This window comes from Grampus griseus (genome assembly GCF_964374135.1).
Source record: "Grampus griseus genome assembly, chromosome: 19".
Lineage (NCBI taxonomy): Eukaryota > Metazoa > Chordata > Mammalia > Artiodactyla > Delphinidae > Grampus > Grampus griseus.
In genome coordinates this window covers 6441954-6551090 of record NC_139013.1, presented here as the reverse complement: position 1 = coordinate 6551090, position 109137 = coordinate 6441954, and the positions used below count along the sequence as shown (strand labels likewise).

General features: G+C 56.6%; 8 protein-coding genes across 16 annotated transcripts in view; 5 read left to right on the top strand and 3 right to left on the bottom strand.

The window, feature by feature from the left end:
- The window catches only part of KCNC3 (potassium voltage-gated channel subfamily C member 3), a gene marked incomplete at both ends in the record, with an annotated part of 11764 nt that extends 11444 nt beyond the window's left edge, over positions 1–320 (bottom strand). For all 3 annotated transcript variants that reach the window (XM_082676807.1, XM_082676806.1, XM_082676808.1), the window contains one exon: positions 1–320. This exon is cut by the window's left edge and continues 577 nt beyond it. In XM_082676807.1, the coding sequence (XP_082532933.1) occupies positions 1–320 (320 nt within the window).
- Positions 321–4860: 4540 nt separating this feature from the next.
- Positions 4861–9335, bottom strand: NAPSA (napsin A aspartic peptidase; the record flags this gene model as incomplete). The annotated part of the gene is given in 9 exon segments (XM_082676774.1): positions 4861–4970; positions 4973–5048; positions 5247–5342; positions 5882–6026; positions 6234–6356; positions 7374–7579; positions 7906–7947; positions 7951–8028; positions 9321–9335. Coding segments are annotated over 9 exon segments (891 nt in total).
- A 7698-nt stretch (positions 9336–17033) lies between these two features.
- NR1H2 (nuclear receptor subfamily 1 group H member 2) lies at positions 17034–23180 on the top strand. Its single transcript, XM_082676811.1, has 9 exons — positions 17034–17165; positions 17656–17717; positions 17801–17920; positions 18237–18527; positions 18610–18869; positions 19083–19262; positions 19925–20024; positions 22100–22308; positions 22625–23180. The coding sequence occupies exons 2-9, from the start codon at positions 17675–17677 to the stop codon at positions 22769–22771; spliced, it is 1350 nt and encodes a 449-aa protein (XP_082532937.1). The 5' UTR covers positions 17034–17165; positions 17656–17674; the 3' UTR covers positions 22772–23180.
- A 2562-nt stretch (positions 23181–25742) lies between these two features.
- POLD1 (DNA polymerase delta 1, catalytic subunit) lies at positions 25743–50732 on the top strand. Its single transcript, XM_082676805.1, has 27 exons — positions 25743–25786; positions 33820–34022; positions 34385–34498; positions 36492–36638; positions 36724–36849; positions 36920–37088; positions 37179–37260; positions 37337–37466; positions 38591–38757; positions 39018–39122; positions 40442–40582; positions 40662–40772; positions 41099–41290; positions 41388–41476; positions 41546–41662; positions 41847–41960; positions 42272–42419; positions 45925–46020; positions 46137–46274; positions 47372–47547; positions 47877–48029; positions 48170–48272; positions 49107–49239; positions 49328–49441; positions 49755–49807; positions 49882–49979; positions 50546–50732. Exons 2-27 carry the CDS (start codon positions 33821–33823, stop codon positions 50649–50651), a joined length of 3324 nt encoding a protein of 1107 aa, XP_082532931.1. The 5' UTR covers positions 25743–25786; position 33820; the 3' UTR covers positions 50652–50732.
- Positions 50733–52581: 1849 nt separating this feature from the next.
- On the top strand, positions 52582–56979 carry SPIB (Spi-B transcription factor; the record flags this gene model as incomplete). Of its 3 annotated transcripts, none has more annotated exons than XM_082676841.1 (5): positions 52582–52635; positions 54216–54288; positions 54577–54788; positions 55195–55345; positions 56574–56979. In XM_082676841.1, 5 exons carry the CDS (start codon positions 52582–52584, stop codon positions 56870–56872), a joined length of 789 nt encoding a protein of 262 aa, XP_082532967.1. In that variant the 3' UTR covers positions 56873–56979. The 3 variants fall into 3 exon arrangements, with proteins under 3 accessions (XP_082532967.1, XP_082532966.1, XP_082532968.1); XM_082676840.1 differs by having other exon boundaries at positions 54562–54788; XM_082676842.1 differs by lacking the exons at positions 52582–52635; positions 54577–54788 and having other exon boundaries at positions 54223–54288.
- Positions 56980–60136: 3157 nt separating this feature from the next.
- MYBPC2 (myosin binding protein C2) lies at positions 60137–84597 on the top strand. Of its 2 annotated transcripts, none has more exons than XM_082676802.1 (28): positions 60137–60256; positions 61350–61439; positions 61958–62044; positions 62199–62347; positions 62662–62779; positions 63597–63645; positions 63833–63892; positions 66039–66232; positions 66480–66612; positions 68783–68907; positions 68998–69103; positions 70646–70818; positions 72288–72453; positions 73530–73636; positions 73874–73903; positions 74099–74238; positions 75346–75505; positions 75596–75700; positions 76172–76360; positions 76813–76947; positions 78408–78575; positions 78731–78819; positions 78920–79115; positions 79373–79512; positions 80753–80912; positions 81275–81411; positions 82938–83124; positions 84487–84597. In XM_082676802.1, the coding sequence occupies exons 1-28, from the start codon at positions 60238–60240 to the stop codon at positions 84495–84497; spliced, it is 3423 nt and encodes a 1140-aa protein (XP_082532928.1). In that variant the 5' UTR covers positions 60137–60237; the 3' UTR covers positions 84498–84597. The 2 variants fall into 2 exon arrangements, with proteins under 2 accessions (XP_082532928.1, XP_082532929.1); XM_082676803.1 differs by having other exon boundaries at positions 60138–60256; positions 61371–61439.
- Positions 84598–85255: 658 nt separating this feature from the next.
- GARIN5A (golgi associated RAB2 interactor 5A) lies at positions 85256–90185 on the bottom strand (the record flags this gene model as incomplete). The annotated part of the gene is made up of 5 exons (XM_082676848.1): positions 85256–85375; positions 85909–86173; positions 89361–89491; positions 89822–89940; positions 90143–90185. 4 exons carry the CDS (start codon positions 90183–90185, stop codon positions 85918–85920), a joined length of 549 nt encoding a protein of 182 aa, XP_082532974.1. The 3' UTR covers positions 85256–85375; positions 85909–85917.
- Positions 90186–90467: 282 nt separating this feature from the next.
- Positions 90468–97151, top strand: EMC10 (ER membrane protein complex subunit 10). 4 transcript variants are annotated; one of them, XM_082676822.1, is made up of 8 exons: positions 90468–90636; positions 91887–91959; positions 92806–92915; positions 93814–93918; positions 94257–94438; positions 94600–94693; positions 96120–96206; positions 96352–97151. In XM_082676822.1, exons 1-8 carry the CDS (start codon positions 90523–90525, stop codon positions 96691–96693), a joined length of 1107 nt encoding a protein of 368 aa, XP_082532948.1. In that variant the 5' UTR covers positions 90468–90522; the 3' UTR covers positions 96694–97151. The 4 variants fall into 4 exon arrangements, 3 of the variants coding, with proteins under 3 accessions (XP_082532948.1, XP_082532950.1, XP_082532949.1); XM_082676824.1 differs by lacking the exon at positions 96352–97151 and adding an exon at positions 95669–95755 and having other exon boundaries at positions 95977–96263; XR_014298173.1 differs by having other exon boundaries at positions 90469–90636; positions 95977–96206; positions 96352–96409.
- The last annotated feature ends 11986 nt before the right edge of the window (positions 97152–109137 follow it).

Below are 109137 nucleotides of genomic sequence, written 5' to 3'. Positions count from 1 at the left end.
CGCACGCCGCCCACGTTGATCACGATCTTGCCACTGTCGCCACCGCCGCCGCCGTGCCGCCCCATGGCCGCCGCCGGCAGCCCGGGGCATGGCTCGGCGCGCCGGCCCCCGGGCCCGCGGGGTGCCGGGGGGCCCGCCGGGGACGCGGCGGGGCCGGGCTGCGCAGGCTGCTGCTGCTGCTGCAGCGGCGGCGGTGGCGGTGGCGGTGGCGGCGGGGGCAGCGGCAGCGGGGACTCGGACGGCTGCGGCGGCGACACCGGCTGCTGTTTGCTGGACCCCTGGCGCCCGCGGAAGGATGAGACGCAGACTGAGCTCAGCATTGGATGGGGGGCGGAGAGGGAGGGGCGGGGTATCAGGGGGCGGGGCCGCAGGGGAGAGAGATGTGATTGGGTGATAGGAGGTGATGGAGGGAGGGGGCGAGACCGCAGGGAGGGAGAAACTGAATTGATTGGCCTGGGAAGAGGTGGGGGGCGGGGCTAAAGCTGAGAGAAGGGCCCGGACTCCAACTCCGCCTAGCTGGTCGGGGCGGGGCCGCAGATGGAACACACCGATTGGGTCTTTCTGGGATAAGGGGCGGGGCCGAGCGAGGTGTTAAGGCGGGATGGGAGGCTAAAGTTGCCTGGTTTGGCAGCACTGGGAGAACAGAGGAGGCGGGGCTAAATATAAGAAAGAGATCTGATAGAACTAAGAAAAGGAGCGGGTCGGGCAGAGGAAGGGGACAGGTCCGAGCTATTTAAAGGGGCCTGACTGTCCGTGACTGGCGGAGTCAGGGGCAGGGCCACAGTCGGGGCGGCCGTCTGGATTGCATAGAGACGGACCTAAAGAGCCGGCAAGCAATACCCGGTGAAGTGGGGCAGATGGAGACTGCCGGGTTGAGCTCCTAACATTGATTGGACGGGGCAGAGCGGATCTTAAGAAGAGGCAGCGCCACAGAAATTAGAAACAGTCCTAATTGGGCTGGGAGAGTGAGGGGGCGGGACTGAATGAGGGGCGGGAACTGGAAATGGAGAGTGGCACTAGACTGGACAGAAAGGGGACACGGCAAGGGGAACAGGGACTGAGACCCAGTGAGAAGGGGCGGAAATGGGCGAGGCCTGAAAACCTGAGAGCTTCTGGCTAGGACTAAGGGAGGCGAGGAAAAGAAGGGGAAGGGTCGGAGCTGCAAACGCGGCCCGTTTAGCCGTGGCTGGGCCGGGAGAATGTCAGGAAGGATTCGGAGGGACTGCGGGAGGTGGGTGGGATCCACGAATGGTAAAATAAGTCTTGAATGGGCTGTGGAAAGGCAAGACTAAGGGAGGAGCGGCGCTTTAAGGGATTTGAAAGCAACCAGGCTAGGTGGGGGCGGGGCAGGCTAAGAGTGTAGAGAATGGCTAAGGAAAAGGTGAGACCTGCAGAGTACAAAGCTACCGGGATGGACGGAGCGGTGGGACCTAGAACGGGAAGTCTTGGGGGCCAGAAAACCTGGGAGATAGTTCTAAGGGTCAGTAGGGCCTTAGAAGGGGGAACGAGGTGAGGGAAAGTGGGCGAGGTCTAGATAACGGCGGACTGCAGCCAGCAGAACCAAAGGATGGATGAGAACTGGTAAGGAGAGTCTTAAGAGAGGTCTTAAGAGAGGCGGAGGGGAGAAACCAAAAGGCCGGGAAACAAAGTCTAGGCTGAGGCAATAGGCGGGGCCAATAGGAAATTGGGCGGGATTAGGTTTCAGAGAGTCCTGGTGGGAGGGCAGAAAGTTGGGGCGGGGCCAATGGTGGGCGGGGCCAGAACTAGGCGGACGGCCCCGGAGCCTGTCAGGCCCCGCCCCCTGGGCTGGACTGGACCCCGGGTGGTAGAGCGCAGGCGCGGGGGCTGGGGCGGGGCCAGCGGCTGCGGCTGGGGCTGCGGCGGCAGGAGTCTGTGCCTGTGGGAGGGAAGTGGGTGGGTCAGGGGCTGCGGGCGTCCCAGGTCTGCACTGCTCCCAGCCCGCCTCCTCCCTCTGCAGGTACGGCGGCTGGTTGGTATCGCCTCCCTCTCCACCCCGACTCCCGCTTCTGTGTCTCTTAGTGTCTCTTTTTCTACCCTTTTCTGAATATTTGTCCCCCTGTCTCTGCCCTTACTCCTCTGAGGCTCTGGCCCCTCCTTACTCTGCGCTCCCTCTGGTTCTCTGTCCCATTGTTCTCTGTATCTGTCCCCCTCCTTCTGAGTCTTGCCCCTCTTCTCTCTAAGCCTCTGTCTCCTCTCCCCTGACTGTGTCTCGATCTCCCCACCCCCAGTCTCATCTTGACCTCTGGACCTTTTTCTCGGATTTGCCTCTCTCTGGGTCTCTGTTCCCTCCAGTCTCTGTCCCTCCTCTTTGTGTCTCTGTCCTCCACTCCCCCCCCCACCCCGCCATCCCAGGGCATCCCAGGCTCCCTCCTCTCTCTGGTCTCTGCCCATCCATCTGGGTCTCCGTCCCCCTAGCTCTTGTTCTTTTACTACCTCCTTCCCCGTGTCTTTTTCCCCTCCTCCGTCTCTTTTCCCCCTCTGTCACTGCTTTTTCTCTTTCTGTCCTTTTTCTTTCTTTCCCTTCCCTGGGCCTCTATCCCCCACCCCCACCCCGTGCCTCTTTCACCCCTTTCTGAATCCCTGTCCCCCTTTTTCTGGGTCTCTGTCCCCACTTCTTTGGGGCTCTGTCCTGCTGTCCTTCAGTCTCTGTCCCTCCCTCTGGATTTCTGTCCCTTTCTCTCAGGCTCTCACCGCATCACCGTCTCTAATCCTCAACCTGGCCAGGACTCGAGGCTGCGTCACTGCAGAGAGTTGCAGAAGTGGGGCCCGTCCTGCGGACCAGGGAGGTAGTTTACCTCAACTCCCCCCACTGCCCCCTGATCCACTGTTCTCAGGCAGTCCTCAAGCCCCCGTGGGACCCAGGAGGGTAGAGAAAAGACATCGGGGCTTCCTACTCTGCTCTGCCCCGGATTCTGGTGTATCCCCAGGCAGAAGCAGTGAATCCTGAGGTGAGGGAATGGTCTTGGGTTGAGTGAGGCTTCTAGGCAGGTGGGGCGTGGGGGTGGATGCTGGGGCCGGCGTTGGGTAGGCACTAGGAGCTGGGAGTAAGGGCTAGGGTAAGGACCTAAGTCAGCCATCCTCCCTTATACCCTCCCCCCACCCTACCCAACTCTACTTTTCTCTTCAGCCTTTGATAGCAGCCAGGCAGGTGCGGGCTGGGGCAGAGGGAAGTGGGGAAGGCAGGGATGGGGTGGGGGGAGCGAGGAGGCTGGAAGAGGGGAGAATAGGGAATGAGACTCGGGATTAAAGACCGTGGGATTGGGGGAAGAGGCTCGGTCAAGGATGATCCAGACTCCATCAGGCCCTGGGAAATTTGGGTGCCGTCACTCCCACATGGCCCTCTCCAGGCCCCACCAGGGTATGCGGGGATTTGTGAGCCTGAATTCTCCACCCATAGGGGAGGCTTCTGGAGGCATAATGAGGGCTTGGGTTATGGGACACCCAGCTCGGCAAACAGGCCAGAGGGACGTGGACTCGATTTTTAGCGACGGACACCAGGGGAGGGGAGGCCAATGTCTGTTCGCGTCTTCAGACCCTTTCCCCATCCCTCCTCCTTCCCAGTCTATCCCTTCTCAGGCCTTCAAGGCACAAAATTCCTGAAAGCCCCAGACTCTCACCTCAGTCATCCTTGGCGCCGCCTCCTAACTCTCCCTCCCCCATTCCCCAAAGCCCTGGAATTGGGGAAGGGTCTTCCCCTTCCTGACTTCCAAGACCCCTTCCTTGTTCCTCCGCGCCCATTCCTATCAGTTCTAAATCCAGGAAAGACGATCTTCCAGGCACTAAAGCTGAAAATGTGGGGACTCTGCCTACGATCCTTGGTCCCTCGAGACCCTCCAATTACCTCTCCGCCGTAACCTTTGAGTCCTCCTCTCCCGAGTCCCCCGCCTCCAAAACTGGGATTTGGGCTGTCTTACCGCCCCCGGACCCTGTGCCTTCTCCCCCTCCCCCGTACTCACCCCAAGTCGAGGCGGGGCGGGGATGGGGGAATCCGGGATTAGCGATGGGGGAGGGGTGACCCAGCCCCGCAGCTCTGGGCAGCGAGAGGCTGCGGAGGAGGGTAGTGACATCATCGCCGGAGGAGGGGCAGCCCAGCTCCCCCCAACCCGGGGAATCCCAAGGGTAGAGAAGAACAGGAGATTAAGTGTGCGGGAATGGTATCTCCTCCCCTTAGAACAAGGGTTGGAAAATCCTTTACGATTTCAGCCACCCCCCACTGCCACCTGTCGCTGCCGTCGCGACCTGTTGCCTCCCACGCGTGTTGTGGCTGCGCCCGCCCCCGTTAGGACGTGAACACCGCCTAGACTACAACGTCCGTGATGCTCCGCGGCGTCGAGTGCATTTGAGGAGAGGCAGTGTAGGCGAGAGGCTTCATGGGCTTCGTAGTATAGGACCCTCGCACCAGTGTGCGCCTTGGAGAGGAATGATACCTTTCTCCTTCCTTTCTTTCTCAACTCCAGAGAGCCGGACACTTTTTTCTGAAAAAAATCACGCGCTTAAAAAAAAAAGGGGGGCTTCCCTGGTGGCGCAGTGGTTGAGAGTCCGCCTGCCGATGCAGGGGACACGGGTTCGTGCCCCGGTCAGGGAAGATCCCACATGCCGCGGAGCGGCTACGCCCCGTGAGCCATGGCGGCTGAGCTTGCGCGTCCGGAGCCTGTGCTCCGCAACGGGAGAGGCCACAACAGTGAGAGGCCCGCGTACCGCAAAAAAAAAAAAAAAAAAAAAAAAAGGAAGAGACCCAGGTAAGTTTAATAGAAATAGATTTTTACTGAGTATCGGGGGATGCGCATGCGCATAACCAGGGCCTCAACCGGAGAACTGCGCCTGCGCAAGCCCACGCTTTCACCGTCCTGCTCCACGAGCTCGAGCGCGCCCAAGCCCCACTCGCGCCCCGCTTTTCCTGTCGCCACGGTCGAAGACGGCCACGTAGCTGCCCAAGAAGACATCGCCCCGCAGAGGGGCCCTGCGGGCGGAGGCATGTCCAGAGCCTGGAAGCCAGACAAGCAGAGACAGACGCCACCACGAGGAATCTAGAGGGCGACAAGACGGATCACAGGTGTCGTGTCACGCCCACCGGTGTTCCTTCTTCCTACGAGCCAGAGCTTCGCCCCGCCCACTACCGTGGGCACTAGAAATGTTTATGTGGTTCCTGCTTGGCCCTAGTGATGTCTCACTCCCAGCCCCACCCTCTCAACCCGTCACTGACGGGTCATTGTGACTGCCACCTACCTGGATGAGTCCTGGGCCGTGAGGTTAAACCAGACCCCGCCAAGGAGGAAGGAGACTGGAGGGAGCGTTGGGATTTTCGAGCACTGGATGAGGTACTGAGGGAAAAGAGGAGCAAGTAGAGACGAGGGAGTCCTTCTTTGCTCAAATTCTTTCCATGACTCCCAGCGCAACAGGGAAATGTCCGTTTTGAGCAGCTAGGTATTCAGGACCTTGTGTGGTCAGGCTCTACTGTCTTCTGTAGCCTTATTGGCTTTTCCCTCACTCCTATATAGTTGTTGCCACTTCCCCTAGGCTCCCATTTGATCAAAACCTCTTTTCCTCTAATTGAAAATCAAAAACTGGTGGCCCACGGGCCATACTGGGCCTATATGTGTATGTAATTAGTCTTATACTAATTATAAGTTTACTCACTCTCATCCTGTCCTGTCCCCGGAGTCACTTAGACACTTGGGAGGTGTCCTCGCTTCCCCTCACTAACCCCTGGCCTGTCACTCACAAGGTCGAGTGTTTTCAGCCCGTGCATACCTCTTAGCCATGCGATTCCCACCCGCAGGCCAGAGCATCCTGCCCAATGTCCACCATTAAATCCCTATTAGCCTCCCCAGCGCACACCCACCAGACACCAGGTCCTCACCTCCCCCATTAGCAGGGGGACTCCCCCAGTGGCTGCCTGCAGGGCCCGGATCTCCTCAGTGGGTCCCGTGATGAGAGACGTGCCTGTGTCCAGAATGGCAGCACAGCCCCGGGCACAAAGAGTAAGCCCTGTGCCAACCTCCACACTGTGAAGCAGAAGGAGGCAGTCATTAGAGCCAGCATCCTAGGAGGCCAGACCCCCAGCCCCCTCCTCCTGCAGAGCCAGGAGTCCCGGCCCACAATCCCTCCTCCATCAGACCTAGGAGTCTGGGTCCTCGGCTCCCTTCACACCAGGACACTGGATTTTAGGCTCTAGCCCACTCCTCCCAGACCTAGGAGGCCAGGTTCCTCACCGCTCCATGTGGATCTGCCAGTAGGCAGGGATCGTGACTAACACAAAGGTGAGGGGTGGGATGTAGTGTGCTGGGTCCGAGCCACCCAGGACCAGCTCTCCACCATCAGCTGCCTCAGGGTTCCTGCAGAGGCAGACAGCTGTAGGTGTCGTGGGCATTTCTCCTGCCAGCCGCAGGAGTGGCCAAGGGAGGGACTTCTGCCAATGGGGTGGTGTCTGGGTTCTAGGTGGGATAGTGGGATGCAGGCAGAGCCTTGATGTTGGGACTGGAAGCAAGGCAAGAAGTGAAGAGAAATGGGGCTTTTCTTGGTGGAGGTTAGGATTTTAGGGTCTTGGGAGCTTCCTGAAGTGGGCATAGGACTTCTTGATTTGACTGTAGAAGGTAGAACTTTTGGGGGGAGTGGAGCATTGAGGTTTCTGAATTGGCCTTGGTAGGCGTGATTGTGAGGAATCAGTCTCCGCGAGTGGATGACGAGACTTTCTGAACTGCATGTCTAGAACTTCCGGGGAATTAGACTTCCTCAGTTGGCTGAAAGTGATAGGAAGGCGGGGGGTGGGGGCGGCACTTCCTGGAAGTGTGGAAGGTCAGGATCTACTAAGAGGTTGGGGGGGGGGGATTCCCTGGCTGTCCAGTGGTTAGGACTCCGCCCTTCCACTGCAGGGGGCAAAAGTTGCAGCCAAAAAAAAAAAAAAAAGAGGTGGGTGGGACTTCCTGGGTTGGACGTCCGGATAACTGAAGGGGCACAGAATTTCCTGCCTGGAGACTGCCTGGATAACAGCTTGGGCTTTCTAAACATAAGTTTTAAGCTTCCTAAAAGGTAAATGTAACTTATTAGATTAAAATGGGCAATTCCTGACTTCTGACATGTGTTCTCCAATGGAATTGGGATTTCTTTACGGTGAAGATGGGGTTCTTAAATTCAGTATTTGATGGGGTAGGGCATGGAATTTCCTGGTTTGAGTTTGAAACATGGAACGTTTTAAGTGATGGTGAGTTTCCTTAGTGGGTCTTAAGGGGTTGCTTAGTGAGTGGAACTTATGAATAGGGTTCATGTGTTTCTTATATTGGGGCGGTGACTTCCTGAAGGAGGGCAGAACTTCCTTCTTGGGGCTAGGACTCAGAGGAAGGTAGACCCTCCGCCATTCCCTGTTGAGGTAGAAGGAGGAGACAGGCTTATCCAGAAGCCCCTGGTCCACCAGTCTATCCAGCGGGGGCCGAACTCCTCCCACAGCCAGAGCGGGAAAACCGAGGCCCAATATCCCATCGAAGTGGGCAAATGTGAAGACCAGGCTGGGCTCCCACAGGGCCTCCCCAAAAATCACCGATGCACCTGTGAGTCCCCCAATCTGGGGTAGATTCAAATGGAGTAAGTTACTTCCGGGAGGACATTACCTACATGTCTCTGAAGTCTCCCAAACCAAGGCATGAATCCCAGGTCTGGGGACATCTGTAAACGACTCCAACTGCCTAGGAAGCTTTGCCTTGTAACTTGAGAAGGCCCACCCCTGTCTGGGAAGCCCCGCCCTCGTCCCCAGGAAGCCCTGCCTCGCAATTCAAAAGCCCCGTCCGTTTACCCTGGAGGCCCCGCCTCTTCAAGCCCCTCCCTAGACCAGATAATCTTAGAGGTGGGCTTCTCCCAGGCTCAAGCCTTCCCGGGGCCAAGGTCACGCACAGTCAGCTTGTCCTCACTCAGGATGCCTTCTAGGCGGCCAGTTCAGTATTGAATGGCAAACTTGGTCCCATTGGGCCGGAAGGAGCTGGAGGCTTTGGGGTTGAAGCGGTGGTGGAGACATCTCTGGGGACCCGTGTGGACCCAGGCGTCCTGCGGCTCCGTTTTCTTTCCCCGAGACTGCGCCCTGTTCACTGCCTACTTCCAGGTTTGAGAGGTGACTAAGACACGGAGTTTCTTGGTGGGTGATGTGGGAGTGATGGGTGGTATTTTGGGAGGAATGTGCCAAATATTTTGGGAGGGTCGCCGGAAGTATTGGCGTGCCTCACTCCCGACTTCGGTGGTGGTGGAGTCTCCTGTGCCCCTCCCTTACCCATTCTTTACTTATAACTTTCACTTCATTTTTTCTCATTAACCACAAGAGTTTTCTGAGGCAAACAAATGTATGGGCGGGACGTTTGTGAAAGGTCTGGGGGAAGGAAGAGAGGGTCAGACCAGACGTCTTCTGCCCCATATTAAGTGGGACTGCCAAAGTGTCAGGACCCCTGATTCCTATTGTTTTATTTGGAAAATACTGAAACACACAAAAAGTCCATAGCCCTACCACCATTGAAAAAGCATAAAAATAATTTGCAGTGTCTCTCTGTCTGCCCCCTTTTCCATAATTAAGTTTCTCAAATATTTAGGAGCACCCAAAAACCCAGTTTAAACGTGCCCTAGATTTCTGGGTACCACCCTCAGAGATTCTGATTCCAGAGGCCTGAGACAGAGCCCAAGAATCTGCCGGGAAAGCAATTCATTTACATGATTACAACTGTGTTAATGTTATTTCCATTTACAAGGACTGGGTAGACCTAGAGGAAAGCAAACTTGGGAGAGTGTACTAGTTAGTTAATGCTGTGTAAAAATCACCCCCAAACTGAGTGATTTAAGGCAGAAATAATCATTTATTATTATTTGGGGGGGGGCTTTCTGCGTTAAAAATTTGTAAGTAGCTTGACCATGCAGTTCTGGCTCATAGGGTTGCAGACAGATGTCAGCTGAGGCTGCTGTCATCTGAAGGCTTCAGTAAGGCCAGAAGGTCCGCTTTCAAAATGGTTGGGGCCCCACCTCTTGAACTTGGGTTTCCTTTAGGATGTTGTAGCAGGAAAGTCCCTTAGGTAGATGCTGGAGGAAAGTGATCTTTAGGGTGAAGTTGCAAAGAGGGAGGGCCTAGGACCCGCAATTTTCAGGAAGCATCCTCAGCAGCACCGCGGGGAAGTGTGGGCATTCAGTGAAGAGGAATCCTAAAGGAACAAAGGCTTAAGCATTGTACAAAGAATGATGCAAGAGAGAGAAGGAAACATTGCAAGAGGGAACGTTTTGAATAGGGAGAGGAGAAGGGATTCAGTGCCTATGTGGAGGGGTTGGCCTCTTACAGATTGTCCAAACATGGTCATGGGAGGGACAGCAGTGTACCTCTGAAGGTGAGCTAGTAGTGTCCCCAAGGCAAGCATGGGGACGTTTCTTTCTGACTGCTTCTAGTTTTTTCAGCAAAAGAAGAAGTGAGAACGAAAAGGGCGAGGGCTTCTAGAGGTTTAGAGAAAGAAGGTGAGAAAATGATTTCTTAGGGACTGGAGAAGAAAACTGTGACAGCCTTGCAGTTTGGTTCTGAGTGTTTGCTGTCACACATCTGAAGTGTGTCCACTCACAAGCTCAGCTGGGTGAGAGCAGGCACACAGAGGCAGTGAGTTCATTTTAACCAGAGTTGGGGTTTTGCCAGGCAAGTATGACTGAGGGAGAAAGAGTAAGGGCATTAATGTTGTTTGTGCAACGGCACGATTATGGTGGTTGACCACAGAATCTATGCAGCCTAAGGAAGGGAGGACATGAGAGATAAGGGAAACAGGAAAAAAAGGGTAGGATCAAAGGATCAGAGGTACCAAAGGCATTACAGAATTGAAAGGCCCTATATGATTAGGCCGCGTCCCCTCCCTGACATCATCTCTTCTCACTCCCCCTCCTTCACTCTTGGCTGTGCCTCAAACATCCCAGACATACTCCTGCCTCAGGGCCTTTGCACAGGCTGTTCTGTCCAAGTGTTTCCCCTCCAGAAAACCTTACTCACTTCCCCTCCTTCAAATCTTTGCTTAAATGTCACCTTCTTAGTGAAGTCTACCCTGTTTACCCTATTGAATATGTCAACCATCCTCCCCCGGAATTTCCAATCTCCTTTACCTGTATCTATTTTTTCCCCATAGCACTTGACATCTTCTAACATTTCATTAACTGAAATTAACACGACATAATTAATGTCATCAGTAGTAAACCACGTGCTTCTTAGAATCAGTGATACTTTTTTTTTTTTTTTTGCGGTACACAGGCCTCTCACTGTTGTGGCCTCTCCCGTTGTGGAGCACAGGCTCCGGACGCGCAGGCTCAGCGGCATGGCTCATGGACCCAGCCGCTCCATGGTATGTGGGATCTTCCCGGACCGGGGCACGAACCCGTGTCCCCTGCATCGGCAGGCGGACTCTCAACCACTGTGCCACCAGGGAAGCCCAGTGATACTTTTTAATTAATAAATTTATTTATTTTTGGCTGCGTTTGGTCTTCATTGCTGCGCGCAGGCTTTCTCTAGTTGCTGCGAGCAGGGGCTACTTTTCGTTGTGGTGCGCAGGCTTCTCATTGCGGTGGCTTCTCTTGTTGAGGAGCTCGGGCTCTGGGCATGCGGTCTTCAGTAGTTGTGGCCCGCGGGCTCAGTAGTTGTGGCTCGTGGGCTCTAGAGTGCAGGCTCAGTAGTTGTGGCACACGGGCTTAGTTGCTCCACGGCATGTGGGGTCTTCTCGGACCAGGGCTCAAACCTGTGTCCCCTGCATTGGCAGGCGGACTCTCAACCACTGCGCCACCAGGGAAGTCCCAGTGATACTTTCTATACTGGTGATTTACTTATTATCTTTAACATTTGTTTCCCCATTAGAATCTGATCTCCAGAACGTCAGGGATCTTGGTCTGTTTCACTTGCCACTCTGTCCTCAGCACCTAGGACAGCGCCTGGCATCTTGCAAAGGGTCAATAAATATTTTTAACAACCCACTTTGAGCACTCGTTGCGCTGAGGGATTTCCCTAACACAGCAGATGGAGGGCCAGTTTCTCTACAGTAACTCTCCCCACATCTCCCCCTCCTCTGTCTCAGCAGTTGGAATACTCAGTCTTTTTCTTTTCTTTTCTTTTAAATTGTATTTATTTATTTATTTTTGGCTGCGTTGAGTCTTCGTTGCTTCGCGCGGGCTTTCTCTAGTTGCAGCTACCGGGGGCTACTCTTTGTTGCGGTGCGCGGGCTTCTCTTGTTGCGGAGCGCAGGCTCTATGCGCGCGGGCTTCAGTAGTTGTCCCAGACCAGGGCTTGAACCCGTGAACCCCTGCATTGGCAGGCGGATTCTCAACCACTGCGCCACCAGTGAAGCCCAGAATACTCAGTCTTGACACCTCAGAGTCCCCCCACCCCAACCTGGCTTTTGCATCTTCCGGCCCCAATTTTTTTTTTTTTTGGCCGTGCTGCGCGGCATGCTGGATCTCAGTTCCCCGACCAGGGATCGAACCCGTGCCCCCTGCAGTGGAAGCAAGGAGTCTTACCCACTGGACCACCAGGGAAGTCCCCGGTCCCAATTCTTACTCTCTAAGATTAAGTGGTTTCTGAAAGGTCCTGCCTGCAAATCCGTAAATGCTCACACGGTGGTTGTGTGGGCCTATTTTCTCAGACAAGATCTGCTCTTTCCCCGACCCGCCCCCTCATCAGAGTCTTTTCTTTTTCTTTTTTTTTCTTCAAAGAGTTCTAGTTTATGATTTAGTCAAACTCTAGGAATTATACTCGTAACAGGTAGAAATGTAAAGCCTTGTGATTATTCTCTGTTCAGTAAGGGAAAAAATATTTTCCGATCAGTCTATTTTACGTGAATTCTGATAATACAGTTTCATTTGTTTTTCCACATAAATTTCCCGAAAATGTTTTTAAAAATTAGTATACACGCTACAAAAATGGTTGACTCTACATGGATCATTTTTACATTGACAATAATATTTCATCAACTTTCTTGTAGTTATGAACCAGTCTCTTAATTCAACTTAATTTACTGAGATCCAACAAGTATTTGTTAAGCACCTTCCCCAAGGCAGCAATTTTTTTTGAAAAAAATTTAATTTTTAAACTTTACCTCCCTCCCTGGTTTCTTGAGCTGAAATCCTGGAACACATGGGTCTCTTTCAAGCCTCCCTGCTTTTGTCCCTGTGTTTCCCATTGCCTGAAATGGCGACACAAAGAAGTCAGGTAAGTTAGTCCTCTCTGACTGCCCCCTGCCTAAGGTAGCTGAGAGATGTCTTCCGAACACACTCAGCAAATGAGACCTGGATCACCCCTATTCTGTCAAATAGTGATTTGTAACTGGGTCGACCTCCAACACCAGACCAGGAGCCTTCGAGGTAAGTCTCAGGCCTGACACCTTTCTCCAGACCCAGAACAATCAAGCCTCAAGATTCGACTGGATAAAGAGTTACTAGATTCTTCTTTTCTTTCTTTCTTTTTGGAGATTGTCCTTTTTTTTTTTTTTTTTTTTTTTACTTTTTAAGGAATGTTTGTGACAATTGTATACAATTTTCAAGGTTCATGACATTGATTCGCAATAATGAAAGTCTCCTTTATCTACGTATTAGTGTCCTGAAGGTCGCTTAATTTACATAATCATAAATTACATTTCAACTGTCTTCATGAGCTTGTTCACCATTTGCTGAAAACGTAAACGGTAATTTTATTTGGGCTCAATTGTGTACATACTGCATTTATGCAGCATTAGAAAATAGCATTTAGGGGACTTCCTGGTGGTCCAATGGGTAAGACTCCTCACTCCCAATTCAGGGAGCCCGGGTTCGATCCCTGGTCGGGAAATAGATCCCACATGCTGCAACTATCCCTGCGTGCTGCCTCAGAGACCCTGCACAGCCAAAGTAAGTAAATAAATAAATATTTTTTTAAGTTAAAAGAAAAAAGAAAATAGCATTTTAATCTAACCAGCAAGTTAGGCTCATTACAAAAAAATAAGAATATCGGTTAAAAGTCTTTTCTTTTTTTAATTTTAATTTTAATTTTTTTGGCTGCGCCGCGTGGCATGCGGGATTTTAGTTCTCCGACCAGGGATGGGACCTACGCCCCCTGCAGTGGACGCGCTGGAGTCTTAACCACTGGACCGCCAGGGAAGTCCCTACTAGACTTTTCTGGGGGGCGGGGAGCGGGCGTGGGTTGAAGCTCCAGACACCTTGGAGTCAGCCTCCAGGCCTGGCTTTTGCTCACTGTCCTTATTACTTTTGCTGGAGTTCCACTGGCCAGAACTGAGTCACGTGATCACACCTAGCTGCAAGGGCAGGTGGGAAATGTAGTCCACTTGTGTCGCCCTGGACAAGGGACTGTTTTTTGTGAATTCTCAGCCAGTGTTGAACACATTTAGCCCACAGGTCCTCATGATTGGATCTGTGTTCCCTCTATGATCTGATCTTGTATCTTCATCCCACCCCACACAGCTCCAGCCATTCTGGCCTTCTTTGCCTGTTTTAGAACAAGCCAAAAGTATTCCTACCTTGTCTTATTGATAAGTTTTTTAAGAGTTGGTCAGGGGATTTCCCTGGTGGCCTAGTGGTTTAGATTCAGCGCTTTCACTGCTGTGACCCAGGGTTCAATCCCTGGTTGGGAAACTGATATCCCACAAGCCGTGCTGCCAAAATGAAAAAAAAAAACAAAACAACAACAAAAAAAACTAAAACAAAAAAAGACTTGGTCATAATTTTGGAAAAATCGCGTCACCCACTACAACACTGCCAGAGACATCTGAGTTGATGCTATAGCATTCCTGCGTCAGACTGCACTGTAGCTTTCAAATTCACAGTACTTCTATATTTTGAAGTAAGATTTGGCTGCCATATTTTTTCTGTCATCCACCTTTGTTGATGTACATATCATTTTGTTACGGATTAGCTGTTACCCTCGAACCCACAGACCACAGTGAGGCCAAACCTACCAAAACATGGGAGTTTGGAGCAGAGAAAGGTTTATTGCAGAGCGATGCAAGCACAGGCGGCTCATCTTCCAACCCTGAACTCCCCAAAGGGTTTCAGCAGAGTATTTAAAAAAATTTTAAATCTTGTATTGGAGTGTAGTTGATTAACAACGTTGTGTTATTTTCAGGTATACAGCAAAGTGATTCAGTTATACATATACGTGTATCTATTCTTTTTCAAATTCTTTTCCCATTTAGGTGATTACAGAATATTGAGCAGAGTTCCCTGTGCTATACAGTAGGTCCTTGCTGGTTATCTATTTTAAATAGTAGTGTGTACATGTCAATCCCAAACTCCCAATCTATCCCTCCCCCCTCATTTTTTAAAAAAATAAATTTATTTACTTTTGGCTGCGTTGGGTCTTTGTTGATGCATGCAGGCTTTGTCTAGTTGCGGCGAGTGGGGGCTACTCTTCGTAGCGGTGGGCGGGCTTCTCATTGCGGTGGCTTCTCTTGTTGTGGAGCACGGGCTCTAGGCTCTAGGTACACGGGCTTCAGTAGTTATGGCACGTGGGTTTCAGTAGTTGTGGCTCGCAGGCTCTAGAGCACAGGCTCAGTAGTTGTGGTGCACAGGCTTAGTTGCTCCGCAGCATGTGAGATCTTCCCGGACCAGGGCTCGAACTCGTGTCCCCTGCATTGGCAGGCGGATTCTTAACCATCGCACCACCAGGGAAGTCCTACCCACTCTCATTTTTAAAGGCAAGTTGAGGGAGGGGCAACCCAGGGTATGTGATCAGCTCGTGCATAGTTCTCTGCTTGGTTGATGTTGAGGTAACAGGGCAGTTAACACTATCAGTCCTTAGGTGACAGTAGATCTGGGGGCTATGATCATCAAGTAGTTAATTTCTTACATTTGGTGGTGGTTCTTAGCATCTGAAAAACTCAGGAAATATGCATGAGATACTATTATCTGTGTATAGTATCATGAGATATTATTATACTTATGAAACTGTGTAACTCAAATTGGGACTTGAACCCACAGGCCAGGACTCAAACCCAGCCAAAACCTAGATTGGGACTCGAACCCAAGATCTTTTAACGGAGATCACACACCTGGTCTCAGGACTTAATGAAGCTCAGGTTCTTGATGTCTCATCACAGAAAGAATTCAGTGAGAGACAAAGTGATAGTAAGAAGTGGATTTATTTAGAGAGAAACACACTCCATAGAGTGTGGGCCATCTTAGAAGGCGAGAGCGGCACGAGGATATGGGGTTGTCAGTTTTTATAGGGGTGGGTAATTTCATAGGCTAATGAGTGGGAGAAGTATTCCAGCTATTTTGGGGAAGGGGTGGGGATTTCCAGTGATTAAGCCATTGCCCACTTTCTGACCTTTATGGTTGGACTTGGAACTGTCATGGCGCCTGTGGGTGTGTCATTTAGCTTGCTGATGTGTTACAATGAGCCTATACTGAGGCTCAAGTTCTAGTGGAAGTCAACTTGTCCGCCATCTTGGACCTATTTGGTTCTAATCAGGTTTATGTCGTGTCCTCGGGCTATGTCATTCTTTTAAAGGTTATGCCCTGCCCCCTTCCCTCCTGTTTCACTTCAGAGAGAATCTACAGCAGAGGATATAGTGGAGGGGTCTGTCATGGGAAGGCCCGTTAGGGTCCTGCTTGATTACAAACTGAGACTGAGAGCCATGTGACTTGCCTCAAAACTGTTGTCCATCTTCAGTCTATTTCAGCCGTTTGCACTTTTCTAACAGTGAAAAGTTAAAAATAATTTTCACCAGAATAAACATAGCTCACACATACTGGGCTCCTTATTTGAGGCTGGCCAGGTTCACGGTTTTTACCTCATTTAATCATAATGACAATGCAACAACAAACTCTTGTTGGTCCCGATTTACAGATGAGGAAACTGAGGTGCAGGGATAGTAAATAGCTTGGCTCAACATTACACATTGAGGAAGTGGCAGAGACACCCATTCAGTCATGCCCCATGCCCATGTTAGCCACTCGTTTTATTGGTAAACATCCTTGGATGGAAATTTACACAGCTTGAAGGCCACGCTGGAATGGACAAAACAATCTACAAAAGAGTATGGAGCATATATCCCCATTAAAAAACAATACATATATGCTCAACATAGATCTGATTATCACGGTGGGAAGACTTTGGAACAATTTCCATCTTCTACCTGTTCAAGTATTCTGAGTTTTTTTGTTTGTTTTTGCCCTGCTGTGGGGCTTGCGGGATCTTAGTTCCCCTACCAGGGATTGAACGCGGGCCACGGCAGTGAAAGCGCCCAGTCCTAACTACTGGACCTCCGGGGAATTCCCGAGTTTTCTTTAAAAGCTATTATTTTTATCTTCTTCGTATAGGAAGGTTACTTTTTAAAAGAATTATTCCTATTACCAAATTATTTTTAAAATATATTTTTTCCAGGTTTTTTCTAGGTCTAGGTTTGTAATTTAACTTATTTAAAACCAATAAGCGGCGCACCTCCAAAATCAGAAAACTTATAACAACCCAGAAGGGACAAACATGCTTTTAATAAGCCGTGTGCGAAAAGGATCTGTAGTCGTGGAGATGATGCAGAGTAAATCTTTGGCTTGCAAGCCCAGAGAAGCACAGGGCAGAGTTTAAAGCCACGCAGGGCGGGGCGGGAAGCTTTGGATCTTGCCATGCCGCCCTCTTGCCCAACGCTTGATTGAATGGGTCCGGAACTCTTCTGCCAGCCCCCAGTGGAACTATCCGGAAAGGTAAGCTTCCGGTGGGTACACGACTTCCGTGCGGGGCAGCTGATTAGGCTAGCCCTAGAGGGACCGGAATTCCGTCACCCTGACTCCCCGCCCACTCCCGGAAGTGACGCACGGTGGGGTTGCCGGAAGAAGTGGCGAAGTTAGTTTTGAGGGGATCCGAGTCGCGTCGGCGTGCCGGTGTATACAGAGGAGGAGGAAGAGAAGCTGACCCAGGGTACGCAAGCAGGTGCACTCGAGTGTGGGGAGACGCGGGAGGACCCCTGGGCCTGGGGCTTCCCGATGTTCCCCGCGCTGCTTGGCTCAGCCCCCTTCTCTCCTTCCACCGTCTCCTCTCCGTAGCTCGCGCAGCCCCCGGCTGTTTCCAGGGCAACGGGAGTAGGGGACCCCACGAGAGGCCGCCCACGAGACCCTCGCGCGCAGCCATGAGCCCCGCCCCCCACTGGTGCTCGGAGAGGGGCGGGACCTGGAGAGAGGTGTGGGGGCGGAGTATGATGGGAGGAGGTGGGGCGGGACCTGGAAGGGATGGGGAAGGACCTAGAAGGAAACGATATGTGGGCGGAGCATAATAGGAGGAGATAGGGTCAGAATGAGAGGTAGGGGTGCTTCCTCGGCAGAAGTGGGGTGAGGAAGTGAGGGCCGAGCACTTGAAGCAGAAGGGACAGTATCTGGAAAAAGCCGGTGGGCGGGATCTAGAGTGGAGGGAGCCTAAAGGAGGGTCAGAGTCTAGAGGAAGGAGGGGCTTGAGACCCACCTCAAGGCTGTCCTGGAGCAGAAGGGGTCAGGCCCTATTGGAACTGGATGGGAGGGTATGCAGACTGGCAGGGACTGGGGGTGGGGTGTGTATGCAGTAGGGGAAGAGTCTGAGAGATGGAGGAAAGAGAGGTAGCCCCATGAAAACCTGTGGCTGGCCTAACCTGACCCTCCCTGGCCCCGCAAGGCTCTCAGTCCCCCTGTATTCTGCAGGCTGCTCCGTGACCCCACCATGTCCACCCCCGCCACGAGTTCCCTGGACACCCCCTTGCCTGGTGAGTGACCCCTTTCCCAACCCAGCCATCCCCCTGCCAGCAGATTATTGTCAGGAGAAACTCACTCTGCCTCCCTCTCCCAGGAAATGGCCCTAGCACCCCCTCTTCTTCACCTGATGGAAAGGAGGATGGCCCTGAGCCGTGCCCAGGGGCGGATCCTGATGTCCCAGGCACTGATGGGGCCAACTCAGCTTCCGTCGTGGGTGAGACGGGGTCCAGGGACATGGGCTGGGAGTTGGTATGGAGGCTTAGGGAGGGATCTAGAAAGGGAGAAAGATCAGAAATGGGGATGGGCAACCCCAGTTTCTTGTTGATTTTTTTCTTCTGTTAGTCCTTGACATCTCTTATTTTGACCCATTCTTTGGGATTCACTGACATACACATCTTTCCCTGTGAATTGCCATCTCCCTGGATCACTCTCCACACTCTGACTCTGCCTCCGATCTCTCATGGACCTGTCCCTCTGGCTGCCGTTTTTCTCTGTGGCTCTGTCTCTCATGGCTTGTCCACCAACGCCAGTCATCCTAGACACAGCAGAGGAGCCGGAGCGCAAGCGAAAGAAGGGCCCGGCTCCAAAGATGCTGGGCGACGAGCTGTGCCAGGTGTGCGGGGACACGGCCTCTGGCTTCCACTACAATGTGCTCAGCTGCGAAGGCTGCAAGGGCTTCTTCAGGCGAAGTGTGATCCGAGGTGGGGCCGGGCGCTATGCCTGCCGGGGCGGTGGAACCTGCCAGATGGATGCCTTCATGCGGCGCAAGTGCCAGCAATGCCGGCTGCGAAAGTGCAAGGAGGCTGGGATGCGGGAGCAGTGTGAGTGCCGGGGAGGGAGCAGTGCCAGCCTGGCCCCTGCCCAGGCCTGGGACCTCTACTGAGGGCTGTGTCTCCCCAACAGGCGTCCTCTCCAAAGAACAGATCCGGAAGAAGAAGATTCGGAAGCAGCAGCAGCAGTCGTCACCCACAGGGCTGGGAGTCAGCAGCAGCTCAGCCTCTGGGCCTGGGGCCTCCCCTGGAGGGTCCGACGGGGGTGGCCAGGGCTCCGGGGAAGGCGAGGGTGTCCAGTTAACAGCAGCTCAGGAACTAATGATCCAGCAATTGGTGGCGGCCCAGCTGCAGTGCAATAAACGCTCCTTCTCTGACCAGCCTAAAGTCACGGTACAGCCCCTTCCACAGCCTTGAGGGGCGATGGGCCCAGGAGGGTCAAGCTCAGAGGGCCGCAGTCTGGGGCACAGGGAGAGAATGAGGCTCCAGAGGGCACGAGCTTTGAGACGGGGGCCTCCTAGGGTGTAGGCTTTGCCTCAAGGGGCCCCCATAGCCTTGGGCTTATGGGAGAAATCCTGAGAGTAACCTGGCCCCCCACGTCCCCAGCCCTGGCCCTTGGGCGCAGACCCGCAGTCCCGTGATGCTCGCCAGCAGCGTTTTGCCCACTTCACGGAGCTGGCCATCATCTCAGTCCAGGAGATCGTGGACTTCGCCAAGCAGGTGCCTGGCTTCCTGCAGCTGGGTCGCGAGGACCAGATCGCCCTCCTGAAGGCATCTACCATTGAGGTAATGGCCGGCCCGCCCAGCCTCAGGGAGGCCCTTCCATCCTGCCCTTAAGGAACCCAAGAGATAAGCCCCAGGACAGATGCTGGGAGCATAGTGACAAGCCAGACTCTGGTCCTTGCCTTGGTGGGGATGGTATTCTACAGGAGAAGATCAAAATACTAAACAAGTCATCAGAGCCTCCCACGAGGCAAGGAGAGAACGGAAACAGGTCTGAGGCTGAGAATAATTGAGGATTGGGCTGGAGGGACACACTTTAGGGAATGTGCTGAAAAGGCTTATTTAGGGAGTTGACATTTGAATCAAGCAATGGTAATGAATAAGCATTGAGTGCCTAGTGTATGCCGCGCCCTATTCCAAGTGCTGGGTACGTGGTAGTAAACAAAACAAAGAGCTCTGCCCCATGCCTCCTAACCACCTGGGGAGAGTGTCCTGAGTGGAGGAGGCTGGGGGTGCTGAACCTGGAGGAGGGAGAGAGCTCGGAGTGTCCAACACACTGACTGCAGTCCGTGTGGCCGTGAGAACGGCGGGGCGGGGGTGGGGGGAGGTGAGGGATGATCCCGGCAAGATCAGGGCCCCCATTCAGGCCAGGAGAGGAAGGACAGTGGCTAAAGGGTCACAGAGCTCCTCAAACCCCTGCCCATCCCTCTCCCCACCTCTCTCAGATCATGCTGCTGGAGACAGCCAGACGCTACAACCACGAGACCGAGTGTATCACGTTCCTGAAAGACTTCACCTACAGCAAGGATGACTTCCACCGCGCAGGTAAGGCCGAGTGCAGGCTGGGCGGTGGGGGCACAAGTGGCGCCTCTGCTGGGTCCCTGCTGGCTGGGAGACGCGGGGCCCTCTCATCCCTGTCTGAGCCTCTGTTTCCTTATCTCCCAAGTGGGGTGAGGGTTGAGCCCACCTTGTAGTGAGACAAGAGCACGTTTATTGAGCACCAGCTCTGCACAGTGGGACATAGCGCAGGATGAAACAGAGGGGTCTCTGCTGTCACATAGGACATCTTGGTAAGAATTAAGAGAAGATACTCTCTTCTCCTCAAGCCTGGTCTCACACGAGGGAGGCTGGATCTCAGTCCATCAGGAAATGCACAATCTCCCCAACCGTACAGGGCAGCCCTGGTCCCTGCCCTCCAAAAGCACTTCCTTGGGGATGTAACCTAGTCAATGGCCTTCTGGAGGAAGCGTAGTTGAACTGAGGCTAGAGGAGTGAGAAAGATCACCTAAAAGGGAGGTGAGGAGTAGCATTAGCCACCAGGGAATGCACGTGCAAAGGCCTCGCTCCCTCGGCCTCTGGGCTTTCTCAGTAAGTCTTGTTCTGTCCCATTCTTTCTCCCTGGGGCACCTCTCTGTACTCCTGGACATCTGCTCCTAACCTCATCTTCCCTTTAACACCTGGCCCTTCCAACACCCAGGACAGTCCCAGTAACCCTTTGAGTATAAGCTTGGCAGGGGAGCACTGGGTTGTGGGGGAGTGTTTCTGGCAGGGAGGTCAGCATGTGCAAAGGTCCTGAGGTGGAGAAGAGCTGGGCGGTTTTAAGGAACCACAAGGAGGCTTGGAGCACAGGGAGATGGGGCTGGAGAGGAGGTTGGTTCACATCACGTCCCCCGCATCCTCTGCCATTACTGCAGTCTGGGCCTCAGTTGGTTCTCCCTGGAACATTGCAGGGGCCCCTCACTGGGCTTCTACCTCCACCCCAACCCAGTGTGTTTGTTCACACAGTCGTCAGAAGAATCCAATTAACAACCAAGTTAGCTCATGTCCCTCCTGTGCTCAGAATTGTCCATGGCTCCCATCTCACTGGGAGAAAAGCCAAAGTCCTCACCTGGCCCACCGGCCCTGCAGGGTGTGGCCTCGTCCCTCTCAGCCCTCATCTCCCACCCTCTCCTCTCACTCACTCTCCTGCAGCCACACTGGCCTCCCTCTTACTGGAACCCACCAAATGTGCTCCCGCCTCAGGGCTTTTGTACTTGCTGGTCCCTCTGTCCAGAACTAGGGTGACCAACTCATCCCAGTTTGCTTGGGACCTTCCCAGCTTTAATACTAAAAGTCTCAGGGCCCAGGAAGTCTAGTTCCAGGCAAAAAAGACGGGTGGTGCCCTACCTGGAACACTCACACATCCTGGTAACTTGCTCCCTCCTCTCCTTGGGGTCAGACACCCTGCATCGAGGGAGGCCTTCGTGCAATGTCACCCTACGGTGACCATCTTGTCTAAGATGTTGACACGATTCTCGTGGGCCCCGATTACCCTTCCCTGTGTTACCTTGATTCATAGAACTCAGAATCATCTCACAGGGTGGATAATTTCCTTACATGTTCGTCTACTGTCTGTCCCCTCGAGCCCCAAAGGTAAGTTCCACGGGAGCAGGGGGCTTTGTCTTATAAACATCTCTCCCCTGGGGCCTGGCATGCAGTAGGTGCTCAGTCAAGTTTGATGAATGAATGAGTCCCGCCTGGGAATGAGTTTGGGCTTCACTCTGTGAGCAGGGGAAGCCACCGCAGGGGGTGACATAATGTGACCTAGGATTAAACTTCTTTCGTTTTCCCAAGGAGAGGAACCGGGAAGGCAGGAAGGAAGTGAAGGGGGTGATGGGGTGGTAGAAAATCCTGAGTTAAGTGTTCACGCTCATTACTCGTTCCTTCATTCGGGCGAGAGGTATGGCACACCTACTACGTGCCAGGCACCCTGACAGGCAGTGGGATTACAGGGTGACCAGCACTCTCTACCTGCTGCTGTTTCGCTCACCCTGCTGAAGGCAGGCAGCGCCAGGGGCCAGGCATGGGGGCCGGTTTCAGGGTCAGGGGGGTTCATCGGGCCGGGCCTCCCACCTCCGCAGGCCTGCAGGTGGAATTCATCAACCCCATCTTCGAGTTCTCGCGGGCCATGAGGCGCCTGGGCCTGGACGACGCTGAGTACGCCCTCCTCATCGCCATCAACATCTTCTCGGCCGACCGGCCCAACGTGCAGGAGCCGAGCCGAGTCGAGGCGCTGCAGCAGCCCTACGTGGACGCGCTGCTGTCCTACACCCGCATCAAGAGGCCACAGGTGCCAGAGCCTAGCCCCTCCGGCTTGGGGAGGGACAGGAAGTCCAGACCCGTGTGGGGTCGGCCTGGGGCCAGGGGCCGGCTGCCTAGTCCCAGCCCAGCTCTGTCGCCGCCCCCGGTGCCCCTGACAGCACTCTGAGCCCTGGTCAGCATCCTCTCAGCGAGAGTGTGTCCTCAAGCCCCTGTCCCCTCCACAAGGAGCCAGGCGTAGTCCACGCACGGGGCGCCACGCTGTCTCTCCTGGCTCGACCCACGGAGGGGCCCTCCTGGTGGGCTGAGGGGCTGACCCGCGCCCACGCCCTCCCGTCCCCCTGCAGGACCAGCTGCGTTTCCCCCGCATGCTGATGAAGCTCGTGAGCCTGCGCACGCTCAGCTCCGTGCACTCGGAGCAGGTCTTCGCCCTGCGGCTCCAGGACAAGAAGCTGCCACCTTTGCTCTCCGAGATCTGGGACGTCCACGAATGAGGGGCCCGGCCACCCTGCCCCACCACCCTGCACCCTCCAGTGAACGAACACTGCGGTGGGGAGGGGCCGGGCTGGGCCTGGGGTCCCGCCCTGTGGCTTGGAGCTCAGGCCCTGGCCCCGCCAGCCGTCAACCCTCAGGATGAGCCCCAGTCGGGGTCCAGGAGCCTCTCTCCCCGCCCACTGAGTCTTCCTGGGAGGGGTAGATGGGTCACGGATCCCGACCTCTCCCAGCACTCCCAGCTGCCCTCCCTGCCCAGCTTACACCTCAAGCCTACCACGCAGTGCACCTTGGGAGGCACGGGAGGGCCTGTGGCTCCCGCGGAGCCCGAGAGACACAGGCCCCCCTCCCTCTGCTCCTTTTATTTAATAAAAACTAAAAAAACAAAAACAGGAAAATAAAGTATGAATAGAAACCTGCCCTGAGCCAGAGTGAGTCTGAGGTGGGGAGGGGCTGCCAGGGTCTTCATGGACACCAACCCCCATGGACCTGGTGCTGAGCTGGGAAGGGTTCAGGGTGATGTGACTAGCCGCTATGGGTGCCTAGGAGAGGCCCCTGACAACCTCACGGTCACCTCCCGGTGGTCGGAGCCCGCTCCTGAAGGACAAGGAGGGTTTAAGTGGATGAGGAGAAGGGGCTTTCATTCAATCAAGTATTGGCTGAAGTCTCTTGTGGGCCAGGCACTGTGCTGGCCATCCTGGGGTCACAGATGTCATTCATTCAGCAAAAATGTGTGAAGCATTTTGGGACTTCCCTGGTGGCGCAGTGGTTAAGAATCCGCCTGCCAGTGCAGGGGACATGGGTTCGAACCCTGGTCCGGGAAGATCCCACATGTCGCGGAACAATTAAGCCCGTGCGCCGCAACTACTGAGCCTGCGCTCTAGAGCCCACACACCACAACTACTGAAGCCCACGTGCCACAACTACTGAAGTCCATGCGCCTAGAGCCTGTGCTCCACAACAAGAGAAGCCCCCACAATGAGAAGCCCACGCACTGCAATGAAGAATAGCCACTGCTGGCCGCAAATGGAGGAAGCCCGCATACAGCAACGAACACCCAATGCAGCTAAAAGTAAATAAATAAATAAAATTTAAAATGTATGGAGCATTTACTATGAGCCAAATACAATATCAGGCACTGGAAACATCAGTGACCAAGATGAAGTCTCTCCTTGCAGCCACCGTGGGAAACAGTATGGAGGTTTCTCAAAAAACTAAAACTAGGGGAATTCCCTGGTGGTCCAGTGGTTAGGACTCTGAGGGCCCGGGTTCAATCCCTGGTCGGGGAACTAAGATCCCACAAGCCACGTGGCTCAGCCAAACAAAAACAAAACCAAAAGCAAAACTAAAACTAGTACTCATCACAGGATGCAGCAATCCCAGTCCTGGGTAGTATATCCAAAAAGAACAAAAACACTACTTCGAAAAGATACATGCACCTCAGTGTTCACAGCAGTATGATTTAAATTACCAAGATATGGAAGCAACCTAAGTGTCCATCAGATGAATGGATAAAGAAGATGTGGCGTGTATATACACAATGGGATACTACTCAGCCATAAAAGAATGAAAGTTTGCTATTTGCCGCAACCTGGGTGGACTTGGAGGGCATTATGCTAAGTGAAATGAGAGAAACACAAATACTGTATATTACTTACATGTGGAATCTGGATACAACAAAGTAGTGAATGTAACAAAAAGAAGCAGACTCAGATAAAGAGAATAAGCTAGTGGTTACTGGTGGGGGGGCAACAGGGGTGGGAGAGTGGGAGGTGAAAACTATCGGGTGTAAGATAGGCTCAAGGATGTGTTGTACAACACGGGGAATATAGCCAGTATTTTGTAATAACTGTAAATGGAAAGTAACCGCTAAAATATATATTAGGGAGCTCCCTGGCGGTCCTGTGGTTAGGACTCTGCGCTTTCATTTCCGGGAGCCGTGTTTGATTTCTAGTCGGGTAACTAAGATCTCGCAAGCTGGGCAGCACGGCCAAAAATAAAATTAAATTAAAAAAATAAAACAAGAAATAAAAAGATCAAGTCCCTCCTTGGAGTTGTCTACCAGTCAGGGCTGGTAATGGGGGGCTGAGCAAGGACTGCTAGAAGGTAAGGGAATAGGGGCTTTAATGGGGTCAGCACGGGGCAATGTGGGAGCTGGAAAAGGAAGTCCGGCAAGGCCTCACAAAAGGCCCAGATGAGTTCAAAGTAAGGAAGGGCAGTGGAGTTCTCCTAATGTCTCCTTCTCTTGCTCCATGCCTTGAGGGGACACCGAGGTGAGCTGGATGGACAGTCCTGGTCGAGGGTGAAGAGGGTGTTGCTTGGAGGGATGGGTTGGGTACTGAAAAACATTGTTTTTTTTAGAAGGGGGAGAGGGAACAGCGGAAGTGAGAGTAGTTACAAGAGACGGTCCCATCCCAAGCAGTGTGCCTCTCGCCTTACAGGTGTGCCCGCCCTGCGCTGAGTCCAGTTTATAGATGGGGAAACTGTGGCTGTGAGACAGGAGAACCGACCAGGCCAGGATCTGAGCGCGAACCGGCCAGCCTCTACGGAGAGGGAAAAGGTCTGGCTGCGCGAGCTGAAGAATGAACAGTGAGTGCCCAGGTGGTCCTACCGAGCAAGGCCTCGGCCAGGAGGCAGGTGGGGAAGCAGAGGAGGCGCGCCTACCACCTTAGAACTGGCGGAGTCGTGGTGACGTCCAGTGCCCAACACCGCTGCGCGCGCTCCGATAACACTGGGTGTCGACGCTTCGGCATGGAAGGGGCGTGGCTTTGACCCGCATACGTCATAAGGGGCGTGGTTCGGCGAGGGTTCGTCAGCAAGGGGACTAGACCACAGCCCGCGTCTGAAAGAGGGGGCGTGGCCTGTGCCCCAGAGGTGGGGGAAACAGGGCGTGGCTTTCCCCTATTCGTGCAGTAGGGGCGTGGCCCGGCTCGGCGTGCCTCTACTCTGGGCATGCGCGCGCCGGAGTCAGGGGTCACGGCGGCGTGGGCTGTGGCGGGAAACGCCGTTTGAAGCGGGTGAGTTACGGGAGAAGGGGAATTGCAGGAAGTTCGGCCTGGCGGGGAAGGGGGCTTGAGGAGCTGGGCACGTGGGTCTGAGAGAGGGTTGTGAGGGGTCGCGTGGGGCGTGACGGCGAGAGGAATCCCCTTGGCTTGGGGGCGCGCGGAAGAGGGGCAGGGGCCTGTTGTGGGCGCGAGCACGGGGACGCGCGGGAAGATGAAGAGGGTGGGGCGCCCCTTCGGCATGCGGGGGCGAATGCGCTGGGCTCCGTGGACTCACCCTGGAGGGTCTTTGGGGAGACCGGTTCCGGAGGCACTGGGGACTGAATGGTGCACGTGGGGGCATAGCGACATCTTTATTGAGTATTCTGTGCCAGGCACTGTTCTAGAAGCAGGAGCTACAACCGGAACAGGTTAGAAAAGGTCCCTGTCTCAGGGGGAGACAGACAGTAGACAAGTAATAAGTATAAACGATAAAGCAATGCTTTCAAGCCTGTGATACGTTATCCCAAGTGAAGTAAAACAGAGTAGCCTGCTTCTTTAACTAGAGTGATCAGGAATCGTCTCTCTGGGGAAGTGACATTTGAGAGAGAAGTCAGCCACGTAAAGAACGATCCGGGCAGGGGGATCGTCCAGGGGAAAAGCCTCGAAGTAGGAAGGAACTTGGAGTGCTTGTAGCTGGAGGGAACAGGTGAGGCTGGAGACGGGAGAGAGAACCAGATCCTGCAGGGCCTTGTAAATCTCGGTGTGCGGTTAGCTTTTATTCTAGGTTCGATAGGGAGCCCGGGGGAGGTTTTAAACATCCCAGCAACGTGACCCTCCCCTGCGTTTTAAAAAAAAGTCCCTGGCGGCTGACTGAAGATAGGATTGTAGCAGGAGCAAGAGTGGAAGGAGGGAGGCCAGTTAGAAGGCAGGAGGGGACCGTAGGTGGCTCCGCCTGCAGTGCAGGTGGGGAGAATCCATCAGGCGTAGGTTGTGTTTGGGGTTTGAGCCCGCACGAGGGGATAGGGTAGGAAAGGGGAGCCCAAGATTACTGCGGTTTGAGCAGCAGGCTGGAGAGAGAAGGCTGAGGGGGAACAAGTTTGGGGGTGCCACCCTGAGGGCAGAGCTTAGGTGGAGTGAGTGGGCAGGGTGATGTCAGTGTGTCAGGTTCATGGCCACACCCACTCCAGGAACCTCTTGTTGCCTTTTCTCCCCCTACTTCCTGCACTTCCCCACCCAGGCCCCTTAGGTTCCTGTCCCATTCAGGGCCTTCGCCATGCCCTTCCCTCCTCCTGCAATGCTATTCCCTCTCTTCACTCCTTCAGCCAGCTGCTCGTGTGGCAGGGCCTTTGTTAGGCACTGGGGAGCCAGTGATAATTCAATTTGGCTGGGGGAAGGCCAGGAAAGCTCAAGCCAGGGCGCTCTGAGCTATGAAGAGGTAGTGCTGGTCTTTGGGAGCCGAGAGAAGAAGGCCGGGGCTCAGTGCAGACTTGTGGAGTCGGTGACGCTGGAGAGGAGTCTAAACTGACACAACTTGAAGTGGCCTGCGTTCCAGGCACCGTGCTGGGTGATGCTGGGGACCCAGAGAAGCGTCAGCCCTGCCCTAGTCTCAAAGGTTCTCTGTCTGTTGAGGGAGTCAGACAAGCCCACATGGTCCCCAGCCTGTGACAAGGGCAGCGGGATTCAGAGAGGCTCAGAGGCAGGACAAGACCAAAGAGTGAAAAGTGTGTGGTTTTCTGGGGGGCAAGAGTGAATAGGTCCATCTGTCATTATTTAATCAATCCCTCAGCAGATGTGTGTGAGCCCGGATACGGGGGTGAGCAAGCTGATGAACCTGTCCTCATTCTGTCTCCCCAACTGGGCAGAGGGCAGTTCACCCCCATACCTCTCCTGGCACACCTGGAGGCCGCAGTCTGGAGCGCTGGTTTCCGGTGGGGCTCAGGCGCCAGCCTACTTGGGTTTGAACCCTGGCTCTGCCCCTCTGAGCTAACTGTGCCGCCTTGGGCAGGTGGCTTCACCTCTCTGGGCCTCAGTTCCAGTCATTGTGTTGGAGGGTTAATAGCAGCACCACCCTCAGAAGTTTTGGTGAAAATTCTGTGAGTTCCTTCCTTCCTTCCTTCCTTCCTTCTGCATTCAGGAAATGTTTATTGGGCACGTACTCAGTCCCAGGCACTCTCCTGGGGACATGAGATATAGCAGGAAACAAAGATGAAATCCCTGCTCTCACAGCGTGGGGAACAGACAATAAACAAAATAAATAAGCAGTGGTGCTCAGACTTGAGCAGCATCGGAGTCCCTGGAGGGCTCGATATACAGATTGCTGGGCCCCACCCCCAGAGGCCCTGGTTCAGTAGGCCTGGAATGGGGCCTGACAATCAGCATTCAGACAAGTTCCCACCAGAAGCTCATGCTGCAGGTCCACGGCACCACACTTTGAGAACTCTTAAGACCTGCTACAGTGCACCAGACAGTGACAAAGGCCAGCAAGAAAAGTAAAGCAAGGGAAGGGGTTGGAGAGTATCAGCATGGGGCAGGGGGCTGTATTTTTAAACAGGCCTCACTGAGTAGGGGACATTCGAGCAAATGAATACCTGAAGGAGAGGAGGAGGGAGCCATGGGAAGATCTGGGAAAGAGCATTTGCAGAGCAACGGGAACAGCTTGTGCAAAGGCCCTGGGATAGGACCAAGCCTGGAGTGTTTAAGGAACAGAGAGGAGGCAAGTGGCTGGAGTGAGCAAGGGAAAGAGGGCAGAGGTGGTGTCCGTGAAGGGTGGGGTGCAGTTGTGCAGGGTCTTGTGGGCCAAGATGAGGGCTTTGCTTTTAACTGTGCATGAGATGAGAGCCAGGGGCAGCATCCGAGCACAGCAGGGAAGGGATGATCTGACACACTTGTATGGGATCCCTTTGGCTCCTGAGTGGAGAACACTGAGGGGGCAGGGTGCAAGGACGGAGATGGAGGTGGGGTGGGGGAAGAGGCTGTTCATTCATTCAACAGATATTTCTTTTTTTTTATCATAGTCGTTTTATTTTAATTTTTTAATTCTTTCACAGGGGAATGGGAGCCCTGAAGACAAATTCCCCAGGTGTGGGGGAGGAGGCTTTATAAGCTGGTTCGGCTGGGAGAGGTCAGGAATCAGGGCTGTTGCAGTAGTCTGGGGGATAGGGGAGGTCTGAGGATGCTGATGGCAGGAAGCACCCTTTTTTTTTTTGGCCTTGTGGTAGGGAATGTGGGATCTTAGTTCCCTGACCAGGAATGGAACCCGCGCCCACTGCGTTGGAAGTGCAGAGTCTTAACCGCTGGACCGCCGAGGAAGTCCCAACAGATATTTCTTGAGCGCCCTCTATGGTCCAAACGCTGTTATTGACACCTGTGATACTGCAGTGAAGGAAACTGCCTCCCTGCCCGCTAGGAGCTCATTTTCCAGCAGGGGGAGCCAGACAAGCAGCAATGCACAAAATAAAGCGGCCAACCATTTTAGGGAGCCAGAGGGACCAGACTGGGAGGCCGAGAAGCGGTGGGACTCCCGTCCGTTGGAAGGCAGAGCTGATGGGATTTGCAAATGGAGTGAGCGTGTGGTCTGAGGGGAAGAGAGAAGTTGGGGTGACTCCAAGGCTGTTGGCTTGATGGGAGCTGCCGCTTACCGAATCGGGGGAGATGGTGTGGTGCGAGGAGCACGTTTGTGGGGAGATCAGGAGCCCGGCTTTGGAGTCTGGGGTGCCTGAAGGGACCTGCTTACAGTGGGCAGTTGGATCTGTCAGTCTGGAGGCCCGGCTGAAATCTGGGCCGGAGACACAAAAGCGTAGAGGTGGCATTTAAAGCCGTGAGTTTGGGTGGGATGGGATGACAACCTCGAGGGAGTGAGTCACAGAGAACCTGGTGTCTGACCCGAAGCAGACACTCATCGTAGTGTGTTACTGCTGGATTCGCTCGCTGTTCAGTATTTGCTACTGAAGCGTCGAGAAAGGAAGAAGCTCACAGCGTTTGCCAAACTCCAGCTCTGCGCTGGGGCCCCTGAGGGGGGACACCCAGGGGCCTCCTTCCTTCTAATGCTGCCTCACCTGACAGTCCAGGACCCTAGATTTTGCTCCGGTGACAGCTGCCCTCCCATCGTACCCCCTGGCCACAGCCCAGTGACCCAGGGCTGCCATTCGGCCCCCTTCTACCTCCCTCTTCCAGGCCAGGTCTGGCCACTCCTCCGGGCTCCTGGAAACCCTCAGCTTCCTCTGCTTCACCCGGGTTTCTCCCCCAGGTCCTGACTCTCTGCATCTCTCACAGTTACTTCAGAGGGCGCAAAAGGAGAGCTGGTTCAGATTCTTTCTCCTTATACAAAACCCGCGTTTGCACGGTCATAGCAGCACTGTTCACAAGAGCGCAAAGGTGCAAACAACCCTCGTGGATGAACACAATGTGAGATAGCGACGCGGTGGGGAAATATTCAGGCATTATAAGGAACGAAGCACTGATCCGTGCTACGCGGGTGGGCCTTGACAACATCACCCACAGGGAAAGAAGCCAGACACAAGACTGCACTTCTAGGAAATGCCCAGGACAGGCAAATCCATCTAGACAAAGTGGATCAGTGGTGCTTCTGGGGGAGGGGGAGGAGGGGGATGGGCTGACTCCAGAGGGTCTCTTTGTGGGGTGTTGAACGCGTTCTAAAATGGACTGTGGTCATGGTTGCACAAGTCTGAATATACTAAAAACCATTAAACTATACACTTGAAATGCGTGAATCATATGGTATATGAATTAGCTCTTGGTCAAACTGTCTTCTCGCCCCAGGGAACCAGTGTTGCCAGTTTATTACCATCCTGCCAGAACTATGCATGAAAAGCCAACATCTTTAGATAGATTCTCCCACCCACCTTGTGAAAATGTTATTTTTATTTTATGTGTTTCCCTCCAACTTTTTTTAAAATTTTATTTATTTATTTATGGCTGTGTTGGGTCTTTGTTTCTGTGCGAGGGCTTTCTCTAGTTGTGGCGAGCGGGGGCCACTCTTCATGGCGGTGCGCGGGCCTCTCACTATCGCGGCCTCTCTTGTTGCGGAGCCTAGGCTCCAGACACGCAGGCTCAGTAGTTGTGGCTCACGGGCCCAGTTGCGCCACAGCATGTGGGATCTTCCCAGACCAGGGCTCGAACCTGTGTCCCCTGCATTAGCAGGCAGATTCTCAACCACTGTGCCACCAGGGAAGCCCTCCCTCCAACTTTTAATTTTGAAAAATTCCAAGCCTGCAGAGAAGTCCCAAGACAAGAACAATTAACATCCATGAACCCTTTGCCTGGATTGGCCAGTTGTGAGTGTGCTGCCTCATTCGCTTTATCTTGACACACGTACACCTTTTTTTTGGCTGAACTATTTGCAAGTTGTAGTCATCGTGATACTATAGGATAATTATAATCAGGCCATTTACCATGAGGCATACTGTAATCTCATAGGCAATCCTTATTCAATTTGCCTAGTTGTTCCAGTGATAGCCTTCAGAGCTATTTTTGTTTTTTTAATCCAAGTTCTGACCTTGCATTTAGTTGTCATGACTACGTAGTCTCTCCTTTAATCTAAAACAGTTTCCTGGCCCTTTTTCCCCCCTTCGTGACTTCGACAGTTTTTGAAGATTCCATCTTGCAGGCCAGTCTTGTCTTTGATTTGATTGTTTCCTAATGATTAGAATCAGGGTAAACATTTTCTTCATTTTCTTAGACACCTTTTATACATATATATATATATATATATATATACACACACAAAAGTTCTCTTATGTACAACATTCTGCACTTTGCTTTCTCTACCTAACAATGGGTCTTTGAGAGTCCTCTGTCTCAGTACATAGAGAGCTTCCTCATTCCTTTATAGAGCTGCATAATATTCCGTGGAACGGAATTCATGTAACTTATTTAAACAGTTCCCCAGGGGGGGACATTTAGGTGGTTTCCAGTCTTTTGCGACTGCAAACAATGCTGCCGGAAATAACCTTGTAAATGCAGGTTTTCATTATGTGATAGTGTATCTGTAGCATAAACCCCTAGATGTGGAATTGCAGCCTCCCCACTTTTATTGCTTTTACTTGAGGTGCTGTTTACATATGGTGAAATGCACGGGTCTCAAGCGCACAGTTGGATGTACAGCACGTTTCCATCACACCACAAAACAACCTCATGCCCCTTCCCGGTCAGTCTCTCCCACCCCAGAAGCAGCCTACTTTCTAGTACCATAGATGAGCTTAGTCCATTCTATAACTTTGTGTAAATGGCATCATACAATATATACTGATTTCTTAAATTGAGGTGCAATTAACCATTTTAAGGTGTGTAGTCAGTGGCATTTAGTGCATTTACAGTTTTCTGCAGCCACCACCTCTGTCTAGTTTCAGAACATTTTCATCACCCCAAAAGTAACTCCCCATTTCCCCAGCATGTACTCCTGTGTCTGGCTTCCTTTATGCACTTTTTTGGTAACATCCTTATTGGAGTATAATTGCTTTACAATGGTGTGTTAGTTTCTGCTAATAACAAAGTGAGTCAGCTATACATATGCATATATCCTTGTATCTCTTCCCTTCCCTCTTGCATCTCCCTCCCACCCTCCCTGTCCCACCCGTCTCTGTGGTCACAAAGCAAGGAGCTGATCTCCCTGTGCTATGTGGCTGCTTCCCATTAGCTGTCTATTTGAAATTCAGTCATCCTGTGAGTATATCAGCGGCCACCTCCTTTTTAATGCTGAGAAGTGTACCATTGTATACCACCAACATTTGCCATAACATATCCCCAGTCAGCTCAGAATTTTTCCATGCTGTGTTTGTTAAGGTTTAGGCTAAGCTGCTATAATAAAGAAACACCAAGGCACAGTAGCCCAGGAAAGATGCAAGTTTATGTCTCCCCATAGCCATCCAAAGGTAGGCAGCTCTGCTCCAGAAGGTTGTCAAGGGCCCAGGTTCCTTCCATCTTGGAGCTCTGCATCCCCTTCAGTGTTGTCCTTGTCCCCGTGGTCAAGGTTGGCTCACTGCCGCCACATCCACGCTCCAGCCATGGGGAAGGGGGAAAAGGCTGGAAGGCAGGCTTTCTTTTCAGGCTGTCTCAGAAGCTGCACACCTCACATTCACCCCCATTCCGTGAGAAAGAACATGATCATGTGACTACCCCTTGCAATGCACCTTGGGAACTGTAGTCTGAGGCTGGACTGCCTGTGGCAGCTCCAAGGCAAGGGGTCTGTTGCAAAAAGGACTAAGGGGAGACTGGATGTGGGGGGATAGTTATAAGATCCAGAGGTGTTCCCTTGCACCTAGGGCAGCTGACCTGTCCCCTCCCCCACTCTCTCCCAGCTGGGTCTGGGTCTGCTCTTAGTTTTCATAATCCCCTCCGTCCTGGCCTGATGCTGGGAGAAGTGTACTTTTTTTACAACTTATTTTTCTAAATAAATAACTAATTTAAAAGTTTTTCATTTTTAATAACTTCAAATTACAGGCCTGAAGGAGGCGCTTCCCAGCTGTTTGTAGGAGGAAGGCCTGGGCCAATGGGGAGAGGGGCAGGCAAGGGCATTGAGGACAGGGGCTTATGGGAAGGAAAGGGATGATCTGAGGACCACGTCTGTGATGAGAGAGGGTGGAGGGTGTGCAGGGCTGGTGCCAAGGGGTTGGCAAGGGGCAAGCAAACGAGGATAAAAATTACGTGGAGGGCTTGAGCATGTGAGGAAAGGGTTAAACTGAGCTGGGCATTGCTGATGATCGTTGGGCATCTGGAAGGTGCCAGCACCCCCCGAGCCTGTGGCGGGGGTTGGGGTGGGGAGAGTGGGGGGGGGATGGAGAGTCATGTTACTCTTCAGGTGCTCCAGAGACTGACTGATGGATTGATAGTTATTTTTTGGCTGCGCCACACGGCCTGTGGAATCTTAGTTCTCCAACCAGGGATTGAACCCGCACCCTCAGCAGTGGAAGCGCGGAGTCCTAACCGTTGGACCCAGGGAATTCCCCACTCTGGAGATTTTTTTTTTTTAAAAGCTCACGGTCATGGTGGGTACATGGGAGGCCATGGAGAGGATGGGCACCCTCACCCTGCTTCAACTTGCCCCACAGGATGGATGGTAAGCGGCGACCAGGCCCAGGGCCTGGGGTGCCCCCAAAGCGGGCCCGTGGGGGCCTCTGGGATGAGGATGAGGCATATCGGCCATCGCAGTTCGAGGAGGAGCTGGCGCTGATGGAGGAGATGGAGGCAGAGCACAGGCTGCAGGAACAGGAGGAGGAGGAGCTGCAGTCGGCCCTGGAGGGGGCTGCGGATGGTGAGACCTAGAACAGGAGCCCCTTGCACCCCACGCCTGTCATGCCTCTGAACCATGGAGCTGACCTGTAACCTCTGACTGCCAGCCCCTGGCTCACTTTGAGCTCCACAAGGGGCTGACCTTTGACCCCATGTCAGTAGGCCACCTCTGTTTCCTGTCACTTCCAGTCTAACTTGGACCCTTGACTCCTGAATCTCTCTCGAGTTTCTGGCCTGATCCAGGCCACAACCTCCACCTGACTTTCTTTTCACAAGTCTGATGCCACCTGAGGGATCACTGGCAGGGCTGGGAAGGCACTTAGTACTTATTTCCGAAGCAGGACCACAACCCCATGGAGCCTTGCTTCCCTCTCCCGCGTCCAGGGCAGCTCTCCCTGACAGCCATAGATGCCCGGTGGCTTCGGCCCTCCCCACGCCCCCTGGACCCCCAGACGGAGCCCCTCATCTTCCAGCAGTTGGAAATCGACCATTACGTGGGTGAGTTTGGGGGACAGAGGCCTGGTGGGTGGGAGGAGGGGCCCTGGGCTCCCAGGTGGAGGCTGGGTCAGGTCAGCCCCTCTGGCTCTGTGGGAGGAGATGGACACATATAGTCCCCGCCCAGCTGACCAGGGCTGCGAGAGGGAGAGACAGGGCTGGGGTGGGGGCATCCTGGAGGAGGGGGGCATCTTCTAAATGAGGCCTGAAGGAGCTGGCTCCTCGCAGAGGGGAGAGGCGTGTGGTGTGGTATACATTCATCCATCCAGTTAGTCAGGAACAAATGAATGTCTGCACTGAGGCAGCCCTGTTCCAGGCAGACCAGGTCCCTGCGCTCAGAGGCTCACGTTCTAGAAGGAGAGGCAGAATAAGAAAGGAAGTGGAGGGAATTCCCTGGCGGTCCAGTGGTTAGGACTCTGTGCTTTCACTGCCGAGGGCTCAGGTTCGGTTGCTGGTCGGGGAGCTAAGATCCCACAAGCCGCATGGTGCGGCCAGGAAAAAAAAAAAAAGGAAGCGGAACGTGAGGTGGTGGTGAGGGTAACTGAGGAGCATCGAGTAGGGCAGCGGTGCTGGACCTCGCGTCATGGAGGTGCAGGAAGGCCCTTCTGAGGAGGCAACAAGGAACTCTAGGGATGTCTGGGAAAGCGGGATTCCCGGCAGAGGGTCCTGAGGAGGGAGCAGGTCTGGTATGTTTAAGGAACAGCCAGGAGACCAGTGAGGCGGGAGCGAGGGGTGAAGATGAAGGTGGGAGGTCGCGGGAGATCCCGTTGGCCCACTGAGGACCTCGGGGCTCCATTCTGAGAAAGCTGGGGAGCCTTTGGCAATGGGGAGAGCCCCTCTAAGCCCTGACTTGTGTTTCGAAGACTCCCCTGTACAAGAATGAAACGACAAGCCACAGGCGGGGAGGAAACGTTTGCGGTCCATATGTCTGACAAAGGACCAGTGCTGCGAATAAAGAACATTCAGATCTCAAGAGAAAGAAAACAATCCGGTCGAAAGTGGACAGAAAACTTGGACAATTCGCTAGAGGATCTACGATGGCAAATAAGCACATGAGATGATGTGCTGTGTCATCAGATATCAGGGAAATGCAAATGACAGCCACCATGAGACGCAAACGCACAGCTGTGAGGAAAGCTAAGGTGAAACATACCAACGCCAGCAAGTGCAGACGAGGCTGCGCCGTGCCAGGAGCTCCCTGTGCTCGGTGGGGCCACAGTTTGGTGCAGCCGCTCTGGGAAACAACCTGGCAGTTTCCTACGGAGTTCAACCTACTCTTTTTAATTTTTCTGGTGGTAATTGAATTTTTGGTTTTTTCCCCAAGCTTTATTGAGATGTAAGAGTTAAACCTACTCTTACCATAGAATGTGGCAGTTCCACCCCTAGGTATTTACCCTAGAGAAACAAACACCTACATTCAAACAAAATCCATGGATGTTGATAGCTCCAAAACCAGGAACAACTCACATGTCCTGCAGCAGGTGAATGGGTAACATATCACACAGTGGTTCTCCACAATAAAAGGGAACAAACTTGACAAATGCAACGACATGGATGGATACCAGAGGTGCCATGCTGAGTGCAAGAAGCCAGACCTAGAAGGTTATGTACTGTCTGACTCCATTCTGTGGATGGCCTCAAAAAGACAAAATCAGGATGACAGAGAACAGATCAGCAGTGCCAGGGGGCGGGGTGGAGGCAGGTGTGATTACAAAGGGGCAGCTTGAGGGAGCCGTTTGGAGTGACGGGACCGTCTTGTACCCCAATTTGGTGGCGGTTACACGAATCTATCCCTAAGTTAAAGCTCGTAATGCTGCCCACACAAAGTTGATTCTACTTTTGAAATTTGTGAAAAAGGTGGGGTGCTCCCTCTAGCTGTGCAGTGGGAAAAGGACTGTAAGGAGGACAAGGGTAGACACGTAAACCAGGAGGGAGGCAGGCACACCTTTGAGGTGTCCGAGAGAGCAGCCCCTGCCTTACCCTATGACACCCCCAGGCCTAGCACGGCCCCTGCCTGGGGTGCCCCTGCCGTCCCAGGACTCCGTGCCGGTGATCCGCGCCTTCGGGGTCACCGACGAGGGCGTCTCTGTCTGCTGCCACATCCATGGCTTTGCGCCCTACTTCTACACCCCGGCACCCCCCGGTGAGTGGCCCCGACCCCAAAGACCCCTCCTCGCCCCTACCGCTTGGAGGCCCCCTGCACTTCTGACGGGCCCTCCCACACCCAGGGTTTGGGCCTGAGCACCTGAGTGACCTGCAGCGGGAGCTGAACACGGCCATCAGCCGGGACCAGCGCGGGGGCAAGGAGCTCACGGGGCCGGCCGTGCTGGCCATGGAGCTGTGCTCCCGGCAGAGTGAGTGCTGCCCCAGGGGCCAGGTGGGTGGGGGTCCCTCCAGGCCGGTGCCAACCCGCTCCGTCTGCAGGCATGTTTGGGTACCACGGGCATGGCCCCTCCCCGTTTCTGCGCATCACTCTGGCGCTGCCCCGCCTCGTGGCTCCCGCCCGCCGCGTCCTGGAGCAGGGCATCCGCGTTGCCGGCCTGGGCACCCCCAGCTTCGCGCCCTACGAGGCCAACGTTGACTTTGAGATCCGGTATGGCCCCCGCCTCGCTTCTCCAACCTTCGCCTCCTTCCCCTCACCCCCCAAGCCAGCCTCTGCCCACTGACCCTTGTCCCCCTGCAGGTTCATGGTGGACGCGGACATCGTTGGCTGCAACTGGCTGGAACTCCCGGCTGGGAAATACGTCCTGAGGCCGGAGGGGAAGGTGCGTGGGTCCCCGGGGTGGGGTGGGGGTCACAGAGCCGGGACCCTGCAGACGCTGACCCACCTTGTCCCCACAGGCCACACTGTGTCAGCTGGAGGCGGACGTGCTGTGGTCGGATGTGGTCAGTCACCCGCCAGAAGGGCAGTGGCAGCGAATCGCACCTCTGCGGGTGCTCAGTTTTGATATCGAGTGCGCGGGCCGCAAAGGTGTGTCCCCGGGGCCTGGGGGTCCTCCCTCCCTCCTTCCGGATGTTAGTGATATGCCAGTCTCACCCCGGGAGTCCCTGCATTTCTTAAGCTCACTCAGGGAGAAGGGAGTAGACACACAAGCAGACAGGTTATTAAAAGACTCGCAACGCAAAGGAGGAAGGTGATGGAGACAGACAGGGCTGCTTCGGACAAGTGGGCAGGGGAGGCCTCGGGCGAGGGGCTAAGCTTCGTGAAGAGGGAGGGGCCGGGGAGTGGGGCGGGGAGAGCAGTCCCTGCAGAGAGAGCAGCGAGTGCAGAGGCGCTGGGGCAGGTCGGCCCAGCCTGTGAGGGATGGGTAGAGGGCCCAGTCTGTGAGGGATGGGGAAGAGGGCCCAGTCTGTGAGGGATGGGGAAGAGGGCCCAGTCTGTGAGGGATGGGGAAGAGGGCCCAGTCTCTGAGGGATGGGGAAGAGGGCCCAGCCTGTGAGGGATGGGTAGAGGGCCCAGCCTGTGAGGGATGGGTAAGAGGGCCCAGCCTGTGAGGGATGGGGTAGAGGGCCCAGTCTGTGAGGGATGGGGAAGAGGGCCCAGCCTGTGAGGGATGGGGAAGAGGGCCCAGCCTGTGAGGGATGGGGAAGAGGGCCCAGCCTGTGAGGGATGGGGTAGAGGGCCCAGCCTGTGAGGGATGGGGAAGAGGGCCCAGCCTGTGAGGGATGGGTAGAGGGCCCAGTCTGTGAGGGATGGGTAGAGGGCCCAGTCTGTGAGGGATGGGGAAGAGGGCCCAGCCTGTGAGGGATGGGTAGAGGGCCCAGTCTGTGAGGGATGGGTAAGAGGGCCCAGTCTGTGAGGGATGGGGAAGAGGGCCCAGCCTGTGAGGGATGGGTAGAGGGCCCAGTCTGTGAGGGATGGGTAGAGGGCCCAGTCTGTGAGGGATGGGTAGAGGGCCCAGCCTGTGAGGGATGGGGTAGAGGGCCCGGAGCTGCAGGCAGTGGGGAGCCAGGGTGGATTGTGCAGGCTCTGCAGGCAGTGGGGACAGAAAGGAGTAGGTGGGCCAGGTGAGATTAGAGGTGCACCCACCCGATGTGCCACGAGGGAGCATCAGGGGTCAGGTCTCCGCCTCCCTCTCCTCCCTCCCCTTGCAGGCATCTTTCCGGAGCCTGAGCGGGACCCCGTGATCCAGATCTGCTCCCTGGGCCTGCGCTGGGGCGAGCCAGAGCCCTTCCTGCGCCTGGCGCTCACCCTACGGCCCTGCGCCCCCATCCTGGGCGCCAAGGTGCAGAGCTACGAGCGGGAGGAGGACCTGCTCCAGGTGGCTCTCGCTCCGTGCCCCCCGACCCCCATTTTCCTCAGCTCCCCACACTGCACCTCCCAGGCGCGAGGCCGTTTTCTGAGCCGTTTCCCCTGTGGATTCGTTATTTTCAGAAGCACCTTCCCAGTCTTTCTTCCACGGGTGGGAGGGCTCTTGGGCTGCTCTTGGGGGCTTCCAGAACATTCCAGGAGTGGGGAGGATCCATGGCAGGGGGTTGACCAGGATGACAGCCTGGGTGACCCGGTGTGCTCCTGCCTCAGGCCTGGTCCGCCTTCGTCCGCATCATCGACCCCGACGTGATCACTGGCTACAACATCCAGAACTTCGACCTTCCGTACCTTATCTCCCGGGCCCAGATCCTCAAGGTGTGGCGGGCGGGCGGGGGCGTGGGGCTGCCCTCAGACACCCCACCGAGGGCTCAGGCTGTGGGCGGCTGCCTCCCTGAAACCCCGGCTCTGGCCCCGTCTCTGCCCCGTTCAGAGCCCAGAAGGTTTCTGTGGCTTTTGCAGAGGCGAGGAAGCACTCGTGGTTAAGTCAGAAAAGGCTCGTGTATTTGGAGGGGCAGATTGAAGTGGGCAGGAGTGCAGCGCCTTGTTCTTCGGGCTTTAAAATATGTCAACAAAAAATAAGGAAAAAAGGGGGTGTCCTTGAAGTAGGTGGCAAAACCTTGATGCTTGAATCTGGTGTGGGCCTGGGGGGTCGTGTGAGCTTGCAGGGGCTGCCGTAGCAAAGCCCCATGGTTGTGTGTCGTCTCTCAGTGTGGAGGCTGGAAGGCCAGTCAAGGTGTCACAGGGTTGGTTCCTTCTGAGGCCTCTCTCGTAGCTGCCGGTCGCCTCAGGCATTGCTGGAGTGTACGTGGCACTCTCCCTGACTCTCCCTCCTGTGCATGCCTCTGTGCTCCAATGTCCCCTTTTTCTAAGGACACAGTCATGTTGGATCAGGGCCACCCTAATGACCTCAACTTAATTTGCTCACCTGCAAAGACCCAATTTCCAAATGAGGTCACATTCTGAGGTGCAGGAGTTAGGACTTCAGCGTCTTTTGGGGGGACCCAGTTCAACTCCTAACGGGGTATATATTGTATTATTTTCTTCCTTTTCTCTATGTTTGGCCAGTTTCATAATGGAAAAAGCAAACAAGCACACTTTAAGGCCCCCGGCAGCTCCAGGGAGAAGCCCACCCCTGTCGGCCTGGCGTCTATACTCCGGCCTCCGCTCCCTGCCTTGCCCTCCAGCCCCAGCCTCGTTGCTCCCAGCCCAGCTCAGGCCTCTCCTCCACACCTGGCCCCGGCTCACGCACTGTCGCCAGTGCAGACCTGGTGCTCCACACCGTGCCCTGCCGTCCTCCAGGCCTCCCAGCCCGAGCACCCGCTGCCTCCCCGTCAAGCTAGCACCATCCCCAAGTCTGCCCCTGCGCCCGCTCCCGCAGCCCTGGGCACCATCCTTGCCCCTTCACGCCCCAGCCCTCAGGCCCCTGACTCTCCCTGTCCCAGCCTCCCATCCGTGCCTGTCCAGCCACAGAGGGTCCTTCTGCCCCAGAGCTGCCCCTGCCCGCGGGGCTCCCAGCAGGAAGAGAGGGTGGCACCGCAGGGGGTGTCATGGGTTGTCTGGTTACCGTTGCTGTGGCTCGGCCGTGCGGATCCCACCGCCACAGCCCCCGCTCTCCCCATGTGCTGTGCCCCCAGGTGCAGACCTTCCCCTTGCTGGGCCGTGTGTCCGGCCTCCGCTCCAGCATTCGGGATTCGTCCTTCCAGTCCAGGCAGACCGGCCGGCGGGACAGCAAGGTGGTCAGCATGGTGGGCCGCGTGCAGATGGACATGCTGCAGGTATGGCGGGCCGGGCGGGGGCCGCCCTCACAGGGCCGCTTCCCCGGGGCTGCCGCCCACCCGCTCCCGCTCGCTGCAGGTGCTGCTGCGGGAGTACAAGCTCCGGTCCTACACGCTCAATGCCGTGAGCTTCCACTTCCTAGGCGAGCAGAAGGAGGACGTGCAGCACAGCATCATCACTGACCTGCAGGTGCCCGCGCCGCCCGACCCGCTTCCCGCCGTCCCTTCTCTCCCCACCCTCCCGACCTCGGCCCTCGGCGCCTACCTACCTTCCTGGCCCGGGACATCCGCCTGCTCTCCTGACCGTCCCCTTTAGCTCCTACCTTCGACCTCTGATCTCGCCCCGCAGATGGGACCCCTGTCCCTACCCACTCCCGCGACCTCTGGCATGGCGACCTTTGTTCCGCTGCCCTGCCCCGACCTCTGGGCCTCACTAAGTCCTCAGGCTGTGCCCTTCTTTCCTCCTTCCTCCCACGCTGTCGCCTCCCGTCCCCTAATGCCTGCCCCCGTCCCCAGAATGGGAACGACCAGACGCGCCGCCGCCTGGCCGTGTACTGCCTCAAGGACGCCTTCCTGCCCCTGCGGCTGCTGGAGCGCCTCATGGTGCTGGTGAATGCCATGGAGATGGCGCGCGTCACCGGCGTGCCCCTCAGCTACCTGCTCAGCCGCGGCCAGCAGGTCAAGGTCGTGTCCCAGCTGCTGCGGCAGGTCAGCGGGCGGAGCCCAGGGCGGGCCTGGCCACCACGCTCCCTGCTGAGGGGCCCTGCCCGCGCCCATCCACAGTTCCCGCCTTCTGCCCTCCCAGGCCATGCGCCAAGGGCTGCTGATGCCCGTGGTGAAGACGGAGGGCGGCGAGGACTACACGGGGGCCACGGTCATCGAGCCCCTGAAAGGGTAAGGCCCGGTGGCGGGGTTGGTGGGGACAGGGGGGGCTCCCCGCCCTGACTCCTCCCGGCCCCCCAGGTACTATGATGTCCCAATCACCACCCTGGACTTCTCCTCGCTGTACCCGTCCATCATGATGGCCCACAACCTGTGCTACACCACGCTTCTACGGCCCGGGGCCGCCCAGAAACTGGGGTATGGTGGCCCCGCTCGCCACGTGTACCCCGAGACCACCCAGGGGCCGGCCTCAGGCTGGCTGGGGCTGGGGATCCAGAGCTAATGGGGAGGGGAGGGGACTGGCAAGAGGTGGGGGGGTCCCGAGAGGGGATGGAGGAGGAGCCAGGGAGGCCAGGTGTCACCCCCACCACCTTCGGCCCAGCCTGACCGAGGATCAGTTCATCAAGACACCCACGGGGGACGAGTTTGTGAAGATGGCGGTGCGGAAGGGGCTGCTGCCCCAGATCCTGGAGAACCTGCTCGGCGCCCGGAAGAGGTGGGCTCTTGAGCCCGGCCGCCCACCCCTGCTCGTAGCTCAGCCTTGCTGAGGCGGCCTGGCGATCCCTGTCCATCATGGGTGCACTGAGCTGCAGCTGTGCCTGCGTTAGAACAAGGCACCCCCGCGGGCAGCTCCCTCCAGCCCCTGTGCTGGGCACCTCTGCGGTGTGCAGCCTGCACAAGTGTATGTGACACCCCTTTCTAGAAAGGCACCCTGACCAGTGCCCAGGCCCGGGCCTCTCGTCTGCCCCTGAGGCCTGAAATGCCACCTGAATGGCCTTTGCCTCCCCCTTCTCCTTCTCCTCCCAGGGCCAAGGCCGAGCTGGCCAAGGAGACAGACCCCCTACGGCGGCAGGTCTTGGACGGGCGGCAGCTGGCACTGAAAGTGAGCGCCAACTCTGTGTACGGCTTCACTGGTGCCCAGGTGGGCAAGCTGCCATGCCTGGAGATCTCACAGGTGAGTGCACCGCGGCAGGTAGGGGACAGACAGCCACCCCTTAGGGAGAACCAGGGCTCAGTGTAGTAGAGGTCAGGGCCCAGATCGCCCCAACCCGCTGACCTTTTGGAGAGCGGATGCTTGTGTGATTGGTTCATTCGTTGGTTCAGCAAAGACTTGCTGACCGTTCACTGTAGGTTGGGCCTTGTGCCCTGTGGGTCCAGCAGGTGACACAGTGGATGAGAGTTCCTCCCCTGGTGCCCAGCCTTGCGGGGACACAGATGGTGACAGCAGTAAATGTGTATGGAAAGCAGTTGGCGCTCTGCAGACAGATAAATTCCGGGAGGGCTGGGGTGGAGCAGGGCGGGGTGGGGGAGGCAGAGGCCGAGGGACTGAGGGAGGGAGGCAGCTTTGCTCATTCTTTTCACCTGTCACACAGTCACCTGACAGCCCCTATGTCCCTGGCAGTCTCCACCCCAGCCCACCTCCTCCCCTGGTCCACATGAGGGTGGGGGAGCAGGGAGCAGGTTCGCTCCCTCCTCCTGATGGGAGAGCAGGGCCGTGTTTCTGTCGGGGGGCTGGGGCGGGGCTGGGGGCTCACCCAACGGCATGGTCAGGCTCTGGCCGTTAATTTGTGGTGTGTTCTTGGTCACAGTTGGAACAGGCACGAGGGTCCCCTGTCCCGTCCCTGTGTGAGGATCCCAGGGAAGATGCTTGGCCGGTGCTAGGGCAGTGCTCTGCTTTGAGAGGGAATGTGGGCATAAAAGCCCACTACCTCCCTCCCCGCCACAGCAGCATCCTAGGCCTGTTTACTCTGCTGTTCATACAGAAAAACAGACTCACGGCACGACCACAGAGCGCCTGAGTCTGAGGTTCTGCCACGCTGGGATCAGTGCCTCAGCTCATGGCCTAAGAGATTCTTAGAGAGGTCTTCTGTCTAGCTCCTTCCCCTGGGGTTTGGGTCCCTGCACATTCCAGACTTGGTTACCTCCAGCCACGGGGAGCTCCCTTCCTGAACATTGTGTCAGTCCTCACATGGCTGTGGGTGGAACACCTGGAAGAACTGGCAGTGGGTGGGCCTTATGCTGGGAGGGGCCTGTGCACACACACACCCACTTACAGTTCAGGGGCCCCCAAGCCCATCCTCAGATCCAGTGATTCACTAAAAGGGTTCCGAGAACTCAGAAAAGCTGTTATACTCATGGTTATGATTTATTACAGTGAAAGGATAGGGATTAAAACCAGCCAAGGGGGCTTCCCTAGTGGCGCAGTGGTTGAGAGTCCGTCTGCTGATGCAGGGGACACGGGTTCGTGCCCCGGTCCGGGAAGATCCCACATGCCGCAGAGCGGCTGGGCCCGTGAGCCATGGCCGCTGAGCCTGCGTGTCCGGAGCCTGTGCTCTGCAATGGGAGAGGCCACACAGTGAGAGGCCTGCGTACCGAAAAAAAAAAAAAAAAAAAAAACCAGCCAAGGGAAAGGCACATGGGGCAGAGTCCAGGGGAGACCAGGTGGAAGCTTCCAGTTGCCTTTCCCAGGGTAGTCCTGCAGACAGCACTTATTCCTCCCGGCACTGATGTGTGACCATACACACGGTACTGCCCATTGGGGAAGCACCCCTGAGCCTTGGTGTCCTGGGTTTTTACTGGGGGTGCATGGAGCGCCATGTGACTGACCTTAGTTACTCAGTCTCCAGTCCCTCCAGACATCAAGCTGGATATCATGTGGCCCAAGGCCCCACCACAAATCACGTTAGCACAGATCACCTGATGTGACCCAAGGTCCCAGATGAACAAAGACACTTGTCAGGCAGGACACGCCAAAGGCTTAGAGCAGCGGTGCCCAACCTTCTTGGCACCAGGGACCGGTTTCGTGGAAGACAACTTTTCCATGCACCTTGCGGGGGTGGTGGTTTGGGGATGATTCAAGTGCATTACATTTATTGTGCACTTTATTTCTATTATTATTACATTGGAATATATAATGAAATAATTATACAACTCACCGTAATGCAGAATCAGTGGGAGCCCTGAGCCTGTTTTCACTTGCCACTCACCGATAGGGTTTTGATATGAGTCTGCAAGCAACTGATTTATTTTGGTCTCTGTGCAGTCAGACCTCTCTGTTAATGATAATCTGTATTTGCAGCCACTCCCCAGCGCTAGCATCACCGTCTCAGCTCCACCTCAGGTCATCAGGCATTAGATTCTCACAAGGAGCACCAAGCTAGATCCCTCACATGCGCAGGTCACAGTAGGGTTCGCGCTCCTGTGTGAATCTAATGACGCCGCTGATCTGACAGGAGGCCGAGCTCAGGCAGTAACGCGAGCAAGGGTGGGGGGGGGAGCAGCTGTAAATACAATCGAAGCTTTACTTGCTCGCCCACCTCCTGCTGCGTGGCCTGGTTTCTAACAGGCCACGGACAGGTACTGGTTCATGGCCGGGCGGTTGGGGACCCCTGGCTTAGAGGTTCCCTCCCAGGAGCCAGCCGAGAGCCAGGCCTCTCTTTGAGCGAGGTTAATCTTTTACAGTAGGCCACCCTTACTGCTCTTACTGGCCCTTCATAATCTCTGGGGGCATCTCCCATCCTCCTTGGTGGAAAGAATTGGATGTCTGGCTGTCAGGTTCCAGCCCCGAGGGGAGGCCAGGCAGGAGGGTGTGGCTTTGCTTCCCCTGGGGCTTCCTCATAGCAGCTGCTGCTTCCTGGCCTTGTCTCTGTCATTTCCCTCTCAGCCCCTTCCCTCTGTCTCCGTTATGTCTCTGTTTCTTAGCCTCTTTCCCTATTTCTGTCTCTCAAGCTTATGGGGGCAGCAGAGTGGAATAATAATAAGAAAAAGAATACTGAGTCATTCCAGAAAGAAGTTAGAAAGAAAAAGGAACATAGAACAGGTGGGACAAATAGAAGACAGTTAGTTGGATGGTAGATTTAAGCTCAGATATAATCAGTAATTACACTAAACATAAGTGGCCTCAATGCTCTAGTTAAAGACAAAGGTTTTCTGGGCAGATCCAAACAAAAACAGAAGAGTCATGCCTGTTTCTCCTTAGTGTGTCCCTTCTCCTTCCCCAGCTTCAGTTTCCTTATTTGGAAAGGAATGGTCTTTCCATGGCCCTGGTACAGCACCCTACCTTTGGGGGGACATTTCTGATTGCCCAGGGATAGGGGGATGGGACCAGGAATGTCAGTGGTCCTGCACCACGGAGAGCTGCCTGCAGTGTCCGCAGATCCTCAGCACCTCCGTGGAGAGAAACACTGAGCTGATGGCCTCTTCTGGCTCCAGCCTTTCCACCACTGTTTGCTGCAGTCAGTTCCTCCTCTGTGCCCAGGGCTCTGGGCCAGGGACCTACTTCCAGCAGACCATTAAGGAGCAGCTCAGTAGCCGCATTTTGCAGATTTGGAAACAGGCCCAGAAGGGCAGTGGCTCATCCATACTCACAGCTGCAGAAAGCAGCAGAGGTGGGACCCTAAGCCTGTGTTCCCTGGGGACGGCCCCTGGGCCCTCACTCTGCCTGATTCTCTCTCTGACAGAGCGTCACTGGGTTCGGGCGCCAGATGATTGAGAGAACGAAGCAGCTCGTGGAGTCCAAGTACACGGTGGAGAACGGCTACAGTGCCAATGCCAAGGTCAGGGGCCTCCTGCCTGCCCACTGCTGGCCTGAGACAGGCCTGGGGCTGGTGTGGGAAGTGCAGGGGCCGCCAGCATCTCCCCAACCCTCTGGGTCACACGTGCCCCTCCCCAGGTGGTGTATGGCGACACTGACTCTGTCATGTGCCGATTTGGCGTCTCCTCTGTGGCTGAGGCCATGGCCCTGGGACGGGAGGCTGCGGACTGGGTGTCTGGCCACTTCCCCTCACCCATCCGGCTAGAGTTTGAGAAAGTAAGTGGGGGCCCCCCAGCGCTTGGAGTGGGCAGACGTGGGTCTTGCCAGTTTTGGGGGGGTCTCTGATTCTCAGGGTGCCTGCAAAGTTTGAGCGCATTTGGGTAGAGTTCTCCTACTGCATCAGCGTCCAGGAATGCCCATTGTTGCTTATGTCTCCATTTCGAGGTGTGCTGATCTGGGTGCCCTGGGTATCCTATTCTTTGAGTTCATCAGCCCCAGTTTTATTTATTTATTAAAAAAATTTTTTTTGCCCATGCTGTGCGGCATGCAGGATCTTAGTTCCCCAACCAGGGATCGAACCCGCACCCCCTGCTGTGGAAGCATGGTGTCTTAACCACAGGACTGCCAGCGAAGTCCCTTATTTTTAAAAAAATTATTTATTTAAAAACTCTTTTTCGTAAGCCCCAGTTTTGAGGTATTGTGTTGCCTGGATCCTCCTGAGTTTGGGGACCTTGGTTTTGGAAACCCCCAAAAGCCTTGGGCTTTGCTACGCAGAACGGTGTCTGTTTCCCAAAGACCCCGTCGGTCTCGGAGCGTCTCTGGTTTTCAGGTGTTTTCAGGGGCTGTCCTGTGCAGCAGGGGCCCTGACGGGGCAACTCCTGGATCGGGGTACCGCTGTCCAATGCTCCCTGCCTCCCAGCGTGCGACAGGCTTGGGTCTGGGAGCCCTCACGCCGGATTCATCCCCCGCGTTCGAAGCTGGGGTCAGGCCTCGGGGTACACCTCTCAGATTTGGAGCCTGTCCCTGCCCCAGGGCTCACTCCCTGCCCTTAGTCTCCTGTCTTTGAGGGGGTGCTGCCTGGTCTCCCCCGTCTGCCTCTGGTCTGTTTCAGGCCCCCATTTGGGGCTCTCCAGACTTCACCCCAGTGTCTGGATCTCGGGTTTTAGGGTCTAGCTTTATCCCAGCCCATTTCCGACTTGGGGTCCCTGGAGTGCTGAGGGTGTCCCCCTGAGCTGAGGTGCTGGGGTCTTAGGGTCCATCTTCCCGTGTCCCAGGGACCATCCCTGTCTGGCCCTGTCTGTTTCTGGGGAAGCCTCAGGATGGGGCACTGGCCCCCACAGCCTCAGGGGCTCTCAGCCGCGGGTTCCCCCCAGGTCTATTTCCCGTACCTGCTCATCAGCAAGAAGCGGTATGCGGGCCTGCTCTTCTCCTCCCGGTCTGACGCCCATGACCGCATGGACTGCAAGGGCCTGGAGGCCGTGCGCAGGGACAACTGCCCCCTAGTGGCCAACCTCGTCACCGCCTCTCTGCGCCGCCTGCTCATCGACCGGTGTGTGGAACCCGCACCCGGACCTGGAGCCCGGCCTCTCTTCCCTCAGGCCCAGGAGCCCAGCCCCCAGCCCCTCCTCCCTTGGGGACACAGGTGTCAGGCCCAGCCCTTTGTCGGTGGCGGAGCTGTGGAAAGAGTGTGGGGTCGGACAGCTGCGGGTTCCGGCCCTGCCTCTGCCACTTGGCAGCCTGCGGCCGGGCAGGGCCCCTCCCCGCCCCTGGAGCGCATCCTGGTCCCCCAGCCTCAGGGCAGTGGAGGTGCCAGCCGGGCGGCCACAGCCACCGGTGACGCCCTGGTGACGCCCGTCCATCCGTCCGCCCCCCCCGCAGAGACCCCGCGGGCGCCGTGGCGCATGCGCAGGACGTCATCTCCGACCTGCTATGTAACCGCATCGACATCTCACAGCTGGTCATCACCAAGGAGCTGACCCGCGCAGCCGCAGACTACGCGGGCAAGCAGGCCCATGTGGAGCTGGCTGAGAGGTCAGCCCAGCGCGGTAGGGGGCGGGACCGGCCAGAAATAGCCCCTCTCCTTCCAGCTGGGCCCACCACTTCCTACCCCCCAGCTTGCCCCCACCGTCCCACCTGCCCTCACCCAGCCTGCCGCCCCGGTCTCCCCGCAGGATGAGGAAGCGGGACCCCGGGAGCGCGCCCAGCCTGGGTGACCGTGTCCCCTACGTGATCATCAGTGCCGCCAAGGGCGTGGCCGCCTACATGAAGTCCGAGGTCAGGCCCACCTGGGCTGCCCGCTCCCGCCCAGCTCTCCTCTGCTCTCACTTCTGCTTTCCAGGCCTGGCGGGGAGGGTGTTTCTCTCCGCAGGCCCCACGGGGCCTTGAGAACCGCCCCGCAACACACCCGGGGGAGTTGGCTCCACAGTGCTTTGCTCCGGGCCTCCCGGTACCCTCTGGAGAGGCCCTCCACCCCACCCCCCTTATTCTGACCCCTCCTGGCTCCATCCTGCAGAAGGGGGCCTAGCCTCACTGCACAGAGCGAGAGTGTCTGTCTCACCACCTGTTTCTGTGTCTCTTACTGACTCCTTGATCCTGGATCTTCAACTTGTAATTCTCTTGGATTCATACCCTCCCCTGTCCTACCTGGATGTCCAGTGACCTGTGACCCCACCCCCACCCCTTTGTCAGTCCCTAGTTCCTGTCCTGCTACCTCTTATCTTGGCTTCCAACCTTCAGCTCCAGCTCACATCCACCTTCACATCTCCTGTCCCCACCGTGAACTCTGACCCTTCCCTGGTGACCTGAGGGCTCCTACCTGTGGACCCTAGCATGGATCACAGGGCCCGCGGCCAGGGACCCCCATGACCTCTGACCCCATCCCAGTCCGGGCGCAGTGACTGCCCCCCACCATTGCCCCCACTCATGGCTGGAAGACGCACGGCAGCTCCCGGTGCCCTTCACCCTGGCTGCCCGCTGTTGACCACAGCCCCTGCCCCCCTGCCTGGCAGGGACCGCAGCCCCTTATCCCTTCCCGGGCCCCTGTGTGTGTGGCTGCGGCCCCTCCACTCTGCCCCCCTGGTGAGACCACCCCGGCCCCTCTGCCCGCAGGACCCCCTCTTCGTGCTGGAGCACAGCCTGCCCATCGACACGCAGTACTACCTTGAGCAGCAGCTCGCCAAGCCTCTGCTGCGCATCTTCGAGCCCATCCTGGGCGAGGGCCGAGCCGAGGCCGTGCTGCTGCGTACGGGCGGGGGGCAGCCAGGGCAGGCGGGGTACCGGGGTGGGGGGTGGGGGAGGGCATCGGGCCCACCGCCTGCCTTCACACGCAGGCGGGGACCACACGCGCTGCAAGACAGTACTCACGGGCAAGGTGGGCGGCCTCCTGGCCTTCGCCAAACGCCAAAACTGCTGCATTGGCTGCCGCACTGTCCTCAGCCACCAGGGTGAGCACCGTCCCCGACCCCGTTCCCCTGCCCTCCCACCTCTGCCGTCACCCGAGGTCCCCGGCACCGGCCCCACGGGCTGGCATGGCTACCTGGATAGGCCCCGGCCCCTGGGTGGGGGGCTCCTGTCTGCAGGCAGCCCCGCGAGGGTCCTGGGCCCCCCGCCCTGGGAGTTCCCCAGGGAGTTTTCTCCACACACTTGCTCCCTTGTTCTCTCATCGATGGGGACTTTCAGAAGCCGGGATGGGCAGCGGGCGGGGAAGGGGCAGGGGTGGGGCGGCCCAGGCTGACCTGCCCCCCTCCCCCACCCCAGGAGCCGTGTGCAAGTTCTGCGAAGCCCGGGGGTCGGAGCTGTATCAGAAGGAGGTGAGGGATCAGGGGAGGTGGGGAGGGGCAGCTGGGGGTGCGCAGGGCCGCCCACTCAGCCCTTCCATCCCCAGGTATCCCACCTGAACGCCCTGGAGGAGCGCTTCTCGCGCCTCTGGACCCAGTGCCAGCGCTGTCAGGGCAGCCTGCACGAGGACGTCATCTGCACCAGGTGGGCATGCCTGTTGGGCCCCAGCGCTGGACTGCCCAGGTTCCTCTGAGCTGCCGAGGCCTATGGACCAAAGCCCTGGCTCCGGGCTCTCAGGCTTCGGCGCCCCCCGCATCGCCGACCCTCGGCGTCCTGGCCTGCAAAACGGGCCAGTGCCCATCCCAGCCTTCTTGGGGTGGGGTTGGGGGCTGCTGAGTGGGGGGTGCTGGGCACCCAGTATCTGCCCAGGAAATGGGGAGACACACACACACACACACACACACACGGTCCTGGCCCCCTCCGCCAAGGCGGGGCCAGCCTTTCCCCAGGGAACAGGTGGGCGGGGCGGGTTCCCACGCCAGGTGCCAGGTGATATACGGCTGGTGGCCCAGCGCCTGAGTGAGCACCCGCTGTTATCGGCTCCCCCCATGCCCGCTGAGCAAACAGCCCATCGTGGGAGGGGAGGTGGGTGGGCAGCATACAGGGGCCAAAGTCCTGGGAACGGCCCCTGCCCCACCACTGGGCTGGGCAGTGGGACTCTGGTGTGCCCGGGCAGGGGCAGTGGCCCTGACCCCCGTCCTCACCCGCAGCCGGGACTGCCCCATCTTCTACATGCGCAAGAAGGTGCGGAAGGACCTGCAGGACCAGGAGCAGCTTCTGAGGCGCTTCGGGCCCCCCGGCCCCGAGGCCTGGTGACCTCTGACCTCGGCTGACTCCCCACAGGGGCCTTGTGGGGTGGGATGGGCGGAGAATTAATAAAGTTCAGGCCTTTTGTTACCCGGTGCTTTGTGGTCCCTGGGGGGTCGTGGTCCACTGTCATAAGCTCTGGCCCAAATGGGTTAGCTCCACTCAGTGGGATCCACTGACCCCCAGGAGGCCCTCACCGGACTCCCTCACCCTCCCTGCAAGCTCTCTGGGCCGGGTCTCACCCCCACCCCCGCGAGCCCTCCCTCGAGGCCCAGTGAGCAGAGCATCTATGGGCACAAGCTCCTCTGGCCCGGCTGCCCCGCCCTCCAGGTGCTGACCTGTTTCCTCCAGGCCTGGGGCAGCCCCTGGCTTGGAGGCTCCCGCTCCCCGGAACGACCAGGGGGACCCCCCTCTCATGTCACACACCCACAATGTTTCCACATTGGGGTCTCCACTGGCTTCGGCCCTGGGTTTTTCTCAGGGACCCCAGCCCAACCCACGTCTACTCTGAGAGCCCAGGGCCCCCCCACCTCTGACACCCCCCAGTGCTCTCGTCAGCCGGCGGTCTCGGCGTGCCCCCAGTGCCTGGCAACCCACTCCCCTCTGGTTCCTGGGTCCAGAGCCTCCCCCCACCCCCCCTGCCCACAGGACCCCTTGACCCCTCCTTTACTTTTTCAGGGTCCCCCCAAATCTGGCTCCTCTCCCATCTCCACTCCTTAGGGTCAATCCCCCCATCCCAACCCTGGGGATCCCCAAATCCAGACAGACCCTGGGCCCACCCTCCCTGCCACGTGACCAAGGGGTTGTGCAATCCAGCCCCCTCCCCTGACTCCCTCCCTGAGGGGATTTTTGAGGCGGGCTGAGCTCACAGCCGCCGGCACCCCTGCCCCCCCCAGGGGGCTGGGCCAAGGTATAAATAGGGGTGGTGTCTGCAGGCGGCAGCGAGCCCAGCCCAGCACCACCATGCTCACCCTAGAGGCTGCACAGTAAGTGGGGGCCACCCGAAAGTGGTACTCAGGACCCCTGCCCTGCACCTCACCTTTGACCCCTCTGCCGGGCCTGCCCCACCCAGGGGGCAGGTGGGTGGGAGGGGAGGGAGGTCCACACTGTCTCTCGCCCCTCCTGGATCTCTTTCCTCTGCCACCTCGATTCCTTCCTCCGTCCCATCCGTGTCTCCCCTGGACCCCAAAGATCTCTTTTCCTTGGGATGCTTGCTTCTCTGCCCTGCTGTCCTCTCCCAAGTGGCCCTCCATCTCTGTCTCTGTCCCCATCTCCTCGGAGTCTCACTGCATCCCCGACTCACTCACTGGGTCTGTTCACCGTGCTTCTTAGCACATCTTTTCTGTTTTGGGTCTCTGTTCTCTGCCTCTTGCTCCTTCTCTCTGTGTCTTTCTCTGTCTCTCCAGTTTGTTTCATCTCTCCTTCTGTCTCCCCGTCTGTCCCCCACCCCATCTATCTGTGGGGCTTAATAAATACTTCCTACATCCCATGCCATGTGAATTGTCTCTCCACACCTTTCTCCCTTCCCTCCTCTCCTCTCCCCTCTGCTGAACCTCTTCTGTGTTTTCCCATCTCTACCCCAACGTCCATCTCTCCATCTATCTCCTCCGGTCCAAGATGGACCCATTTAACCGACTCGCTCACCAAGGCCCCCGCCCCGCCCCCACCCGCCCTCGGGCGCCCACATCTCTCCCGGGACTTTCTCTCCCTCACTTTCCCTGCCCCCGCCCAGCCTCTGTCTATGCAAATCCCGGGGGAGGGGGAAACATTTGCCTGGCCCCCGCCCCCCACTTCCTGTCCTGGTGGGGGTGAGTGTGGTGGGGCTGGTCTCACACAGAGACACGCAGCAGTGAACGAGCTGTGGTGGTCACAGCTGCAGTCGCCTATCCCCCATCTGCCCAACTGCTTCGAGACTCAGGAGGCTGCAGGCTCCCCTGACATGCCCCTGTGTCTCTCCCCCTCCAGGCTTGACGGGCCACACTTCAGCTGTCTGGTGAGTTGGGGCCCTGGGGGTCAGGGAGGGGTGGGGGGACCCACGTGGCCCATCGCGACCTCCCTGCCTCAGTTTCCCCCTCTACTCCTTCCTGTCCCTTTGTCTTTCTGACTTTTCCTCGGTACCTCCAAGGACCCCCTTCCTACCCATTCCATCACAGAAGTTTTCCTAACATCTCTTCTCTTCTCTCAGACTCTGGTCCACTTCCTCGAACGGGGAGGGGTGGGTCTTTGTGTCTTTGACTTTGTGTCCCTTCCTCCGTCCATCCCACATTTAGTAAATCTACTTATTCCTTCTTCTCTTCTCTGCTTTACTTCGTATTTTCAAAAATTGAGTCTGGACTATTTCAGACGCGCAGAATACTATACCCCACCCCCATAAACCCACAGCTCAGTCCAAGAAATAAAACCCCACTCACGTGCTGGAAAGAAACCCCCCTGTGGGTGCCCCTTCGCCAGCACATCCCACCCTCCTCCAACTTGAAGAGTTTTGCTTTAAAAAAAAAAAAATTGAGGTTTGCCTTACAAGTCAAGAAAGAGACGAATCTTGTGTACAGCTCAGTGAGGTTTTAACATAGGCACACACCTGTGTAACCACGAACCAGACCGCGATAGAGAACATTACCATCACTCCGGAAGATTCCCTCACGTCCCTTCCCAATCAATACACCCCTCTGATATTTTCCACCATGGATTAGTTTTGCTTGGTTTTGAGCTTTATATAAAGTGAATCACACAGACCTTTTGGGTCTGGTTTCCTCACGCGACATCAAGTGTGTGTCAGACGTTGGTCCTTTTTTCTCGCTGTATAGTACTCCATCCTAGGAACGCACCGCAGTTTGTGTGTCCATTCTCCTGTCTCTGGGCACTTGGGCCGTTTCCCGTTTGGGGGCTGTTCCTAAAGCTGTGCTGATTGTTCTTGAACAAGGCTGTTTCGTGGACATACGTTTTCAGTGCTCATGGGTAAATACCTTGCAGTGAGATCACTGGTTTATCAGGATGGCATATATCTAGTTTTAGACTTTAATTGCTAAAGCAACATGATTCTTGGGATGAATCGGAGTGATATGGAGGGGGATAAAAAAAGCATGGAGAGCTTCTTTGCCTCTGTGAAAAACACTTCTGTGCCTCTCACCCTTCGGCCCCCTGCCCCTCCCCCAGGCAGGCAAGACTGGGGGGGCTCATCTACACCTTCCCCAGCTGCTACAACGTCACAGCTGTGTCGGTGAGGTGCTGGGGTTCCCGGAAGCCCACAGTCTTAGTAGCGGCTGGCTGCTGTGTCCCTTTGCGAGACCCTGGTCTCCTTCTATGTGTCCCTACCTGTGTCTCTCATTCTGTGTGTGTGTGCGCGCGCGCGCGCGCGTCTGGGTCTGGGCCTTTGTGTATTTCTGCTGTGTTGTATCTATCTCCCAACTCTGTATCTCTGGATGTCCCTCTCTTTGCCCTTGTCTCTGGTGCCTAGTCTCTGGGTCTCTCTTTCTCTCCCTCTCCCAGCCTGTCATAGTCTCCCCGCTGGTCCGGGGTTGGGTGGGGTCTCCCTGCAGCCTGGGTTGACCCCTTTTCTTTCCCAACCCCTATCAGTACCCAGATGGAGTCTTCTATGACCTGGACAGCTGCAAGCACTCCAGCTACCCCGACTCAGACGGGGCTCCTGGTGAGTGATCTTGGCCCAGCACCCTCCCCACCTGCCCCTTGGGCCCATTTTACAGATGGGAGAGCTGAGGTCCAGGGGAGGCTGTCACCTGGCACAGCAGGACGAGGTTAGCTCAGGCCTCCAGACCTCCTCCCCTTTCCTCTCCCAATCACCCGCTTGCCCATGCAAATCCTGGGGTCAGAGATTTGCACAGCCCACAGTGGTCCCTCTGTGCCAGTGCAGGGGCTTCCAGGGAGAGGGGGCCGAGGCCAGACCTCTCAGCTTCTGATTCAGCGCCCTTCCCCCCAGATCTGTGGAGCTACGGCCTCAGTCCAGCTGTCCCAGCCGCCTCCTATGAAACCTTTGACCCGGCTGTGGCCACCTTCAGCCACACCCAGGGTGTCCAGCTCTGTTACGGACCCTCAACCTACAGCCCTGTGGGGAACCTGGACCCGGCCCCCAGCCTGGAGGCCCCGGGGCCTGGCTTCCCAGCATACCCCATGGAGGACTTCACATGCCAGGTGAGGGGCAGGGTGACCATGAAAATCCCCATCATTTGGTTGAGGTTTCCTAGGTGCCAGGCACTGCATCAAAACCTGTGCACCCAGGAACCCCTTCATCCCTCTGACGACCCTCTAAGGTTAAGCAGCATTATTACTCCATTGCACCATCGAGCCAACAGAGGCACAAACGTGGGTCAGGGGCCGCACCAAAGGCCATTATCTGTGTGGAGCAGGCTCTCATGGAGGTGGCCCGGGCATCCCCTGGCCACGCCATGGAGATCTGAACCGAGGCCAGAGTGCAGGCTGTGAGCAGAGTGGGGAGGGCCACGGCCGGGGCCCAGGAAGAAGCCAAGGGACGAAAGCAGAGGGAGTGAGAGAAGGGGGACCTCCCTCTGGGACTACAGGTAACCCTGACCTTCCACAGACCCTGGGTCCCCTGGCGTACGCCCCATACCCCAGCCCCGTGCTGTCAGAGGAAGAGGACCTCCTGCTGGACAGTCCCGCCCTGGAGGTCTCGGACAGCGAGTCAGATGAGGCCCTCATGGCTGGCCCCGAGGGGAGGGGATCTGAGGCAGGTATGTGGGCGCAAGTGGGGTGGGAGGGACTCCAACTGGAGATGGGGGTGGGAGGTTAAAGGAACCATGTCTTCCCAAGCAACTAGTATATATACTCCAGCGCTGAGGGCAGTTCCCAGATCTGCCATCTGCTGGCTGTGTTGCCTTGGGCAACTGTCTCTACCGCTCTGTGCCTTGGTCTCCTATCTGTACAGTGGGGATGACAGTAATAGTATCTATTGCTGGTGGTTGGGAGAATTAGGGGGGATCATACATGTCAATGAGATAGCAGTGTTCGGCACAGAGTTTGGCACTCAATAAATCTTCACCATCATTATGGACACAGTAGCAAAAGAAATCATCACAATATCAACTCCCATCTATCATTCAACCCCTGCTTCTGCCCCTGTGCCCTCCATTACTCACAACCCCTGGAAGTTGGAATTATTAGTTACTTTCCCTATCTGGGCCTCAGTTTCCCATCTGTAAAATGGGCATTGTTATTATCATCCCTATCTCGTGGGGTTATGATGAAGATTAAATGAGCTCATAATTGTTCAGTGCCTAGAGCAGCACCTGGTACTAAGCGCTTCAGAAAGATTTGTAAAAACACACACACAAGCCTCACTTTTAGCTGAGGAAACACCAGCTCAGAGAGGTTAAGTCACCACCCCAACGTCACACAGCTGGAAAATGGCAGAGGTGGGGTTCTTGTATCCAGTGCCTGCTATGAACCCCCCAACTCTGTGGGGCCCTTGCTGCTTAAAGGAGCCCGGGAGTCAGACCCCTTGGCCTCTCCCAGGATCCCAGTCCCCGCGGAACTGACACACTGAGTGACCTGGAGCTGGAGAAATGGCCACATTCAAACCCACTTCAGATCTCTTCACCACAAGTCAGCTCTGTCATAAGTCTTTGAGGAGCATTGCCAACCCATTTCACAGATTCATCCATGCGCTCAACAGATACGTGCTGGCCACCAAGCAGTCACAGGACAGAGACACATCCTGAAATATAAAGCAGGGATGGGAGATGGGGGTTATGGGGTGGCACATTCAGGAAAGGGGAGCAACTTGCCCCGGATGGGAGTGTGGCACAGACAGAGGCAGGTGTACCTAGCAGCCACCTTCGTCACCCCAATTCTCTTTATGGGGAGACAGAGGCTTGGCGGTTCCGGGACGGGGTGAAGCGGGGAGGGGGTGGGGCGGGGCCCGAAGGATGCTTCAGCTAACGCGCCCCGCACCCGCCGCAGGGGCCCGCAAGAAGCTGCGCCTGTACCAGTTCCTGCTGGGGCTGCTGACGCGCGGAGACATGCGCGAGTGCGTGTGGTGGGTGGAGCCGGGCGCCGGGGTCTTCCAATTCTCCTCGAAGCACAAGGAGCTCCTGGCGCGCCGCTGGGGCCAGCAGAAGGGCAACCGCAAACGCATGACCTACCAGAAGCTGGCGCGCGCCCTGCGCAACTACGCCAAGACCGGCGAGATCCGCAAGGTCAAGCGCAAGCTCACCTACCAGTTCGACAGTGCGCTGCTGCCCGCCGCCCGCCGGGCCTGAGCCCGGGGCGGCCTCTCGGGGGCTCTCAGGGGCTCCACGCCTGTGTCACGTGGGCGTCCCCACACCCTAGGTCCTAGGACCCACGGATCCCCCATCCTGGCTGCGGGGGCGGGGCGCTGCCACAATCCCTAAGCCCTGCCCAGGCTCCCTCTGGGATCCCCCCAGTCATGTCTGGGGCCTCTCTGGGATTCCCTTGTCATGTCCAGGGGCCCCAAGATCTTCATGTCTTGGGTTGAAGGACCCAGAGACGACTATACTTATGTGTCTGTGTGGAGGGGCGGGGCAGGGCAGTGCTTCCAGAATCCCAAGAGCTTCTCTGGGATCCCCTTGTGATGTCTGAGATCCCTTGTGTGTCTGCGATCTCTCAGTCTCATCTAGGGGAGGGAGAGCCTACAGATCATCACACCAAGAGGGGGACTCTGCCAGCCGTCCAAAGCCCTGTCCAGGGTCTTTCTGGGATCCCCTTCTCATGTTTGAGTCCCTCCTGTCCCATCTGAGATCTCCTAGTTACGTCTGGGTCCCTCTGGGAACCCTTTGCATACATGTCTCTGTGCCCATCTGTGACTCTCATTCTGTCTGTCCCCCCAGATCCCTTTGTCATCTTTGAGATCCCCTAATTCTCTGGAACCACCCTGCTATCACTTGTTTATGTCTGGAATTCTCCGATCACATCTACGGTGCCTCTGGGATCCTTTTGTCATGTCTGAAAACACCCTTGTCAGGTCTGGAGGGCTGACCTCAGTGAACCTTGTTGTATCCGGGCCACCTCTGCGATGCCCTTGTTTGTCTGGAATCCTCCAATCACATCTGAGGCCCCTCTGGGATCCTCATCTGGTATGCCCTTTTGGGGACCCCACCAACAGCTCCGAGTTCTCCTGGGGACCCTCCGCCTCCTGTAATGCCCTCCCTAGGGCCATGCTGGCGATCAATTCTGGCCACTCAACTGATTTCTGGGTGACCGTGGCAGCCCCCCCATGTCAGTTCTAACCAGAGACTTTGCACCATCCAGCAACAGTGGGCCAGCTTTTCGATGTGGGGAGGCTGGAGCAGGGTGTTGGCCGCTTCTAATGGGGAATCTGTTTTCCAGTCTGCTCAAGTCCCCATCGCCCCTGGCTGTCATACCCCGGTGGCTTCTCTCAGTTGTCCGCTCGCCCCAACCATTCTCGTGTGAATCCAGCCTGAGCAGAAGAAGACCGGATGAACTGTGGGAGCTCTGATTGGAACCCTCGGGGGGTGTCAGAGGCTGTGGGCTAAGAAGCCGGAGTCCCAAGTCCTTGAGCCTGGGTGGCTGGGGGGTCTAGGGTGAAAGACTTGCTGCTTCTGGGCCAGTTTGGCCCTTCTGTGAAAGGGGAGAGGAGGAGGAAGATCTCGGAAGGCCCTTGCAGCCCTGTCAAGCCTTTGATACATCTGAAATCCACCCATCCACCCACTGGTAGCCAGAAGGAAGTCGAGGAAGGAGCACCAAGGATCCAGAGAGGGAAGAGGTCCTTGAGGGGGGCATACAGCGGCTGGTAGCAGAGCCCAGGCTGGGACCTGCCCTCGAGGACAGCACACCCCCCTCCCTGGGGCGGTGCCAGGGACAAAATGTCTTTTGGGAGGGCCTCCTCTTGCAAATGAGGTACCTTTTACGAAAACTATCATCATCACCCCAAGTTTGGAATAAAATAAAATAAGTCAAGGTAGACAGACCTTCTAGGACCCTTTGTCAGGGACCGCAATGCTACCCATCCATCCGGGCCTGCTGGCCCTCGGAGACACTGGGACGGCGAGGGGGGAGATAAGAGAGGAGATGCAAGAGGCAGTTAGAGCCAAACCAGGCCGAGCCTTGAAGGCCGCGGTCAGGGCTTGAGATGCAGTCACTGGTGGTTCGATTCAGTTTTTGTCTCCGTCTCTTCTTGACGATTGGAGTTCTTCCCCACCCTCTTCCTGATTCCCTTTCCGTCTGGGTCTTGTCCCTCGTTTCTGAATTTCTGCCCTCCTCCGGATCTCTGTCCTCCTCTCGCTGGATAAGGCCCGCGGGTAGCGAGCGAGGCTCCCAGCTCTCCAGGCGCTCCACCAACCTGCTGGGCCCGCAGGAGCCGCGCAGCAGTCTGCCTGGCAACCCATGACGTCACAAGGGGGCTGCCTTCGGATTGGCTCCGCGCTTGGTGGAGGCGGGGAATTTTCCAGCTCTTAGGGGGTTTTGGAAAAGAATGGTGTGAGTTGGGGGGTGGGGGGGGTTGGCGATGGGCAGGAAGAAAACGGTGAGGGACTTGTCTTCAATAACACCGGGTCCTCCAGCCGGCGTTACTTCCCCGCCTGCCCTCCGCCTTAACTCCAAGCCACACCCACCTCGCCCTCCTCTCCGAAACACCTGGTGTCCTGGAGACCCTCTCCTCCCGCAATCCCCTCATCTCCTTCACCTCCCCGCACCCCCGCGCCCGGCCACCACTACCCCCATACGGAAAGCCACAGGCACCCCTGCCGGGAAGGGCGCCAATGTCTGGGCAGCCCTCCAGGGCCTTCCCGGTCTCCCCACCCGCCCCCGCTGGGGCACCCGCCCCCTCCCCCGCCTCCGGTGCCCGCCGCGCCCGCTCCGGGAACCATCGCGGGGAGCCCGCAGGGCGCAGTCCCACGAGGGGCCGCGGCCAATCCGGGGTCCCAGGTGGCCGGGGCCCCAAGCCATCATGTATGCCCACGCCCGGGGGTGGGACTCCGGAGTCCCCGACACTCAGTGCCCTCCCTGCGGGCACAGAGACCTCCCCCCGCCTCCCCCGCGGCCATCCTGCCTACCCTGGGAAACCGGACCCTCCCTCCCGGCTCTGGTTTCCCGAAAACTCCTGACTTGCAGATACTAAGAATGGCTTTCTAGACCCTGTCTTCCCCACCATCCTCAACCCCCATGCCGGAGTTCTGGCTCAGAGCCCTCACCCACTTCAGACCCCAGTCCTTTACTGTCCCTCCGCCTAGGACCCAAGAGTCCAGGCCCTCATCCTTCTTTCTCTAGGACCCAAAAATCTGGACTCCAGGTCCCTTCTGCACCGGGACCCAGGAGTCCAGGCCCTCAGGCCCCCTTCCCTCAGACCCGGGGGTCACCCGCCTCTGGCACGTCCTCCCTCGGACCCAGGTGTCGGAACCCCAGCCCCTCCTCCCTGGGGACCTGGCATTCAGCCATCTCTCCTTGTCCAGCTGTTATTTCTCGCCCTTTCGAACACACAGGCGGAATGTGGGGCTGCAGGGGAGGGTGGGGAGGCGCGTCTGATGCCTCCCAGGGCCTCCTGGGAGTCTCGGGACTCCTTAAAGGGCTCCCCCCGGGGCCCACCTGTCCACCTTAAGGCCCATCGGGACACAGCTGCGGTCAGAGGAGAGAGAGCAGGTCCGCCGACATGCCTGAGGAAAAACCAGGTGGATTTGGGGACTCCCTCCCTATGTGGAGACGCGATTCTGTTTTCTGAATGGGGACTGGGGGCTTCTCCCTCCATAGGGTTGGGAGAATGGGGTGCCTTCTCTGTGTGGGGAGGAGCTCCCTTCCTTGTGTGGGATAGGAGGGTCCCATACTTGTGTTAGGTGGGAGGGGGTTTCCCCTTCCCTGTGGGGTGGTAGGGGTTCCTTTCTCTGGGGAGTTGGGGGTTTATCTCTGGGTGCAGATGGAGATTCTCTGATTATGAATTTGTGTCCCTTTTTCTCGTTGAGGATGGGAGTGCTGTGGTTGTAGACTGCGGAGTCTTTGCAGGGTGTTTGGGGTCCTCTACATTTGGGGATGGGGTCTTCTGGGAAGGGACCAGGGTCACTTCTCTGAGTGAGGATTGGGGTCTTTCGCTGCAGGGGAATGAGGTCCTCAATGTGCCTAGATATTAGAGGTTCAAGGTACAAGGTTGTACAAGGTTGAGGGGACCTCATTTCAATGGGAATTGGGGCTTCCCCATGTAGGAATTAGGGGACATTCTCCATATAGAGGCTGGTGAGCTTTTCTTCATGTGCAGTTTTGGGGCCCTTCTTTGAATGGGACTGGAGGCATTTCTTTATATGGGGTTGGGGCTTTCTCTCTATGAGGCAGTGAACAGAGGAGACACAAGCCCCCAGGGAGGACCCCTCCTCCCGGGGTGTCCAGTCCGCTGGCACCAGACCAACCAGGCTGAGGGATGGTGGTCCAGCCCCTCGCTGCAGCTGGGGCCCCAGCGGGCCAGGTGCCAGCAGGCAGGACGGGTGCAAGATGCTGTGGTCAGCACGAGTATCCAGTTTCCAGCCCAGGGGAAGAGCTAATTATACCTCCAAGACCTAAAAGGTCAGAGCCTGGTGGCCTGGGTGGATGGGGCATGGCCTGCCTGGGGCAAGGAGAAACCGGATCTCACAGACTCTGGGATTAGAGATAAATTTACACCTGGACTGCTGGACTCCAGATTCCGAAGGAGGAGGGGCCCAGGGACCTGCACTCCTGGGTTCTGGAAGAGGAGAACGCTGAGCACGTGCTCAACTGTGAATATCTCCTGCCTCACAGCGGCCAAAAATGCCCCCGCAGGCAAAGATGCCACCAAACCGGCTCCCAAGGAAGCCCCGCCTCCAGAGGCTCTTGCAGAGCCCCCCAAAGGTGAGATGGTGTTCCAGAGGGCCGGGCAGAAGCTGGCACCTCATCCCCCAGCCTCCGCTGGCCCCTCTGCACCTTCCCGCTCTCTCTCCTTTAGTCCACCCTCCCCACAGCTCCAGTGCTGACCGCCCTCCCCTGCTCACAGCCTTCCCTGGCTCCCCAGTGCCTCCAGGACAGAGCCTAGCCCCTCAGCCTGGCCTTCAAGCCCCCAGCAACTGGCTCATTCATCACCGAGTCCTGCCCAGCTCTGAATGCCCCAGTCTATCCTCTCCTACCCCAAAGCCCCATTTAAGACCATCTGGTTCACAGATGGGGAAACTGAGGCCCAAAGGGGCGGGGAACCTGGTCACGCAGCTACCTGCATGAAGCGTGGTCTCTCCCAGGTCAGGGGAAGCCACTGTGCCCCAAGGTCTTTGACTGCTGAGCAGAGGTCCCTCATTCACTCTCAACCCAGCCCCCAAAGTGGCCTGCCGTCCCCTCCCTGGCCGGCCTTAGACCCCCTAATCCTGTCCCCTGAGCAGAAGCCCCACCTGAGGACCAGTCTCCCACCGCTGAGGAGCCCACCGGCATTTTCCTGAAGAAGCCAGCCTCTGTGTCGGTGGAGACTGGTGAGGGGTGCCTCAGGGAGGATCGGGTGGGGGCTGGGCTCCTGGGTCTGAGGGAGGCGGGGCTGGGCTCTCCCGGCTTGGCTTCCCAGTCCTCTCCGTAGAGTCTTATGACTCCTGCCTGGCCATTCCCTCCCACCCCTCCACCCCCACCCAGGAAAGGATGCCGTGATCTTGGCCAAGTTGAACGGGAAAGAGCTGCCGGACAAACCAGCCATCAAGTGGTTCAAGGGGAAGTGGCTGGAGCTGGACAGCAAGAGTGGGGCCCGATTCTCCTTCAAGGAGTCCCACGACTCTGCCAGCAATGTGAGGACCCTGTGGGGACTCGAGGGCTTGTGGGCCAGGGCTGGAGATCGTGTGGAGCTCCTTGGTAGGGGTTGTGCCGGGCAGGAGGGAAGAATGTTTGGGCCGGGGCAGGGTGCACCTGGGCACGGCGTGTGCGTGCCCAGAGAGCTCTCAGGGTCAGGGACGCAGGCCCCCAGAGGCCAAGATTGTCCAGGCATGGGAAGAGACAGCTGGCCCTTCCTGGGGGCACTCAGAGTTGTGAGGTGGGCTCTGGGGGAGGTGGGGTGGCACTGGGGGTCGGACATGTGCACCCATACCCCTGGCCTGGCCCCCAGGTATACTCCTTGGAGCTGCACATCGGGAAGGTGGTACTGGGTGACCGCGGGGATTACCGCCTCGAGGTCAAAGCCAAGGACATCTGCGACAGCTGTGCCTTCAAAATTGATGTGGAGGGTATGCTGGCGGGGGTGGGGGCCGGGGGTCTTGGGTCTGGTTGGGGGGATGGATCTGTCAGCCAGGTGTGGGGAGAGTATACTGATGTGGGGACAAGGCGGGCACAGGTTTTCGGAAGATGGAGCACAGAGGCAGGGGTCAGGTTGTTCAAAATAGGGGAGACGATCTACCGGCTTAGAGGGTGAGGAGGTGTAGATTTGGGGGTGAAAAGGTTCAGGGTTTGGGGGTGTTCACGTGGCACTTAGGAGGTGAGTTATGTAGATTCCAGGGTCACAGTGTACAAGCTTGAGAAAGTGGCAGTAAGGGCTCGGGAAGTGAGGGTGTCCCAGGTTTTTTTTGTTTTTTGGTTTTTTAAAGTATAATTTCCATTTTATTGTCTACTGTTTATTTCAGGGGAGTCTAAGGGTGGCCAGGTTTAGGGTGAGGGTATACAGGATTGATGGAAGGCTACACAGATTTGGGAGCATGTGTATGGAACTCTGAGAGTGTACAGGTTTTGGGGCATCTGCAGCCCAGGATGTGTGGGGACTTAAACATGGAGGGCACAGGGAATGAGGCTGCCCAGCCCCGGGGAGAAGGGCCAGCCGGCCCAGGTGTGAGGGGGATACAGGCCGCTGAGAGAGGGTGGTGCATGGCAGCCAGGGAAATGCGTCTACAAGCAGAGGGTGTCCAGGCCCAAGTGAGAGGGTGTGCTGGCCCAAGAGATGGAGGAAAAGGGGTCTGGGGGAGGTTGTGCAGGCCCGGGGTGGGCACTCTTGTTCTTAGATCAGGCCTTGCCTCCAAGCTCACCTTCCCTTCCACCATTGCCTCTCCCCAGCGCCCAATCAGGACTCCGCTGGGCAGAGTCTAGAAAGCTTCAAGCGTTCGTAAGTGACCCTGGACCCTGGGGAGGGGCAGGAGTATGTCCTGGTGCCAAGGACCATGGGAGGGTGTCCCTTGGGAGGGGCAGCTGTGGGAGAAGGGGAGGATCAGGGAGGGCAAGGAGTGGGGACCCAGGGTGAGTCTGAGGGTCGGGACCTCCATGGGGTTCACACTCCCTCTCAATGGCCACAGGGGTGAAAAGATTCCGGAAGGCAAAGGTGAGCTGGATTTCAGCAGCCTGTTGCAGAAGAGGTGAGTCCACCCCGCCTGGCACAGAAAGGGGAGATGGGGCCTCAAGGAGGAGAAGGATGGTGGGTGAGGCCCCCCTGCCCCCCGTTGCTTCCACACTGCCATCCCAGGACTCTGCCTCCCCTCCATCTACCCATTCCTTGCCCACCCAGCCACCTGTCCATTCACCCATCCACCCATTCACCCACACCCCTACCCACAGCCCCACCCAACCAACAATCTGCCCATCACTTCTCCTACCTACCCACCCTTTAACCCATCGTCCTCACATCCACTTTCCTGTCCACTCAGGCTCCAATTCACCTACTCATCCACCTGTTCACCCAACCAACCATCCATCCATCCACTTGTCCATTCACCCACCCACCAGGCTGTCCACTCATCCAGCCAGCCAGCCAGCTATTTATCCATCTACCCATCAACCCACCCACTCATCAGCCTGCCCACTCATCTGTTCAGGCAACCAGCTACCTATTTATCCATCTACGGATCTACCCATCCACCTACCTGCCCACCGCCCATCCATCTGCCCACATATCCATTCATCTGCCCGCCTCTTCCCACTTGTCCGTCCATGCATCGGCCATTACACTCAGCCACCCATTCATTAACCCATTCATTCATCCTTCACCCACCTACCGCATCATCCACTTCCCCATCTATTGAGGCACCCATCTATCCACGTTTCCACCAGCCATCTGTCTACCATGCATCCACCTTCCCATCTGCACCTGTATCTCTCTTTCAACTGAGTCCAACATCCCACCCATCTACTCATCCACCTACCCATCTAGCCAGGCTTTCCTCTGTCAACTGTTCACCTCTTCAACGGCACACCCATCCTCCCAGATAGCTCCCTGTTAGACTCATCTATATGAAGTTGCTATTCTGTAGGTAAAAAATGATTGAATACTGGCAATTTCATATTATTCTACATGATGCTTGTCCAATCACTCAGTTATTCATTTTCTGCTGGTCCACGGATCCATCCTTCTACTCACTCAACTATCTCCATAACCAAATCCCCAGAAACTCCATTTACTAATAGATTCATCTGTCTGTCTTTACCCAGCCAACCATCTTCCCAGGCATCTTCCATCAACATATTCACCCAACTGCTCACCCAGCCATCTGCCACCAACTCATCAATCCACCCACTTACCCAGCCATCCTCCATCAACCCATCCACCTGTCTTAATGCCACCCATCCCCTACCAGCCTACCCATCCATTGACCCATTCATCCATCAACTTAGCCATCCATGGACCCCTCCACCCATTTACCAGTTCCCCACCTAATGCTCTGTACATCAATCCAGATATTCATATGTCCCCCAAATTCACCCACGCATCTATCCTTCTTTTGTTCCCTCCCCTTCCTTCCTTCTTTCCAGAGATTCACTCTCTCTCACTCATCAAACATCTTCTGAGGCCTCCCGTCTACCAGGCCCTGATCAGGGGACAGGGAGAAGTTTGACTGGTTCCCTGACACTGAGTCGCTCATTGCCTTGGGAAGATGGGTCTGATCCAGCAGACACAGACACAGACCACGACTGTTTAGTGTGGTCAGAGAGAAGGTCCCACGAGGGCCTCGTGAGAGCTCAGAGTGAGGGCAACTGAGGTGCTGGCAGGACAGGGGGTGCCTCATGGAGGAGGGAACTTCGGTACTAGCATTTGTAGGATTGAAGAGCAGGTGGAGATGGGTCATCCAGGCAGGGACAGACGTTGTGCAAAGGCTGGGATGCAGGAGCGAGCCCAGAGTGCTCAGGAAAAGGCAAGTAGGGTGGTTTGGATGGTTGTGGGAGTGTGATGGGACAGAGGGCGAGGTTGTGATTTCGAGGCTGAGTGGCTGGGGTTTCCTCCTGAGGGCAATGGGGAGCTATGGAGGAGTTTTGAGCAGGGAAGGGGTGGCATCTGATGTGGGGGTCAGAAATAGCCCTCTGGGGCCGAGTGGAGAACCGACTGGAGGTGAAGAGATGAGATGAGGTCAGGAGGCCGGGGAGGAGGCTGGAGCAATGGTTCAGGTGGGACAGGATAAGGAATAACAGACCCAGAGAGAGAAAGTGACACAGCAAGTGAGTGGAGAAGGCAGAGGGAGACCCTCACCTCCTCACTCCCTGGTGGCCCCGGCCTGTTCTCTCCACCTTCAGGCAGGTGGTTGAGGAGGAGAAGAGAAAGAAGAAAGATGACGATGATCTAGGCATCCCGCCTGAGATTTGGGAGCTCCTGAAAGGGGCAAAGAAGAGCGAGTATGAGAGGATTGCCTTCCAGTATGGCATCACTGACCTCCGGGGCATGCTGAAGCGACTCAAGAAGGCCAAGGTCGAGGTCAAGAAGAGTGCAGGTCAGTGCTGGTCTGAGGGGAGACGGGCCCTGCCCATAGGGACTCCAGCACCATAGGTATCTGATGTTTGGACCCTGGACTTATCTTTTGGAGGTCCTAATCTGAGGAGTAATAGAGATGCCAGTTCTCAGGGGCCTCCAAGTTCACAGGAGGCTCTCTGACCTTGGTGGTCTGGGGAGGGAGACTTGACAGCTCAGGACAGTGAGAACCTCTCAGCTCCATCCCGCTTGCATCCCTCAATCTCCAGCCTTCACGAAGAAGCTGGATCCAGCCTACCAAGTGGACAAAGGCAACAAGATCAAGTTGGTGGTAGAGATTAGCGACCCAGACCTTCCCCTCAAGTGGTTCAAGAACGGTCAAGAAATCAAACCAAGTAGCAAGTATGTGAGAGGGGCAGTCCCCGGGTTGGGGGTATCCAAGTCCCAGAGAGGGAGTCCAGAAATAAGGCTGGCCACTCTTAACCCAGAAAGGGCACTCCCTCATCCATATGAAAAGTGCAAATACCTCGGTAGAAAAACAGACAAAGGCGATGAAGAACAGGAATTCAGTTAGAAGAAACCCAAGTAGCTAATTCACTAAGTACATATTCAACCTTGCAAACACAACCACCACCACCACTAATAATAACGCAAGTCAAAACAACGGTCTTGGGACTTCCCTGGTGGCCCAGTGGTTAAGACTCTGCACTTCCAATGCAGGAGGCCCGGGTTCGATCCCCGGTCAGGGAACTAAGATCCCGCATGCCACAGCTAAGACCCGGCGCAGCCAAATAAATAAATAAAATAAATATTAACAAACAAACAAACAAAAACCCCACCAACGGTCTTTCTGCTCTCCAAATGGGCAAAAACTTTACAAAATGATAAAATCTGGACTCCCCTGGCAGTCCAGTGGTTAAGACGCAGCGCATCCACTGCAGGGGGCGCGGGTTCGATCCCTGGTTGTGGAACTGAGATCCCCATGTGCCTCATGCCGGGGTGCAGCCCCCCCCCCCAAAAAAAAAGGATAAAACCTAGTGCTGGAGAAGACACAGGGAAATAGGTCCACATGTTATTGGTGGGAATGTAAATTGGCAAATCTCCAAAAGGGCAGTGTATTCTAAAGCCTTTATCTGTTTTTAAAATATTTCTTCATTTTGGCTGTGCCAGGTCTTAGTTGCGGCATGCGGGATCTAGTTCCCCGACCAGGGATCGAACCCAGGCCCCCTGCATTGGGAGAGCGGAGTCTCAGCCGCTGGACCACCAGGGAAGTCCCCCCAAAGCCTTTAGATCGTGCAAGCCTAGGTATTTATCGTAAGGGCATGATCATCGTTATGCACGTTTAGCTGCAAGGATGTTCACTGGAACATTTGCTGCTGTAGCAAAAAGTCAAATAACCAAAACATACAATTCCATGTTAAGGTGCTGTGCAGTCACTAAAAAAGATATTCTAAGATTTATACTGACAGGGGAAGCTGTTCAAGATTAGTGTTATGTTGTTATGAAGCAGAAACCAACACACCATTGTAAAGCAATTATACTCCAATAAAGATGTAAAAAAAGAAAAAAACAGATTAGTGTTATGTGCAGAAGCACAGTGCTCATCTCTGCTTCACAAAATGTTAATCTACGTGTAGATTAGATATAAAAAGATTGGAAAGAGAGAGGCCAAAATATTTGTAGCTGTTATCTCTTGATGATACAATTATGGATGGGTTCTATTTTTATTATTTTCCCCTTGGCTGTGTTTTCCAAATTTCTCATCAGGAGCATTTTGGATAAGATAAAAATTATGTTAATTAAGTTACAGGTTAGGCTTCCCTGGTGGCGCAGTGGTTGAGAGTCCGCCTGCCGATGCAGGAGACACGGGTTCGTGCCCCGGTCCGGGAAGATCCCACATGCCGCGGAGCGGCTGGGCCCGTGAGCCGTGGCCGCTGAGCCTGCGCGTCCGGAGCCTGTGCTCCGCAACAGGAGGGGCCCCAGCAGTGAGAGGCCCGCGTACCGCAAAAAAACAAAACAAAACAAAACAAAAGATACAGGTTAAGTTGCTGTAACAGAGTCCCCAGAACATATTAATTTAGAGAGAAAGATATTTCTGGCGGGTTGAGCTAGACGCAGGTTCCATATTTTTTGGCTACACCATTTCTCGTGGTGGTGTCCTCATCTGCATGATTGAAGCGGGTCATGGGCACATCTGTGTCTATCAGACAGGAAGCTGGCAGGAGAGAAGTCTAGAACAAGCACCGCAGAATTACAGATGACCTTGCAGTTATGCCATCACATCCATTCACATTCTGTCTGTCCAAGCTCAGTGGTGCGGCCCGCCGAGCCACAAAGGAGGCTGGGAAATGTAGTTGTCTAGGTGGGTCGCTGTGTGTCCCTGCTAAATGGAAGAAGACGGATATGGGTGGACGGTTAGCATTTCTGCTGTGGTTACGTAAATACTAGAAATTGGACCATCGATCTCCTCCCACACAATTTGGCTCTGAGAGGGAGTGGCCTGTCCTGAGGATAGATGGGTGGATGCAGAGTCTCCCCCGTGCCCTGGCTTGAGCTGAGACTTCTGCGTCAGGCACGTGTTTGAGAATGTTGGTAAGAAGCGAATTCTCACCATCAACAAGTGTGCACTGGCGGATGATGCTGCTTATGAAGTCGTCGTCAAAGATGAGAAGTGTTTCACTGAGGTCTTCGTCAGAGGTGAGGCCGGGATTTGGGCGTGAGCTTGGGGAGTGGGGCTCTGGAGGGGATCCTGAAACTACTGACCTCCTGTCGCCCTGCGCCCCACAGAACCCCCAGTCTTGATTGTCACACCCCTCGAGGACCAGCAGGTATTTGTGGGCGACCGGGTAGAAATGGCAGTGGAGGTGTCAGAAGAGGGCGCCCAAGTCATGTGGTAAGTGACTCTTGACCCCTGATCTCCACACAGATGCCCACAGTGTCTTTGTCTCACAGTGTCTTTGCCCACAGTCATCCATACAGATGCCCACAGTGTCTTTGTCTCAGTCTTGATCTTTAGGACCTCTCTCTTTTTTTTTTTTTAAATTCAATTTTATTAATTTATTTTTGGCTGCGTTGGGTCTTCGTTGCTGCGCGCGGGCTTTCTTTAGTTGAGGCGAGCAGGGGCTACTCTTCCTTGCAGTGTGCGGGCTTCTCACTGCCCTGGCTTCTCTTGTCACGGAACACGGGCTCTAGGCCCGCGGGCTTCAGTAGTTGTGGGGCACAGGCTCAGTAGTTGTAGTGCACGGGCTTAGTTGCTCCGCGGCATGTGGGATCTTCCAGGACCAGGGCTCGAGCCCGTGTCCCCTGCATTGGCAGGCGGATTCTTAACCACTGAGCCACCAGGGAAGCCCCAGGACTTCTCTTGAAGATTTCAGACCTTTAACCGGTAGTTTCCAGGAGACCTCAGCCTTTCTCTATAAATCCTGACCCTCACCATGACCTCTTTCTGAAACTTCTGACCTCTCCCCATCCCATTCTCTTCCAGGTCTTTTTCCTGATCCCTGCTATTTCTGATTCTTTGAGTTATTTATTCACCCATTCAACCAATTATCCATGCTTTGACTATTCATTCATGTATCCATCCATCCATCTCCCCAGCCCCCAATCCATCCATCCGTCATCTCCCCATCCATCCCATTGATTCATCCATCCATCCACCCACCTGTCCACCCACTCACCCATCTACCCATCCATTCGTCCATTCTTACATCTATTCCCCCTCTAACGAGTCTTTATTGAGCACCTGTTGTGTGGTGGCACTCTTCCATGTATTGGAGAGAAAATGGAGAGAATATATATTAACCTGTCCTTGTGGAGTTTATGATCTGGCCAACTGCTGGGGTGGAGTGTGTGTGTGTGTGTGTGTTGGAGACAGAAACAGGCATTAATAAAGTCATCAGACAAATAAATATCAAAGTTTTATTTTGACAAATATTGATATTGCAGAGGATCAATAACTGATGCTATAACCACTTTTTGATAGGAGAAAAGGACTCAGGAGGTCAGGGAAAGCTTCCTGGAGGAGGTGACGATTGAGATGAGGTTCGAATGATGAGGAGGTAGAAGTGAAGTGGGAGGACTGGCCCAAGCAGGGAAGCACCATTTACTGAGGCCACAATATTTGACATCTCTCTGTGACCCTGAACTTCCTCCATGTTCTGACCTCTCCCCATGACCCTTTTTTTGTGTCTCCTGACCTCCAACTGAGACCTGTGGCCTGTCACCTCTTCTTCCTCTTTTTCTCCCCAACCCCCACCTGTGATCCATCCATTCTAGACACCTCTGTCAACCTTTGTCTCTCCTCCTTTGTGTGATCTCCCTTCTGACTCCTGATTCCTGCTCAGGACTGTCTGTCTGGCCCCTCACTCACCTCTGACATCCAGACTCCAGCCTAAGCGGGCCCCTCACTCCCCCCCTTCCTGTCCCCTCCACCCAGGACAAAAGATGGCGTGGAACTGACGCGGGAGGATTCCTTCAAGTCCATGTACCGCTTCAAGAAGGATGGGAAGCGTCACATCCTCATCTACTCGGATGTGACCCTGGCGGATAGTGGTCACTACCAGGTCATGACCAACGGCGGCCAGTGTGAGGCGGAGCTCATCGTGGAAGGTAGGGGGCCTCCCGGTGGGGCAGGGAGCCGCATTGCGCATGCTTCAACGCGCCACTCAAAGTTGCCCAAGCCCCAAATCTTGGAGCTGTCCCTGACTCCTTCTTTGCCTCATACCCTACATTTGATTCACCAGCAAATCCCGGTGGCTCCACCTTCAAAGGATATCCTGAATCTCACCACTTCTCTCCACCTCCATTGCCCTCACCTGGCCCAGGTCTCCATCCCCCCCCTCATACCCTGGACTGTGGCAATAGTCTCTTCACTGCTGTCTCTGTTTCTACACTTGCGCCTCAACCCTGACTCCAGCCAGAGTGATCCTTGTAAAATGTCAGGTGGTGAAAACTGAACACATTCTGCGGTCTAGTTCACAGGACTGGACCCATGTCGGTTTCCTGGTTTGGATAGTGGACTACAGTTACGAGAGATGTCATCATTGGGGGGAGCTGGGTGAAGGGTACATGGGACTCTATGTGCTATTCCCCCCCCCTTTTTTTTCTATGTGCTATTTTTACAAACTCCTGTGAGTCTGTAATATTTTCAATATAAAAAGTAAAAAAAAAAAAAAAAAGCCCGAGTCATTAATAGGCCAGATAAATGATGGTAGTTCCCTCTGTAGCCATAAAAAAGAACAATTTTTAGATAGTGATTTGGAAGGGTTTCCAAGATGTATTGTTAGGTGAAGAAGCAAATATGCCGCTATTTGTATGGAGGGGAAAGAGAGGAAGCAAGGGAAGGAGGGAGGGAGGAAGGAAGGAAAGAAGGAAAGAAAGAAAGGAAGGAAGAAAGAGAAAGAAAGAAGGGAATGAACTGTGTGTACATCTTTGCTTTTCTGGCTATGAACTGGCTATAGTGTCTTTGGAGAAGGGATCGAGACCGGTACGATTGGAAGTGGGTGGGTGAGAGATTTCCCGCTCTATATCTACATCCTCTTATCATTTTATTTTTAAGCCATACAAGTCACATACAAGCAGCATACAAGCATTGTTTTATTTAAAAAATTAAAAAGAAAATGTAAGTCAGATCGCAGCCATGTTCCCAACACCCTCCAGCAGTTTCCACCTCACTCGGAGTCAATGCAAAGTGCTCTCCGTGGCCCACGGGATGTGTCCTGCCTGTGCCGTCTCCCACGTCTGCTTTGCTCCCTCCGCACCAGCCTGCTGGCTGTTTCCCAAACCAACAAGCCTGCTTTCCTCTGCAGGGCCTTTGCACATGCTGTGCCCTCTACCTGGGAGCCTTCTGCGGCCTCCCTGCCATCCCTCAGGCCTCATCGCTCCCTCTGGTTATTGGTTTGTGTGTTTCCCATTCACTGTCTGTCTCCCCACTAGAACGTGAGCTCACGAGGCCCACACATTGTTTCACGGCCAGAATCCCAAGAACCTGGGACACTGCTTGGCCCATAATGGGTGTTCGCCAATCTTTGTGGACTGCCCGCAGTTTGATGGCCCCATCTCCTTCCCTCCCCATCCAGAGAAACAGCTGGAGGTCCTGCAGGACATCGCAGATGTGACGGTGAAGGCCTCAGAACAGGCCATGTTCAAGTGTGAGGTGTCCGATGAGAAGGTCACGGGCAAGTGGTACAAGAATGGGGTCGAGGTGCGGCCCAGCAAGAGGATCACCATGTCCCACATCGGGAGGTGCGGAGTGGACTGCGGACGTGGTCTGCAGACTTTGTGGTTTAAAAGAACAAGGGTTTAGGGAATTCCCTGGCGGTCCAGTGGTTAGGACTCTGTCCTCGCTGCCATGGCCTGGGTTCAATCCCCGGTCGGGGAACTAAGGTCCCACAAACCATGCAGGACTGCGAAAAAACAAAACAAACGACAACAATAAAACACAAGGGTTTATTTCATTGTGAGTCTCAGGGTTGGTGGGAGGCTGGCTGATCTCGGATGGCCGTCTTCCTGGGCTCCCTCAGGCCCTCACCTCGGTCAACTGGGCTGCCTCCACTCTGGTTCGTGGGACGTCTCATTCCCCAGGAGGCTGGTCCTGACATATTCACGTGGCCAACACAGGTGTCCCGAGAGAGAGCAGAAGCGAAGAGGGCCTCTGAGGGCTGGGCTGGGCGCTGTCCCAGTGTCACTTCCACTATATCCTATGGGGCAAAGGAGGTCACAGGCGGCAAGGTCTCCTTGCAAGGGTCACGGCTACAGGACAGGAAACTTGTGACTATATTTGCAAACAGTCAGTTTTGGCGGGGAGGCCATCTAGCTAGGGAAACGGGGCTGGAATTCAAAGCGTAGCACGTGGACACCTGAGATAAACACCTGGTAATCTGCAGAATGCCGAGAACCACTGTGATGCCAGCAGAACATCGTGCCCCCGTGGATTTCCTGATACTAGCTCTTGGCAGACGTAGACTTTTTCTGGGTTCTGTGTGAGGCCCCTGCCTGCTGATGGTGTCAGTAATGCTGAGAACTAATCTTAATGCTTTACAGCGCACTTACCAGGTGCCAGGAAGTCTTCTAAATGCCTTACAACAACCCCCTTGTAGATTGTGAACATTACCTCTATTTTATAGATGAAGAAACGGAGGCACAGAGAGGTTAAGTGACTTGCCCGAGGTCACACAGCTAGTAAGGGGCAGAGCGAGATTTGGGTCCAGGCACTAGCATTGCATTGAGCACGGGGATCGCATGGCGGCGCGTGTGTCTCCGCGGTGGTCCCCAGGGCGACCTGGCCTGACCTTTGCCCTGCACCCCCCCACTCCCCCTAGGTTCCACAGATTGACGATTGACGATGTTCGCCCTGAGGATGAGGGAGACTACACGTTTGTGCCCGACGGCTATGCCCTGTCCCTCTCGGCCACACTCCACTTCCTGGGTGAGGATACCTCCTTGTCTCCCCCTGGCTGCCAGCGCACCCGCCCTCCCAGACCCCAACCCCCTTCAGGATTAAGTTTCCCTAACTGTACGCTGGGGGTGACAGCAGGTGCTTGTGGGAGGAGGGACAGTCATGGGCCTGAATCCACCTCCCAACCCCTCAGGTCCCAGGGCGATGGGGTGTGAGGGGGGGTAAGGGGCCCCATAGACCTAACCATCAGTCTTCTTTGTCCTCCAGAAATCACGGTGGAGTACGTCCCCAAGCAAGGTAGGGACCAGAGGCTGCTGTGGTCCTTAGGTTGGGGGCCTGGACTCCTGGCTCTGAGGGCAGAGGGGCAGGGGACCTGGACCGCTGGTTCTCTGTGGCTGTTGGAAGCCAGCTTCTCAGGAGATCCTCTGGAGGGGATGGGGAGGGCCCAGCTGCCCACTCCCAAGTTCCCCAGAATCTCTCCTCTGCCACCAGAGCCACCAAAGATCCACCTGGACTTCTCGGGCAAGACCTCGGAAAACACAGTTGTGGTCGTGGCTGGAAACAAGCTGAGGCTGGACGTGTCCATCACAGGGGAGCCCCCTCCTGTCGCCACCTGGATGAAGGAGGATGAGGTAGGTGGAGCTTCCCCTGTGCCCTGACTTCTCCCTCTCAGCTCTGCTGGGTGACTTTAGGCAAGCTGGTTGCCCTCTCTGAGCTTCAGTTTCATTGTCTGTAAAATGAGGAATTTGATTCCTTCTTCAGAGGGTTGTTTTGAAGATTGGAGATTATGTTTGTTCACCACATGGTTCTGGCCTAGCACGTGATGAGTGCTCCAACCATTCATCCATCCACCCATCCATCCACCCATGAACCCATTAATCAGTCAATCAGTCCAGCCATCCATTAGTTCATCCATCTAACCATCTTTCCATTCATCAGTTCATTGATTGATTAATGAATTCATCCAGTAATTAATCCATTTGTCCATGAATCAATCCACTTATCCATCCATCCATCCAACAAATATTTTCATCTTGTATGTTCCAGGCCCTGAAACAGTTCAATTTTTCTTCTCTCCTCTGGGCTTCCGTTTCCTCTTCTGTAAAACGGATAGACTTGACTCAGTCTTCATTCATTCCTTCACTCAGCAAACACCCCCTGATGTTTCCTGTATGTCAGGCTCTTGCATAGGCATTGAGGATACAACCATGAATCAGATGCAGCCCCTGCCTTCCTGGAGCCTTCACTTTTGGAGAGAGGCAGACACGTGCCCAAACAGTCACAGTTCAGGGTGATCAGGGCTGAGAGAAAGGGAGGTACCAGAAGCTATGAGGATTCTGTCATAGCAGTCAGAGTGGGCTGTCACTTTCAGCTGAGGGCAGCCAGGAGTGCTTTCCAGACGAGGCGACTTCTGGGTGGGTTCTAAAGGATGGGTAACGGTATAGTAGAGAGAGAAGTGGGTCAGGGCATTGCATGCCCTGGGGATCAGCTTTGCAAAATCTTGGGGATGAGACAGCCTGGCGTTTTTAATGAAGGGTGGTGTTTGGAAGGCAAGGAGGGCAGTGGCAGGGGGGTGATGAGGCTGGGGGCAGACCCAGCAGGTCCACTTGTGCTGGGTCCACATCCTGTGTATTGTGTGGTCACGGGGAGCCATTGGAGACTGTTGGGCAGGGGAGGGGTGGAGGCCGGTCTGGGTCTTGAGAGAGGTAGAAAAAGGCCACCTGGTGGGCTGTGTTCAGGTGTTCTCAAGCACTGAGGGCAGGGTCCACATCGAGAAGCAGAAAGACACCAGCAGCTTCGTGATCGAGAGCACGGAGCGAGCTGACGAGGGCCGCTACACCATCAAGGTCACCAACCCCGTCGGCGAGGACGTGGCCACCATCTTCCTGCGGGTTGTGGGTGAGCAGAGGGGAGCAAGGGGGCTGAGCCAAGGGGGGGTTCCCCGAGGCCATGAGGTGTCCTCTGACCATCCTGCCTCCCCTTCCCCAGATGTCCCAGATCCCCCGGAGGCTGTGCGTGTCACATCGGTTGGAGAAGACTGGGCCACCCTAGTCTGGGAGCCACCCAAGTATGACGGGGGACAGATGGTCACCGGTGAGTGCCCGTGTGCCACAGTGCCCATGACCTCTGATGACCTCCCCGTCCCCTGACTTCTCCTTGACCTCCAAGAGTCCCTATAGCATCCTCAGTGACCACCCTCGGAAACTCGGTTTTCCATCTTCAATATCTCACAATCCCTTTTGCCTTCCCTATCATTCTTTACTCCCCAGCAACCTGGGAACCCTCACTTTGGCTAACAGCCTAGGATTTTCTGTGACTCCCTCCTTACGCCCTGATTCATGACCTCCTTACGCCCTGATTCATGACCTGTGGCCCTTCTTGATCCCTGGCCCCATGACGGGTAACCTCTGACTGCTCTGTGACCCTGAGATCAACTCAAGAGTCACGGCCTCAGACCTCTCAGAGTCATGTGACCTTTTGATGTGCCTTTGACTGCCCCAACTGACCTGGGACCCCAGGCCTCCCCATGACTTCCCACTTCTCTCTGCTTGCGGGGGCCTCCAGGGTACCTCCTGGAGCGGAAGAAGAAGGGCTCTCAGCACTGGATGAAGCTGAACTTCGAGGTCTTCACGGAGACCACCTATGAGTCCACCAATATGATCGAGGGCATCCTCTACGAGATGCGGGTCTTTGCTGTCAACGCCATTGGGGTCTCCCAGCCCAGCGGCAAAACCAAGCCCTTCATGCCTATTGGTGATGCCCCTCTGCACCCTCACCGAGCCCCCGTCCACCTCTGACCCATGGCCTGCCCGTCACTGATCTCTAACCCTACACCCTGGCCTTGACTCCCTTGACTCCGCTGACGTCTGTCCCCTCTCATCCAACAACTCAAGACATTGACCCCCCAGCCCCACGCATCCTCCTGACCTCTTCCTGACCCAGTACAACAGCCACCGACCTCTATGATCCTAGACTCCATGCTGTCCCCCGAATATGGCATTGACCTCTGACCTACCACACAGACACCTATCCCTGCCCTTGGAGACCTCACGATTCCTTGAGATCTTGTTTTAATGACCCGTGATGCCACATCCTTGCTCCCTGACCTTTGGCCCACCATATTGATCCCTTTCCTGACCAGTGACTCCAGCTCTGACCCCTGAGCCCTCATTTACCCCACCTCCCCTTTCCCTGGATTCTTACAGCACCCACAAGTGAACCCCAGCACCTGACAGTGGAGGATGTGACGGACACCACCACCACCCTCAAGTGGCGGCCCCCAGATAGGATTGGGGCAGGTGGCATCGATGGGTACCTGGTGGAGTACTGCGTGGAAGGCTGTGAGTTACCCCGTCTGGCCTGGTGGGGGGCGGTGGCACACACAGAGTCCCAGAGGCCTGCAAATAGGGCAGTGCAGGGACAGATCTCTGCCATAGCGAACGGCCCTTCTGTCTGTGCCTGCCTGAATCCCTGGGATGGGATGGGTCAAGCCAGGCCTCCAGTGACCGGCTTGTCCTGTCTCCCTCCCCCCTCCCTCCCCTACACCCATCCTCCACATGGCGATACCTTTTTATCCACCCATCCAAGTATTTATCTACTACCTATGTTGCCCCTCCTGTGTTCTATCTAGTTATCCATTCATCTATCCATCCAACCAATCTTTCATCCATCCATCCATCCATCCTTCCATCCATGTATCCTTCCTTCCTTCTTTTCCTTCCTTCTTTTTCACCTATCTCTCCCTCCCTCCCTCCCTTCTTTCCTTCTTTTTCTCCAGTTGCCCACCCAGTCATCCATCCAACCATCTCTCTATCCATCTGAAAATTTTTTGGATCATTTAACTATCCATCCATCCAGTAACATTGTTTTCATCCATGTATCTATCGCTTCACCACTATGTTTCTTCTCTCCCTCTCTTCTTTCCATCCATCCGTTTGCCTATATGACCATCCAACCGTCTAATTATGCATTGTTTCTCCATCTGTCTGTCCATCCACCTATCCATATTTCCACATATCCCACTCTCAATCCTCCACGGAACAAACATGTATTGAGCACTGACTCCATGCCAGGCCCAGTGCCTCGGCTCTGGGGATATCTCAGACATGGTTCTCTCACTGGGGAGACAGACAAGATCATTTTGACACTGTATCCCAGGCTTTAAGTCAGACAGTTGTGGGTTCCAATCCTGTCCCTTCACCTTGTAACTGTGTGACCTTGGGCAAACCTCTAAGCCTCAGTTTCCTCATCTAAAAATGGCGAAAGCAGTTTCCATTTTGACGGGATACAGTGATGACAGGATTTGGGGATGCATGTAAATGATGGAAGGGTGATCTCTGGTCAATTTCTTCCTTTTCTCTTCCCAGCACTCTTTACCCAGTTCCTACCCTTGCCCACCCCTCCCCAATCTGTCTTTCAGAAGCTATTATACTTTCGTTAGAGTTCACCCTGTTGATTGTTGGTCTGACTCACACTGGTTCACCAACCCATGGCAATAGAACCAGGATGGAAAAGCACCCATTTGCAAGCAGGAAATCCGAGGAGCTGTCTGTAACTACCACCCCAACCCCTTACCCTCTCTGAGCCTCAGTTTCCTCATCTCTAAAATGGGGATAACAGAATGGAGGCAGGAATTAATGCGCTAACATTAATTAGCTCCAACCTGGTCATAAGAAATGCTCAAGAAATGTCAGTTGCAGCTATTCACTGCGGTGGGGCCCTAGGCGCTGAAAGGACACAAACGGAGGGGCCCCTAGGAAGGTCTTGAAGGAAGATCCCCAGCCTCGCTCCTCTCTCCTAGCTGACGAGTGGATCCCTGCTAACACGGAACTGGTGGAGCGCTGTGGCTTCACTGTCAAGGACCTCCCCACGGGAGCCAGAATCACCTTCCGCGTCGTTGGGGTCAACATCGCGGGGCGCAGCCAGCCGGCCACCCTGGCCCAGCCGGTCACCATCCAGGAGATTGTGGGTGAGGACTCCTGACCCCCGACTCTGCTCTCCTAAAGACCAAGTCGGTGTCATCATTAGGGCCTCCCCCGACAGCCTCATCGCCCCTGGTCTGTCTGTCCCTCCGTCGAGTCCCTCTGCCCGGCGCTGAGCCCCTCCCTGGGTTTGTGCCCTCAGAGCAACCCAAGATCCGGCTGCCCCGCCACCTCCGCCAGACTTACATCCGCAAAGTGGGGGAGCATATTAACCTCGTCATTCCCTTCCAGGTGCGTCGAGCTGGGGTCGGGGGTGGGGCAGGGGTGAGGGGTCAGCTTCTGCGGGTGAGACCCGGGCTAACCTCGTCGCCCGCCCCGCCTTCCCGCACAGGGAAAGCCGAGGCCGCAGGTGACGTGGACGAAGGGCGGGGCGCCCATAGACACCTCCCACGTGCTCGTGCACACCAGCACCTTAGACACAGTGTTCTTCGTGCGCGAGGCTGCCCGCTCAGACTCCGGGGAGTACGAGCTCAGCGTGCAGATCGAGAACATGAAGGACACGGCCACCATCCACATTCGGGTCGTGGGTGCGCGGCCCGCAGGCGGCGGCGATGAGGGGGGAGGGGAGGAGATGGGCGGGGATGAGGAGGACCCAGGACAGGGGAAAGTGGAGAGACTGGGACCGGGGAGGGTGTGAGGTGGCAGTGGGTCAGAAGGGGAGGAAATGGGAGTGGGAAAAAGCCTAAGAGAGAGCAGAGGGTGTGGGGATGGACAGGGGTGAGGAGGTGAGGCACTGGACGTTTAGGGGTGCTTGGGATGACATAACACGCGCCCCATCTTCCAGAAAAGGCAGGGCCACCGGAGAACGTGATGGTGAAGGAGGTGTGGGGCGCCAGCGCGCTGGTGGAGTGGAAGCCCCCCAAGGATGACGGCAACAGTGAGATCACTGGGTATTTCATCCAGAAGGCCGACAAGAAAACCATGGTGAGAGGCTAGAGGGGCCCGGGTGGAGTGGGCTTGGGGGGAGAAAAGCTGGCCAGATTGTCAGAGCAGGTGTGTTGTTCCCATTTCCCAGCTGGGGAAACTGAGGCACCGGGAAATTTGGGAGAATGGGCCGGGACAGGGAGGAAAGCCTTTGGGCTGAGGTTTGGTGCATAACAAATTTTCTTTTTCTTTTTTTTGGTGGTGCCGGGCGGCTTGAGGGATCTCATTTCCCCGACCAGGGATTGAACCCGGGCCCAGTAGTGAAAGCCTGGAATCCTAATCCCTAGGCCACCAGGGAACTCTTTAATAGGTTTTCTTTTTCTTTCTTTTGTATTGAGGTAAAATTCCTCTAGCCAAATTTCGCATTAACCGTTTTCAAGTGGCATTTCACACCTTCCCAGTGTTGTGCAGCCACCCCGGCTCTTTAGTTCCAAGACATTTTCATCACCTCAAAAGGAAACCCCTCGTCCGTGGAGCAGCCACTGCCCTTTCCCTCCCACCCAGTCCCTGGCAACCCCCCATCTGCTTCCTGTCCCCGTGGACCGGCCCCTCCTGGACATTTCTTATGGACACAGTCACACACTCTGTGGCCCTTTTGTGTCTGGTTCGTTTCACTCAGCACCGTGTTTTCCAGGTTCATCCCCATTGTAGCAGGTATCCGTGCTTCAGTCCTTCTCATGGCTGAGTACTAGGCCTGTTTTTTGTTTGTTTTTTTTGCGGTACGCGGGCCTCTCACTGTTGCGGCCTCTCCCGTTGCGGAGCACAGGCTCCGGACGCGCAGGCTCAGCGGCCATGGCTCACGGGCCCAGCTGCTGCGTGGCACGTGGGATCTTCCCGGACCGGGGCACGAACCCGCGTCCCCTGCATCGGCAGGCGGACTCTCAACCACTGCGCCACCAGGGAAGCCCCTAGGCCCTGTTTTTTTGTTTGATTTTTGTTTTGGGCTGTGCAGTGCGGCTTGCAGGATCTTAGTTCCCCTACCAGGGATCGAACCTGTGCCCCCTGCAGTGGAAGCGTGGGGTCCTAACCACTGGACCGCCAGGGAATTCCCCTACCAGTCCCTGGTTTGAATGGACCATCTTTTGCTTGTCCATTCATCCACTGATGGGCACCTGGGTTGTTCCCACCTTCCGGCCATTGTGAACAGAGCTGCTGGGGAACGGTGGGTTTTATGAGCGAGGCACCCGCTTGGGTCCGTGTCCCTGACTCTCCCGGCCCCTCCCCATCCCCCATGCCATAGGAGTGGTTCAATGTCTACGAACACAACCGGCAAACCTCCTGCACCGTATCAGACCTCATCATGGGCAACGAATACTATTTCCGAGTTTACAGCGAGAACATCTGTGGGCTCAGTGACTCGCCTGGCGTCTCCAAGAACACGGCCTGCATCCTCAAGACAGGTATGGCTACTGCCACCGTTCCGAGGGGGCCAGTCCCAGTTCCCCCTCTCTCTCTGTTTTTTTTTTTTTTTTAAATTGGAGTGTAGTTGATTTACAATGTTGTGTTAGTTTCAGGTGTACAGCAAAGTGATTCAGTTATACATATACATATATCCGTTCTTTTTCAGAGTCTTTTCCCATATAGGTTATTACAGAATAGTGAGTAGCGCCCCCTGTGCTCTACAGTAGGTCCTTGTTGGTTATCTATTTTCGATATAGTCTCCCTCCCTGCACTCAGAGTTGATGGCAGCTGGTGCTGGAGGAGAAGTGGTCCGGGGACAGTGAAGACCAGTCCCTTTACAGGTGTATCACCCCTCCCCCAGGTGTCACCTTCAAACTGCCTGAGTACAAGGAGCATGACTTCCGAACGCCTCCCAAGTTCCTGACGCCTCTACCTGACCGGGTGGTCGTGGCTGGTTACGCTGCAGCTCTCAACTGCGCTGTCAGAGGCTACCCGAAGGTGCCGTGTGTGTGTGTGTGTGTGTGTGTGTGTGTGTGTGTGTGTGTGTGCGCGCGCGCGTGCACGCACGTAGTGTGTGTAATATGTAACCCTGTAGGGAATTCATCATCGAGATGAAGCACCATTGCCTGCCCGCCACACGGGCTCTTCCTCCCTGAGTTCTCTCTCTGCTCGTGGGATTTGCTCACTTTTAACCCACTTCCTGTCTCTCTGCTCTAACCAGAGCCCAAGTCTCAGCTCACTACACTGACTTCCCTGAAAAACAGAAACCTTTGGGGCGGAGGGGGTCTAAACCTGCAGGGCTCCTTGGTGTCTTCCTGCCCTGTCTGGTTTCCAGACTACTGTCTGGGAATGTGGACACTTGCAACCTTGAACTCCAAGGACCCACCTAGACCAGCGGCTGGCAAACTACGGCCCTCGGGCCAAATCCGCCTGCCACCGGTTTCTCTGAGATATTTTTTTTTTTGGCTGTGCCACGTGGCTTGTGGGATCTTAGTTCCCCGACCAGGGATTGAACCCGGGCCCTGGCAGTGAAAGCGCCGAGTCCAAACCACTGGACCGCCAGGGGATAAATAATTTTTAAAACGGTTTTTTCTTTTTCTGTTTTGTTATCTTGCTTTCACGTTAATGGTTTGTGTGTGGTCCATGACCCAGAGACCACAGAGCCCCAAAAGCCTAAAATATTGACTGCCTGGCCCCTTTGACACATTTTGCCAACTTTTAGCGTCAGCTGCTGTAGGCATCCCGTGGATTCTTTCCTTCACCTCTGCCATCACCGCTGTCTACTGCTTTATTCACTAACTCCATCCATCCATTCATTCCGCTCATTTCCCTACCAATCCATTCATTTATTCAGCTCATTCATTTGCTTCATTTATTACATCATTCATTCATTCATTCAACACACGTTTTCAGAGGCTTTCTATGTGCCGGTGATTTGAACAAGGAGCTCCCGTATGTTGGGGGAGACCGCCATGCATCCGAAGTCACACAAATGACTATAAAATTATAAAGGGTGGCGAGTGTGCTAGGGAAATGCAGGCAGTTGTGAGAGTGTAAAGTGGGGCATTCCTGTTCCAGTCTAGGACCCGGGAAGTGACAGGGGAACTGAGACCTGAAAGATAGGCAGGCACTGGTTAGGTGAAAAGAGGAGGGGAGAGCAGTATTGGAAGAGGCAAGAGCCAGCGCCAAGGTCCTGAGGTGGGAGCCTGTCTGGTCTGTTTGAGGGACAGTGAGGTGGCCCGTGTGGGCGGAGCAGATGGAAGGAAGGGGTGGGAAGTGAGGGCAGAGGAGTAATGGGGCCAAATCATGCAGGGCCCTATGGGCCACCACAAGGGGTGGGCTCTTCCTCTTACTGAAGAGGAGACTGAGGGTCAGAGAGGAGAAGTGACTCATCCAAGGTCAGCCAGTCAAAATTAGGAGGTGGCACAGCCAGAAGGAGAACCCAAATCTGCCTCCCAAGGCCCACTTTGCTATCTCCCAGGGTACCCTCTGTCACAAGGCTTCCTCTCCACTCTCCTCAACAGCCCAAGGTGGTCTGGATGAAGAACAAGATGGAAATCAGCGGAGATCCCAGGTTCCTGATGAACAACTACCTGGGGGTCCTGACGCTGAACATCCGCCGCCCGTCCTCCTTCGACTCGGGGACTTACTCGTGTCTGGCCGTCAACGAGCTGGGGGAGGCCCTGGCCGAGTGCAAGCTGGAAGTCCGAAGTGAGCGTGGGGCGGCCCCCAGTGCACCCCTGCCGACCCTCATCCACTCCCTTTACCAAGCTAACGGGAGGCCCGTGCTGAGCAGGGCTGAGACCAGAGCCTAGGCAGACCCGGGCCCCCTGGGAGTATGATTGGGAAGCCGATTCAGACCCCAGCAGGATGTTTCAGGGTGACACGTGGGGGAGGGAAGGCAGCACAGGGTATTGTAGGGGTGGGGGAGGGAGAGCGCCTGACCCGGCCCGGGCAGGAGTCTGAGGTTTTCCAAAGGAGCTGAGGGACAAATAAGAGGTTAATGAGGGCGAGAAGAACTTAGCAAATGATCGCTAAGGCTTCCAGTGTGCCTGGGGAGGTGTGTGGCACAGCACTGAAACCAACATGGGTAGTGGCAGAGGACGGGGTGCTGTGGGAGCCCCGAAAAATGAGACCCCTCCAAAGCCTGTCCCTGTCCCCCTCCTGTCCCCACCTCTCTGCCCCACAGCCCCAGCCTCATCTGTCCTCCTTCCTGAATCCTGCGCCAGCCTCCTCTCGGGCCTCAGGGCCTCCAGTCTCTCTCTCCGGTTCCACCTCCGGGCCCTAGAGGGTGCCTGGCCCATATCCACAGTTGACCTGCTCACAGGGCTCCCCAGCAGCCCCGGAACCCTTCATCCTGGGGTCATGGTCCTGCCTCTGCCACCCCCAGCCCCTCTCCAGCCTCAAGCGCCCCCATTTTCCAGCCACACTGAGCAGCTGGCGGTTGGACAAACTGGTTGTGCCTCTCCTGCCCCTGGGACTTTGCACGTGCTTTTCCCTCTACCCAGAATGCTCTTCCTTGCATCCTCCGCCTTGGGCTTCAGTCCAGCGAGCATCCACCAGCCGAGACTCGTGGGGAGGCCACTAACCAAGTCCCTCAGAGGTGACTGACGTTCATAGGGGCTTCCAGAGTCCCTCCCTGGCTCTGACGACAGCCCAGTAGACAGAAGGGGCTGCAGACCCTTAGCAAAGCGTCCAGAGGGATCACTCCAAGCACCTCCTGCCTGTCATTCCGAGGCGCTGATCTGCCAGGCCGACCTACTGATAATTCCTAGGGTTCTGCCGTCCCCCTTATCAACTATTGAATCCGTTCAGAAATATCCCTACTTCAGGATTCCAGTGACGGCTGGTCTCCAGCAGCTGCTCTGTAATCAGAACGTCCCAGTTTGGGGTTCAAAACTACAGGAATCAGGGCTCTATGGAGTTGGGTTGACCAGGTGCCGAGCTAGGTGATGAAGGGAAAACCTGCTCCCCGTGCTGGTCAAGTGAATCCAGCGGGCACAGGCCCGGGGGCAGGGGCGGGTGGTGGTGGGACAAGCATTTTTACCACCCTTTTCTGTTTTCCCCCCACAGTGCCGCAGTGAAGCGCTGTCTCCCACCTGCCAAGATAATTGGCCGCTGAGTCCTAACCCAGACCTCCCCCAACACGTTTCCCTTTCCCGAGTTATCAATGAGAAGATCATAGTCTTGTCTTGGACTCCCATATGTCTGTCCTTCTTGAGTCTGTAGCTCCGCCTTCCTCCTCCTGTAGGGCTTAGTCACCTGGGGCTGGGTGATGGGGACAGCCAGGTTGGAATGGCAACCACGATGAGGCAGCCCTGATGAAACAGACCGCATTGAGGCCGCCATCTTGGAACAGCCACTTTAGCGAGGCTCCCGCGTTGCCACGGCAACTACAAAATCACGGGTGGACCTGACACCCTGTGGAGGCAGCCCTGTTAGCCGAGCTACTGGGAGTGGGGAGGAGGTGGGCTGGCTGCAGGGGCCAGATGCAGTGGGCAAAGAAGAACCAAAGGCCAGACTGGGGAGGGCTACTCTAGCGAGGTAGCCATGATGGAGTGGTGAGCGCTGGGCCTCAGTAGCGGCCCGAGGAGCCAGACACCATGAACAGAAGACCGCGCTGGGGCAGTCATACTGGAAGAGCTGTTTCTGCCATGTTGAATCGGTGACGATGGGGAAACTGCTCGGGACCGGGCTGTTGGTTCTTAAGTGGCCGATCCTTATTAACTTTAATAATTCATCTGTCCGGCCCCGAGGTACGGTACACTTGGATCTCTGGTCTTTTAGTGACCTCAAAATAATGTTGGAGGAATCAGAGTCCCCAGAGTTCAGAGGTCTGTGGGTCCAGGCTGGCTTCCATGGCTTGAAGCTGGGTACAAGAGTCTGTCTCGGAGGCCCTGACTGCGGACGCACCTGCCGTTTGGGGGTGGGTGAGTGGGCACTCTGTACTTCCTGGGAAGGCCTGGGGAGCAGGGTGTCTCGAGAGGAAGAGGCCCCGTACGTTCCAGTGTCCCCACCTTCAAGGACTGGGGCATTTCCCCTCCCCAGGCCTTACACGGAACTGGCATCTTGTCTGGCTGACCCCACTCCTTCAGGGCCTGGGCACTCCCTCCCCAGATCCCACCATGCTAGGTCAAGGGGAGCGAGGCTGGGGTGGTGGGATGCCCAGTTAGGAAACCATCACCACTTTTGCTGGTGCGCCAAGGTCCTGCAGACCTTGCCCTGCTTTTGAGAGCCTCCTGTCCTCTGGGTACAGATGCCACACACTGTCAGGACTTAGGAGTCTGGGCTCATGGTCACCTCCACTCTCAGACACAGGCATCCAGGTCCCAGGCCCTCCTCCCTCAGACCCAGGATCCAGGCCCCCAGCCCCTCCCCCTTCAGACCCGGGAGTCCCTGCCCCCAATCCCTCCTCCCTCAGACCCAGGAGTCCCGCCCCCAGCCCCGCCCATGCCCCTCTCCCCGCTCCTTGCAGCCCCGCCCTGCTCCGCTCACCTCGTCTGCTCACTTCCTCCTGCTCGGATCCTCGTCCTTGTCGTCCTCCAGCGCCGAGTACTCCTGTGTGAAGGGTAAGGCTCCCTGGGCCGAATGGAAGCGCAGGCGGTAGAGCAGCCGCACCCACTGGCCGAACTTGCGGTCGCGGATCTCCGGCGGGGCCCGCAGCTGCAGGTAGAAGGCGCGGCCGGTGCGGAACTTGACCTTCAGTTGCCAGCGGCTTTCGTCGTGGACGAAGAGCTGGACGAACTGCAAGGGGAACAGCCTGGCGGGCGGAAGGGGCGGCCTCAGCGTCTTACCCTCCCCGGCTCCGCGGCGCCCACCCCAGCGCCCCTCTCTTCCCCCTGGAAGGATCCTTTTCCACTTTCTCTGCCTCTTGCATTTTATCCATCCCCAATTTTCTTCCATACACAGAGCCCATCCGTGTCTCCCGCTGGTCCTCCCTCCTAAACGCGAAACTCAGGTTGCTGCTTACTTGAAATTTCCATTTGTATGTTGGATCGACATCGGACACATAAAATGTCCAACAGCCAAATTCCTGATCTTCCGCCAACCCCAAAGCTGCACCTCTTCGTCTTCCCCATCTTAACATCCTCCCACTTGCTCAGTGAGAAACCGCGGGAGGCGACTTTTTCCCATTCTCAGCCAATCCTACCAAATCCTGATGGCTCCACCGTTAAACCGTAGGCACAGTCCGACGATTTCCAAGTCCCTCCACCAGCCGCCCCTGACCCCCGCCGTCCAGCCACCGTAATTTCCCGCCTTCACCCCAGTCTGTTCCCACGCGGCCGCCAGAGGGCGCCAATCAACACCCGCGTTAGCTCAAATCCTTCCCGGGGCTCAGAGTAAAAGCAGAGTCCTCGCCTAGACTACAAGGCCCTGCGGGATCTGCCCGCTTTGTTCCCTCTCTGCCCCCCCACCCCCACCCACTCTCCTCGCTTACTCGGCTCCAGCCATACTGTTCTCACTGTCCCATAAACACCTGCTAGGCTTGGTCCTACCTCAGGACCTTTGCACAGGCCGTTCCCTCTGTCATCCTCCAGCCATCCCCATAGCTCGGCCCCTTCCTCTCTTAGAGAAGATCTGTTTACAACCTCCAGCCTATATACAACTACATTCGCCCTTGCAGACCTCCCCATGCCCACCCCCATGCCCCATCTGTCTCCACAGACCTCACCCACTGGACAAATTGACATCTATTCTGTCTGCTTTCCTAGTAGAAAGTGAGCTTGAGGGCAGAGATTTTTGGTCCAATTTTGTTCAGTGCTGCTTCCGTAGTACCCAGAGCTGACCCATGGTCAGTGCTGAGTGAATGCTTGTGGAGTATCTGAATAAAGGAATTGCTCAGGCCCCCAGCCTGATTCAAGGTCCAACAAGGCAGGGGAGGAAACAATCCAGACAGGATGGGTAACTTGGCCCAGATCACACAGCAGGGACTTGAAGCCAAGTCTTACCTATGTTCTTAACAACACTGGGTAGCCACATACGACTCCCCTCAGGCCCTGCAAGACTACCTCTAGAAACTGGTCTTACAGACACCCTCGCAGCTGAGCACATGGATGTCCCCTGCCTGCCACACTGGTTGTCACCCCAAGGCACAGGGCACATCAGAGTCCCTCAGTAGGCAACTCGATCTATTAGTATGTTCCCCAAATGGAAGAATAACAGCTGACATTTCCAGAGCGCATACTCTGTGCCAGGTGCTGTTCCAAGAGATTTACAGACATTTACTTAGTTTATCCCCTGACAGCCCTGGAAGGTGGGCTCTCCTCTTAACCTCATGTGGCTGATGAGGAAACTGAGGCCCAGATGGGTAGGAAACTTGGCCAAAGACAGTGAAGAAGAGGTGAAGCCAGGATGTGAAACCAGGCCGTCTGAAGGCAGCCATTCGTTGAAGGACATTCCCTATTACATCATCACAGCAAGAGGCTGGATGCAAGCTAGGTGTCCATGGGGACGGAGTTTGTTGAATTGTGTGTGTCCAAAAATGGATCTGTGTGCACTGGCACAGAATCACTAAGGGCTGGAAGCTGGTTAGAAGTGAGGGGCTGGGGGATGTGTTGAGGCTGAGTTGGCAGAGCAAGCTCAATGATTTTACTTCGATGGTATGTTTTCTCTGGGGCTGGGAGGGGAGAGTGCTGAAGGAGATGATGAGGGTCAAAACCCCCCTCTCAGCACCATCCTTAGCATCCTTCCAACTGCAGGTTGTGACTCATATGGTGGGATACAATTAGCACTGAAAAGAAAAGGAAGATGGTAGAGAATGTCCCAGTACAAGGTTCCGGCATCAGAATACTGCTTTGTGAAATGTTTTAAACTTATTCGGGGGGGATAAATAAAGGCTGTAAGTGGCATCAAGTTTGTTCAGGTCAGAAGCAGATTCTACCACCAAATGAGTTACATCCAAAATTGCAGACAGGGGCTTCCCTGGTGGCGCAGTGGTTGAGTCTGCCTGCCGATGCAGGGGACACGGGTTCGTGCCCTGGTCCGGGAAGATCCCACATGCCGCGGAGCGGCTGGGCCCGTGCGCCATGGCCGCTGAGCCTGCGCGTCCGGAGCCTGTGCTCCGCAATGGGAGAGGCCACCACAGTGAGAGGCCCGCGTACCGCAAAACAAAACAAAACAAAATTGCAGACAAAGGATTGTGTGCATGCGTGTGTGTGTGTGTGTGTGTGTGTGTGTGTGTGACAATGTGACTCCATCCTTCCTTCCTTCCTTCCCGCCCTTCCCCCGTCCCCCTTTCTTTCATTATCTGTGAGATGTAGCCAAAAAGTGAAAGCCACCAGCAGAATGTTTCTGGAAATATACTCTATGCCTGTAAATGTCTTGGTATTTGCAGCTGGAGTTGGAGACAGGAGCCTAGGATGGAAGAAAGGTGTATTTTGTGCTATGTGTGTTTTGTACCTTGGAGTGTATTTGCATTACTTTTTCAATCAAAAAAACAAAGACCTGAAGGGGCAGTGTGGAGTGTGGCCCAGGAGCTCCAGAATCATGAGGTCAGCAATCCTGAGGAGCCCAAGGTTCTGATCCCAGGCCACCCCTGACCCACTGTGGGACCCTGGGCAAGTGGCTCCCCTCTCTGGGCCTCAGTTTTTCTTATGGATGGGCCTAAGGGGCCCCACCATATGACAGTAGGAGGTCAGAGAAGAGATGATGTGCATGGTCAAGGGGACGCCTGGCATGCAGTAAGTCCTGCATAAATGGTCATTCTCCTGATTCCTGCCAGGGTGTAGCTGAAGACAGTCCCCCTCATGTCTATCTATCCCCGATTCCTGGCTCCTGTGGATGGCCCTGTCCTTGTTCTCCTGGGTGGACAGTAGCCCAGAGAAGGCTAGCAGCCATCCATGGCTCCTGGCCTTGGAGGTCATGTGGGTGAAAGGAGGTGCTGCAGGGGGCCTAGGATGCCCAGAGCTGGGGAGAAAGGAGGTCTAGGCTGGGGTGGGGGCAGTCACCCGAAGAGCTGCAGGCGTCCGTTCTCCTTGGCAGGGCCCGCCAGAAGCAACAGGTCTGGGAGTTCCAGGGCTGGACTGGAGGCTGCCACCCCCATGGTGACCTTGTTGGCAACTTCTCCTAACCGGGTCACCTGGGGCCGGGGGGTCAGAGGTTAGAAGCCAGATAGATGGGGGGTGGGATTGGGGAGGGATCAGGAATTTTGGTAGGGTTAAGGGTCAGGAACCAAGTAAGTTAACCACCAAGATGGGGATCAGAGATCCTGGGGTCAAAAGTCAAGAGTCATATGGGTATGAAGTCAGGGAAAATGGACCGAGGGAATCAAAGGCCAGGGTTCATAGGGAAGCAGGAATTTCAGGAGGTGGGCATTAGGGGGAGTGATCAGAAATAGGGCGAACAGAGGTTCCCCAAGTCAGGAGGCCGGGGCTCAGGCCTGGGCTCGGAGGGCCCTGGGGCTCCACACCTGCACGAAGTTGCTCTCAAAGATGGGTAAATCCCGCAGCTGGTCGAACTCGCCGCTCAGGAGATGGCGTTGGAGCCGTCCCGGCCGGTGCGTGGGACAGGCTGGAACCAGGGGGCGTTCTACATGGGCGGCAAAGTTCGCAGGTCTGTTCCAGGAGGCTGGGCCAAGGTCCCCAGGTCAGCCCCGCGCTGAGGGTAGAGGGTTCCCGGCTACCGGTCTCCGTATCGCAGGCTCCATCCCTCACCTGGTTCCCTCACCTGGTCCAACCCCTCCAGGCCCGGCTCCGCCTCTCACCTGCCATCCCACCTGGTCCCGCCTCACCTGCTCCACTAGGGGCCGGCTTAGGCTCGCGCCACCGTTTCATCGCAACGCCCCGCCCCTTGGGGGGAGCGGAGCGAGGCGCCCACGGAGAAAACGGGAGGGCGGGGCCCCGGGCTCTGTGACGTCACAACGCGACGGACCGGGTGTGCGTCACGGAGGAGACGTCCGCGATTGTGGCGTCATCCAAGGGGCGGTGCCCGGAGACCCGGATGGAGCGCCGCCCGCCCCGTGACGTCAGGCGCCGGTAGCGGGCGGGCGCTAGTGCGCAGACGCAAAGAGCCGGCGCAGGCGCACGGGCGACGGGATGCGGGCCGTTCCTCCCGGCGTGCTCCGCGGCGCCCGGCTCACTCCAGCCCCTTGGCTGGTGGGACGGGTCCGAAATGGCCGCGCCCGGCGCTGGGGCGACTCGGCTGCTCCTGCTCTTGCTGATGGCGGCAGCAGCCCCCAGCCGGGCGCGGGGTAGTGGTTGCCGGTCCGGGGCCGCTGTGCGGGGGGTGAGTGCTTATTCGCTGTGCACATAGGGCGGGGTTGACGGAAGTCGTGGGTCTTGGGCCTTTAGGTCGGTTAAGGTGGGAACGAAGTTGCGCAGGACCGAGAGGGAAGACGAGGTAAAAGAACCGGGGAAAGCGAGGCTGCAGTTCTGCGCATTCATGAGGCCGCACAACTGGGAGAAAGCGAGAGGATAGTTAGGAAGGCTTTAGCTCGTGAATATGCATAAGGGGGCGGGGCTCCTTATGGGATTTTGCCATCCCCTTTCTGGGCCTTAGCTAATCCCATTTTGGTTTTGTATTTTTTGCGGTACGCGGGCCTCTCACCGTTGTGGCCTCTCCCGCTGCGGAGCACAGGCTCCGGACGCGCAGGCCCAGCGGCCGTGGCTCACGGGCCCAGCCGCTCCGCGGCATGTGGGGTCCTCCCGGACCGGGGCACGAACCCGTGTCTCCTGCAGCGGCAGGCGGACTCTCAACCACTGCGCCACCAGGGAAGCCCCCTAATCCCATTTTGGGATGGGACTTTGGCACCTGGGCGTTGGGTGCGGTGAAAACGAGGCTGCACCGAAAGAGAAGGTTGGGGCAAGAACTTCCTTAACATTCGGACGCTAGGGATCCTCAGTCATGAATATGTTTGAGGAGGTGTGGCCCGGGTGGAATCTTGGCAAATCAGACGTCGGGGTGGCTAAAATTAAAGAGGCGGGGGGGGGGGCTCTCGGAGGAGTTCCGCCTCCCGAATATGCATGAGAGGGCGGGATCTTGAGCTCGCGGATTAAAATCTGGAACGAGGTAGCGCAGGCTTGAGGACGTAGAGAGTCAGGAGAGATGTGGAGAGTTGGAGAAAAGGAAGGCATGGAATCTTGAATGTGCTTGAGAGGGGTGGAACTCGGGCGGCATCGTGGCTATTGGGGCTGTGAAGGTGAAAACGAGGTCACGTGGATATTAGCTTGGGAAGGATGCCTTTTAACTCATGAATAGTTATGATGCTAGGTGTGAAAGTGACCTGGAGATAGTTGCCTTGGAAACGAGGTTCCGCTATTTTGCAGGCTCTGGTTGTCTCTGGCCCGTCCAGATCATGAATTTTCATGAAATGGGCGGTTCCCGGTGGAATAGTGGGCAAGCGTCAGTGTTTGGATGTGGGTATGGAAATAAGGCTCCTGCCGCAGCCTGCGGGTCTGTCTGTCCTGGGGTCCGTGGGTCCTGCCGGACTGAGGGCTCTGATGGTCCTTACCTGGGGCCCTCTCTATCACCTGCAGGCGGGGGCGGAAAGTCGAGAGGGTGAGGGCTGCGGCGCCGTGGGGCTGCTGCTGGAGCACTCATTTGAGATCGGTGAGTCCAGCAACGTCCTGACCCGGACACTTACCCAGTGCCCTGTGTCAGGAACTCGGGTGCCACTCAGCGTGAGATACGCCATCCATTCACTTACAGCTTTGCACTTGGGAGTGTGTTTGCATTACACTGGGGAGGTGGGGGCGGCGGCGAACAGAAGCTCTGTCTTTGAAGACTCCCATACCTGTAAGACAAATGCCAGTTTCAGAAAGGTCGGTATGGCAGTAATAACCTCAGAGCCGACTTTGACCAATTGCCCCATGCCCTTCCCTAGTGGTTAGATGTATTAACTCAAACATCTATATTAACTCAGACATCCTCAGAATAGTCACCCAAAATAGGTGTTAGGGATAACCCCATTTTCCAGAAGAGGAAACTGAGGCTCGGAGGGATACCAGACAAGGTCCTTTTACAAGTGAATGGTAGAGGTGGGACCTTCTCTAAAGCCAAGCTTAAACTGCCACATTTCAGGCATCCAGACTCCCAGAGCATAGATGTCAGTGTGGCCCAGGGGCTTATAACCCAGTCTGAGGCCCCAAGCTCTGGGGGCACCTGTTTTAAACACTGAAGCTCGGACCCTCTGCAGACCTCCCCAGTCAGACCCTGGCATCTGCCCAAGAAAGCCCGGTGGTTGGGAGCTCCCGAGCTCTGCAGCCCCTGTATTCCATAGCTGGGGAAACTGAGGCCCACTTAAGTCACGTGAGCGACTCTGGGTCACCTGGCAAGGCAGAGGCAGGGCTTCAGAGACACGTGGGGCTGTCCCCAGTTTTTAGGTGGGAAAATGGGGGCTCGGGATGGGGAAGCAACCTGGTGGCTGCGAGGGTTGACGTCCAGGCTCCCGCACAGATGATAGTGCCCACTTCCGGAAGCGGGGCTCGCTGCTCTGGAGCCAGCAAGATGGCACCTTGTCGTTGTCGCAGCGGCAGCTCAGTGAGGAGGAGCGGGGCCAGCTCCGGGTGAGGACGGGACCCCCCGCTTTGCTGGGGCTGGGGGCACGTGCCTCAGAGCACAACACGCATACTTCGGGGCCTCTGCCTGAGCTGTTTCCTCTGCGCAGCACCCTCTCTTCCCCACGGTTTTCGTACAGTCAGCTCCTCTCGCTCTGCTAGATTTAGCCAAGGTGCTTCACACTTAGTGCAAGATTTGCTTGTGAGGAGAAAGGGATTCCCACGGCAGCATGGTTAAGCAGGAGAACGTTACCTCTCCTGTGGCCCTGCTTTGTGGCCTCCTCCAGGTCCGCCTGGGTCCTCCCTAGGGAGGTGTGGGGCTGGCGGGGGCGGCGGGGAGGTTCCAGGCAGCAAGGTAGAGGAGGGGAAGAAGGAGGGCCAGAGGGAACAGCCGGCTTTGGGGGAAAGCTCGAGAAAGCTGCCACAATCCACTTCCACTCCGTCCCTTTGACCAGTTGGAGCTGCAAGGGAAGCTGGGGACGCAGGCTTTATTCTGGGCGGCTGCGGGCCCATGGGTGCCAGTGCTGTGGGAGAGATCAGGCTGAGGCCCGCCCGGCCAGCCTTCCTGCGTGGTGCCCACGTGATTCCTGTCACAGTCGCCCACAGTGAGAACCAGCCGCTCATATAACCGGGGAGGTCGGGTGTGGGGCTGGACCCAGACCTGCGGGAAGTGTCCTCGGGACTTACTCTGTCGCTGGGCTGGCCTCTGCTCTCCTCGTGGTGGTCTCCCCCCGGGTGGGGCACCCAGTGGGAGGAGTCTTGGGCTTGGCCGGGCCAGGGAGTGGGGAATGCTGGCTGGGCGAGACTGGGGAAGGGCCTTCCTGGTTGTGGGCCCAGTGGGTGTCCAGACCGGGTGGGGGCTGGGCACTGTCCCTCTCACTGCCACCCTCCCCTCTCTGCCCTGCAGGATGTGGCAGCGCTGAATGGCCTGTACCGTGTCCGGATTCCACGGCGGCCTGGGGCCCCTGACGGCCCAGAAGCCGGTGGCTACGTCTCCTCCTTTGTCCCCGCGGTGAGTCGGTGATGAGGTCAGCCCCCATCCTTGCTTTTCCCGCCCGCTCTAGCCTGGGTTCTACCCTTTGGCCTCCACTGTTCGCGCTCCAGCATTTAAGGACCTCGCCTTGCCCTCAAGGGTCTCCCGGGCTGGAGGGGGACAATCCAGTTGGTGGGCCCTGGGGAGGCCGTTGCTTCTGCTGGAGGTTGGCAGGGGGCCATGGAGGGCTTTGAAAGCTGCTTCGGGGGCCCTGTGGGGTGGGGAAGGAGGCTTGGGGGGGTGGCTGGTGTCAGCGAGGCCTGGGCAGCAGCCCCTGCTGGCCTCCCTCCTCTCACCCCCCTCCGCTCCTCCCCCAGTGCTCCCTGGTAGAGTCGCACCTCTCGGACCAGCTGACCCTGCACGTGGACGTGGCCGGCAACGTGGTGGGGGTGTCGGTGGTGACATACCCTGGGGGCTGCCGGGGCCACGAAGTGGAGGACGTGGACCTGGAGCTGTTCAACACCTCAGTGCAGCTGCAGCCGCCGGTCCCGGCGCCAGGGTGAGTACGGGTGCGGGGCGGTGGGCAGAGCCAGCCCTGTCCCCGCTGGCCCGGCCTTCCGCTGCCTCTCACTCCGGCCCTGCCCCTCCCCCCACCCTTCCAGGGTGCCGCGGGGTCTCCCGGCCCCTCATCCCCTCCCCCCCTTCTACCCCCACCCACAGGCCCGAGACAGCAGCCTTTATCGAGCGCTTGGAGATGGAGCAGGCCCAGAAGGCCAAGAACCCCCAGGAGCAGAAGTCCTTTTTCGCGAAATATGTGAGTGGGGTTCTGCCCGCCCCCGGCCCCTTCCCCAGCGGCTCCCCCCTCCCATCCTGAGCCCCCCTGCCCTGCTCCCCTCGCCCACGGCCCTCCGCTGGGCCTCCAGTGTGGAGGGCCTGCTTGACTTCTCTGGCATGTCTATGCGCGTCCTCCTGGCCCCTGGCTTGAGCCGAGGACTGGAGCCCCGCACCCTGGCCTGCCGGCGTCGGCTTGTGGCGGTGCTCACGGGGCATCCGGTCTCAGCAAGTGGCCGGCCCGGAGCTGGGCAGTGAGGGGGACTGGGGACAGCCCCTCGGGTGCCGCGCTGGAGCACAAAAAGCACAGGCAGGGTCAGGCTTGCCTGTTGGGAGGGAGCGCACTGAGGAGGGCGTGGTCAAGGGAGGGGCGGGGTCCGACCTTGGAGGAGGCTGGGACCAAGGTCTGGGGGAGAGAATGAGGCCTGAACCAGGCTGTGAGGCTAGGGTGTGGGGGGCACATGGCAGAGACCTCGAAGGAACAGGGAGGTTTGGAAAGGAGGGAGCGGGTGGGCTCCGCCAGCCAGGCCTGGGGGGTGGGTAGGTGGAGGGGCTGTGCCGGGAGGTGCCCGGGAGGCTGGGAGCTGGCAGCTGAGGGTGAGCCTGTGCTGCTAGAGCAGCTCTTGAGGCCCAGGGCCCCGGGCGCTGGAGGCGCTGGGGCTGGAGGAGGTGGTCCCACCCCAGGCAAGGGCAGGGGACAGTGGAAGCCAGTGTGGCTGGGCCCTCGGGGCCTCGGGTGGGAGGATGCCGAGCCTGACTGCGCTGAGCGCCGTGTCCGTGGGGCCTTGGTTAGTGTGCCGGGAGCTCCTGATGTCAGGAGAGCCTAACTGCCGAGCTGCGGGGAAACTGAGGCCCAGAGAGGCCGAGAGCTCGCCCACCCCTGGCTCTGCCCTCCCTGATGGCCGCAGGATGCCACAGCCGCCACTGGCCCTGACCTGCGCCCCCCCTCCCTCCTCAGTGGCACCTCATCCTGGGGGGGGCCGTGTTGCTCACAGCCCTGCGTCCTGCTGCCCCCGGGCTTGCACCGCCACCGCACGAGGCCTGAGTGAGGACCGAGCCCCCTCCCGCCTCCCCCGTCCCTGCACCCCGCCAGCCCTTCCCCAACCCGTAGTGGAGTAGGGGACCTGGGCCCCCTTCCCTCACTGCCTCCCCTCACGCTGGCCCCCGCCTTCCCCACCCTGGGCCGGACACTGCTTATTCTCCCCTCTCTTCTCTCTGTCTCCCTGTTTGTCCGTCTGTCCTTCTGCCATCCTGTCTGGCTCACAGTGGATGTACATCATTCCCGTGGTCCTGTTCCTCATGATGTCGGGAGCACCGGATGCCGGGGGCCAGGGCGGGGGCGGCGGCGGCGGAGGCGGTGGCCGGTGAGGGGCCCAGGGTCCGTGAGTGCCCCGTCCTCTTTCCCTCAGCGGACGCCCTTCCTGCCCAGCGTGCTCGTGTCCTTGGTCATCACAGGAAGGATTTGCCGGCCCCTCTTGTCTCCCCGTCGCATGAGGGTAGGAGAGCGCCCCCTCCCCAGGAGTCCCTTCCCTCTGGGCCTTGGCGTCACTGGTGGCGGAAGGGCGGTGGGTTCTGGGTCCTGCTGCACCCCGCCCTCCCCTGTGGCCCCGCTGTAGCCCCAGAGGCTTCCCTTTGCCACAGGATAGAGCCCAAGCTCCTGGTCCAGCTCTGACCTCACTTCTGGTTCCCCCCACCCCACCCCCTGAGGCCTGCAGTTTGGGAACATGCCTAGTTCTCTCCAGCCGCTGTGCCTTTGTCGTGGTCTTCTCGCCCTGCCTGGCCAGGTTAGATGATACCCCTAACTTGTCTGACACTGGATTGGGACACCAGCCTCCTGTCTGTCTGCCCTTGAGGGCACCCTGGGGCTCCTCGCAGCCCAGAGCTGGCACAGAACAGGGGTGGGCTGGCCACGGGTGCCCCCTTTTCCATCCCTCCGTGCAGCCCTGTCCCCTGTTTTGGCCTATATCTGCCCACGGCTGTTAGTGGGAGTTGAGAGTTCCTGCCATCAGGATGCCAGGCCCTCCATAGGCTTCTGGGCTTGAAGAAGTGATGTTGAAAGTCAAAACAAACATTTAGTGGAGTCAGGGGCCAGATGATGTAAATAGAATCCCTTTCCTGGCCTGGGTATCTTCCCTGGGATTTTGCTGGGTCCTTGCTATCTATCTCCCCTTCTGCTTTTGTCTGTTTAAAAACATTGACAAGGCAACATATTGAAATAGGTAAACATTTTGGAAAGTTACAACTTGCAGCAACCCAGTGCAACTGTTGACTTGGCTAAGAGGCGGTCAGGATGTACCGGCACTGCTGAATTCCCCTGGTCACTGTGTGTGCTATTCAGAAACACCAAAAAATGGCCGCCGTTGTCATGGTAACAGCTGCGTCAGGCTCCACGGTGTCTGTATAGCAGTTTATTAAACTGTCCCCCAAACGTTCAACGTTCAGCTTGCCTCCTGCTTTATGTGGTTATAAGTAGTGCGACATCGCGGCTCTGTCGCTGATCTGCCTGTGATGTGACTTTGAATGACTTCGCGCAGACTCGTGACTCGAAGTAGAATACCAAGGCAGATTAGAGACGTTTTGTGAACAGGGGAAACAGCCGAGGAAGGTGCGCAGTGGAGCCTTGTCTCCGTGGTCACTTGATCATTTTAGTCCATTTGTTTTCCCTCCCGGAGTGTCTGTGCGGACACCAACAAACAGGAACGTGTGCTCTTTCCCCCTCCTCGTAGCAAAGGTACCATGTTCGAGGTTGTACACTGTCCCGTGCTTGCCACTTGCCTCGTGCGCTGTATCTTCTGCAGTTCTTTCCTTGCCCAGAGAGTGGCCTCGTCCTTCGTGTGCCGCCAGAAAGGGGCGTTACGCTCATTCACCCCGCTCTCCTCCAACTGACTTTCTCACGAAATGCACACGTGACCTAAGTGCACACGTGCCCGTGGAGCGTGGCAGCACTATTGGGATTTTCTGAGAACTCTTCTTGTCCTGTGCTCCATGGCAGCATTTGTGTTTTTGAATTCCTCTTGTGATTCATCTGATACTGCTGAGACCTCCGTGTGCCACCTCCGTCCTCTGATGCTCCTGGACCCTGATCCTGCTGCGCCTCTTCCCTGCAGCCCCGTGGGAGCTCAGAGCCCACCCCCTGGGGGGCCAGCCACGCCCCTCTGCACAGTGACAAGTGGCCTGAGAGCCCCAAAACCTCCCGCTGACTCACATTGCCTTGGTATTTTTTTAAATTAATTTATTTTATTTATCTTATTTTTATTTTTGGCTGCATTGGGTCTTTGTTGCCGTGCGCAGGCTTTCTCTAGTTGCGGCGAGCGGGGGCTACTGTTCATTGCGGTGCGCGGGCTTCTCATTGTGGTGGCCTCTCTTGTTGCAGAGCATGGGCTCTAGGTGTGCGGGCTTCAGTAGTTGTGGCACACGGGCTCAGTAGTTGTGGCTCGCGGGCTCTAGATCGCAGGCTCAGTAGTTGTGGTGCACGGGCTTAGTTGCTCCGCGGCATGTGGGATCTTCCCGGACCAGGGCTTGAACCCGTGTGCCCTGCATTGGCAGGCGGATTCTTAACCACTGCACCACCAGGGAAGCCCCCATTTTGTTATTTTTTAGTGGCTCGAGGTTTGAGGTCTTTGTCAATCTGATTACATTATTTTTATTTATTTCTTTATTTATTTGGCCGTGCCGGGTCTTAGTTGCACATGCGGGATGCGTAGTTGTGGCGTTCGAGCTCTTAGTTGTGGCATGTGGGATCTAGTTCCCTGACCAGGGATCGAACCCAGGCCCCCTGCATTGGGAACGTGGAGTCTTAGCCACTGGACCATGAGAGGAGTCCCACATTCTTTTTTTCTTAGACTTCTTTTGACTGCTCTCAAGCCAGCAAGGTTACCCTGTGGCATATTCTAGTCAGTGTCCGACCTCGTGCAGGCTCCCTGGGGCTCTCTTCTGATTAAACTTCGCATCTAATTCTTGCCCATCCCTGGAGAGCTTAGTCACTGTTTCTTTTTTTTTTTTTTGCGGTACGCGGGCCTCTCACTGTTGTGGCCTCTCCCGTGGAGCGCAGGCTCAGCGGCCATGGCTCACGGGCCCAGCCACTCCGCAGCATGTGGGATCTTCCCTGACGGGGGCACGGACCCGTGTCCCCTGCATCGGCAGGTGAACTCTCAACCACTGTGCCACCAGGGAAGCCCTAATTTTAGTATTTTTAAAGAATCTTTGCCACCCCCAAATTGTGCATTGTAGCAGGTAGCTTCGGGAAACAGTTCTAGAGGTTTCTTTATTTAGCCCATCAGAGAGACTCCAGGTGAGGATCAAGGGCCAGTGACTGGGGCCTCTCGGGCTGTGAACATTCACCTTTGCTTGCACCCAGCTTCCATTCAGCAAGGTCACTGCAGAGGAAACAAACTCAGTTTGGCCCAGTTCCTGGAAATAGGCTCCCTAGCAAATTGTGTAAACCAAATCCCACTCTCCTTCATTTCCCAGAGCAGCGACGCGTGCACTTCCATGGCAGTGCAGGAGAGAACCTGCCTGTAGCATGACTGGGAAACACCCACGAAGTCCGGAGATTTAAGTCGGCGCACCAGGAAGCTTGCTGAGTATGATGTTTATGTATTGGTTAGGAGTCAAGTTTTTAATTTTTACAGAATTTTGCAAATTCTCCCCCTCCTCTCCCGCAGCCCCTCTGCCACCCCCTGGCACTGTCCTCTTTTGTCGGGGTCATTCCCAGTGTTTATTAGAGCTGGTTGCAGTTTTGTCCTTTGCCAGTAGGTGGTGATGGATGATCACACCGAGTCTGAAAATGCCTCTTGGGCGGTACTGGGGGAGGTCAGGCATCATGCTGACCCATGTGGTCCGTCTCAGCGGAGAGGAGGACCCTAGAGGGGGCACTGTCGATCCTTTGGGAAGGTTGGGGTTCCCATGAAGTCTCTGTCTGAGCAGATGCTGGTCCTCAGGAACACCAGGCACCTGTTTTCTCATCTGTGAAGTGGGGTCCTGTGAGGTCCTCCCAGCGGCTGCTGTGCTTCACGCTGCCTGAGGAAGAGGACATGGTGGAGGGTTGGGCAGGGGAACGGAGCAGAGGCGGCAGCCCGCTTCCCAGCAAGCTCAGGCCGGAGAGTCAAGAAGGAGCAGATCCCAGCCAGCTGCAGGGCGGCCCACCCTGTCCTGGCCCTGCCACTTACTTGCTGTGCGTCTTTAGGCAGCTTGCTCCCTGCCTCTGAGCCCGGCCTCGTTCCATCCTCCCTGCACCTGGGGCAGACTTGATCCCTCCAGGCAGTGTCCAGAGCCCGGGGCAGACAGAAAGAGAGAGAAAATGGGTGTCACAAAGGCCCTTCCACCTCGGGGACTCTGGCCTGACAGCCCGGCCCCGGGCTCCCTGGGTTGGCTTTGCCATCTGCTCAGAACTTGGAAACCTCAGAGCCCCAAGGGCAGGAGAGGGAAAGGGAGAGAGGAGCCCCTGGAGCCCTCAGGGCGAGGACACGCGGGGGAGGGGGCGCTGGGCAGGGCAGGGCAGGGGCCTCCGGAGACAGAGAGAGGAGATGAGAAGACAGATTGGGAGAGGAGACAAAGGAAAGGGGGAGAGAGACTGAAAGAAGGTGCGAGGGGCTAGAGAAAGAGAAACTGTAGAGTGAGAAAGAGGAGGGATGAGGGGAAGGAGAGATTCAGCGAGGAGAGGAGAGAGAAGAGATGGATGTGAGGAGGGGAGAGGGGGCCACTCAGAGGGGAGGACAGGCAGAGAAGTGGGAGGAGCAGAGACAGGGAGGCCCCCAGAGGAGGGGCAGAGAGGGAGAAACAAGGAAAAGAGGTGGGAAGAGAGCTGGGGAGGGATGGGGAGGGGACGGGAAGGGAGAGGGTCGGAGAGAGAAAGGAGGAGGAAGAAAGAAGGAAAGAAAGAGGAAAGGAACAGAGGGAGGGGAGAGAAGAGGCGGGGCCGCCAGGAGCACAGAGGGGAGGAGCGGGAGGATGAGCAGACAGAAGAGGAAATGGAGGGAAGAGGGGAGAGGGGCATTGAGACCAGAGGGGGGGAAGCAGGAGAGAGGGGAGGGGCATTGAGACCAGAGGGGGGGGAAGCAGGAGAGGGGGGAGGGGGCATTGAGACCAGAGAGGGGGGAAGCAGGAGAGGCGGGAGGGGGCATTGAGACCAGAGCGGGGGGAGCAGGAGAGGTGGGAGGGCGCGTTGAGACCAGAGTAGGGGAAGCAGGAGAGGAAGAGGCAAGTGGTTTTGAAAGAGAGAAAAGGGGTGAACTGGAGCGGGGAGGATGAAGGGAGCAAGTGGAAAAAAGGAAAGAGGCAGAGGAGAAGCAAGATAGAGAAAGTAGAAGGGAGACAGGAGAGGAGAGAAAGCCAAGGGCAGAGACACAGGAGCGGGAGAAAGAAAAGAGGGGGGCTGGAGGAGAGAAGAGATGGGGCGAAGGGGGGAGAGAACCGCTCCAGAGAGAGACCCGAGAGGGAGGGGACGAGCCGGGAGACAAGCAAGCGGAGAGAGAAGGGATGTGAGCCCTGGGGAGGTTCCCAGAGAGCCGGGGTGGGGGGGAAAGAGGGAGAGATTCAGGGAGATCCGAGAGGGAGGGGAGGAGAGACCGAGGAAGAGAGAAAAGGATGGAGGGGATACGGTAAAAAGAAGATGAGAAGAGAATGAGTGTGTGTATATATGTGTGTAAGAGAGAGAACGGGTGTGAGAGACGGCACGGAGAGAGAGGCAGAGAGAGTGGGAGAGGAGGAAAGGAGAGAGAAAAGGATGGAGGGAGGGGGGACAGAGGAGGGAAAGGGAGAGAGAGGCGTCCCGCCAGTGTCACACACACACACTCTTGGAGGCCAAGGGGAGGGGCGGAGGGAGGGGGAGGTCCAGGCTGAGGAGAGGATGGAGGGAGGCCAGCGAGGAGGCACGTGGTGGCAAGAAGGGACCGAGGAACACGGAGGAAATGAGAAAAGTGGAAAGTAAGGCGAGACTAGGCTGCAGCGCGAGGCCAGGAGGCGCCGGGAGGGGTGGGCGGTGGCTCTTCAGACCCCAGCCAGGCCCACGGAGGACAGTCTCCCTCCTCGACACCTGGGCGGCCATCCCGAGGGCATTTGGTGACTGAGGGAGAGAAGAGAGTGACAGCAGGGAAAACAGAACAAAGCCAAAGGTGTGACAGGAAAGAGCCGGGTGAATAAAGAGGGAGAGAAGGAGTGGGGCTCAGCAAGGAGAAGGGGGAGAGAAGGAGTGGGGCTCAGCAAGGAGAAGGGGGAGAGAAGGAGTGGGGCTCAGCAAGGAGAAGGGGGAGAGAAGGAGTGGGGCTCAGAAAGGAGAAGGGGGGAGAGAAGGAGTGGGGCTCAGCAAGGAGAAGGGGGGAGAGAAGGAGTGGGGCTCAGAAAGGAGAAGGGGGGAGAGAAGGAGTGGGGCTCAGAAAGGAGAAGGGGGGAGAGAAGGAGTGGGGCTCAGCAAGGAGAAGGGGGGAGAGAAGGAGTGGGGCTCAGAAAGGAGAAGGGGGAGAGAAGGAGTGGGGCTCAGAAAGGAGGAGGGGGGAGAGGAGTGGGGCTCAGAAAGGAGAAGGGGGGAGAGAATGGGGCTCAAAGGAGAAGGGGGGAGAGATTGAATGGGGCTCAGAAAGGAGAAGGGGGAGAGAAGGAGTGGGGCTCAGCAAGGAGAAGGGGGAGAGAAGGAATGGGGCTCAGAAAGGAGAAGGGGGGAGAGAAGGAGTGGGGCTCAGCAAGGAGAAGGGGGAGAGAAGGAGTGGGGCTCAGCAAGGAGAAGGGGGGAGAGATTGGATGGGGCTCAGCAAGGAGAAGGGGGAGAGAAGGAGTGGGGCTCAGCAAGGAGAAGGGGGAGAGAAGGAATGGGGCTCAGCAAGGAGAAGGGGGAGAGAAGGAGTGGGGCTCAGCAAGGAGAAGGGGGGAGAGATTGAATGGGGCTCAGAAAGGAGAAGGGGGAGAGAAGGAGTGGGGCTCAGCAAGGAGAAGGGGGAGAGATTGAATGGGGCTCAGCAAGGAGAAGGGGGAGAGAAGGAGTGGGGCTCAGCAAGGAGAAGGGGGAGAGAAGGAGTGGGGCTCAGCAAGGAGAAGGGGGAGAGAAGGAGTGGGGCTCAGCAAGGAGAAGGGGGAGAGAAGGAGTGGGGCTCAGCAAGGAGAAGGGGGAGAGAAGGAGTGGGGCTCAGCAAGGAGAAGGGGGAGAGAAGGAGTGGGGCTCAGCAAGGAGAAGGGGGAGAGAAGGAATGGGGCTCAGAAAGGAGAAGGGGGGAGAGAAGGAGTGGGGCTCAGCAAGGAGAAGGGGGGAGAGATTGGATGGGGCTCAGCAAGGAGAAGGGGGAGAGAAGGAGTGGGGCTCAGCAAGGAGAAGGGGGAGAGAAGGAGTGGGGCTCAGCAAGGAGAAGGGGGAGAGAAGGAGTGGGGCTCAGCAAGGAGAAGGGGGAGAGAAGGAGTGGGGCTCAGCAAGGAGAAGGGGGAGAGAAGGAATGGGGCTCAGAAAGGAGAAGGGGGGAGAGAAGGAGTGGGGCTCAGCAAGGAGAAGGGGGGAGAGATTGGATGGGGCTCAGCAAGGAGAAGGGGGAGAGAAGGAGTGGGGCTCAGCAAGGAGAAGGGGGAGAGAAGGAGTGGGGCTCAGCAAGGAGAAGGGGGAGAGAAGGAGTGGGGCTCAGCAAGGAGAAGGGGGAGAGAAGGAGTGGGGCTCAGCAAGGAGAAGGGGGAGAGAAGGAATGGGGCTCAGAAAGGAGAAGGGGGGAGAGAAGGAGTGGGGCTCAGCAAGGAGAAGGGGGAGAGAAGGAGTGGGGCTCAGCAAGGAGAAGGGGGAGAGAAGGAGTGGGGCTCAGCAGGGAGAAGGGGGAGAGAAGGAGTGGGGCTCAGCAAGGAGAAGGGGGGAGAGAAGGAGTGGGGCTCAGCAAGGAGAAGGGGGGAGAGATTGAATGGGGCTCAGCAAGGAGAAGGGGGAGAGAAGGAGTGGGGCTCAGCAAGGAGAAGGGGGGAGAGAAGGAGTGGGGCTCAGCAAGGAGAAGGGGGGAGAGATTGAATGGGGCTCAGAAAGAAGGGGGGAGAGAAGGAGTGGGGCTCAGCAAGGAGAAGGGGGAGAGAAGGAGTGGGGCTCAGAAAGTTGAAGGGGGAGAGAAGGAATGGGGCTCAGCAAGGAGAAGGGGGAGAGAAGGAGTGGGGCTCAGCAAGGAGAAGGGGGAGAGAAGGAGTGGGGCTCAGCAAGGAGAAGGGGGAGAGAAGGAGTGGGGCTCAGCAAGGAGAAGGGGGAGAAGGAGTGGGGCTCAGAAAGGAGAAGCGGGGAGAGAGGGAGAAACTGAGGGAGGCAGAGAGGAGGGAAGGGAAGGTTTGCCCCTCTCGAGTGATAGCGCGCCAGGTCACGGGACAGTGTCCCCGTGTCCCAGTTAACGATGAGCTGCAGGCGGCAGAAACGTGCAGCTGATGGTCCCAGGACCTGGCAGAACATGAAATGAATTCCGTAAGCTGTGAAACATTAATCACAGGACCGTCTGTTCCGAGACAGGATAAAAATACCACCAGCGCGGGGACGCAGCCGTCCCGCCCCCGTTGGTTACCGCACGGGCCTCCCCAGCTGTGGGAGTCGAGCAAGGACGGGACAGGGACGGGGGACAGGGGCAGGGAGAGCGGGGAGGGGAGACGCTGCAAACCCCAGGTGTATGGCAGCAGGTGTGGGAGAAAGAGACCATGAGAGACGGAGACGAGGCATGCGGTGAGGGCTGAGGGGGCGGTTGGCCCCTCACGCCAGGGAAGGGAGGGCACAAGGACAGGGTGGTAGGAAGGGCAGCGCCGGGAGAGAGGCGGGGAGGGGGGTAGACGGCGGAGGAGAGAGTCAGGAGTAAAAAGCCAATGGAAAGAAGATACAAGGAAAACTGAGTGAGAGCGAGGCTAGGAAGGGAAGGAAATAGGAGCCCCTGTGGGGGAGATGGGAGGAGCAGGAGAGGCTGGTGTGAGAGGTAAACGTGAGGCATAGGGACGAGGCGAAGGGGACGAGGGTAGAGAGAGGAGACACCGCAGCAGCCGAGGAAGGGGGAGCGGAGGGCTAACCCGAGAGCCCAGAGCGGGAAGCCCAGGGCTGGGGACTCCGCACCCCATCCCATCGGGGGTAGGAGGATGGACGGGGTGGGAGCCAGGAGCGGGGGGCGGGGCAGAGGCAGAAGGAAAAGCAGAAGGGCTTCCAGAAAGGCTGAGAGTGGCAGTGCAGGGGAGTCGAGCTGGGGCTGCGGCGGAGGAAGGTGTAAAGGACGGATAGGAGCGCGGTTTAAGGAAGAGAAGTGGGGTGGGGGAGGAGTGTGGGGGTGCGTGAATTAAAGAGGAAGAAACTGAGGATCAGGGTGAAAAACAAGGGTGAGAGGAAGGAAACCTGTGAGCGGGTGGCTGTGGAGAGACGGACAAATGGACAGAAGGTCGAGACAGATCAGAAGGGGGAGGAGGAGGGGGAGGAGGAGGGGGAAGAGGAGGAGCGGCTGCAGGAAGAAAGAATGAAAAGGACCTGATCGAGGTGTGCGCGAAGCAAACGGCAACACAGTGTGAGGGAAGTCCTTTCCGGCAGGACGATGCGTGTGTCAAGAGAAACTGATGGGGCAGAGGCAGAGGAAGCGTGTGAGAGACAGGGGAGGAGAGAAAGAGAGAAAAGATGGAGCGAGAGGTGCGGAGAGAGCGAGGTCCAGAAAATGGGAGGGAGGGGAGAAAGAGCTAGTGAGGGAGCGAGATTGGGAATCGGAGGGAGATCCAGAGAATGGGGGAGAGAGGGGGCCGAGTGGCGGGCGATTCTCCCCCCCCCACCCCCGCCTGAGCCTCAGTTTCCTCAGCTGCTTCTCGGGGGCGGGGGCGGAGCAGAGCGCGCAGGGAGGTGAGGGAGGGGGCCACGAGGGCGACAAGTCAGGACTCAACGACCAGAGCAGGATGAGCGCCCCTCCTCCCTCCCGTGGGCTTGTTCTAGCACTGTCTAGCCTCCTTTCTCTCCTGGTCTCCTTCAGTCACCCCTCCCTCCCCCGCCCTAGGGAGTGGCTATTGTGATCCACATTTTCTTTTCCCCAGTGAGGAAATCCAAATGGAGCCCCAGTCGGTCATCAGCTCGCGGTGCCCAGCACCATGAGGTGAAGATGATGGGCCCCTTCCACAGCCGTGGTGGCTGAGATCGCTGCCTACATCCCTTCCTTCTGGAAAAATTGAGAGCTTCCGCTGCAGAGAAGGAAGAGGAGGGGGCAGGGGAGAACACAGGGTCTAAGGAGAGGCAGCAGCGTGTGTGAGCTGCCCAGCACGCAGTTGGTGCTTAATCAGTGCCCCTACCCTTTCCTGGTGGAGCACGCGGAGAGCAGGAAGGGAGAGAAGAGGCGGTAGAGAGGAAGGGAAAGGGAGAGGGAGAGAGTGTGAGGAGGGGACGCTGGGCTTGTGAAGAGCCTGGCACACAGCTGGTGCTCAATCAATGCCCATTCATTCCCTTCGTCAGGAGAGAGGAGCCAAGTCAGAAAGGAAGTGAAGAAACCACCACAGAGGAGAAACGGGAGGAAAGACAGCCAAAGGAGGGAGGGCCAGGGGTGGAAATAGCTAGGAGTACGGTTGGTGCTCTTCAGTGTTGGTTCTCTTCCCGGGAGAAAGAAGACAGGAAGAAAAGGAGCGGGGAGGGGAAACGCCAGCAGAGAGAACGAACAGGAGAAGCTGTGCTGGAAGGAGACAGTGTAGGTAAAGCAGTGGGCATACAATAGGCACTTAATAAATGCCTGTCCCCTTTCCTAGCAGCGAGCAGAGGAGGCAGCCAGGAGGAGGAAAGCAAGCAGAGAGGGAGAGAGAAGGGAGCGCAGGGCCTATGGGGCAAGCTGGGACAGACAGACAGCTGATAGGAGTAGCACACAGCAGGCGCTCAGTACATGCCTAGTTCCTCCCGCAGGAGAGAGCTGACAGGGCAGAGAGGAAGGGGAGAAGCTGGAGGAGAGCAGGAACCAGGGAGAAGAGAGGAAATGAGGAAGAGACCATGCGAGTGTGTGGGTGAGGCACACAGGAGGTGCTCCATGAATGCACACTGTCTTCCTTGGAAGAGAAGGCAAACAAGAGGAAGAGGAAGACACTGGTGAGAGGAAGGTTGGCCGAGGAGGCAATAGGATGGAGCAGAAGGGAGGAGGTGATGTCAGAGGAGGCAGTTCCGGCAAATCATGGGGCACATAGAGGTGCTCAGTTAATGCTTGTTCCCTTCCCCGAGGAAGGCCCAGAAAACACAAGAAGGGAGAAGCTGGCAGAATGAGCGGGGCAGGGAGAAAGAGGCAAGAGAAGATGAGGTGGGGTGTAAATTGCCTGGCATACAATAGGTGCTCCATAATTGCTTGTTTTCTTCCCCCAAGAAAGGAGAGACAGCAGAAAATAAGTCAGAGATGAAGGAACATGGAGAATCGAGGGGGAGGGAGGGGGAGTGGAAGGAAATTACCAGGCACACAATAGGTGCTCTATAAATGCCCAGTTCCTCTCCTGGCAGAGAGCAGAAAGAAGCAGAGGACAGCAGAAACCACGGGTCAGTGGAGATGAGAGGGCGAGAGGAGAATAGAGGAAGCACAAGCAATTGCTTGGTATACCATAGGTACTCAATAAATGTGTGTTCCTTGCCTTGGCAGAGAGCAGAGAGCCCAGAAAGACAAGGAGAGGACAGAGGAGAGACAGGGAAGGAAGACGGTGTGAGGAAGGGTGAGATGGTGTGCAAACTGCCTGGCACACAGTAGGTCCTCAATATATGTTCATTCCCTCCCCTAGGAGGGAACAGAGTCAGAAAGGAGAGGAAATGAATAGAGAAGGAAGAAAAGAATTAGGGGAGAAAAGGGTGTATATAATAAGAGAGGAGACAGGGTTTGTAAATTCCCTAGCACACAGTAGGTGCTCAATAAATGCCCATTTCCTTGCAGGAGAGACCAGGCAGATCAGGAAGAAGGGAAAGGAAACAGGGTGGAAGGGACAGGAGAGCAAAAAGAGTATAAGGTGCAGAGACAATGTATGGAAATTGCCTGGCAAACACTAGGAACTTAATAAATGCCCATCTTTTCCAAGGAAGGGAGCCAGAAGCCCAGGAAGAACAAGCAGAGGGCACAGAGGAAGGGACAGGGGAGACAAGAGGGTGTCGGGAGGGGCCGGAGGCATTTCAGGTACATCCAGCAGGTGCTCCGTAAATGCCTGTCCCCTTCCCCGGCAGAGCAGAAAGCAGGCTGGGAGTGCGCAGAGACCCCAGAGGGAGGCTGGAAGGAGGAGGTCGAGGGAGGAGGGAGAGTCTGAGGGTGGAGGCCAAGGCCAGGCTTCTGGTGGCCGCCCCTCCCCCCCAACACCGGGGCCCAGCCAGCCCAGCCCCCAGCTGCCGGACAGAGTCAAGGCCCTGTCAGGACAAGGGCCCGTTGTCTGGGGCCTGGCACCGCCTGGCGGGAGGGGGAGGGGGCTGCCCAGCCCAGTCTGCCGTGTCTGGGGGGATGCGGGGCACCGTCTAACCTCTGTCTCTCGACCTCCCAGTCTCTCTCCGTGTCTCTGCATCTCCCTGTCTCTGAGATGGAGATGTCGCCCTGTCTCACTCTCTGTGTTTCTCTGCGTATCTAGGTCTTGCTGTCCCACTGGCTCTCCCATCTCTGAGTCTGTGGCCCCCATTCCCGTCTGTCTTTCTGTCTCTGAGTCCCTGTCTCTTGCTGTCTCTGGGTCTCTCTCTGCATCCATCTCTCGGTTTTTCTCCCTATCTCCTCCATCTGTCTCTCAGCCTCTGTTTCTTGCAGTCTCTGGGAGGGAGGAACCCCGACCCCGACCCCGACCCCAGCCCCGGGTTCCCGACCTCCACCCACCCGGGTTCAGGGCGGGGGTGCTGAGCTCAGAGGCAGAGGGGTAAGAAAGGAAAAGAGGCGAGAGGAGCGGAGAGGTGAGGACAGAAACAGCTTTATTCAGCAGAAACCGCAGCAGAGGCCCCAGGTGGCCTCCATCCGGGGCGATGGAGAGGTAGGGCCAGAGAGAGACGGGGAGAGAAAGTCTGGGAGAGGCAGAGAGACAGAGACAGGGAGCGACTGAGAGAGACCAAGAGAGAAGTGAGGAGAGAGACAGACACACACACACACACACACACACACACACGGAAGAAGGGAGAGTGACGGGCGGAAGGGTCAGAGATGGGGAGACAGAGACAGACAAAGAAATGGAAAGAGGAGAGATACACAGAAAGAGATGAAGAGAGATTAGATAGACATGGGAAGACAGAGACAAGAGAGAGGATGGGGCAAGAGAGACAGAAAGAAGGACAGAGGCAGAGTTAGGAACAGGATGGGGAGAAATGGAGAGCGGGAGGGTCGGAGATCGGAAGAGACAGAAAGACAGATGGAGAGACGAGAGGAAGAGAGAGAGAGAGAGAGACACAGGAAAGTCGGAGAGAGAGGGGCAGCGCTGTGCAGGCGGGACACGGGGAGTCAGGAAGGAGCGCGGCCCCTCTCACCTGGCATCGCTGGCGGCCACCCCCCAGGGCCCGACCGGGTGATT

Coding starts and splice junctions, on each gene's coding strand:
- NR1H2 (XM_082676811.1), top strand. CDS start 17,675: ATGTCCACCCCCGCCACGAGTTCCCTGGACACCCCCTTGCCTG. Junction 17,921..18,236: donor CAACTCAGCTTCCGTCGTGG/GTGAGACGGGGT, acceptor CACCAACGCCAG/TCATCCTAGACACAGCAGAG. Junction 18,870..19,082: donor CTGACCAGCCTAAAGTCACG/GTACAGCCCCTT, acceptor CCACGTCCCCAG/CCCTGGCCCTTGGGCGCAGA.
- POLD1 (XM_082676805.1), top strand. CDS start 33,821: ATGGATGGTAAGCGGCGACCAGGCCCAGGGCCTGGGGTGCCCCCAAAG. Junction 34,023..34,384: donor CCTGGAGGGGGCTGCGGATG/GTGAGACCTAGA, acceptor TCCCGCGTCCAG/GGCAGCTCTCCCTGACAGCC. Junction 40,583..40,661: donor TGCAGATGGACATGCTGCAG/GTATGGCGGGCC, acceptor CGCTCGCTGCAG/GTGCTGCTGCGGGAGTACAA.
- MYBPC2 (XM_082676802.1), top strand. Junction 61,440..61,957: donor TCTTGCAGAGCCCCCCAAAG/GTGAGATGGTGT, acceptor TCCCCTGAGCAG/AAGCCCCACCTGAGGACCAG. Junction 78,820..78,919: donor ACCTCGTCATTCCCTTCCAG/GTGCGTCGAGCT, acceptor CTTCCCGCACAG/GGAAAGCCGAGGCCGCAGGT.
- EMC10 (XM_082676822.1), top strand. CDS start 90,523: ATGGCCGCGCCCGGCGCTGGGGCGACTCGGCTGCTCCTGCTCTTGCTG. Junction 90,637..91,886: donor CCGGGGCCGCTGTGCGGGGG/GTGAGTGCTTAT, acceptor TATCACCTGCAG/GCGGGGGCGGAAAGTCGAGA. Junction 94,439..94,599: donor CCGCCGGTCCCGGCGCCAGG/GTGAGTACGGGT, acceptor CCCCACCCACAG/GCCCGAGACAGCAGCCTTTA.